This window comes from Microtus pennsylvanicus, chromosome 6 (genome assembly GCF_037038515.1).
Source record: "Microtus pennsylvanicus isolate mMicPen1 chromosome 6, mMicPen1.hap1, whole genome shotgun sequence".
In the NCBI taxonomy this organism is placed as follows: domain Eukaryota; kingdom Metazoa; phylum Chordata; class Mammalia; order Rodentia; family Cricetidae; genus Microtus; species Microtus pennsylvanicus.
This window is the reverse complement of record NC_134584.1, coordinates 31,433,104-31,562,856: the sequence shown is the minus strand read 5'-3', so window position 1 is coordinate 31,562,856 and position 129,753 is coordinate 31,433,104. Positions and strand designations below refer to the sequence as shown.

The 129,753-nt window shown below is 39.8% G+C and overlaps 1 protein-coding gene across 2 annotated transcripts; it reads left to right on the top strand.

Moving 5' to 3' along the window:
* The first annotated feature begins 33,519 nt into the window (after positions 1-33,519).
* C6 (complement C6) lies at positions 33,520-100,801 on the top strand. Of its 2 annotated transcripts, XM_075975966.1 has the most exons (18): positions 33,520-33,637; positions 41,020-41,182; positions 42,424-42,580; positions 43,636-43,780; positions 48,767-48,908; positions 53,951-54,089; positions 60,446-60,646; positions 63,738-63,978; positions 69,136-69,261; positions 76,711-76,877; positions 78,147-78,372; positions 79,521-79,692; positions 79,955-80,066; positions 84,288-84,420; positions 85,571-85,759; positions 91,263-91,353; positions 93,722-93,963; positions 100,421-100,801. In XM_075975966.1, the coding sequence occupies exons 2-18, from the start codon at positions 41,040-41,042 to the stop codon at positions 100,600-100,602; spliced, it is 2,808 nt and encodes a 935-aa protein (XP_075832081.1). In that variant the 5' UTR covers positions 33,520-33,637; positions 41,020-41,039; the 3' UTR covers positions 100,603-100,801. The 2 variants fall into 2 exon arrangements, with proteins under 2 accessions (XP_075832081.1, XP_075832082.1); XM_075975967.1 differs by lacking the exons at positions 33,520-33,637; positions 41,020-41,182; positions 42,424-42,580 and having other exon boundaries at positions 43,666-43,780; positions 48,767-48,855; positions 100,421-100,735.
* The last annotated feature ends 28,952 nt before the right edge of the window (positions 100,802-129,753 follow it).

The following is a 129,753-nucleotide window of genomic DNA, read 5'->3' as shown; positions in this document are numbered from 1 at the left end:
CTGAACCATACCTGGATTAAGGAAGAAATAAAGAAAGAAATTAAAGTCTTCCTAGAATTCAATGAAAAATAAAGAAACAACATACTCGAACTTATGGGACACTATGAAAGCAGTCCTAAGAGGAAAGTTCATAGCACTAAGTGCCCACTTAAAGAAAACAGAGAAAGCACACATTGGAGACTTAACAGCCCACCTGAAAGCTCTAGAAAAAAAAAAGAAGCAGACTCACCTAGGAGGAGTAGAAGACTGGAAATAATCAAACTGAGGGCTGAAATCAACAAAATAGAAACAGAATACAATCCAAAGAATCAATAAAACAAAAAGCTGGTTCCTTGAGAAAATCAACAAGATTGATAAACCCCTATGCAAACTAATCGAACAGCAGAAAGAGAATATGCAAATTAATAAGATCAGAAATAAAAAGGGGGACATAACCACAGACACAGAGGAAATTCAGAGAATCATTAGATCTTACTACAAAAGCCTGTATGCCACAAAACTGGAAAATGTAGAAGAAATGGACACTTTTTTAGATAAATACCATATACCAAAGTTAAGCCAGGACCAGGTGAACAATCTAAATAGACCTGTTAGTCGTGAAGAATTAGAAGCTGTTATCAAAAACCTCCCTACCAAAAAAAGCCCAGGACCAGATGGTTTCAATGCGGAATTCTACCAGAAGTTCCAAGAAGACCTAATACATATACTCCTTAATGTATTTCACAATATAGAAACAGAAGGGTCATTACCAAATTCCTTTTATGAAGCTACAGTTACTCTGACACCAAAACCACACAAAGACTCAACCAGGAAAAAGAATTACAGGCCAATTTCACTCATGAACATCGACGCAAAAATCCTCAACAAAATACTAGCAAACCGAATCCAAGAACACATTAGAAAAATTATCCATTATGATCAAGTAGGCTTCATCCCAGAGATGCAGGGCTGGTTCAATATACAAAAATCTATCAATGTAATCCATCATATAAATAAACTGAAAGAAAAAAACCATATGATCATTTCATTAGATGCTGAAAAAGCATTCGACAAAATTCAACATCCCTTTATGATAAAAGTCTTGGAGAGATTAGGGATACAAGTGTCATACCTAAATATAATAAAAGCTATACACAGCAAGCTGACAGCTAACATCAAATTAAACAGTGAGAAACTCAAAGCCATCCCACTGAACTCAGGAACACGACAAGGCTGTCCACTCTCTCCATACCTCTTCAATATAGTGATTGAAGTTCTAGCAATAGCAATAAGACAACATAATGGGATCAAGGGGATTCGAATTGGAAAGGAAGAAGTGAAACTTTCGTTATTTGCAGATGATATGATAGTATACATAAGCGACCCCCAAAACTCCACCAAAGAACTTTTACAGCTGATAAACACCTTTAGTAATGTGGCAGGATACAAGATCAACTCCACAAAATCAGTCGCCCTCTTATACACAAAGGATATGGAAGCAGAGAGTGAAATCAGAGAAGCTTCACCTTTCACGATAGCCACAAACAGCATAAAATATCTGGGGGTAACCCTAACCAAGGAAGTGAAAGATCTATTTGACAAGAACTTTAAGGCAATGAAGAAAGAAATTGAAGAGGATACCAGAAAATGGAAGGACCTCCTTTGCTCTTGGATTGGGAGGATCAACATAGTAAAAATGGCAATTCTACCAAAGGCAATTAATAGATTCAATGCAATCCCCATCAAGGTCCCATTAAGATTCTTCACAGATCTTGAGAGGACAATAATCAACTTTATATGGAAAAACAAAAAACCCAGGATAGTCAAAACAATCCTATACAATAAAGTATTGTCTGGGGGCATTACCATCCCTGACTTCAAACTCTATTTCAGAGCTACAGTGATAAAAACAGTGCGGTACTGGCATAAAAACAGAGAAGTCGACCGATGGAATCGTATAGAAGACCCGGATTTTAACCCACAAACCTATGAACACCTCTTTTTCGATAAAGGAGCTAAAAGTATACAATGGAAGAAAGAAAGCATCTTCAACAAATGGTGCTGGCACAACTGAATGTCAACCTGTAGAAGAATGAAAATAGACCCATATCTATCACCATGCACAAAACTCAAGTCCAAATGGATTAAAGACCTCAATATCAGTCCGAACACACTGAACCTGATAGAAGAGAAAGTGGGAAGTACCCTATAACAGATAGGCACAGGAGATCGCTTCCTATGTATAACCCCAGCAGCACAGACATTAAGGGCAACATTGAATAAATGGGACCTACTTAAACTGAGAAGCTTCTGTAAAGCAAAGGACACTGTTACTAAGACACAAAGGCAACCTACTGACTGGGAGAAGATCTCCACCAACCCCGCAACAGACAAAGGTCTAATCTCCAAAATATATAGAGAACTCAAGAAACTAGACTTTAAAATGCTAATTAACCCAATTAAAAAATGGGGCACTGAACTGAACAGAGAATTCTCAACAGAAGAAGTTCAAATGCCCAAATGACACTTAAGGTCATGCTCAACCTCCTTAGCAATCAGGGAAATGCAAATCAAAACAATTTTGAGATATCATCTTACACCTGTCAGAATGGCTAAAATCAAAAACTCCAATGATAGCCTTTGCTGGAGAGGCTGTGGAGGAAGGGGTACCCTCATCCATTGCTGGTGGGAATGCAATCTTGTGTAACCACTTTGGAAATCTGTGTTTCTCTTTCTCAGGAAATTCGGGATCAACCTACCCCTGGACCCAGCAATACCACTCTTGAGAATATACCCAAGAGATGCCCTATCATATGACAAAAGCATTTGTTCAACTATGTTCATAGCAGTATTATTTGTAATAGCCAGAGCCTAGAAACAACCTAGATGCCCTTCAATGGAAGAATGGATGAAGAAAGTATGGAATATATACACATTAGAGTACTACGCTGCGGTAAAAAACAATGACTTCTCGAATTTTGCATGCAAATGGATGGAAATAGAAAACACTATCCTGAGTGAGGTAACCCAGACCCAAAAAGATGAACATGGGATGTACTCACTCATAATTGGTTTCTAGCCATAAATAGGGTTCACGGAGTCTACAATTGGTGTACCTAAAGAAGCTAAGTAAGAAGGTGAACCAAAGGAAAAACATATAGTTATCCTCTTGGCTATGGGAAGTAGACAAAATTGCCGGGGAGAAAATTGGGATCTTTGGGGTGGGGTGGGATGGGGGTTAGGGGAGATGGGGAGAGAAAAGTGAGAAGGGGAGGATGGGGGGAACTTAGGGAAACAGGATGATTGGGATAAAGGAAGGTTGGATAGGGGAGCAGAGAAGCACAATTCTTAGTTAAGGGAGCCACCTTAGGGTTGGCAAGAGACTTGAACCTAGAGTGGCTCCCAGGAGCCCAAGGCAATGTCCCCAGTTAGTTCCTTGGGCAGCTGAGGATAGGGAACCTGAAATGACCCTATCCTATAGCAATACTGACGAATACCTTGCATATCACCATAGAACCTTCATCTGGTGATGATGGATGGAGATAGAGACAGAGACCCACACTGGAGCACCGGACTGAGCTCCCAAGGTCCCAATGAGGAGTGGAAGGAGGGAGAAGATGAGCAAGGAAGTCAAGACCACGAGGGGTGCACCCACCCACTGAGACAGTGGGACCGATCTACTGGGAGCTCACCAAGGCCAGCAGGACTGTGACTGAAAAAGCACGGGATAAAACTGGACTCTCTGAGCATGGCAAACAATGAGGGCTGATGAGAAGCCAAGGACAATGGCTCGGGGTTTTGATCCTACTACATGTTCTGGCTTTGTGGGAGCCTACCCAGTTTGGATGTTCACCTTCCTAGACATGGACGGAGGGGGGAGGATCTTAGACTTTCCACAGGGCAGGGAACCCTGACTGCTCTTTGGACTGTAGAGGGAGGGGGAGAGGAGTAGGGGGAGGGGGTGAAGGGTGGGAGGAGGGGGAGAGAAATGGGAGCCTGGCGGAGGCAGAAACTTTTTTTCTTTTTTCTTTTTTACTTTTCTCAATAAAAAAAAAATACATGGATATAAAAAAAAAAGAAGCAGAACCTAGTTAAGGAGTGGCAACCTGGAGCCCAGGAAGAAAAACTGGGATGGACTAGGTGCTCTCTCTCTCTCTCTGAGTGATTCCTGCAGAACACAGCAGAACTTGGACTTCCCATTCATATGGCGTGAATTTCCCCTAATAAAAAGTAAAAATATAATTGTTTATCTTTAACCTAGCCTGCTTATTTCCAGAATCGAGTTAACTTATACATATTTCCTGTGTTATACTAACCTCCCGTACACACACACACACACACACACACACACACACACATACACACGCACACATATGCAGAGGCACACACTTGCCCCTTGCTAGGTTTCTGACTTCTAAAAGTCGATACGTGGCTACTAATTTATAAAATACCTCTAAGTCAAGGAGCTGTCATGTGCCTCACAGAGGCAGAAATAGCACAGTGAAAGGGACTGGTCATTGTATGCTCTTTTCAAATCATGTTTTTTTGATTGTTGCTATTGTTCAGTCAAGTATTCATTATAATTATATGTTACCAATGTGGTCAAAAATATGTAACAAAAAGTATATGCTCTACTATGTTCATAGCAGCATTGTTTGTAATAGCCAGAACCTGGAAACAGCCTAGATGCCCTTCAATGGAAGAATGGATGAAGAAAGTATAGAATGTATACATATTAGAGTACTACTCAGCAGTAAAAAACAAGGGCTTCTTGAATTTTGCATACAAATGGATGGAAATAGAAAACACTATCCTGAGTGAGGTAAGCCAGACCCAAAAAGAGGAACATGGGATATACTCACTCATATTTGGTTTCTAGCCATAAACCAAGGACATTGAGCCTATAATTAGTGATCCTAGAGAAGCTAAATAAGGAGAACCCAAAGAAAAACATATAGGCATCCTCCTGAATATTAACCTTCAGCAAGCGATGAAAGGAGACAGAGACAGAGACCCACATTGGAGCACAGGACTGAAATCTCAAGGTCCAAATCAGGAGCAGAAGGAGAGAGAGCACGAGCAAGGAACTCAGGACCGCGAGGGATGCACCCACACACTGAGACAATGGGGATGTTCTACTGGGAACTCACTAAGACCAGCTGGCCTGGGTCTGGAAAAGCCTGGGATAAAACCGGACTCTCTGAACATAGCAGACAATGAGGACTAATGAGAACTCAAGAACAATGGCAATGGGTTTCTGATCCTACTGCACGCACTGGCTTTGTGGGAGCCTAGGCAGTTTGGATGCTCAACTTACTAGACCTGGATGGAGGTGGGGGTTCCTTGGACTTCCTACAGGACAGGGAACCCTGATTGCTTTTCGGGCTGGGGGGGGACTTAATTGGGGGAGGGGGAGGGAAATGGGTGGCGGTGGCGGGGAAGAGACAGAAATCTTTAATAAATAAATAAATTTAAAAAAATGTAACAATTGTCTTTTCTGATTTCTTTACCAAAGGACAGGTCTTAACCTTCATTGTCAGTAAGTGTAATAGGCTCTGAGCCAATGGATGGTGATTTCAACCCCCCAAAGTAGCATGGATGACAAAGCTAAGTTGACTTCTCCTAAGTAGCAACAAAGCTGGACATATAATCTGTAAGTATTATCTTAATTAGTCTTGAGAAGGAAAAGCTGTAGATGATGTAAGTCCTATAGGAATTCCATTGTACTGGCTGAGGAAAATATTATTCTTTCTCTTCTATGCAATAGTTCACGTTTATTATAGGCACAGATTTGTTTTTATGAAGAAAGTTTCTCTAGGAACATGTGTTAAATAAAGCCAACTTGTAAGGTTTGCCCATATTTGCAACTTTTAAGTTTGAGGAGAGCTAAAAATACAAAACTTCTAAATTACACATTACATTTGAGCATAATTATCAATTATACATTTCCCCCACTCTATACAATGCTTTTTTGAAATTCTAAAGTGTCATCTGCAAGAGCTGTTGGTTTAATTACAGCTTCAGAGAAACAACAAAAAATGTTTTGTTTTTAAAATACACAATCTGTTGTCAGCATTGTTATGGACAATAACAATAGCACAAATTATTCTTTCAATTACATCATGTTCAGGGCCAAGAAGGAGCAGCAAATATCATCTAAAATAAGCTAAAAATAATAAATAAACCATCTTTTCCCTAGACATTGGACCTGAGATTGCACAGGACCGTGATCCACAGGAGAGAAAAAAACGAAGTATGTGATTCTTGTAATTGCCCTGGTTTATATCCTAGGTAAAGTTTTACAGAACTCAAGAAGAAAAAATCCAACCTGGAAGCTCCTAGAGCCAACAGGTAGGAGGTTGGAGATCCGAAGTAGTCTGGAGTTCACATGACTACACACTTAGACAGAAAGAGTTAGGAAGGGCAATCTGCCAAGGCACACTCCTCCCATCCTCAGCTACATGTGCATCAGCTCACGTGTATGAGGAAACCCCAGTAGGCCTTCCAAGGAAGCAACCAAAATAGTCAGAGGATAGTAATCAATTACTACCTATGATAAGTCTATTTCAATCCATAACTTTAAAGGGCTATTTAAAGTTGTACTTTAGTAAGCTTCTCTAATAGAATGGAAGAGAAAATATAAGCTATTTTATTCTGTAGACTTTATTACATAACATCCCTGCACCAGGTGCTATGTTTTACTTAAACACTGGTTTAATTGGAAAAACGTGAAATTGAATTTATAAATATTTCTAAAATGGAGGTCTCCATCCTGACTGAAAACTTTAAGGTCTGTTGAGGAGTAAAGAGAATTTTCTTGGACTGAGAGTAAAGTAGACTGCAGATTAAATGCCAGGCCAAAGAAAAAGCAAGAGCCCTGAGTGAGAGATGGAAGGGGGGTGCATTGAGAGAGATGGGGGGAAGGAGTCAGACAGAAAAGAGAGAGAGATACACACGTTCACTACAACAGACATGCCATTTGTAGACAAAATCATCTAACATGGAGAGGCTGTAGAATGTCAGTCATTTGTTCATAATAACCTTCTCATTTCAGATTTCTACATTAGGGTTTACATAACGACGTAACTCCTATTATGTGTTCCTTTCAAACTTGACACAAATTTTAAATATACACTAGTTACTCAGAAAGAGCCTAATGGCACCTTTACAAAGACGATCTATTGATTAAATCTCCTGTCCCTGATTCAGTTTCCTTGATAGCTATCTTCTAAAATGTTTTCAAGGACCTCCAGCTTGAACAAAATTCTCTTTGGACAAGAAGGCTAGTTCTTGTATCATGAACAGAGTTAGGTGTTTAGGGGTGTTTGTTTGTTTCTTTGTTGTTCATCTGAACAATAGAGAAGACTTAGCTATTATTGCAGTATTTCATAATTTAAGAACATCAGAATAAATTATTAGTTGCCAGATTCTTTACATAAAATTTCTTCAGAGCTAGTACTTTAATATAAAGGTAATGTTCATTTTCCCACTTCAAATCAGGTAAATATTTAGAGCAGATAAATTAACTATCTATGATCTTTTAAAATATTATTTTTTTAAATATTGTGCTCATGCTTAATATGTATTTTCATTGTCTTCATGTATTTACAAATGGAGCGCTGAAAATGATCTTTTTATTTGCAATTTGAAACAGGAAAAACAGAATGCAGACTTGGGAAGATTTAGCGTACTGTCTCCAGCTACAGCACACCTGGTTTTTCAACCTGTCCATTGCCTCACTGAGTTTCTCTAAGCACTTGGATGCTCCTGCTGGTCACAAAATAATAATAGATAAGATGAACACAGAGTTTGGATTCAAACTCAGAATTACTAGATTTGAACCATAGCTTTACCTATTCTATTGAAGTGATTTCAGGCAAGTAGCAAAACTTCTCTGAATCTTAATTTCTTCAGAAATAATTCAGAGAAAATAGTATGATTAAATAACTGAGGGAATTAAATAGAATAATTTTGTCCTAACTAGTCTAAACTAGATCTTTATTATGTCAAAAAGCTATTTGAACATGTGATATTTGTATATTATATTAAAAAGTTTTTGGAACATAACATTTTTGCACACTAGTTTGCATAATCTACTATATTAACTTCAATACAACAAAATTCAAACCGAACATTTCTCTTACAGCACTAAGGGCTGATAATGGCCAGACGCACATATAAGAGATGATCCATATCTTGTCCATTTGGGGCCAGCTAAGTGATTGATGGCCCTTAAAGAGGAGCTAATGTATTCGTTTCCTTTTCTGCTGCCAAAGGAAATTAAGGAAGAGTTTATTTCAGCTTGCAGTTCCAGAGGGATCAGAGTCTGGGATAGTGGAATAAGGGGCATGGCAACAGGAGGTCATGGTGACAGGAACAGAAGAAAGCTGAGAACTCAAAGAACATCCAGCATCAAGCAGAGAGAATGAATTGTATCTCCAGTGACACTCACCTCCAACCAAGCCAAACCTCCTAACCCAGTGGTTCTCACCCTTCCTAATACCTTCCTCATGGTATGATGACGCCTAACCATTAAATTATTTTCATTGCCACTTCATAGCTATGATTTTGCTACCATTATGAACTGTAACATAAATAAATATCTCATATTCAGGATATCTGATATGTGAGCCCTGCAAAAGAGTCAGTCAAACCTAAAAGGGTCACAACTCACGGACTGAGAACCAGTGTAAACCTTCTCAAACACCAACAACATCTGGGCACCAAGCATTTACGTGTTTCAGCCCATGAGGGACATTGTCACTCAAACCCACACTGCTCATTGTATAGAGGATGGTGAGTGCGCAATAGGTCAAGGGAAATGCCATGACCTTGAAAGCCTGCTCAGATGTGATGGTCAGAATACCCTGACCAGGCACAATATGCATTCCTCATTCCACAAAGTGAGCTTAAGAACAGGGAATATTTGTTTAATGGGGGCATAGTTTGACATACTACGGAAAGGCAAAGACACTGTCTTATTTTTTTCACCTCAGTGTCCGCATCCTAAATTAGCATAAATGAAACGTTTAAAGGCTGTTTTCTTAGTGGAGTCATGATCTCCCGACCCACGGGTAAATAGACAATCACTGCAACAGAGTCATTAGAATTCACTCCATCCTTCCCAACAACTTCTTTAAACCTGAAATCTGAGACTTAAGATTTTATGTGGTCTGTGGCTGTACACTACCCAAACACAACCAATTCCATCTGGTCTCCGGAGATTCTGTAACGAATGCAGGGTTTTAGCTAGTATCATGACAGACTGTGGTGGTGACTGGGTATCAGGTAGCATGACTTCAACCTCTACTCCTACCACCAGTACTCCCAGCTTGGGAAACGGGTTGAAGCAAAACTGATCCATTCTGTAATGCATAGCTATCTAAGCTAAACAACGCCTGGTTTCACTAACCTAAACCCACTCCCTCATTCCTATGCACTATGGACAATCATTCCTTGGTTAAAATCTGCTGTTAATAAGATGAGAATGACATGACTCCCTGCACAGATAGAGTTGGGTAAGTGTAACTTTCATCACCACTTAAAGAACCAAGGGCATCATGGTAAAATCCTATTGCTGAAGACATCACACATTTTTTTAAAGATTTATTTATTTATTATGTATACAACATTCTGCCTCGATGTATGCCCGCACTCCAGAGGAGGGCGCCAGATCTCAGTACAGATGGTTGTAAGCTACCATGTGGTTGCTGGGAATTGAACTCAGGACTTCTGGAAGAGCAACCAGTGCTCTTAACCTTTGAGCCATCTCTCCAGCCCCACACATTTTTTTTTTTGGTCACAGAACTTGAAGCAATCAAGCTGGTACTGACTTGTACTCTTCATCCTTGATTTCATGGTGTTAGAGGGACTATGTGGGTTGCTTGGAGAGAAAAATCATCCGTATACATATCCAGCTGTAAACCTTGCAAGCTATAGTAACAACCGGCTAAGCAAGACATGTCCATTAATGGAACACTGCAGCCATGCTAAAAGAGCAACCGCTTTCGGGCTGAATTTGAGGCCTACTCCAAGGTAGTGAGTACATGCCTGGTATGTAAACATGACCACAAATCCTGGGCTAGGAGTAGAGGTGGGGAGTTATAGGCCCTAAAAGAGAACCTACAACTCTTGTTTTGCTGAATGGATAAAGCATTGAACTGCCCTCTAAATGCATTATCTCTATACCTACAGATCAGGTCCGTTCTCAGCACTCATCAGAGAAGATTCTGTTTGCGGTGGACAACAGTTATCTCAAAGATTCACAATTGTTCCAAGTGCAGAGAATGCAAGCGATTATGGAATTTTTGAGCCACACCCCTCCCCTCAAGACTCATGGAAGACCATAGGAGGAGGAGCCAGAACAGAAGAGGACAGCTACGAAGCAATGCCTTCCGGACATGAGAGAGAGCCCCGGCATTCATCAGCTCACAACAGCCACGGCTTCCTGAAAAAGACTCGCACAAAACCAAGTCTTGCATAATATCAACAATCCTATATGGATGAAGGAAATACCCATGAGTCCCCATCATAGCCAAGGAGCTATCTGCAGCTGCTAGCTTGGAGGGAGAGAAAGTCAATTTTCTTCAAGAGTGTGACCCCATGGTAGGTTGCCAGTGCTCTACAATCACTTAGTAGCTCTATACCCAGGCACATCTGGGCAACATAATTGTAATCCCTGGGCCGTAAAAAACAAATACGACATTGACTTGGGAAGGCAATGTAGGGATGTGTGGGAGGAGTTGGAGGATGGCAGTGGACGGGGTGGGTGTGAGCTAAATATATTATACACATGTGTGAGATTAACAAAAAAATTGAAAAACAAGCCCACACCAACATTTCTGTTTACTCTATTAATATGTAATATGCTGGTCTTTCTTTGATTATTTCTTCTTAGAAATACATTGTTTAAAAGCTGTTACCCAGAAGGCAAGAAAGACATGACTGTGATTTTCTTAGCAGTCCTCTTGTGTGTTCATCACACTATCAGCTGAATTTCAGGCCAGGCTATTTGTGTAGAAACCAAATTAACTGGGATATACAATATGCATGGCTTTTATTCTATCTGAGTTCTAGCTCTCAGACAAAATATACTTTTTCTTTACATGCGGAAACCTCAGGCCATTAGCCGTGAATTAAACAGAAGGTATGATAGATTGCGTGCTGAAGACAGCGGGGCTGGGATAAGCAGCAAATCTGGCTAATCCCCAATGCTAGCATCTCGTATGCTTGGCTGGAAGGGATGGCAGAGAGGTTATGGATGATGGTGGCTTCTCCTCTGGTCCTCAATATCTGATGTTTCCAATGCAAAGTGATTTATTATAGCTTGGAAAAGCAGAGGTTGGATAGTCTCTATGCATCTATTTTATACATAACAGCAAATACAACAGGCTCAGTCTGCTATCTCCACTGCTTTCAAAAATCTGATTTTGATAATTATTTTAGAGTTGAAAAAATAGAACTAAATATTGTTGCGCTTTTTTTTCAAATCTTCAATTTCCTCCTTTAGAAAAGAAGAATCAATCTAAATCCGATCCACAGCCCAGGCAGCCTAGTGTTTTATTTGGCTTCTAAACACAAACAAAGTAACAAGGTTATTTGCAATTGATTTAAATAAAATTAGAAGATACCATCTCATCAGCATCAAATCCTTGGCTGATATCTGTCACTTCTGCATGGACTTACACTTTTGAGTCTGGTTTTTGTTGTTTTATGTCTAATGGTAAATTGTTTCATTGGTATTTGTCTCTGGAATGTAAAGATGTATTAGCTTGATCTATCCTGTTTTGTTTTATAAACTCAAACATCTTGTCATGATTTTAGTATTCATCAACAAGTTTATCTCTTCCAAACCACCCTGGGGTTGCATCTAAGTGCTAGAAATAGAAATCCAACCAAATTAGGTTAAATGCTCTAAGCCCGTGGTTCTCAGCCTTCCTAATGCTGCGACCCTTTAGTACAGTTCCCATGCTGTGGAGATGTCCAGCCATAAGATTCTTTCCATTGCTACTTCATAACTGCAATTTTCCTATGAGTCAAAATGTACAAATCTGATACACAGGATATCTCATATACAACCCACAAAGGGGGTTGTGACCCACAGGTAGAGAACCACTGCTTTAAGGGCTCTTTGTCCATGACAGATCAGCGTAGAGTCAGGGTTCTCAGGACTGGCTTCATGGCTCTACAGTGTCCCCAGACTCCTTCCAGAATTCTTTGGTTTATTTTTTCCTTTTTGAGAGTATCATACATGAATATCATCATTACATAACTTCCAAACTCCCTTCTCCAATTCCTCCCATCATGCTTCTCAACTCCCTCTCCTCTTCAAAACCACTTCTTTAATAATTATTGTTACACACCTGCATGAGCACATGCACACACACACACACACACACAATGCCCTACTGAGTCCATTTCATATTGCTTGTATATACTTGTGTTTAGGCGACTCACTTGGGACTTGATAACCTATCAGAAGGTTCATCCCCCAAGAAAATTGATTCTCCCGCTCTCAGATGGCACTGATTACCTGTACCTCTTTCACTTAGAGGCAGGACCTTGTAAAACATCAGCCCTATGCATAAGGCATGTCAACTCCTTCTAGAATTCTTCTGTAGAGTTAGTGAATGAGTTACCTCCAACTCATTTGTGAATCTGATATAGAATAGATTGCTTTAAGGTTGTCATTAAATTATTTCCTTATGAAGATATCTTAGGACACTATCGACTTGCACATATTAGCAAAAGGGTTTTGTTACACTAGTGTCCCCACCAAGAGTAACAAGAATTACTTGAAGACTTCACTTCAAGAACATTATGCAGAAAGCATCAGTAAGGATGTGAAGGAACAAGACCTCAGAGACAGCAAAGTTAGAGACCAACCTCACCTGTGACCCAGATTTTAGCTAGCAAGCTTTCTTGATTTGTATGCAGTGCCCCAGAGGTTGAGACCACATCAAAACAGCCAAGAAATACAGAAAGTAAGAGGAAATGAGACCCAAGAGACACAGGGGGATTTCCAACTGTGAGAAGAGGCAGAAATTCAGGGCTTGGCACAAAGGAGAGTCCTAGTAAACATTGCAGCAGTCAGACTAGTCAAAGCTTCAAACCTGCCTTGCAAAAGCCTAAGACTTAGCTCTACCACAACTATCTTCAGAAAAGTTGCTGTCTCTCAACTCCTATCAGGGTGCCAGTATAATCCCGACACCAAGATAACAGGGAGTGATCATAAAAATATACAATAGCCCACTCTTTCTCATGAGCCAAAATACAAACCCCTTAACAAGACATAACACAAATTTGTAATTGTTGAGAAAGGTAATACCAACCAAACGCATTTGGTTTGCTTTGGGTCACCAAATTTGGCATAAGAACAAAAGTCAACCAAAGTTACTGCCACGTTATTAGGCAAGAGAGATGATATAACTGTGATGGAAGGTATCCAGTGGGAATTCTTACCATGTGTAAATCTTCCGAGTTTCTAAATAAGGCTTTAAAAACTGAATTCTTCACTAAAAACATCATTCTCAAAGAAAAAGTAATTTCAAGGTCAACATAGCTGTACTGGCATATTGTATGAAAATTTTAAAGGAGAAATCATGTAGAAATTATACAAGTCATTCATAAAACTAGATAAGGGGGCAGTGTTTCCAATTCATTCCATGAGGTCAGCCTTATTATACAGACAGCACGAGAAAATAAGATGTAAGAAAATAAATGAATAAGTGAAAATAAAAAATGTATGCAGACGCTGGAGCTGGAGAGATGGTTCAGCAGTTAAGAGCACTTGATGCTAGTTGTATCACAGTGTAGATATGATCTCTTCTTTCACGGCACTTGTAATTTTGCAAGAAACCAGGAAATAAAATGCAATAAATTATAATGCAAAAAAGCAGCCAGCCACTTCAGACAAGACAGCAAACTCTAGAATGAGGTAGTTTGAGTTTTGGAGTTGAATAGGAGGTGTGTGACAAAGTCACAGAGGTCTCTATAGTCTTGGTGTGGTTATTTCATCCGAAGACTTCTTGTGTTGAAAGTTTGGGGCCCAGTGTGGGGATGGTAAGGGGTGAAGGGACCTAGCAGAAGATAACAAGCTTGGCCACTCCCTGTGCTTTATCTCCTATCTGTTTTGTGATATCTCTCCTGATGTGATAACACACAATGGACAAGGGTCCGGTCTCTGGAGCCAGTACCATATCTGGACTTTTAATCTTCAAAATAGCGAGCTAAACAAATCTCTTTTCTTTCTAAGGATCCCACCTCAAATACGCCATTAGAGTGGCAGAAAATGATCTGGCCCAGGGAGTAATTCTTAACCTTGGAAAGGTGGACTTTCTTCATTTGCAGACAGAATAAATGTAGTCATTGTTACAATCGGGGGGGGGGGGCAAGTTTGAGGCCAGCCTTTTCTACAGAGCAAGGCTCCAAAGTTACACAGAGAAACTCTGTCTCAAAAAAACAGAGAGAGAGAAAGGTGGCAGGGAGAGAGAGAGGAACCTCAAAGGAAAATCTCAAACCCAGCAATTAGTATTATCCAAGTTTCTTCTGTTTGCAAATGAAGAACATCAACCTGCACAAGCTTAAGAAAGCTACCCATTGTGCTTGATCATTTTCTGCTTCTATGATGAAATGCTTGAGGCAGGCTACTTAGACAGGGCATTGTTTGTTTAGTAACTGTTTTCAAAGTCCAATTCCCACTCAGGATTCGTGTAGTCCTCTTGTGGCATTTCTTCTTGACTTTCTGTGTTTCAAAGCTCATCTAACTATCCACAGTAGTATTGGGATGGGACTTTTGGCCCACAGGCTGGCCCTTCACGCTTTGCTGGTTGCGTGGGATGCTTTGTCCCAGAAAGTCAGCAAACATTCTTAACAACCAACTGAGCCTTGCCATCTGGTCTCGTAGGTTTTAGAGTGACACTCATGATGAAAGCCAGGTTCTCTGTCACAACATTGGGTTTGGGCCCTTTCTCACCCCATCTGGTCACACAGAGCTTGTGGATATGACAAGGAAACATGACGTGGTGGATAAAGCCATTCTGGCTATTTCCGACAAGGCTGCTTGCTCGCTCTTTCACACTGCCATTCTGAGCTCAGCCTTTTTCTATGCAAGTCTATAATCCTCTTGATTTTTATCTAGATAACGAGAGATTAATCTCTGGTTTGTTTTTGATTCTTCCAAATTTAGTTGGACACTTTGCTTTGTTCTAGGAAGTTAAACTGAAAGAAGGGTGAATTTAGGAACCGGTGAGGGTGAGTCAGCTTCCAGCTCATAAAAGCTGACTACTAAAATTTGAGTAGTTTTATCAGACATCCGTGAAACACAGGCATTGTTTTAAATTCAGGAACGTGGGGCTGTGTAAACGGCTGAGTCATTACAGTGTCTGCTGTGCAATCATAAGGACTTGAGTTCAAATTTCTCACAGTTGCATAAAAAACCAGGTGCAGTGGTACACACCTGCCATCCTAGCCCTGGAGACGCAGAAAGGGGGATTGCTGGAGCCCTCAGGCCAACTAGTCTTGTGAAATTGGTCAGCTCAAGGTTCACTCAGTGAGATCCCCTGTTTCCTGTTTCTTGTTTCCAAAGGTGAGGTGGAAAGAGAAAGAGGAAGACACCTGGCATCAGCATCTTACCCACGCCCCCATAACATTCATGCACACTTGCACAAACAGGTACACACATCCATACACTATATACCACACACATTAAATCTTTTGTATGAACCACAAGGAGCTTAATTTGGATCACCAGCATCCACATAAAACCCAGGCACAGTGATGTGGGATTCCCCTCTGTATGCTATGGATACCATTGGCAAATAAAGAAACTGGCTTGACCTGAGAGAGTAGAACAGAGCTAGGCAGGAAAAACTAAACTGAATGTTGGGAGGAAGAAGGCGGAGCAAAGATAAGCCACGTAGCCCTCGTCAGGGACAGACACTGGACGGAACTTTACCTGTTAAGTCACAACCATGTGTCAATACACATATTAATGGAGATGGGTTAAATTAACATATAAGGGTTAGAAAATAAGAAGCTAGAGCTGATGGGCCAAGCTGTGATTTAAGTAATATAGTTTCTGTGTGATCATTTTGGGTCTGAGCTACCGGGCAGCTGGGAAACAAACAAGCGGCCTCCCTACAACAGCATAGCTGTGCCTGTTACCCAGCTCTGGAAGGGAGTGGAGATTAATGAAAGAAATCTTTAAATTCAATAGCAATCAGTTTAACCTAGTTAATGAGTTACAGGATCACTTAGAGATCTCGTCTCAAAAGCAAACAAAAAAAGGTAGAAAAACAATTGAGTAAGATACACAAAGTCAACTGTTAGTCTCCACACATACAGATACAAATGATGTGTGCCCACGTGTGCATGTACAAATACACACGAAGAACAAGTGCATACAACACACATACCACACACCACCACACACATCTCTCTCTGTCTCTCTCTGTCTCTCTGTCTCTCTCTCTCTCTCTCTCTCTCTCTCTCTCTCTCACACACACACACACACACACACACACACACACTCACACACACCATTTCCCCTGGCTATACAGACATTAAAGGAAGGATCTGTGTACAGCAAGAATGTACCTTCTATGTGCTGAGTGTCTCAAGGCCTCTGTGCTGCATTTATTTAATTAATTTATTTATTTTTGACAAGAAAGCAAGACTCAGAATTTAATGAAGTTATGAACTACTTCAAATAAATAAATTTCTCACCTCCATCTCTCACATCCATGTACGTTGTTAGTAAACTGCACACAGAGATGTTCCAAGCTCAGGCATGCCTTTTGTATTTGCTTGTCTCTGCTGTCAGGAGTTATGGAGAGCCTTGCAGCACCTTCCCCAAAAAGGAAAATAAAAAAAAAACAAGCGGACAACAACAACAAAACAACAACAAACCTCCCTCCCCACAAAACCAAAGACCCTCTTGGCTCCCCTATCTTTACCATCTCTCCAACACCTCTTCATTCACCTTAGTGTGAGCCGAGGTGTGTCACACAATATATACCCTTCTGTCCAATCAGCTTTACTAGAAAATATTCATTGCAATGAGTCATTGGCCTAGTTCAAGGCCACTTACTTCTGATACGCCACCATCATTGGACCCTCACCAAAACTTCTCTTGGACATTCTGAAGCCATGCAGAGTAATAGAAATCCTGTAGATATCACTCAACAGGGCCAGTCCCTTCGCATGCTCCAGCAGATTGTAGATGGAGTAAATGGCAGGGTGGGCCAACCCAAGGCCCTGAATGTGGGCCTAAGGCATTAGCTGAGGTAGTCAGTCCATGCCGCTGGGTCTGCCCCCCTCATGTGAGAGGCAAAGCCAGTTCTCCTACACCCATGCCTTGAAGGCCAGTTCTCCCATGCCTATGGTGAGGGATAGGGCCATCTCTCTCAAGTTTGGGGGGCCATGGGACATTGGGGCCAGCTCTCCAGCCACAGTGCCCTGTGAGGGGCAGGAAATGAATGTGCTGCTTTCTTCATGCTAGTGCCTCGGCAGCTCCCGTTGCTTGATCTTCTCTTAAAAGCATGGCGAGCAGATAGAAATCCCTAAGAAAATGGACTGTGTCCTTGAAAATATCCTCTTCACCTCATTTTCCATGAAATTCATCCTATTCCACTTCAGATAACAATTCTCAAGACAATAATCCGATTCCTCAGAAACCTTAAGAACTCTGCATTCCAAAAACACCCTACTCCCCTTCTGTGTGTCGTTACTCATCCCCAACTGTCCCTGCTTTTCTCTACCAGGACCCGTAGTGATTCACTCTTGCTGATCTTGCATTGAGCCCAAATTCCTATGACCACTCTTTGGATCCCCACCCCCTTACAACCCTTTCTTCTGTATTTTGGGGGGCTATACAAAAAACACCACAAACCTAGATCAATTCCAAAATCTGCTAGAAAGGCCTCAGTGAGCTGACTAGGGCCACTTCAAGCCAAACAGCCAGCTAGCTTCACGTGCTGGATCTTCACTCTCAGGACGTTAATATACTGCAAGTTTTTCCAATGTTACCTTTCCGGACACCTCTTTGATACCCTAGCTGTCATTTATTCCTCTGCTTTCTATTCAAAATTCTGAAGACAAATTCTTGCTTGATTTAAGCTGAGAGAGAGGTGCACACAGTACTAACACAGAGAATGAAGCTCATATGAAAAGGATTAAACGACACAAAATAAACAGAATGAGCTGTTAAAGTAAACCATACCCCAGAAAGCAAATATGGATTAAAATAAGTGTTAGTAAAAAGTGATTTCTTCAAACCTTTTGCAAAGTTCCCAGAGGGTAAAATTGCTTAATGTGAGAAACTTGCTCCCCAACACTGGAAGAGAAAGGTCAAGAAAGCGTCAGTGTTAGGTTCTAGGCTCAGATTAGGCTCAAATGGTGTAATAATAAGTATAAAGTTCTGATAATGTTCTCAACTTCCTTTAAGATTACAAGATTCTTGGGCTGGGGAGATGGATAGCCTCACACACATGAGGACCTGAGTTCAATCCTTAGAACCTACACAATAAGCCAGCCATGGTGACATGTACCTGTAATCCCAGAGCTGAAAAGATAGACAGGCAAATCCCTGAGTTTCATTCACTTTCAGGGAGGTGGGTCAAAGCTCCTGAAATGACACAAGCCTACATGTACAACACATAAAGAAAAAGAAGGATGGTAAGATTAGGAATTAGACATTGGGAAGTGTCATCTTAATTTCTCTTTTAGACTATGATCAGTTAGGACTTCTGATTCACATGTCCTTGTGGTACAATTGAGCATCCTTTGGATATATACTCAAAAATGGTATTACTGGGTCTTGAGGAAGGTTGTTTCCTACTTTTCTGAGAAATCACCATACAGCTATTTAAAGGGGCTGTACCAGCTTGCACTCCCACCAGCAATGCAACTAAATATGCCTTTAATCCCAGCATTCAGGAGGCAGGGGGAGGCAGATCTTTGTGAGTTTGAGGCTAGCCGTATCTACAAAGTGTGGTCCGGGACAGCCAGGGCTACACAGAGAAACCCTGTCTTTAAAAACAAAAACAAACCCTCCCCACAAAAAAAAAACCTCAAAATAAACAAAACCCCACACAACAGCTGTATTTCTTAATTTAAATGTCATAAATATAAAATAATACCACTTGATTAATAAAATGCTTGAATTCATTACATCTTATTATATTTCATGCATCTTTGGGTTTTTTTGGTATTTTACTAATGAAATAGAATCCACTATGACCTATGCCTTTGGAAGTACCTGTGTTGTGTTTAGTTTACATGTTATCCACTCAATGACATTGCACTGATAGCTTGAAATTATCTAATAAATTACAGCACAGAAATCAGAAACACTGTTAACTGTTGAGCATTTCCCAGCACATCTACAATCATGTGTCGGCACTTCTTTCCAGTGACCAAAGACCACTTTGATCTGCTGCGTTCTTCCTCTCTTCTCTCTTTCCCCATGGTGTTATAATTGTTTTATTTTTATTTCATGTTTGAAAAGACTTTTCCCCATCTTCCTCTTTACCTCAATTTAAAAGACAATGACAGCATTTGTTATTTATTAGTAAAGGAAGGCGGCAAAGAGCTGAGGGTATCTGAATTATTCTCAATGTTCAAACACTTCCTGTCTTTTCAAACCTCGTAATCAATGTGAATAGAAGAATACATCCTAGCCAAGACTTCAAATCACACCCCAAACTTCAAATTAATGGAGCTGTGTTTGAGAGGATTTACAAAAGCATCAAGTGGCAACAGCTTGTTGGTCCTGAGCTCTGAGCAATTCACAATGGCAGCTGTGTCTCCATATTTTACTTCCTTGGCATTTACTCTCAACTCATCACAACCTTCATCTGAGAGATAATAAACCGTCTCGCTTTAATTGGTAATTAGTGAACATGAGTTATTGTGTCCCTTTAACATCTTCTGCAGCTGGACTCACTTCAAACATAAATAAAAAGGTAGCAAGTTTTCTAGCTGGTTTTCTTACTGGAAGAAGGGTTTTTTCTCTCTCTCTAAATGTTATGTGTGGGGTTTCCCTTAGTTAAAGACGCTAATCAAAGAATATTCAGCATTGATACCGTAATTTCTGTTTCCTCTTGAGAAGAATATGAAAGTCACTTGGGGAAATGGCTCCTGCGAGAAAGGGTTTGTTGGTGCAAGTTCTGCAAGCCTTGGTGGTGGCAGTCAAGTCCTCTTACCCAGGTATCCCCAGGTAGCCGCACTTAGAAGCTTTCATCTCAATCTGAGGAATTTTTTATTAAAAAAGAAATATTTGGAAAAATTACTGAAATGACTTTTGACGCTGATAATGCTGTCATGTGCTTACTATACCCAAATGGTAATAGAATGACTGAGCAAAAAGATTAAATAAACTGTGAGTGCACACACAGATGAGGCTGCCTTGGTACGTCAGCGGAGTTGGAGGTGCTCTTGTTATTTGTCTTACAGTCTTCCTTGAGGTCTTCTAAGATAGGATTGACCTTGGCTTTTGACCTTGACTAATGATTACAATTATTTTATCAATCCCTGAGAAGCAGCTCTTTATTACATCTTTGCTGTTGCATTTACCTCCTTCCAAAACACTCCAAAAACCATGACTGTCTACTTTGTTGCAGCAAGTTTTGGAGCGTCTTGTCTGAGTTCTTTCTTTTGCTCACTCATCTTTCCACTCGGGTTTAATGTCCTTTGTGGGAAGAGTTTCTTCATCTTTGATGGAAAATGAGAGTTACAACTCCTTTCTAAATCGGAGGCGAACCTGGATTGCATCACATAGTCCAGTTCTCCTTTTTAACAGACCTTCGTTGATGCAAGGATGGTAGCAACAGTGTAAGCCACCACTGTTAACCCATTTTATACCCCAAGTCCCTCGAAAGTTCATCATTCGCGTTGAAGGTGATCAGAAAGAGTGGGTAGAAAGGGAGCCTTTGACCTGTTTTACTGTTGAGGAAGCTAACCGCTAAAACATCTAGTTGATCTTTTCCAGATCAAACAATTACTGACTAGCCTGATCTCAATAGCAAGACCTCAGAGCTGGAGATGTATCTTAACTCTATAGCACTTAGCTAGAATGCAAAGTCCTGGGTTCAGTCCCCAACACCTTTCTGCCAATTAAAAAAAAAAAACCTGGAAAACCCACATGACTAGGCATGGTGGTACATGACTAGGCATGGTGGTTCATAACTAGACATGGTGGTTCGTGACTAGGCATGGTGGTTCATAACTAGACATGGTGGTACATGACTAGGCATGGTGGTTCATAACTAGGCATGGTGGTTCATAACTAGGCATGGTGGTACATGACTAGACATGGTGGTTCATGACTAGGCATGGTGGTTCATGACTAGGCATGGTGGTACATGACTAGACATGGTGGTTCATGACTAGGCATGGTGGTTCATGACTAGGCATGGTGGTTCATGACTAGGCATGGTGGTTCATGACTAGGCATGGTGGTTCATGACTAGGCATGGTGGTTCATGACTAGACATGGTGGTTCATGACTAGGCATGGTGGTTCATGACTAGACATGGTGGTTCATGACTAGACATGGTGGTACATGACTAGACATGGTGGTTCATGACTAGACATGGTGGTTCATGACTAGACATGGTGGTTCATGACTAGGCATGGTGGTTCATGACTAGACATGGTGGTTCATGACTAGACATGGTGGTTCATGACTAGACATGGTGGTACATGACTAGGCATGGTGGTACATGACTAGACATGGTGGTACATGACTAGACATGGTGGTTCATGACTAGGCATGGTGGTTCATGACTAGACATGGTGGTTCATGACTAGGCATGGTGGTTCATGACTAGGCATGGTGGTTCATGACTAGGCATGGTGGTTCATGACTAGGCATGGTGGTTCATGACTAGACATGGTGGTTCATGACTAGGCATGGTGGTACATGACTAGACATGGTGGTACATGACTAGACATGGTGGTTCATGACTAGACATGGTGGTACATGACTAGGCATGGTGGTTCATGACTAGACATGGTGGTACATGACTAGGCATGGTGGTTCATGACTAGACATGGTGGTACATGACTAGGCATGGTGGTTCATGACTAGACATGGTGGTTCATGACTAGACATGGTGGTACATGACTAGGCATGGTGGTTCATGACTAGACATGGTGGTACATGACTAGACATGGTGGTACATGACTAGGCATGGTGGTTCATGACTAGACATGGTGGTACATGACTAGGCATGGTGGTTCATGACTAGACATGGTGGTTCATGACTAGACATGGTGGTTCATGACTAGACATGGTGGTTCATGACTAGGCATGGTGGTTCATGACTAGGCATGGTGGTTCGTGACTAGGCATGGTGGTTCATGACTAGACATGGTGGTTCATGACTAGGCATGGTGGCACATGCCTATAATCACAGTATTTGGGGAGCCGTGATCAGACGAACAGGATAGCATGGCTACAGAGCGGCAGGCTGGGTACATAGTGCCATCGTGTCTTTAAAGTCAACAAAATAAAACAAGAAAGTGAGTCAAACAAATCAAACAGATAAACGGCTATAGGTCTTACAACTTTTAATGCAAAAACTACAAATTTATGTCCAACAATTATGGAAATAATAGATTCTTCACTGAAAATGTGCAGAAAGAACAGGCGTGATGGTGGTCAAATGCACTAGGGTGGACTGCACTCCAGGCTTGAGCACACACTAAATCTCCTGAGGTGAACAGGCATGGCCCCTGACAGAGGATTTAATCATTTCATAACAGAGACAAATGCTAATCACATAAACACAAAGCAAACACACAAGCGCACATTGTGGAAAGCGTGAAGAGAGGCAGGCTGCTGTGAATAGCATCTAATTAGTACAAATGGCAGCTGACGTGGCTTTGTGCACATTAGCTGAAGCTGAGAACAGTACTACAGATTAACCTGGTTGAAGATGCTGAAGAAAAAGTTCATGAATGGTTTTTTTTTAAAAAAAAGAAAATGTTTTCTTTCCCTTTCTGACTTAACAAATCTCTGCAAAACACAAGTTATGCTGCTAATTAGAAACGAGGGAAGGTGGCCGCTTTGTAAGACAACCTTGTCTGAGTTCTAATTTTGTCTGAAGAAACCTCTTGCCATAAATAACTCTACAAGCTGATGTTTAAAAGGCTGTATTCAAGAGGAGGAGGAAGAAGAAGAGTTTAGCCACAAAAAACATAAAGAAGAAAAAATCCATTATGGTAATACAAAATCAAAATACCTAGTGTTTTCCTTTTTTTGGGAACATTGTAGCCTTAGCCTACATTGGCGTGTAGATTCACAGAAAACAGCAGGCCCAGGCTTCTGAGTGTCTGCAAAGTCAGGGAAATAAGAATGAAAAGAACCACTGGGGACTCAGACCGGAAGAGTACCTGGGAAAGCGACAGCAGTGTACCCAGACACCCCTCCATGCTTCCTGGTCAGAGGTTCCCTCCAAGGTTCTTAAGGTAAGTGTTAGAGAAAGCAGACAACTAAAAATTTTCGGGAATATCATATTTTCACTGATATTATTAATTATTAGTAGTAAAGGACTGGACACATGACAAGGACACCAGTGAATCTGGACTCCTCACAAACAAAATGAACTTTAAAACTATTATTGGTGTGTATTTACATAAAATAATAACTTAGGGACACATATCATGGTAGAATACTCATTGAGCATGCATGGGGCCCTGTGTTCACTTCCCAATACAAATATAAATAATAAGGTAAGATATATTTGATCAAAACACCAGAATTTATGAACAAATTTGAGACAAGAGCAGTAGATTAGCTGACATATACACACTGACTGTATAAAATAACTCTTCCTTTATATAGTGTCTTTTCCCACTGCGGTGATAAATTCGGCTGACAAAATCGATTTAAGAGAGAAAACATTATACCCCAGACATGGGACAGTCCTGCCAAGTGGGTGGGGCGCCCCTCTTAGATTAATGTAGTTGAGGACATGTCCAAAGTCACACCTCCCAGGTGATTCCAGATTCTGACAAGTTAACAATTAACGCCATCACAAGGGGCAAAGCAAATAAGGAGACCTTGTACAACTGAAATTGGGCTGTTGTCAGTTTCAAAGCAGTTGACATAACCATAATCTACTGTTGAGGGGCTGATTGGAAGAGACGCAGTATTGGGAGTGATAAGCTCAGAAGAGTGCATTGAATTAATCAAAGACATCAAATCAGTCAGACAAAATTCAAGACGCTCTAAATCTCAGAAAAATAAAACACCCCTGGGCAAAGTGAAAAATATTAAAGCACATAAGGAAAGAGACACATTGCCTCCAAAGGAAAAACAACAAAATATAGCTGCATTTTCAAATGAAGCGTTAGGAGCCAGAAATAATGGCATGATGGTTTTGATGTCAAAAGTGATGAAGTGCTAAGCAAGGAGTTTATAAACCTCTAAAATATATTTCAAAGGAGTATTTTCAAATGAAGAATAATGGAATTCCAGGCTATGGGCTATTATTAAATTAACCACTAAAAATGCTTGGTTAGACATAAGGAAAGAGATTCCAGAAAGAAGCACGAAAAGGCAAGATTGGATTGAAATGGTATTTAAGTAGATATTAACTAGCTAAATCAGAAATGATAATAGTGTCTTTTCAGACTCAATGTATAATATATATTATAAAATATATATTATTATATAAAGGTAAAATAAAATATAACATATTTCCAGTGCTAAATTACCAGAAATAATAATAATGTCTTCTTAGACTCAATGTATATAAAAGGTAAAATAAAATATAACATAGTAAAAATGCTAATTTATGTTAAATTAAGGGAAAGCCAAAGGGAATGTGGTGATTTCTTAGTGACCATTAAAAGAATAATAGAAAAACAATTATGAATTTAATAGAATATTAAAAATATTTGATTTTTTTCAAATTGTTATTCTAAAAGAACATTTTAAAAAGGTATACAAAGAGTAAAATAGTATATAGAAGCTAAAATAAAAATTATATTACCCCCCTGCAAAAACAAACAAACAAGCAAACAAAAACCACTAATGGTGTAGACAAGGAAGCCTTCAAAGAGAACTCCTAAAAAGAATAACGAGGATGGTGAATTGTGTCTCTCCACAGCTGATGGCTTCTGGGAGGGAAGGAGGAGGACTCAACTCTATTTAAGGGGCCGACCACTGAGCATCTGACCATGCTCCAGTGAGTATATAGGCAGCACAAACTGGACTTGTTTTTTGTTTTTCCTTGTTTTCTATTCTTTTTTATTTTTACTTTTTCTGGGCGGGGGGATCAGAAGAGTTGGGAGAGAACATGGAAGAACTGGGAAGATCTGGGTGCATGGTATCAAATTCCTAGAGAATCAATAAAAAATTATGTTAAAATGATTATATTAGATTATGTTATATGAAAAAGGTCCATTTGAATAAAAATGAACAGCTTTATGCTACTTTCAAAAGACATATTATAAAAAAAAATCAAAATAAATGATATGTAAATGGGTGAGAGAAGATACTAGTTACTTTAAAAAAAAAAAGAACAATGATTCCTAGAAATACCTCTTGCTTGTGATGGAAGAGCATAAATTTCTCCATAACATACTCCAAGTGTGCAAGCAGTGTTAGATCCTAAATGGCAAAAGTGGACGGAGAGCATTCCATAGACGGCAGGGAGGAGTTTGATACACTCCTCATGGACATTTTCCAATGGGCAATCGAATTCAAACAGATGCTAACACTCAAAGAACTCTACACAAAATTGAGGGAAACAAAAATCGATATGAAACTATGGCCCGAGCTCATCACCTATGCTGTGACCAGACACAGTGTCACTGTTTAAAACTCCACAGCATATGGCTACACACATATTCTCAAATGCCAGGGAGAGTTGCTATGTGTATTTATCCCCAAATGTGTGTAAACTATGCTTCAAAATTATGAATGAGTCTATGAGGGAAATTAGGACATATTTTAATTTAAATAAGAAGTCAACACCAGATTCAACAATGGAGGTAAATCAATGGTTAGAGTAAATTTAAAGTATAATATATATGATAGTAAAAAGAAGAGTAAAAACAAATGATATGAGTGTATAACATTTTAAAACTATTAATTTTAAGGTAAACTATAAGGAAATAAAACTAAGAGTAGAAATTTTTAAAGCAGGACAAAATACTAAAGGGAAAAAAATCAGCAAAATACAAAGTTGGAGATTTTAAAATACTAACAAAATTGAGCATAAGAGACCAATTAGTAATAATTTAAAGTCAAATAATCATATGATCATATTCTGAATATGTGTGAACAAAATAGCCTGAAAAGATAAATTCTTGATAAACTAAACTAAGTTAGTGAAAATGACACAAGAAATAGATTGTTTATGTGGTATTATTTCTGTTAGTTAGAACCTACATTTCACTAAGTCTTGACACTTTTAGAAAAGGAAATTTAAAAACTTTTCTCTTAAAATAAAGCCACTGTAAGCTTATATGAAATGCTGACAAATATAATTCAACAATAGAACATTATGGAACCAAGATTCCTAAATATATACTGAGATATTAAAGGTAAATAGTACCAAACAGTTCTCATTCCCAAAATGTAACAGTTGTTTGAAATTCAAACTTCAATTGATATGATACTGTCAGACAAATCTAGAGCTAGTCTAAAAATATCTGACCTTTATTCTTCAAAATGTCAGGGCCTTGAATGAAGACAAAAATTCAGCACAGCCCTCCACATGTTGAAGGACATAGAGCAACCTTTTATGGAAATGAAACATGTGACCCTGAGCTAACCCTGCACAGGACAGAAAAAAATCAATAAGAGATACTATTTCAATCATTAGTTCTAATAAAATATGAATTATACTCTAAGTATATATTGTTTGTTTCTAAATTTGTTCACTGTAGTTGGACAAAGAGTAGACTTTAAATTGTGAAGTTCCTACAGTATGACTTAACTTTACTGACTTTGATACATCTGTCAAAAAAATTACAGATTTAATTGTAGGTCTAATAGACTTTTCTTGATGGGTCTATAAAACCAAGTGAGTTCCCTATGGCTAACTGCAGAACGAGGGGAGGAGGCACTAGGAAAGGGACATGAAAACTCATTCCAGGTTACCTTTTGGTAAGGGCTCAAGCTGAAAGGTCTTCTTTGATACCTACATGGGGAGAGTGAGAACCCCTGTCTTCAGGAAATGGGTCTGTGATGAGTTGCTTTGTTTTGGAATCTGCTTCCACAAAGCTTCTGTGTGATTATTTGACTTTGAACAACTCAGTTTTGTGTGTTGTCTGTTGAGACCTTGTACAGCTCATTCCCAAACAAGGGCCGCTAGGAGTGTTTGCCTGTGACTACCAAGCCTAAGAGAAAACACTGATTATATTAAAATAGGCTATTCACATTTACCTTCAAATTGGCAACTGGAAAATTGTGAGCCAAACTAATCACATGCAGAGACAAGTCAGGAGTATTCCATACTGCCAAGAAAAGGACTGTCTAGGCCTCCCTTCCTGTGTGGCAGGGCTATGAATACACTATGTCCAAACCATTTTGTGGATTTTGCATGGTGAGTTGGCTCTTGAGCTTTCCCACCCACCCAGCCTATTGTATAATTGTTTTCCCCCGTTGCTTTTCTCTTGAATTACTCCCAAGACAGAAGAGGCATTTTTATTCAGGGACATTTTCACTCAACCAGCCAGTCCTTGTAGAACAATGAAATCACAGTTCTGTGAATCTAATTCTCTTGTGTTTCCTTCGCTTTCCTGCCTCCTCTGACATATGCCTCCCAAGGGCCGAATGTGAGAATAGTACCTGCTAATCACTAAATGCCAGAGAGAGGAGAAACCGCAGAAACCAAAGCACTTGCTTATTGCAGTAGTGCTAGAGACAAGTTCAGCTTCAGATAAATGTGTATCTTTGCCTCACAGTAGTGTAAAGTACAATATGTGTGTATGTATATATATATAATATGTATGTATCTTTGATCAAAATAGATTAGAAGACCTACTTTACAATAGAGGGCCAAAATAATTTGATCACGAGAAAGTAAGTGGCTTACGGTGAGAGAGGAAGCTAGGAGGCATATCTGCTTAAGTGGCTATTGTGAAGAGATTAAATTCATTCCCATGTAGTGGCTGTATGAATTTTTAGTTGATATGGTGGCTGAACACATGGGCTCATGTTCATCAGTCTCCCTTTACGACAGAATGGAAAAAAGTGCTACAGACCCAAAAGACAGAGCGAATAGAGGAAGTCTCCGTTGACATATTCCTACAACTTTCAGAGAATAGAAAGCAAGGGGATGATGCTATGCGGTGCCTCAGGTATGAGAGGTTCTGTGTGAAAAGGTGAGTATTGAGGGAACGGTTTTCACCTGCTGGCTGCTGAGACAAAGGACTAGGTTTCCTGACGCAAACGGGAAATTGCCTTTCCATCTTCTTCTAGGAGCAAATGCTAGGCTTGGAAAATCAGATCTTACTCACGGAATGAAGAATACCAAAAACAATTTGAAAATAATCTATAAAAATAAATGATTGCTCCGGTTATTCTTTAACAAATACAGAAAATAGCTAACACCGACTTTTCGACCTTCATTATTTCCCTGAGGAGTCTCGCAATTATCTTTTCCTTAATCACCATCTTCCCACTGGGCGATGACAGGAATGGCTGGGGGAGAGACTGGCTCTCCACAGAACAGGTGTCATCCTTTTCATTTGTTATTGAATTCCTCCTCAGCTGAAGTCGCTTTTGATGTGCATTTAAATGGGTCACAGGTATCTTCACATCTTTGGCCTATTTGGAGAGATCTGTGCACATCCTTCTTCCACAGTTTTCCAGCCATGCTCTTTCCAAGTCCCTGACCATGTAGCCAACCCATTAGCTACAGCCCATGAATCAGTGAACAACTGCTCATCTGGCCATTCCTCCTTCCAAATAGAATTATAACAATGAATACTGCCCAAAGTCCTGCCCACTATAAAGATTTCCCTTTGCATTTTAGGACTATGTGGTCAAGGTACTGTAACGCTGCAGCTGCCCACTTCTGGGCAGGGCCTGAATAACATGCAGAGATAGCAATAAACCAGGCCCAAGTCATCTCTTCCCCAGTCAGCTGCTCATGGATAACACCCCATGACGCTATCGGTGTCTGCTTGGCAGCAGGCAGCATTTTAACTGGAGTTAAAACCATATGCATTTGGACAAATTCTTGCTTGTAACTTCAGGACCTGTTTGGGCCTGATTACAAACATACCACTTCCATTGGATAGTAGATTGCTGCTGTGCACATTATAACCTGATGGGTTTATCTACACCCAGCTCATGATTGGCAGTTCAGGTTGCATGGTTATCTTGGTGTTCCACAATCAAGCATTCAGTTTCCTCTAAGGCCCAGCAGCAGGCCAAGAGCTGTCTCTTAAAGAGACATTGGGTTTTTGCAGCTAATGGTCGAGCCTTGCTCCAAAATCCCAAAAAGTCCCCTCTTTGATTCACCAGTAGGAGCTTGCCAATGGTTCTAAACTGCATCCACATCTGCTATGAAAACCTTAAGCACCAACAGGTCTAGTTGGTCATATGGTCCAAGTGGTAGAGCAGCCTGGACAACAGCCTGGACCTGTTGAAGAACCTTCTCCTATTTCAGGCCCCACTAAAAGCTAGCAGCCTTCTGGGTTACTTAATGAGAAATATGCTGTCTCCAGAGTTAAATAGGCCCACTAAATATTCTGCTTCTTTCTTGGACATACAAGGGGCCAGGTACAATAACTTACCCTTCACCTTAGAAGGAATATCTTAGTATGCCCCACACCGCTAGACTCCTGAGAATTTCACTCAGGTAGAAGGTCTTGAGTTCTGCTGGTGTTTCTTTCCCATCCTCTGATATGTTTCTGTGGTACCAACAAGTCCAGAGTGGTTGCTGCCTCCTGCTCACCTGATCCACTCACCGTTATGCCTTGCATAGAGTGGACTAATGTGACATTTTGTGAAAGATACAGATGAACAAGATCCCTTCAAACTAAATTATGACACAGAGCTGCAAACTTAACATATCCTCAAGGTAAAAGTGTAAAGATACACTGCTGGCCTTATCAACTGGAAACAAATTGCTTCTGGTGGGGTTCTTATGTCTAGATACCAAGAAAACGACATTTGCTAAACCAATAGCTGTATAGCTTGTACCAGGAGGTGTGTTCAGCAGCTGGAGTAAGGGCATTGCATCTGGTACAGCAGGTGCCATCAGAGTCACTACCTGACTGAATTTTTCAGTTGTCAACTGCTATCCTTCATGACCCATTTGTCCTCTTCAATGATCAAATAGGAGAGTTAAAGGGAGAAGTAGTGAGAACCAGCATCCCTGCATCTTTCAAGTCTTTGACAATGGCACAAGTTTCTGCAGTTCCTCCAGGGATGCCGTACTTACTGTTTTTGATTCACTATTTGCCCTGGCAGAGGTAACTCTAACAGCCCCCATTTAACCTTTCCAACCATAGTAGCCTTCACTCCACAAATCAGGGAACCAATGTGTGGATCATGCCAACTCATTCTACATATCCCAATTATACATTCTGGGACTTGGAAAATAGACTCAGGACAAGACTGGGGATGCACCGGACCTACTGTGGAAAATAGCCTCAGGACGAGACTGGGGATGCACCGGACCTACTGTGGAAAATAGCCTCAGGACGAAACTGGGGATGCACCGGACCTACTGTGAGTCACACTTTAGCCAAAACTCCATTAATCACCTGACCTCCATATCTCCTACTTTAACTAGAGGGCCATGTGTTTTTGGTTTACCCAGAAACCAGTGTCAGTTCAGAACCAGTATCCAATAGACCCTGGAACGTCTGATGGTTATTTTTTCCTTTCCCCAAGTGTACTGTTACCCTTGTTAAAGGCCTTAGGTCTCTCTGGGGAAAGACTGTAGAAAGGCTAACAGTAAAACTTAATTTTTTTAGCAAAGCCCTTCCTCGGGGGTACCTGAACGTCCCTCTATTCCAGGGCTTCTGGATGTGTAAACTGGGTCAAATCTGGACATTGGTTCACCAGCTGAGACTCCCTGTCAGTGCAATCCACTGTGACCTTTCTTTCACGTGTTGGCGAATTTTGCTGTTTACACAGATCAAACAAAAATTCAGTGGGCTTCCTATCTGTATCATGCCTGAAAACACTATGATTAATTAGCCAGTACCAAAGGTCCATACTTACCATGTCACTATAAAAACTACTCCGCCATTATGGCCATTACTTTTTCTATGCTGCTTGTTACGATCCCTGTGATCACCTTGCCTTTGGTGATTCAGTGCTGCCACCTGGCCCCTGCTACGTAGGGGTCCAGTGAGGCCCATTTGTCCATCTGAGCAGCAGGGTCTCCAACCAGGATCTGGTACCAGGAAGAGGGCAACAACAAAGCTCTCCAAATGTGTTGGCCCCCTTTCCCTAGTTTGGGTCTCAGAGAAAGAGAAGGGAGTGCCTTCTGGGCCTTCCCATTGTGGAGAATTAGGTTTCAGACAGTGTACCCATTCTAGCCTTGTAATTTCCCTGAGCCTTAAAATCCCTTCATCAGCACTAAGCCAAGGGGTATCTGGCATCTTCAACTGCTTTTCCATAGGTCAGCTTTTGACAATCAGTTCATCCAACCACCCAAACAAACTTTTGACACATTTTCAACTGTGCTAGCTTCCATAGGAAATCTAGAATGGCCACTCGGTGAACCTATATCAATAAACTCAGCCTGACTGATCCAGTTTTAAAAATTCATTTCCACACATCTTCCCCCAATTTCTCCTGGAATGAATTAGCAAGCTCTTTAAGCTCTTTAGTAGTCTAGCACCCTTCCTCATGGACTACACTTCCTACCTCCTGTCTAGGAGCCTGCTTTGCCTTTAGTCTGATTATAGGTCTAGAAGCAAATATTGGTGGGCCCTGGGGGAATTCAGTATTATCTTTTCTGGTATTGCCTTCAGGAAAAATCACTTCTGGGTTAGCTAAGAATGGAGTATTAATTTTCTCAGTCACAAGCAGAAGAGGTAATATTTCAGGGACTGGGAGTGAGTACATCTTTCATTGAGAGTAGAGAGGAGAGGAGGGGTAGAGGGGAAGCAATGGTTGCAATCCATTCTCTTCTTTTGATAGTGTCAATGGGCACTAGAATCCTGAAACTGATGAATTACAGAGCAACAGAGAATGGGATAATTGTAAGTCTACAAAATAGGTGAAACATTCAAAAGAGAAAAAGAAAGACAGGAGGAAGGAGAGAGGGAAGTGAGGTGAAGATAAAATCACAGGTAGTTAAGAAAAAGAATCAATGAGGGGTAAAAGGAGCTTCTTGGGTGTTCAAAGAAATGCAGACATTGTGTCACGTCTAGGAAACACAGTGGGTTAAGAAGAGGGTGCTTTGGTTGGCAATTTAAAGTGAGCAGAAGCCATTGAAAGAATGGCATTCAGGCTAATCATATCGATAAGCTAGAGCAAAGTGTACAAGCTTTATGTGGTGACATTAAGTTCAATTAATTTAAAGTCAACTTCTAGTTGTTTTAAAGTAACACTATAAAGGGGAAGTGTGTGACAGCTGAGGCGCTTCCATTTCCTCCACGTGAGAGTTTTGATCTATGGTTTCCCAAGCACAGTGGCTCAGTTCCCCACTCCACTTTATCTACCCCCATAGTGACCAGCAAATTACACTTGCTAGGCTTATGGAACAGTGTGATTACCATGTTCTCTGGTGCGAACTTACAGTATTTGTCTGCAATAGTGTGTGGTGTGTGGGTACATAACAGGCAGAAAGCCTAGTAGATAGGATCAGAATTTCCACTGTTTGTTGCCTTATACTTGGGGTTTACTAGGCAGAAAGTGTCCTTTGGCTCTGAATCTGTTGCCATTAGCAGAAAAATAATGGTTTGTAACTGAATTCATGTTCCCTTGGTGTGTGTGTGTGTGTGTGTGTGTGTGTGTGTGTGTGTGTGTGTGTGTTGGGGGGCGGGGGTGATTGTTTCATCTTAACTTTTAATTTCCTTTGCTACCGTTTTCTTCCTTTAAAATTACATGCTGGCTTACTAATCAGTTGCCAACAACTTTTCACATTATAAAACTACAGGGCATGTTATCTGATCTGGATTCTTTGACCCGGTCAACACTTTTAACACTCTGAAACAGCTCAGCATGTTAGCTTCCTGGTACGTTTGTCTTTCAGTAGCAAATAGCCAACTATGACTTACAGAGCTCATATATCCTTTGCACAGCCAGAAGCAGATCAAAGCACAACTTCAGTAAGTATTTCATTCCCATCCCTAGAGTAATCCCTCACTCTACGGGACGAGTAGGACCACACCTACTTCCAAAGAAAAGTTTCTCCACAGCGTCGACGAGAGAGCTATTGCAGCAACCATGAATGAGGAAATCACTGAAAAAAATGCAGGACCTTGTATAATCTGCTATGCTTGGAGTTTCAGGGTTTCTGCCTTTTAAAGTAATTATTTCCAAAGTCAGCGTTTCAACACAATGTTTATTTTGCTAACAGTCTAAGTCACTGTTATAACTCTAGGGCTGCACTCTCTGCTGTCACCCAGCAGTATGAAGAATGCCTTTCTGGGCTGTCACACAAACCCCTTTGCTTCTGCAGCCATTCACAGCTTAGGCTCCTGAACAGGACAAATCCATTTTAAGGTAAGTGATCTAATCACTTCATTTAATTGTAGATCGGGGTTTCCAAGAAACTCCCCACACCAAGACTGAAAGTATAGCCCTCAGACTACCACCATTTCTTTGTCTTTCTTTTGAACTTTGCTTAAATCTCAAAAGAATCAAATGCTCACATACTTTGAAGAAATGTCCTTTAAGGGGACATTTGACATTAAGTCACTTTATGAGTTAAAAGAAGAGAGTACACACTCTTCAGCCAAGGTCAGCTTTGTGTCTGGACTCCCAAACTGCAATGAGCAGTGTAAGTGTCTCTTTTTGAGCCCCTGGGGCACACACGGGGCGCGGGGGGGGGGGGGGGGCAGGCGGGGAGGCAAGAAATAAGAGGTTCAAGAAGTCTGCAAGCAAATGAAAAAGAAAGAAAGCACAGCTGAGGTTAAACTATAGCGTCTGTTGAGATCTGCAAGGTCAGAGTCACTGAACTGCCCTCCAGATATGTTCTTAATGTGAGTAAAGTGTGCCCAAAGGTGACGGGATATGATGAACTCCCTTCTTAACCAGGGTTCTCTAATGCTCACAAGGCTATCTTCAACAGTTCAGCCAGATTGTTGACTTTTGGAGAGGTCAAGAGGTGATAGCAATTACCAGAAAACTGCAGAGCGACTGCTCTTCTACCCTGACCTGGAGTGGGTGGAAGGAGTTTCCCAACTATTCTCTCTCTCTCTCTCTCTCTCTCTCTCTCTCTCTCTCTCTCTCTCTCTCTCTCTCTCTCCCTCCCTCCTTCCCTCCCTCCCTCCCTCCCTCGCTCCCTCCTATCCCTATTGAGCATTTGTTAATTTGGTATTTCCATAAAAATGGATGTCCAAGTGAGTCTAATATTTGCACTGACTTTTAGTTACCCTTAAAGTGTTGAAAGAAATTGAGAATGAAAAACATGGAACTATATATTTTCAGCTATGATAACAATAAAGAAATAGTTCTCTTTGTTTGAGTGGGAATTGTCCTTTTAACACACAGTCACCTTTATTTCTAGTTCATCTGTTTTAGTGCCCGATTCACACCCCGCGTCTTGCACATGCATGCCAGGCAATGCAGGCAAATGCCGTGCCACTGACTGACACCCCAAACCCAGCGATTTTTCATCAAAACAAAAATGTTATCAAAGAAGATGCTGCCAGCCGGCTATGTCACTCCCAGCTCATCAAATTAGTTTTTGGTATCACCATCTTTTTTTTCATTGCCGTCCAAATTTCTCACCAGAAAAACTATAATTAAATAACAAGTCAGAATATTCTCTATGAACCTTGTCCTGGGAGTTTTGATGATAATTGGAATGAAAACGCAGCCATGGTTTTTCAAGCTTCCATAAATCAAGGCAGATAGCATTTGTTAAGAACAGGTCTGATAATGCCATGCAGGTCCACTTATCTCAATCATTTGCATGCTAATTACACAGAAAATTTAAGAACTTGTTTTCTTTTTACTATAAAGGGAAATTCTGAAAGGTGTATGCATGTCTCTGCCAAGAGCGACATTGCAGCATTTACTCTGATACGCACCCAGATTCTCTCTGTTGCCTGTCATCCCTGTGCTACTATGATGCTGGGGGTGCAGGGGAGGAAATACAAGTAGGGAAGTAGAGGAGTCTGTAAAGAAGACCCATTTTTATCATTCAAATAGGCTAGGGCTACAGCAGCTTAGGAATTAGATTAATGGAGACAAAAGCATGGGTAGGATCTTCAGCATCCGCCTACCCTCTGCAGTCAGCGACAATGGCTGCTACTGATGCCCAGCGGCATCAGATATGCAAGAGCAGGTAGATCACCACTTACAATTAAGGGCATAGCCAGCATATGGCTGTGGATGTGGTTGCTGACGCCAACCCTTTCCTCTGATCTGGCAGAGAAGATAAAAGGGTTGAGCAACTTCTTAACAGGAAGTCCTCATTTCTGGAGAAACAACTCGGCCTTATCTATTGGCTTGAAATAAGATTTATTAAATAAGTAGTCCCATACTATTGTTCTTGACGTATCCTTTTATCACAACTAAGAAATATAAGCTCATTACATTAAAATATAATCAGACACTAGCCCTCTGAGACAGTTAAAAGAACTATAATTCATTACATTAAAGTATAATCAGAACTAACCCCCTGAGACAGTTAAAAGAACTATAATTCAGTAGGATAATTGGACAAGATTAAAACTTGTATATTTAAAAATGGCTTGACAGAACAGTTGTGCTGCAAAGAACATACTTGCTATCTCCATGTATATACATCTGAAATATGCTAACACCTAATTACAAAGTTACTGCAACTGCTTGTGCTGAATCTCCACAGTGATTATAATGGTTCACTGCAATTAGTGTATCCATATGGCATAAAACTGCGCAGTCAACAGCAACAACAAAAAGAAAAATAGCTCGCACGGTGGCCCAAGTTGTAATAAGTATTATCTACCATAAGTCTGAGGTAAGAGGTTCCTAAGTTCAAGTCCAGTCTGAGGTGCAGAGTTAAGAGGGTTCGAGGCTACAAAGAGTGACTTACTGAGACCTTGTCTCTAGATAACAAACAAGGAGTTCTGGAGACATAAAACATCACTAGGACGTTTGCTTAACACATATGAAACCCTAGGTTCAATTTACAGATTCAGAAAACCAAACAAAAACAAGCAATATAAATCTCCCTATTAATCAGAAAGATCTTTAAAGTGTATAATTTCTTGAGAAAGCCAAGCAGTGTTGTAGGATTTCTTCCTCTATACATGTTTAGTGTGTGTGCATTCATACATATATGTAAGTAGATACAGGGCAGAATTTTCTCTCTCCTGAACACTTGTAAAAGAGAGGCATGGGGGTGGTGTTCTTCTTTGAGAATCTGGTAGAATTCTGCCCTGCATCCATGGGCCTAGACTTTTTGGGGTGGGATTTTTAGAATCTCTGCTTCAATGTTATTAATTACTATAGTGCTACTTAGAGTATTTATTTCATCTAGATTTTAACTAGGTCATATGCATCTAAAATTTATCCATTTCTTCAAGATTTCCCAGTTCATGGAAAATACATTTTTATGTTATGCCATCACAATTTTCTTGATTTCTTTAGTATTTATTGTAATGCCTCTCTTCTCATCTCTGATTTTATTAATTTGCATATTCTCTCTTGTTTGTTTAATTTGGTTAGGAGTTTGTCAGTCTGAAATATTCTTTCAAGAATTAATTTTAAGTTTGGTTTGTTCTTGTTTTCCCAATGTCTTTAATTACATTGTGAGGTTGCTTATTTGAGATTTTTCTAATTTTTTGTTTTAATGTAGGCACTTAGAACTACAAATTTCCCTGGTAGGACCTTTTATATTCCATCAAAGTAGGATAAATTTGTTTATGAAACAAATACCTTAGAACTTATTTTAAATTTACTTAAAAATAATATACATGTTAGGACAGATTATATAAAAGAAGAATGAAGTGACACACAAATCGCTTTATTTAATATCAGAACACATTTTCAATCTTCACGTGCTGTGATTTGGAGAGGCCCTGATTTTGGAAAATATGTGTGACTAATAGCTGCTCAGTCTGCAGTGGTCTTCAAGCTGTCAATTTGATAATTTAATATTTGCTATGTGACGATTCTATGCTAAACATATTCTAAGCATTTTACATAAGCTTTGTACTGACATACAACATGAGTAAAACTATTATTCCTGTTTTACAGATAAATAAATTGAGACACAAAGGAATGTTCCTTTTTGTTTTGGATGAAAGTGGCTGTATTAACTGCAGGAGCTTTGTATGCATGTTGTATGTATTACTAGAGCTGTTAATAGCAAATTGTGAATACCAGAGAACAGTGATGACTTTGTACACAACTCCCAGATACTCAAGGCCACACCAGTAGAACATGCATGTCACGGCTTTTATTCTAACATTAGACTTGTAAAATTTCCTTGTGCTTAGGGTAGTATAACTCTGGAAATCTCAATGCTCCAGGAATCTGATAATCAGGGTTGCTAGAAAGTCAGCAAAAGGATGCACTGTATCCAAAAATCAAGGGTCATGGTTGAGTTCTTGTCATGCTAACTCAATTGTACAGCCTTGAACTTCATGGCTAATGATGCAGAGAAGTATGACCTGAAAGCTTCTTCCTCTTTGTTTCTATTTTTTTCTTTAATTTAAAAAATATTGTTTTCATACACTATATTCTGATTATTGTTTCTTCTTCCTCTACTCATCTCAATTCTCTCCACCTCCCCTCCTATTCAGATCCACACCCTTTCCAACTCTCCTCAGGAAAAAGTCATCTACAGAATAGGCTAGAATAAGTTAGAATAGGATAGGATAGAAAAAAACAAATCACAAGATGACAAAAACAGCAAAAAAGAGCCAAAAAGCACAAGACAATCTCTCTCTCTCTCTCTCTCTCTCTCTCTCTCTCTCTCTCTCTCTCTCTCTCTCTCTCTCTTTCTCTCTCTCTCTCTCACACACACACATACACACACACACACATTTACACAATCAGAAATCCCATAAAACCCAAAACCAGAAGCCACGATATATATGCAAAAGATCTATAAGTTAGAAAGGAAAAAAAACCTTTAACTTAACATTGTAAGACAAATAAACCCCGAAGATGATGCTGAGTTCATTTTGTGTTGGCCATCTCCTGTTGAGCATGAGATCTACTCCTAGGGGCTTGTTTGTTCCCCCGGTGAGCCTTCCTTGGAGAAAATCAAATTTGTGTTTATCAGTTTGAGTTAGCTTTTGGGTTAGGGATGGAAGCATGTGTCCTCATCTCCTTTCGGCTCTAGGAACCCATCTGGGGCAAACCAGACAGGCCCTGTGCATGCTGCCTCAGTCTCTGAGTTCATATTGCTTGGTCCTGTTGACTTAGAGTCACTGTGGCCCTTAAACTCTTCCCCCATCCTCTTCTGCAGAGTTCTTTGAATCCTTAGGGGAAGGATTTGATGGCAGCACCCCATTTGGTGTTTAGTGTTTCAAGGTTTGCAACTTCTTTGATTATTGTCTGGCTTGGGTCACTATATTTCCTCCCATCTGCCAAACAAGAGGAAGACTTGTATGACAAACACTTTAGATCTTTGAAGAAAGAAATTGAAGACAACAGAAAGTGGAAAGAGGTCCTCAAAAGAACAATACTTAACTTCGTATGGAAAAGCAAAAAAAAAAACAGGATAGCCAAAACAATCCTGTACAATAAAAGAACTTCTGGAGGCATTGCAATCCCTGATTTCAAACTCTACTACAGAGCTACAGTACTGAGAACAGCCTGGTTTGGGCATAAAAACAGACAAGAGGACCAATGAGGCTGAATTGAAAACCCAGATATTTATCCACACACTTATGAACACCTGATTTTTGACAAGGAAACAAAAAATATAAAATGTAAAAAAGAAAGCATATTTAACAAATGATGCTGCCATAACTGGATATCAACATGTATAAGAATTAAAATTATATTCATATCTATCACCATGCACAAAACTCAAGTCAAATGGATCAAAGACCTCAACATAAAGCCAGCCACACTCAACCTCATAGAAGAGAAAGTGGGAAGTACACTTGAATGCTTTGGCACAGGAGACCACTTTCTAAATATAACCCCAGTAGCACAGACACTGAGAGAAACAATAAATGGGACCTCTTGAAACTGAAAAGCTTCTGTAAAGCAAAGAACATGGTCAACAAGACAAAACGACAGCCTACAAAATAGAAAAAGATCTTTACCAACCCCACATCAGACAGAGGTCTGATCTCCAAAATATACAAAGAACTTAAGAAATTGGTCATCAAAAGAACAAATAATACAATAAAAATAGAGTATAGATCTAAACAGAGAACTCTCAGCAGAGGAATCTAAAATGGGTGAAAGACACATAAGGAAATGCTCAACATCCTTAGTCTTCAGAGAAAGGAAAATGAAAACAACTCTGAGATTCCATCTTACACCTGTAAGAATGGCCAGGATCAAAAACATGATGATAATTAATGCTGGAGAGGTTGTGGGGTAAAGGGAACACTCTTGTATTGCTGGTGGGAGTGCAAGCTGGTACACCATACATAGCTGTATGGTGATTTCTCAGAAAAGTAGGAAACAACCTTCCTCAAGACCCAGTAATACCACTTTTGGGTATATATCCAAAGGATCCTCAATTGTACCACAAGGACATATGTTCAACCATGTTCATAGCAGCTTTTTTTATCATAGCCAGAACCTGGAAACAACCTAAATGCCCCTCGACCGAAGAATGGATAAGGAAAATGTGACCAATTTACACAATGGAGTACTAGACATCAGAAAAACAAATGACATCTTGAATTTTTCAGGCAAATACATGGAGCTAGAAAACATCATATTGAGTGAGGTAACCCAGACCCAGAAAGACAATTATCATATGTACTCACTCGTAAGTCTTTTTTAAACATGAAACAAAGAAAACCAGCCCACAAATCACAACCCCAGAGAACCTGGACAACAATGAGGACCCTAAGAGAGACAAACATGGATCTAATCTACATGGGAAGTAGAAAAAGACAAGATCTCCCGAGTAAATTGGGAGCATGGGGACCATGGGAGAGGGTTGAAGGGGAGGGGAGAGAAAGGGAGGGGAACAGAGAATATATATATATATATATATATATATATATATATATATATATATACATATATATATCAATAAAATCAATTAAAAATATTTATGTATAGTTCAACAGCAAATGAATCCCTTTACACAAAAAAATTAATATTTTAATGAATTAAATGTCTTGCAAATACATATTACATAATTTGTCTTGTGCATTGTCACTAGTTACTGGACTATAATGGAGGTTACTGTTGGGAGCTATAAACCCCCAGATCCTGAATTTCTTGTAAACAACTTATTTTCCCCTGATCTGAGTGCCTACAGCCGCTCTGAGCACGAGACCCTCAGGCGTTCCTGATAGCAGGGGAATGGTTTCTGCTGCGTTTGGCTGGGGTGTGACTATCCCTATATAAGCTGCCCCTGAACACAATAAAGGAGGCATTCTTTTTTTTTATTTATTTATAAAGGAGGCTTTCTTGAGGCTTCTGGCTTCAAGGATGAGCTGTGTCTCTGTCTGTGTGTCTTTGTGTGTTTCAATCTCCAGCCCCTTGCCCGGTTCACGAACTGTATGGTGGTGCATAGGGCGCAGATGGGTGCTGTGCGCCACAGGTTACAATTCTGTTCATCTTTATGCTAAAATCTTTCAAAATAACACTTAACATGTATTCACATATGAATTTGTGTATTATCTTACCGCATGAGAAGTAGAGAAAGAGAAGTGATTTCTATAATCATATGAATCTGTAACTCAGCACTGCTTCTAAAGTTTTATCCCCTAAAGGCACTGAATATCTATGCTGTTCTATTTCAGGGCCTGGGAATTGTCAGGGCATGGCCAAACATCTCACCTTGAGCTTCATTTTACTAATCATACTGATTGACAAGAACGAAGCCTGTTTTTGTGACCACTACCCATGGAGTCACTGGTCCAGCTGTTCTAAATCTTGCAATTCTGGAACCCAGAGGAGACAGCGGTGAGTATGAGATTAGTGCTTTGTGCTCTGCCATATCTCAAGGATGGAGTGGGTACTATAAAATAGATCACACTGTGCAGTGAAGGACCGTTAGATCTCAAATGGGAACTTGGGACTTGAGACCGAATTTCAGTTCTGTCCTACACAAGGTTAAAATGAAGTCTACTTTTTTTTCTTTTTGCAAAATTAAAGAATTTCAAAGAAACTGATTCAGTTTCTCTTTAGTTAGTACATGCCTACAGTTAGTGAGTTAATCATAGACAATTTTATAGTCATTAAACAGAGTGTAACAAAACCTCAGCTGAGCAGCACCAATAGCCATTTGCTTGATTCCTGGCACTATCACGATGGCAATGAAACTGTGCTTACCTGCTAGTATTTAATACTTCGGTCCTTTCACGCTTCCGATTACTCGCCTGTGCACCTTGCTTGTTTCTATTAATGTTCTGTACAATGGTAGTGCTCACATGACTTAAGGGAGAAACTCGTGTTTCACGTTTTCTTACTATTATAGCTCTTTTAGAGAAACATATTAGAAAAGTATTTTTTGTGAATCTCATTACATTTACCAATTGACTTCCAATAAACAGTCCATGAAGTATGAGAAGAGACCCCACTGTTCAAGAGTTCCTCTGTAGTTCTCCACTGACTGCCAAAGAGAGACCATCCCTTTCAGTCAAGCACAGTCAAGCTGTGCCCAGGATACCCAAGCTGCTGTGCCCAGGATACCCAAGCTGCTGTGCCCAGGATACCCAAGCTGCTGTGCCCAGGATACCAAAGCTCTCTTTAGCCTCTAAGTTTTACTCTCCCTTCTTAGGTTCTTCGCTTTGCTACTTAGGGACTTTATATGAGTTTTGTATATTTTTCTTCCTTATGCCAATATCCTAATCCAACCCAATCATTGTATTTATATACATTGGCATCTTTCAAGCACAGGATAATTCATGACCATCCTGCACAGTCAGACAGACCTGTACCCTTGGAAGGGTTTCTCACATGGGTTAATGATCTGTCATCCCTGTCAAAATTCTCTCCTTTAAACTCCCATACTCGTTGTGGTGCTGTGCTCGGCTAAGCTGCACCATCTTATATATAAACCAACCTCCCTGGTTTCTTTGTGAAAGGTTTTTCTTTTACTCTTGGTAGCTATTTTTTCTAATTTGTGGTCAGATCAGTTTTGTTGCTGATTTGAAGGCGCTGTGAAAACACAAACTCAAGGGTAGCTTTTCTGACTCTTATAGGCAAATAGAAGTGAATGATTACTATCGGCAAAACTATTGTGACCAGCTTTGTACCAAGCAGGAGACCAGGGAGTGTAATGTGCAGACATGTCCCATCAACTGTGTCCTTGGAGACTACGGGCCATGGTCAGACTGCGACCCTTGTATTGAAAAGCAGGTATGTGAGCTACAAGCATACCCAGATAGTCTGAATCACACATGAGTTCCAGTGACCATATCATACTTATCCACTCTCCATGCCTCCTGACACTTCTGAAAGCAAAAAGAAAGGCTAAGAAATTCAGTTTTCATGTAGTGCTTAAAAGTAAACAGAAATAAGGGAGATAAATCAAACCCCTGGCTCTGTGTTTTTCCCCTAAATTCTGTCTAACCATGGGAAAGGTCCACAGCTTGTTTATTTTCCCAGCTGCAATATTTACCCTGCTCATGCTCTTTCCTGGAAGGGCCACATCATATGACCCATGTCAACTTCAGTCAGAATCCTCTGTTCCCAACAACTGCACATCAGAGAGAGAAAAGAAACTGAAACTCATTTGTAGAGACCAATTTCTGAGAACCGTGCTGCGTCCCTGACATGAACCACACAAACTCCACATCCTTCTGTCTTTCTATATGTTTACAGAAGGATACGCTCCAGTTCCTTATGGGCTAAGTATTTCCAACAAGGGTGTACCACTAATTAATAATTGAACTGTATTTTGAACTCAAGTTTTTCTGCAATTTAAGACAGCATTGGTTAAGCCTGTCATATTTCTAGTCTCTACTCCTCACCAAAATGTTTCAAAGTGTGGATATTATGTCAAGCCAGTTTCCCTAGTGACTTTCTTATGCAAAGGAATCTCAAAATCCTTTCCGATTTATCGCTTCACCCTGCCTGGGATATAAAAGAGCTACTTCATGCATGCACAGAGGAGAGTCTCAGTAAAGTTTTCATTTGTTGTTGGTATAATTTATAATCCTATGATTTCAGAGTAATGAAAAGCATTGGAAGCCCTTTTGCCCAGTTTCTCATTTTGCAGGTTGGGAAACAGAGGCATGCCAAGTGGTGACTTACACATTATAATGAAACTGGAGGAAAGTATCAGTACCATTTGGGAGTTGTCACCATGGGGATGATTATAACCATGACGGGAAAAGCCATTCTTGGATGAATTTCCACTTTAACCTTGACCTTGCTTTGGAATTATTCCCCCTCCTCTACATCTCTTTCAGGTTAAAGTTAGATCTATCCTGCGCCCAAGTCAGTTTGGAGGACAGCCATGCACAGAGCCCCTGGTGACCTTTAGACCATGTGTCCCATCCAAGCTCTGCAAAATTGAAGAGACTGATTGCAAGAATAAATTCCTCTGTGACAGTGGTAAGATACTCCGCTAGGCTATTCGGTCTCCACTGAAACTACTGAGTGCCAGCTAAAGCTAAGAAGGAAAAGTCCCTCCCCACTATAAGCAAGGGGCAGGGGTGTTGTTATGCTACACATTACCAAGGCATTCAGGTGTGAAATTACAGCTTTCCAGACATAATCCTCTTGACCGGTTACCTAACCCATTTGCTCAAGTAATAGTGTTCACATCCATGCTTTGTTATAGTGGTAGAGAGGAAGAAAGGAGGGCAAAGGAAAAGACACAAGCAGATAATTTTACAAAAGGATAATAATAAACACATATCTATAATGCGAATAATTAAAAGGATGTGGCAGGTTGGGGACCATAAAGACAGCCCAGTGAATAAAGATGCTTGTCACCCACACTGGCAGCATGAGTTCAACTCCTAGAACCGCAAAGATAGAGAGAACTGACTGCTGATATTTGCTTTGGCTTCACATGAGTGCCCATCCTCAGGCACACACACACATGCACACACCCCAAATAGATAAATAAATATAAAAGCTTAGATAAATAAGAAGTGACAGATGAAGCTATATTTAAGACAAACTTTTAATGGTTTGTTAAAAAAGACTATTGGGATATTATTATGTCAGATGAATCCTAAATAAGACAAATTTTCATGATTGGTTCCAAAGGTTGTCCTCACTCCACAATAATGAGATATCATTTTGGTTTAAATATTAACAATGTTCAAGTGTACTACTGCGTGCTGAGATTTCTAAGAACTGATATTTAAGTTATATTAGAATTCTGTCAAATCTTGAATACTTTATTTATAGGTACTCATCTGTTAATTACTAGCTCATTAACTCCCACCACTTTGGATAGTAAAAATCAAATTTTTATAAATGCTTTAGTGAACACCGAAATGACCAATATCAGCTTTATGATATGTGTTATTATATTGTTGTTAAACTTCTCAATTGGCCTGGATCATTAATCCTCTTATATCAATATATGAGCATGATTGTGTTCCAGTAAAACTCTATTTACAAAAATGAATGCAGGTCAATTTTAGCATATAAACCATAGTTCATTGAACTCCCACATAAATATCCAACTTTCAGTTAGAAAAACAATAAGTTTCAAAGAGATAAACACCACATTGCTTCTGTGTACTCTGGGTATACAGAAAAGTAACTAGCCAATTTTAAATGACATAGATAATTGACTTAAGGCCTTGGAACTAAAATTTCTTCTTCCTTACACACTGCTTCCAACCTTCATGTTTGCCAATTTTTTCTAAATATAGATGGTAATGCTGATGTTAGGGTTTTCCTAACCCAGGAAAAGAGGATAGGTGTTGGGAGGGGTATATCTTGTACCTTAGTGACGAGGTCACATCACAAGTTAATGTAGGCAGGGAGATAATAAAAACCTTGATGGAATGGCTGAGAATAATCCAGACTTGCACAGCATATCCAAAATCCTAAAATCCACGTTTAAAACTGAAAGGCAGCTATTTCAGGCTTTCAGTGCAGTTACTATAGTGAACAACTGAGAGAGACTCGTTTCACCAGATGATAAACCTAGGAAATTAGTTATAGAAGAGGTTAGTGCAAATCCAGAATTCACAAGCCTACAAACATCTTAGATTCACATACTGATTGCTAGCATACAATGGCTAATTTCAGACAAGTCAGCAACTGCAGGCGCTGGTTTCCAGGTCAACAGCGCTATGTCCACAGCCACTGTGTAAAAATTGGAAGGTCTAGATGCTTCAGTGGCCTGATGGCCAGAGTCCAGTCTCTGAGAATCACATGGCAGGGAGAGAGAAAATCAATTCATGCGCATTGTCTCCTGACCTCATGTGCCCACCGTGGCTGGTATGTCATCACACCTCCAACAAAAACTAATTAAAAAGAATGTAATGAAATTAATAATTAAAACATCAAAATTGTTGAATGTCTGTAATTGTTGAAAAGCTGATGTGAGCCCGAACTCTATGCTGCCCAAGCCACATTACCCTGAGCATTCAATATCTCTATATTCCAGCTACCAGTTGATAAATCCCTGGCAATAATATGGTTGGCATCCTTTCGGAATGGGTGATGCACTGGCTTTTTTGGTTGTTAAATGTTCCACTGAAAAGGATATGCTACTGTACTTTCAAAAATCACCTAATATGAACAGAGAAATTGGATGGACATTGTCTGATTTGAGGTGACACTCAGTCCCTTACTTAACAAAGAATTAGACTCATTATCCTGTCCCAAAAGGACAGGATACCTTGCAGGGCAATACATGGCAGCCTTACCACGGCATTAGCTGCAATGCCAACTTATCTCCCAAGCACTGAATAATATATTTATTTAGCCTTTCATAGTTTATAAAAATTATATACAATCAATACAACACATAAAGTCCAAGTAGACAAAAAGGTATACAACTTCTGGATGATTATATGGCTCCAGCTAGCAATCCTTTTATCTATGATTTCACTTAGTGACTACAGCCACTCATGGTCAACACACATTTAACATATCAGTTAAATGAAAGTTTCCAGAAATAAATGATTTTAACTTTTAAATTCCATGTCAGAGTGGAATGAGGAAACTGTGCCATCCCCCTCTGTCCTTTCCAGTGTATTTATCACCTCTTCTTACAGCATCCACATAACAGACACCACCTGCCCGTCATCTCAGTTATAAGATCAACACGCCAGTGAGCTATATCAGTACACCTGTTCACAAGCCCTTATTTTTCTTATTAATGGTCACAGTGTACCAAGGTTGTAGCAATGGTGATTCATGTAAGCCAAGGAGAAGCATAAAGTGCCAAGGCGAAAGTTCTCAACTTTAGGGAATCAAGGAAATCATCTGCGGAGGACACTCAGACCTAGGACAGTCACTAACTCGTAAAGAAGGGGAAGTAAACTATCACTAGCTTTCCTGTCACATCTCAAACTGGAGTTTTGGACAAAGTGTATGATAGGTGCTTAAGATAGGCAAGATATGAATTACAGGGTTTAGTGCTCCCTGTAGTCTTGGATGTGGGAGGGCCTTAAAACTTGTTCTTCACAGAAAAGGGGAACTACTGCATAGGTATGCGCTGACCTCAATAGATTATGCAACATTCAAACTGCTCTTCACCTTTCCCTGCCCCACTTTGGTATGGGCTATATTAATGGTTTATAAAGCTGCATTCTTTCTACTTTTTATTCCATTGAGTCAGTATTGTCTATAGTCATCCTCAGCTCTGTTCCAGCTTGCCTACTAAACTTCTCTCAAAAGGTGTCTTTCCTCTTTCATCTCAACACTTTTTGGCAGGTCCCTTCCAATTTCTAGAAGTATCAAAGCTTGGCAAAGAACCGTGTGCTCCAAGAGTATCTGTACCATTATCTAGGAAAATAGAAAGGAAGCACTACCCAAAACTGGATTCTTCTTCAATCTGTTAGAACCAAGAACAGAATTTTTAAAAATAACCTAAATCAAGATTAAAAATATACAACAAACCCCTAGAGATATAGTTTTCTAAACGTAACCTTTTCAAGGCTATATCTTAAATTTGACAGAATCTACATCCATCTTTTAATTTTGTATGATTATGATGCTCATGGCCATGATTATAACAGCTGTCTGAACATAAAACAAAATCTTGAAAAATCTAAAGAATTATTTAGAATATACTTACCATCTAAAGGGAAGTTTTTAATTTATTTTTATTGAGCTCTACATTTTTCTCTGCTACCCCTCCTTGCCTCTCCCCACCCCTTCAACCCACCCCCAAGATCCCCACACTCCCAATTTACTCAGGAGATCTTGTCTTTTTCTACTTCTCATATAGATTAGATCTATGTATGTCTCTCTTAGTATCCTCATTGTTTTTTAAGTTCTCTGGGATTGTTATTTATACACTGGTTTTCTTTGCTTTATGTTTAAAAACCACTTATGAGTGAATACATGTGATAATTGTCTTTCTGAGTCTAGGTTACCTCATTCAATATGATGTTTTCTAGTTCTATCCATTTTCCTGTGAAATTCAAGATGTTGTGGTTTTTTTTTGGTGTGTAGTACTCCATTGTATAAATGTACCACATTTTCCTTATCCATTCTTCAGTCAAGGGGCATTTAGGTTGTTTCTAGGTTCTCACTATGACAAACAATGCTGCTATGAACATAGTTGAGTACATGTCCTTGTGGCACGATTGAGCATCCTTTGGATATATACCCAAAAGTGGTATTACTGGGTCTTGAGAAAGGTTGCTTCCTAATTTTCTGAGAAATCACCACACTGACATCCAAAGGGGCTATATCAGCTTGCATTCCCATCAGCAATGCCGGAGTGTTCCCTAAAGGGGAATTTTTAACCAACGGATGTGAAACTTTGTGTTTTCAGGAGTCTTTTGTAGCAATAAAAATTTTAATCCAGCAGATAACTCAAATCCCCCCCCTCAAGCATTTATTTAGTCAAATCAGTTGTAAATGATTGTACGTGAGACACTGGTCAAGGCTACACTTGTCAGCCTTGTAATCTTCAGGAAGAAGTATGTGAGGTGACAGTTAAGTGTCTGGCTTCTCCCTGTCTACAACAACCTTTAGAGATTTGGAAATGTATTGTTTGCACAAGCAGATTGTTTGTGTGCACAAACTTTATAGGGGTTTTTAAACAAAAATAATCTAGACTCTGCCATAGAGATCAAAACAAAATTCTGAACCAACTACCAACTTTCCTCAAACCAATTACTATAATGTAATTTTAAATTCTCTTCTTCAAGCAGAAAAAGGCAGAGAAGAAAATTCTATTATTGAAAATAGCCCAACAGCAACTAAATTGTCCTATGGTGACTCTTAGACTCTCAAGCCCTAGAGGGGACATCAGTTTATCGCTTTGTTTAATGCATTCCTATACTTAACCCTCAACTTTCTCTTGATGTGTAAAGCGTTTGTGCTTCACCTTTTGAATGCTTTCTTAGCTGATAACGGGTTGGTGACGCTGTGGTGCACTTTCTTGACCAGGGCGCTGCATTTCCAGAAAGTTAGAATGCAATGGAGAAAACGACTGTGGAGACAATTCCGACGAGAGGCACTGTGGGAGAACAAAGACGGTATGCCCACGGAAATACCTTCCCATTCCTAGCGCGCAGCTGATGGGCACTGGGTATGGAACACCATTTTTGTTTCCATTTTGGAAAGAAAAAGTATTCCTGAGATAATGAGAAGTACAGCGACAACACATACGACCCACACTCGTGGCTAATAAACACCACACTGCTGAATGACGTGTGAGTGACTGAGGAAATTGCTCAGGAAAAAGAGAACAGTGCTTATGGTTGTGTTGTGAGTCGAAATCCCATCAGGAAAATCCATCTTTTGGTGTGAGAGAGTAAGACAAAATAAGAGAGAGAAAAAAAGAAGGTGGGAGGGAGAGAGAGGGAAAGAAAGAGAGTTCCTCGTCACCTTCAAATGTGAGAGTTGCTTTAGGAACAGCACTGGGCTCCCCCACCCCCTGTCGCTTCATCCTCATCCATGCCAAGCCCTTGGCAGAGTTAGAGTTCCTGACTGGCCCTCTCCACCTGGCATGTTCTCTCTCTCTCTCTCTCTCTCTCTCTCTCTCTCTCTCTCTCTCTCTCTCTCTCTCTCCTAATATCTGGTGGCTTTTTCCTTCTTTCTTTTTCTTGTGTCTTAAGGCAGAGAAAAAAAATCCACTCCTTCTCCTCACTTTTTAATTGTTTTGTCTTTTTGTTTAATTCTGATAATAAAGTATTCAAAACAAAAACAAGAAGAAATAAGGGAGGGATGGAGGAAGGAAGAAGGATTAAGTAGTCATAAAAAATACAGAAAAATTAGAAAAAAAAACAGAATAAAATGTGTGTCAATGTGGCTAGAGATCCCATCCCATAGAAAATGTGATTTATGGGTAAATCGGTGATTAACCAACAGGCAGAAGGGCAACCTTGTGTTATCATCTGTTCTCCCCTTAGTAATGAGAAACTGAACTTCAGAAAATTGAATTAGGTCTGCCAAGCCTTGAATGGTAGAACCAGAATTCAAGGTCACATTTCAAAACCAAATCTGTTTCTCTAACTCCATAGCAGCACCCTCTTAAATACTCAAAAACACCCAAGAGCATGCATCATTTGTTGACTGAGACTTAAAATCCTGATGTTTTTATTTCAGAAAGGCACTGGCAATTTAGCAAGGGGATCTAAATTTGTTATGCTATGTCTATGTTTTCAAATAGTTTAGAGAATATGAAAGAAGTCAAGGAGAATGGAACTAACTTCAGTTTGAAATGTAAGAGAAATTGATAATCTCCTTTGTCCTCCATTCCCATGATGAAGGACCCACCCTTTAATTTGGGGTCAGAAAGAAGCCAATTGGCTGTCAGGTTCTGTTGCTTCATGTTGGAATTTTAAAACATTTAGCTCTTGGGCACGAGAGATGGCTCAGTGTGTTAAAGCAATGGCTGCCCAGTATGGTCATCTGTGTTGGGATCCCCAGAACACACATAAGAAGGCTGGAATGGCAGTGCGTACCTGGAATCAAGCTCCTCTCCTGTGGTACTATGGTGCAGACAGGGGCAGGAGCCTCGGCTGGATACTCACAGGTCAGATACTTTGGAGTTCACAGTCGAGAATCAGAAACAATTGATATCCTATCTCAAAAGAAGTGGAAGGGCAGAACGAACTCTTCAATACTGACCCCTGACCTCGACATGTGTACCATCACATGTACCTGTGGCACTCATGTGACCCCACTGCCCACATGCCCACACATGAATGCGAAATGAAGTTTTGAGTTTTTTGAATTTAATTTTAGAAATGAAAACACCGTCACTGATGTTCTCAACATCACAGTTGCATAGTGTGGAACTTTGAAGTCTGAAGGACAAACGACTGAAATGCAGTATCATTTGATTTATAATAAAAACGAGTAGCCACTGGGCCAGCCTCTATGATACTTGTAAAGTAGAGAAGACATTAGTCCAAAGTAGGGGACGTTGGATTCCACACATTTTTCTATGTTAACTGCCACAGCCAAGTTGTTTATGGTCAAATAGAGTCTCCCCGTGCGTATCTTGTATGACTACACACTAATCTGCCGTTCTGCCCCAGACTTTCTAATTGCTTCTCTCGCCCATGCTTTAACATCTTGTTTTTTTATCAACGTATAGAAATGGCTTTCCTGTTATCCTTTGCCTGCAAGAAAATCATAGCCCCACATGCCCACTGATAACCACAATGTTTCAGATTTTCAAAAGTTTGCAATGTTCCGACTGAAGTAGGGAACATTCTAACTGATCTCTTAGCCTTTGGGTCTAGTCTCTAGAGCTAAGATGAGGAGGACCGCATGCTATGTGGACTTTGGCAGACAAACTGTGGCTTCCTGACAGCCAGGGCTGTTGTCCCAAGGATTCTTAGAAATGAGCACAGGCTTGAGGACAGCCAGTCCTCTCTTTTTCTCCCCAGGGAGAGAGTCTTGAGATTTACTATAATTTCTTTCTAATCAACTGGCCCCAGCATCTCAGCCTCCTCTCCCTTTCCCTTCCAATATTTTTCTGCCCACAAAAGATATCTTCTAGGCGTCGGGCTGTTTTTAAAACTTACATCTTTCTGAGAAAAAAAAATTAACAATACTTATGCTTCCAACATCAATCACTAAGCCCCATACCTAAAACAAAAATCAAACAATATGAACATGTGGCTTGTTTTCTTATCAGGCTCAGCCAAAGCGTACATATAAATACATTTGGCCATGTGTATGTATGCATATGCATATCTTTTAGTTGATGTGTTTTTAACTAGCACAAGGCCACTTGCCCAGCATGTGTGAGAGTCCAGTTCCTCCAGCACAGAAAAAAAAAAGATGAAATAAAGCAACACTTTAGAAAGCTAAAGCATACATTGCTGGTGTATATTTAAAACACAAAAATATGGGGTCAATATATACATCTCAGAGACTGAAAATACAGGAGCTAGAACCTTCTCCATAGTTGGTTTAGCTCTGACGAAGAAGCAACTTTGAGAAGAAAAGGTTTAATCTAGTTTATACATTAGAGCCCATCACTGAGGGAATCCAGGACAGGAGCTAAAGGCAAGAACCTTGAACTGAAATGGAAACCACAAAAGAGCACTGTTTGCCACTTGCACCTGCCAGTTCACTCAGCGACACTTCTCACACAGCCCAGGCTTGCCTTCCCAGGCATAGTGCTGCTCACAATGGGCTGTGCCCTCCTCTGTCAGATAGAAATTAGGAAAATGCCTCACAGCCAAGCCACAAGCCATCCTGACCTGGGAAATTCTTCTGTTGATAATCTGCCTTTCCAGGTGACTCTGAGTTTATGTCAAGCCGACAGATGGAGCTAGCCATGACAAGCTTCAAAAGATTCCTCAGGCCTGCTCTGATGGAGTGATCTTCGTAAAAATCCTGCCCTTAAACTCCACAAGCAGCTTCACAGATGCCTTGCGACCAGGGAGTTAGTTTTCTCTAGCACCTTCTCCCTGGCTACAGATACAGATCCATAGCAGGCGCCAGCTCTATGAGAAGCATTCTTTACTCCTCTGGCATCCTTCTTAACTTATGATATGCAAATGTAGGCATTACAGACACTGTACTTGTCCTGTTGAGTTCTTTAGGAAGCTCTTCCCAGATCAACTTCCCATAATTCTCCACTCAAATACCCACTGATAGAAATTCAAGTGTGAATAAATGCAAATCTCAAGTTGTACTTGAAGCTGTTTGGGTGTGCTGTGCATCTTAGAGAACCCATAGAAACCATTCCTCCTCAAGATAACATTTAAGATATAGGATATATTTCACTTCTACCATATAGTTCAGTCTTTGAAGCATACATACCAAAAGTTGAGAAAACACACACACACACACACAAAAAAAAAAAAACAACTCCTGGATTGCAGGGTGCCAGACTGGACTATACAGCATGGTTCTATTTTCAGACACTGCAAATCTATAATCTCTTAGTATATCACAGATTTATATAGTCATCACCCGAATAAAATTTTAGAACATTTTATACTAATTTTTCAGAGTGACTGTAATGTTTTATGTTTTCATTGTTATGGTTGATTGAAAAATCAGTCTCATTTCATTTTGTCTGCACATTTTTATGGCGCAAACCTTTAATTACTGCTCCATGTTGGAAGCATGTTACTGAGGCAATCCTATTTTAAATATGGCAGTCACTTATTTCAAGTCATTAGTGGTACTTTCTGGCCTCTAAAAAATTATTTATTTATTCAGTATGTGTGTGCATGTGAATGTAAGTGTGTGTGCCTATATATGCACATGCGTGTGTGTGTGTGTGTGTGTGTGTGTGTGTGTGTGTGCATCCATGAACCACAGGCCACATGTAGACAACAGAAGACAAGATTTCTGGAGCTGGAAGACAAGGTTACCTGAGCAGGCATATATGGAAACTTAATGTATTTTTAAAGACTCTTGCATAATCTTTATAAATATAATTTTGGTTATCTACATAAATGCAACATTACCAAAGTTTTGATCAGAAACCTGTTTACTCCGATAATATGTATTACCCTCTCTAAGAAACTGGAAGACTATATGAGATAAATGACAAATTTCCTCAAGCTGCTAATAATTTCTTGAGTACATGAATTTAGCTCAGCTAATCCTTAGTGCCTCAATTTCTTTATTTGTAAAATAAGTATAAATAATCTTATCTATAAAATATAGTCATTAAATATTAAATTGTTTAATGTTTGTAAACCACTTACTACTGCTTCTTTCATAGGTTAATAAATAATACATAAACATTTGATAAATAAAATAATTTAAATGTAATTATGCCACAATGTAGAACTATTATTACAATACTATTGTTTCCATATTACTATTTCATAATTTACTCTCTATCAATATTCTTTTACTGTACCTTAATATTCTTCCATTGTCTGTATCAACTTTATAAATGATAAAAACTGAAAGTTCAAATTTATTTCATGTTAAAAATCCCAGAACTTTTTGAGTTAATGGGGCTGAGTTTAGGATAGCCAGTACTTTACAAATGCCTAATCACAAGAAGAAAAAGTAAGCCTTCCCTTGGAGTCATTTGTCAGAAGTCAAGAATGTCTAAGAAAAGGAATTTCTTTCATATAAGTAAGGTAAATTTTAAATATTACTCTACATCTATTGAATTCTTGAAAATTTCTTTGTTTCCAGGTTTCATATTCTGGCAGGAGAGCCCAGAGGAGATGTCCTTGATAACTCTTTCAATGGAGGAATATGTAAAACTGTCAAAAGCATTCGAGCAAGTAATCCATACCGTGTTCCTGCCAATCTGGAAACTGTTAACTTCGAGGTATGGCGGTATAGTGTGGTGGCTATGCCAACCTTACACACTATATGCTTCTATTTAATCCTTCCAAAACCCAATGAAGCCAGGATTATTTTCATTGATTTACTGGAAGGATTTAAAAAAAGGTAACCAATTTATCCAACATCAAATAAACATCTGTACTCCATGAACATATAACTTTAAAACATGTTCATACCCAAAAATGGATTTTTTATTGAGAATATTCTCTTATCATAGATTTTTTCACTCAGATAACCATGAGACAGATGTAAAAATAATCTCAAGTTCTTACCAAAAAACAAACAACAAAAAACATGATAGTTCTGAATATAAAACACATTGGCTTATCTCCTGTCTATTTTACTAATTTGCTAGTTTTCCTGTATGGTAATGAGTACCACATGGCAGTGCTGGATAGTGACCTAGGAACCAAAAAGAAGGGAATATTGTGGTCTCAGTAAGAATGGCTCTTCTAAACTCATATACCTTAATGTTTGGTCACCAGGGAATGGAACTGTTTAAAAGGATTAGAAGGATTAGGAGGTGTGGCTTTGTTGAAGGAAATGTGTCATTAGGGGTGGACTTTGAGGTTTCAAAAGCCCAGGCCAGGCTCAGTGTCTTGCAGATCAGGATGTAGCTCTCAGCTACTTCTCCAGCACCATGCCTGACTGACAATGGCTTAAACCTTTGAAACTGTAAGCAAACCCTTAATTAAATGCTTTCTTTTATAAGAGTTACCTTAGTTGTTGTGTCTCTTTACAGCAATAGATCAGTAACTAAGACAGTAACCAATACCTTTTTTGATTTTTAATAAGAAAAATGCAAAATACATGGTTTTAGCCATCACATTTTTTCCTTGCAGATCTGACTGCTAAGGAGAATTTTTTTCTTCATGGTAGTAGGTACTCAGTAAGAAATATGTCAATACTGCTTTAAAAAGACCTCTTCAGTACCAACAGCAGCACTCATGGGTAAATGTGCTTGTTGCCGAAGTCCAAAGACTTAAATTCAATCCACAAAACATACACTGTGGAAGGAGAAAGCAGACTCCTGTAAATTGTCCTTTAATGTCTAAATATGCACTGTGACACGAGCCTGTCCACATATATAGACACAGGATAAATGAACAAATGTTTGCACACATACATAAATGTAATGTTTTAAAATAAAAATGACATCTTTAAGCATCTAAATACAGGCACTTTCCAATCTAATAAACTCAATTTTAAAAATTGTATGATATACACTCTTGGGTTTGGAAAGTGACGTAGGGACGAAGGCCACATTCTAATGATTCTGGAAGACAAATAACAATATTCTTAGGGTATACAATTTTGAAGAAGCTTTGAAGAAAAAACTATGCCTGTGATATTCTACTGGAGGGTGTGTTCTAATTCCCAAATAAGTGCTTACTCTTACTTATGCTTCCTCTGATGCTTCCTCTTAAATATAAAATTTTCAACAGCAGTCGTAGCCACAATAACCTCAGCAGAAATCCACTTCACACAGATTATAGAGTGGCATTCCCATGACCCTACATCCCATCTCTCTCTTCTTAATTCCCTACATTTATTTTTATAATGCGTGTTGATTTACCTCCTAAATATCTTTACAACACAATCGTCACGAAATACAAGTGTGATCAACCTTAAATATTTTATGCAAGCAGTCAATATTTATTAATAACTTATTATAAGTGAAATACTGCTTTTATGAATGGATACAAATACAAATATTTAAGCAAAATATATTATCAGACCTGATTCCAGTTTCTCAGTCTAATAGAATGTTTTGTCACTGCTCACTCATGAATCTGTCTCTTTCCACACGAATACATTTGGCAGAAATTTCTTTGAGTTTCTCTTCAGGATACCTAAACCCCCTCCTTGCCTGCTAACATCTGACTCTGTTTTATTACCTCATTGTTTATTCATTTATTTTTATATGTGTGTATGTGCGCATGCGCACACACAAGTACATGCCACAAGGTGCTCAAAGGATAACTTTTACAATTCCACCATGTGGGTCTTTGGAATTAAACCCTATCTTAGATGGTGTCCTATTTCCATAAAGAAACACATTGACCTCATAAAGGAAAGCATTTAGCTTTGAGTTGGCTTCCAGTTCAGAGGTTTAGTCCATTGTCATCATGGCAGGAAGCATGGCAGCATACAGACAAACATGATACTGGAGAGAAAGCTCCGAGTTCTGCATCTGAACCAGCAGACAGCAGGATGAGAGAGAGAGTAAGTGGGTCTGGCTTGAGCATTTAAAATCACGAAGTTCACTCCCATTGACACATTTTTCCAACAAGGCTTTACCTACTCCAACAAGGCCATACCTCCTAAGTAGTCAAGTAGTACCATTTTCTAATGAACCAGCATTCAAATCTATGAATGGCCTATGGAGGCCATTTCTATTCAAATCATCACAGACCCATTGAGCCATCCTGCTGGTCCCTAATATCTTATTCTTTAAGCTCATATAGTCTGAGTTTTAAAAGAACCTATAAAAAAATCTACACAGCTATATGGCATACCTTTAATAACATGCCCTTCTTGTTTTGCTGTTGACTGAGTGGTTCAATTTGTGAGCATTTTAGAATCTAACTAGTACATACTGTAGTATCTGAACACAACACTGAGATTTGATTATATTACCACTGAACAGTTGTCTTTTACAGCGCGGTTAGGTTTCCTTCTTTTCTTGGCTTATTATCAAGCTGTTTAATGCAACATACAATTTGTCTCTCAGTAAATTTTAGTAGTTAATATTTAAAATAAGAAATATTTTTTCGATTGCTGACCAGACAAGATAATTCTCATTCATTTTTTGAGTATTTTAATCATCTGTTCTCCTTGCTGTCCTAACTATAGTTGAGGTTTGAGTTCTTGAGAAATAACCCCGTTTTTACCCTTAGCTCAAGTGTGTTTCAAAATTCCCTCCATCTCAGAGGCATGGTTAATAAATGGTAAGACAAAGAGGGTTTCTGTGAAATCAGCCTTCAGCAGCTGAGGAATTGAAGGGGAGCCACGGAGTCGACAGACCAATCACACAATTGGCTTTTCTATCTGAGGGAGTACAACTTAATTCTCTGTGGCTGGCAAAAAGGGAAACACACACACACACACACACACACACACACACACACACGTCCAACATGTCAGGCTCTGACCTAGGGTGCTGATGACTGGCAAGCCTTCTGCAGGTCAGAGACACTAAAGACGAAATGCAGAGTGGGTGAACTACTGGACAAGCAGACACATGAGGACTTTTCTGAGGGCCAAAGCTTAGTTCTTCATTTTCTTATTCTTTCGGTTGCTTGTTCTACTCTCTGCTTTTCCTGTTCTGGTCTTTTACCCTCATGTTTCCCTTCTTTCTCTTTCCTGATGTTTTTCTTCTTCCTTCTTCATTTTTTCCCTTGCAGCTTGCATACCTTAACAGAATCTTTCAAGCAACATAAAAATTGCAATATGGTTGCACTCTATTTTAAGTGGATGATTACAGTGAATACAAGTAAAAAAAAAACCAACATGTTTCCCACTTACCTTACATGATGAAACATCTTATGTATTACAGGTGAAAAATAAATTATCCCCCAAGAACCCATATACAGTTAAACATTTCTCTTTTAGACTTCTCACAGATCAGCAGCCTTTCTGTTATAACCATTTACATAGGCAGTAGTTTATCTAATTGCCATAAAAACTGGTTGCTAGTTAGCCTTTTCATATTTTAGAGTTCTGTCCAATTATCTTAACGAATCATCCAGTTTTTTGTTTTCTAGTTACGTGAAGTAAACTGTTTAAAACTTTTTTTTAGCTATGATGTACACCAAAACTCAGGAACACATTTCCCAATATCAGAAAAAACTTGAGCTGATTCCTGGGACTCCGTTGTTTTCTTTAATCATTAACCTAAACCACAGTCTATACAGCTCATCAAGGGAAACTCAAAAGTCCTAGCTGTGTGACATTTTCTAGTTTCTATTTTCTATCTCTGCAACCCTTGCTTTATCAGAGGCAAGGGCCACACCATTTCCTGCCATTACCTAAATTAATTTTCCCACTAAACTAACTTCTGTCATAATCCCTTACTACATTTGTTAAAATCCCCTAATCATCAAAATTCTATTTAAACTAAGACTATTGTTACATTAAATCATTACTTCAGCTAAACAGTACAGCTTAAAAGGAAATCACCTTCATAATAATCCATAGGTAAAAATGCCCAGTAGAATGGAATATTTCCATGAGATAATGACACCACATTAAAGGCAGTGGGGAATCTCCCCACACCCATTCGCCATATTCCAGATACCAGAGAAAAATGGCAATGGCAAGAATATAAAGGCAAAAAGCAGCTCCAGACCCTAAGAGGTACAACAAGGATTTCAAACCCTCTACTCCAATAAACTGAATACTGCCTTTAAAAAAAAAAGAACACTAAATGGTATTTTATCTTTAACAGGAAATGTGGGTACCTTTGATTACAATCAAGTTTATTAAAATAACAATTTTCACGTACAAAATGATAAATAAAGAAATCAGAGGGAAATCTAAAAAAAAAAATGTAAAGATGTAAAGGCACCATACTAGCAAGAGACTTTCAGGTGCTGAAGCCCTCAGGGTTTTGCCTATCCAAAATTCAACCATTAGTGTCTTACATTCTGGTGGGCCGAACTCCTGAAGCTCAATCGTCACCTGCTGTTCCTCTGACGTGGCCACAGTCAAAGAGAGTGGGGATAAGGTCATACAGAATCTCTCCCCACCCTCTTTTGCCTCAGTAGTGGCTCTCTGAAAAATACTTTAAATTAAATCCCACTAAATCACAGGCAGTCTTAAAACTCATCATTGGCAATATCGTAAAGGAACACTTTACTCTGTATAATGAAGATATGCAAAACTAGCCTTCTTGGGGGGCTGAAGCGGTGGCTTGATGGTTCAGAGCACTTGCTGCTCCTGCAAGAAGTCGAGTTTGATTTCTAGCACTACATGACAGATGGTGACCGATTTCTGCAGGCACCAAGCACATGAGCAGTGTGCAGGTATACACACATACAAAACACTCATACACATAAAATTTAAAAATCTCGAGGTCCAGGGCACGTGTTGCTGCTGGAAATCATGAGGACGTCTGTGGTCTGTGCTGTCACCAGAAACCATGTGGAAGTCCATGATCTGTGACTGCGCTGACCGTCAAGGGCGAGGAAGCTGCGGCTGCAGTGGCATTGATGACTACAGACTCAAGGTTGAAAAAAAAGGACATAGACTATTTCTGTGACAACCCCTACAATCCCAACTGATGGAGGAAGGTCATTGGCTAATAAAGGAACTGCCTTGGCCCATTTTATTGGTTAGAACATAGGTAGGTGGAGTAAACAGAACAGAACGCTGGGAGGAAGAGGAAGTGAGCTCAGACTCCACAGCTCTCCTCTCGGGAGCAGACGCCTCAGAGATACGCCATGCTCCCCGCTCCAGGGAAGATGCACGTGTCCGACCCAGGATGGACTTAGGCTAGAATCTTCCTGGTAAGCGCACCTAGCTGTGCTACATAGAATATTAGAAATGGGCTAGTCCAGGTGTGAGAGTTAGCCGAGAAGAGGCTAGATAGAAATGGGCCAAGCAGTGATTAAAAGAATACAGTGTCCGTGTAATTATTTTGGGGCATAAGCTAGCCGAGCAGGCGGCCGGGGTGCTGGGAACGCAGCCCCGCCACCCTTATTACAACACCCAACCCCCCAAAAGTAACCTCCTAGACAGGAAGACATCAAAGAGAACTATTAAAACCATGACAAGGATACTGTAGCGTAGCTCTCTCCAATTGATGGCTCCTAGAAGGACTGTGGTTGTGGGAAAGATTCAGTTTTCTTTAAGGGGCTGGCCACCAAGAGTTTGACCATGCTCCATTGAGAATATGGGCAACACAAATTGAACTCTTGTTTGTTTCTTCTTCTTCCTCTTCTTCTTTTTCCTCTTCTTCTTTTTCTTCTTCTTCAAGGGGGGGGGGTGGTTATAAGGGTGGAGGAGTGGACTGACGAGGATTGGGAAATGAGTGTGAACAGGGTACATGATGTGAAATTCTTAAATAGCCAGTCAAAAATTATATATATGTGTGTGTGTGTGTGTGTGTGTGTATACTTACATACATACATACACACACACATACATACATATATACTAGCTCTCACAGCTTATTGTCTTCAAATCTCAGGTTTTGTGTTCTTTCACTGATCAAGCTGCCTAAAATACTGCCTTTCCAGACCTATGTTTATCCACGGCATCTCATTGGTGTTCCATCTACCAACCAAGATTCTCTCCCTAACTAATGCTTTATTTTATATGTATTCTGCTGGCCAGGTACAAACTGTAGAAGATGACTTTAAAACAGATTTCTACAAAGATCTAGTCAGTTTTGGAAGGAAGAAAGATATAAAAGGTTCAACGTCAACTGAGAAGAAAGACTCTATCTTTGTGCCAATTTTTTTTTCCTCGAGGACAAGTGACAGAACCCAACATAACTTCGCCATCAAGGAAGCCATTCAAGCCTCCCACAAAAAGGTAAGAAAGACACTTCTCCATCATGCATTCTTCCTTAGAATTAATGCCCATCCAAGCAACAAGAAGCTGAACATGTCTATACATGTGGGGTTCCTAAGAGGCGCTTAAATAGACTTGCTTTTTGTAGCTGTCATTTTAGAACTGAAAGGGGTATTGCACCACAAACCTTCCCTTCTATGAACTGGGTTGTGAGAGTTGGGTTTGTTTTATTTTCAGTTTTCTGTCCCATGTTGTGGTCAATGTGGATTTTTTTCAATAAAGTTTAAGGCTCATTTTTATTTTTTATTTGCATGTATGTATGTTTAAGTATATGCCACATGTATGTGGATACCCACAGAGGCCAGAAGAGGGTGTGGGAACCCCATGAACTGGAATGACCAACAATTTTGATATAATAGATGTAGGTGCTGGAACCAAACTCAGGTCCTCTGGAAAAACAGCCAGTTCTCTTCATTACTAAGCCCTCTCTCTAGCCCCCTGAGAAAGCTATTTTTTTAAGCATCTAGAAATTATACAAAGTAAAGCTAGGCTGTGGTAGCTCACGCCTTTAATCCCAGCACTCAGGCGACAGAGGCAGGCAGATCTCTGGGAGTTCAAGGCCAGCCTGGCCTACAAGAGCTATTTCCAGCACAGGCTCCAAAGCTACAGAGAAACACTGTCTCGAAAAACCAAAAACTAACTAACTAAATAAATAAAATAAGTTATTTTAATAACTTATTTTAATAATAAATAGATAAAATAAGATTTTGTTTTATTATGATGTTGCCAATGGTGGACTATTTTTTAGACTGCCTGTGATTTTTAATGTATTTTCTTCGTTTTAAAAAAAACCTTTTGAGACTTTTATATATGAGTATTGTGTTTATATTATTTCCACCCTTCCTCCCTGCGCCCAACTCCTCCCCTGCCACTTTACTTTCTCTTGAATTCAAGGCATTTTCTTCCTTATTTATTGTTACACACACACACGTACTCACACACACACAGAATTTAACCTACTGAATGCATTTAACGCTGCCCACATGCAGACATGTTCGGAGCTGATACTTTGAGATTTTATAACCTATAAGATATTCATTTCTGGAGAACACTGATTCTCATTCTCTTAGCAGCCATACCTATAGATTATTGATTACCTATATATCCTAATCTAGAGGGTATGGCCTTGTGAAATTTACCCCATTCACACTTGGGTGTGTTGATTGGTGTGTACATGATGCAGGTCTTGTTGTAATCATAATATTGAGATCTCATGGGCTGTAACTCTCCTGTTATGTTTAAAATACCTTTAAAAATTCTGCATGAAATTGCTACTTTTCAACTATTCTGCCTTAAAATTGTCACCCTCATATGGCTCAGCCCAATATCATGACAGACATAGAAGATAGAGTCCATCTGAACAGAGCATGTCTTTATTCTAGTCTACCTAAGGAGAAAATGCTTCCTTAGTGCAAATCCTGAGACATGCCAGAAACTTGTCAATTGATCCAAGCCCTTCCCTTGAACCCAATGTGTGCTGTTGTTTTGTTTTGTCAATTCCAGATCAGACTAAGCTTATTCCCTGGGCAGAGAATTGCTTCAGAGCCAAACAGTAATCAATTCCGTGAGGCTTGGTGATTATCTTCTTTACTTTACAAAACCACAAAATACAATCCAAGCCCAGCAAGAACCCACGAATTGATAAAATGTATTTCTATTGCTTACTACCCTGGTGTACTATAAATTCTTCGTCTAAACTAGCCGGTTCCAGCCCTCACACAGTTATAGCGGGTCATGCCTGTGCTTCTGCTATGTTGAGCTATTAAAGTTGAGCATATGCTTCCCATGATTGGTTCCATAAAGAAAACTACAAATATGGAACCTCCAAAAGCTTACTTTACGATACTTGTCTCTTAGCAAAAGAACAGAGTTGCTCCAAGTTTGGGGGCTATTGGACAAAACTCAGTGTCAGTGTTCACAAATAGAGTTGATGGGCACACACCGAAACACAAGCTTACACAGGAGCAGTCATTCTCTGGCTCGATCGCTCCTGGAGCCAGTGCATCTGACATAACTGAACAGAAACTAAAGTGAAGTCAAGAACACACGAAGAGAAGAGACTGGAGAGCGGGGAGAAAGAGTAAACGAGAGCTTTCTTCTATCCTTGCAATGTTTTTGGTTGTTGCATTAACATTTTTTGATGTCATAATTATAGCGTACAGTAAAAAGGCTATTTTATAATTAACAGTTGCAACAAAATCTCTTTGCTAAAATACGCTAGTTATTCTGTTACCATTGCTTACATAACATAATTTGTCAGACTCGAGAGATCAGATAAAATACATAATTTATAAACACAGTATCCCTGAATATGCTCATAAATGCCAATAGTTAGATGGGAGAATGTAAAGGAATGAGACCACAACACAGAATCAACTGTTTAACCTCAAATTAACCTAGATAACAAGAAATGAAGAAACAAGCAGAGGTGTTTGCAAAAAACAATTAAAAAACTCTTCCCTCTTCTGCATATGAGTGGCAGAAATAGAATATAAAGAATTAGTTTGATTTCACTACTTAGTGACAGAAAATGTGGTGTTCTAGGGCAGGGTGTGAATTTGCATATTTTCTTCATCTGGCAATAGACAGCTAAAATGTAAAGACTTAATGCATCTTTGTAGTTAATGATTATCACCTACAACACTTCCAGTTGAATCTTTATGTAATCTTTTTTTTATTATTTTCAACTATTAGCGTTAGGGCACTCCAAATGGACTCTCACTGATGGTGCAGCTGTGTATAGACAGTCATAAAGACTAATGTTTCTGATCACTGATCTCTTCCTTGGTGGAGAGTGCATGCCGAAGCCACATGGTGAACATTATTGAGATAGTCTCGTGTGATTAGTGCTTTGAACACGGCAGGCAAAGACACTGGAGGGGGGCTCGTATGTGAAAACATGCCATAGAGGGGAAATATTTTCATCCTGTGATAGAAACGGAGCTAATGAAAAGATGACGTTTAAAGAATAGATTCCTCACGTTTTCTGCATCTCTGTCTCCATTTCCTTAGTTTCATTTTTGTTCTTATGCTTTCTGCCCCTTTTCCTTAGGATTCTAGCTTTGTTAGGATCCATAAAGTGACAAAAGTCTTAAATTTCACGATGAAAAGCACAGACCTGCAGCTTTCAGATGTCTTTCAGAAAGCCCTTCTCCATCTGCCTTTAGAATACAACTCAGCTTCCTACAGCAGGATATTCGATGACTTCGGGACCCATTACTTCACCTCGGGCTCCTTGGGGGGCAAGTATGACCTTCTCTACCAATTCAGCAGTCAGGAGCTTCAGAACTCAGGTGTGTGGCCTTTTGTGTGTTTGGCTTGGCAATAGCATGGGATATGTCTTTTCTCCTACTCCTTCCTTCTAGTGACTCTGCCTTGATTTTATTTTAATCCTTTTTGTTGTTGCCAAAATTGAGATAATCACAAGCAAATATAACCAAAAGCAAACATGCTGAAATAAAATAAAACAATAAATAATAATGATGATGATGGAGGAAGAGGAGGAGGAGGAGAAGGAGGAGGAGGAGGAGGAGGAGAAAGAGAAGAAAAGAGGAAGGAGAAGGAGAAGGAGAAGGAGAAGGAGAAGAAGAAGAAGAAGAAGAAGAAGAAGAAGAAGAAGAAGAAGAAGAAGAAGAAGAAGAAGAAGAAGAAGAAGAAGAAGAAATAACTATGTTTTACTTCATATGTATGAGGTTATGAAGTGTGGCCCAATATTAGTCATGGTCACTTAAAGGAGATGATTGTTACTACCTCAAGACACACAAAAAAGCATAATTTACTTATTATAACATTTTATAGCAAATAACATATCACAACAATTTACAGCAAATTCAAAAGCAATTATTCTGTTAATGATTTTAAGTAAAGACCAATGGTGTAAGATAAAAGAATAATTAAGGACTTGACAAGAAACTAAGTAAATGTGGGCCAAATATTCATTGCTGTTGAAATTTACAAGTACAAAGTACTTTATTTTAAGAAAGCTTTAAATTTTATGCCCTAAGGAACAGACTAAATGTTTTAATTTACATAGAAAGCTGCAACATACACCAAGCATGTTGGTTTCTTGAGTATTATCTAAAACTTCAAATACTAATTATGATTATTATTATACATAAAAAATTTTAGGTTGCACTGTTTTTAGACACCCGTGTAACTTTAAATAGTGCCCTTCTGATAATCTCTCATGTGTCCCTTGAGATAAAAATTGGGAAATAATGGTTACCAGAAAACAACTCATGAAATCCTCCCAATAAGTCAAAAGTTAATGGTCACTATGTTTTTATACAAAACGATGTAGATGTTTATTTTAAAATACAGTAACAGATCAGCCCTGGAATCATTATTGCTAGTCCTCTATTCTTACATATCAATAGAGAAAATATTGATGTGTGATATGCCCTGCCCTGTGTCCTTCCGAACCATCAGAACCATCCCTGTTGAAGTGCTTCCCAATAAAGGTAATGAAACAAATAACAGTCAGGGTTTTCGGGGGAGGTTTTATAAATTGATCTGGTATATTGTCTAAAATATCAAAAGACTTACACTGTGATATACTGTACATAGTGCCCGCCCATTGTATTTCATTTCAGTCATTCTTTCTACTGAAGCAAGGCTTGCACGATGTACTTGATGTTTTCTACCACTGAAAACGGCACCAACATCACGACTGTGCACAGATAGTTAGAGGAGCTCCTAGCCCTTGAACCCCATCAGGCCTGCAGATGAAACTATTCTGTCACTGCTGTTGGAGCCTAGACAAAGGTTTCCTGTTCGATGAGTGTTCTTGTCAGACATACAGAGCAAAGGTTCTTACTGCTCAGAGACTAGGTCAAAGAACAGCATGAACCTTTAACCAACCACCCAATACTTCAGTAGTTAAAGACCTGTAACCGAAACAAAAGAGTGACAGGCTTTGCTTTCCAGCTAAAAATTCTCACCTTCAATCTTTTTCTTTATAAACAGAGGTGGAGACTGACAGAGATACACCAAAGAACAAAGGTTGAGGTGTGAGAGGGAGCTAAAACTAAACCTGCATACATATTCATATACATTAGATATACACAGACTTTATATATATAGTATTTACAGCATACATATTCGTGTGGCTGTATCCCATACATCCAATAACATTGTGTTCAATATTCTTATAATCTGAATATTTTTATGTTCAGAAAACTTTTGGGCTACAGTAATATTACCATCTTAATTATGATGAAAATGAATCACACTAGGACAGAGTAAATCCTATAAGAATGTAATTCTCCAAAGGGTGGGCATTCCTGCATTTTGCTCTGTAAGTGAACCTTTTCTTTTTCTCACTTTCTTAATCTAGAAATAAGATTAAAACTACATTGTAGATTTAAGGTATTGTTAGGCTTTCTTCCACAGCAACTACACCTCCTTGGCTTTCGTTTTTTTCTAAAATAGCTTGGGTGTTCTACAGTACTTTTCCTTCCACGAGAATGCAATTTATTTTTTTTAATTTATTTATTTATTAAGGATTTCTGCCTCCTCCCCACCCTCACCTCCCATTTCCCTCCCCCTCCCCCGATCAAGTCCCCCTCCCTCATCAGCCCGAAGAGCAATCAGGGTTCCCTGACCTGAGGGAAGCCCAAGGACCGCCCACCTCCATCCAGGTCAAATAAGGTGAGCATCCAAACTGCCTAGGCTCCTACAAAGCCAGTACGTGCAGTAGGATCAAAAACCCACTGCCATTGTTCTTGTGTTCTCAGTAGTCCTCATTGATCGCTATGTTCAGCGAGTCCTGTTTTATCCCATGCTTTTTCAGACCCAGGCCAGCTGGCCTTGGTGAGTTCCCAATAGAACATCCCCGTTGTCTCAGTGTGTGGGTGCACCCCTCGCGGTCCTGAGTTCCTTGGTCGTTCTCCCTCTCCTTCTGCTCCTGATTTGGACCTTGAGATTTCTGTCTGGTGCTCCAATGTGGGTCTCTGTCTCTGTCTCCTTTCATCGCCTGATGAAGGTTAATATTCAGGAGGATGCCTATATGTTTGTCTTTGGATTCACCTTCTTATTTAGCTTCTCTAGGAACATGCATTATAAGCTCAATGTCCTTTATTTATGGCTAGAAACCAAATATGAGTGAGTACATCCCATGTTCCTCTTTTTGGGTCTGGCTTACCTCACTCAGGCTAGTGTTTTCTATTTCCATCCATTTGTATGCAAAATTCAAGAATGCAATTTAATTGAACCGTGTTTTGTTTGCATTCCGCCACTGGCTCATTCCTCTGTTGTCCAGTGCCCCATCAGTATGCTAAAAACTTGAATAAAAGTTGACTACTTCAGCACACAAGGTGAAAGAATCTCACAAATATGGAGTGGGCTGTAAGTCATGGGGATACTCTGAACAAGAGGGTAATTTTAAAGACCTTTTGTGAGGATGTCATTTTCTGCTTTGAATTTGAGGAGAAAAAAATAATCACCTCAGTATTTCTCAGAATAATGTTTTCTAAATTATTTCTAAGCCTTTACTGTATATTGATAAAGCAAATCGTCAAGCACAGTATTTTGACTCAAGCTGCTGACTTGCTCATTCAGAAAAAAAACCGAGATGCTACAGAAACACTCATCCTTTTGAGACAGCATAAAGACAATCAGGTGTGACAGGTCAGGTGCCAGAGCCCCAGGGAGACTCCCCCACTCAATACGTGCAAAGACCACATGTGTGCCACTAATAGGCACCAAAGAGCATGCACAGAAAGTCACCAGTGAGACCTTGATTCTTTATTCACTGTCTTGTTATCACCATGAAACAAGGTCATCCTTCATTTCTTTAAGGAATCGCATATGGTCGTCAAGTATATGAAGTTAACTTTGCCCTTGGGTAAATCATTGTGTTATAATTAATTAGTCACATACATTTAATTCTAATTCATAAGCTTTAAAAAGAGAATGAAGGAATAAGAAAAAAGAATTGTAAGCTGTAGATGCTTCAAATTTTGACTTAAAAAAAAAAACAGTGTTACCAGATATACATATTTATTCCTCAAGACTGGATGAAATAGCCATCTTCTGGGTTAGAGTTGAAAATGCAAATACAAGGGCTTCAAGCTAATTTTCACTTCCTGACAAATAATATGTACCTTCAAATGTGTCAGGCTTAACCCCTAAAAAGTAAAAGAACACTGAAGAAGGCCGACCTACTTCACATCTACGTACATCTTCTCTGAAATAGCTGTGCACGCCTGCCTTCCCTTTGACATCAGGTCCAATCTGAGGTGTGCCTCAGGCTCTCACAATACTTGTCCCTGTGCATTGTAACCTGTAAGCGTAAGTGCCAGAATTTGAGAAAGCTGTCGCGTTCAAAGTGGTTAAGAGCTGGTATTACAGCCTATCGCTCGTGCAGTCAGATGTCTTGGAATGCCAGGAAGAAAACAGAAAGTATCAATTCCCTTCACATTATCTCAGATAAGTAGTGCCCACTGTGCTTTTAGGTATGCTAGATCTATCTCTCTGTGCCATCTTGACCTCACAGGTAGAGTCTCATGTAAGTAGGCATAATTACGGGCACTATGGTGGAAGTGATTTGAGTATTCAAGTGTCAAATGCTTTAATAGCTGAGGGATGATAAGACATTGGCAAAGGTTGGGGATTGATAAAGGTCTTCTAATGGAATGGTTTCAGCCTCCAAGCTTCAGAGTTTTTACATGATATATAAGACAGTAGAGAATCAGCCAATGAAATCAATACTGGGGATTTGGGAAGATGTTAATTCCAATTCCCAACCTGAAGAGACAGAAATTAGGTAGTACTGCTTCCCTCGACCCACCAGGGAAATGGCATCAAATATAGATTTATATTCAGATAAGAAGACAAAACAACCAATGAAGAGTCTGAAAAGTTCCCCAGTCCAGACTTTAGAATTTCTACTAAAAGGTTTGAGGAAGAGGGATGAAAGGAGTAACCAAGTCATGGGGGAAAAGCCCAAATAAATATGAAAATGACCAGTGGGTGATGGACATGTGGCAAAGAGTCATTCTTGAGACAGTGCACAAGTGAAGGGACTCAGACATGACAACAACGAGTCCAAAATGTGGGTCACACGGCGAGAAAGAGACTCAATGTTCAGGGCTACCCAGAAGCAGTGCACCACAGAAAAGACAGTCCTTGTATCCATTGTGTACTGTGGCCCAAAGACAGGCTGGGAGAGACAACAAGAGCCCCTTGGGATGGCCTACTGTGGCCTCGTGAGTGCTGCCTGGGACCAGTAGCAAGGCTGAAGACGGTGGGAACTAATGGAATCTCTTCCATTTGGGATTTCCTTGGGACATGTGTGGGGCTGAATTTCAAGGCAAAACTGTCTATTAGAGCTGATCGAAGAGAAACTGATGACAGTATCCAGCCCCACCAGTTGCCAGAGTCACAGGGTCCCCTTCCCTGAATTCTAAATGGTGCATTCTCAGGGGTTTTGCTTGTATTTCATTTCCCAGGTTTGACAGAAGAAGAAACCAAAAGGTGTGTCTGGCATGAAACAAAGAGACGTATTCTTCTCATCTTTACATCTACAGTCAAGGAACACCAGTGCGTCACAAATAAGCTGTCTGAAAAATATGAAGGTAACAGCAGTCTCTTGGAAGTTGGTCCAGTGTGTCGTTTGTCCAGGATGCCCATCATTTAACCATGTTGCCCATGACTACTATGTCATTGCTATTATGTCTCTGCTCCAAAACACCACATGCCAAGAGGGAAGGCATAAATAAAATATCATTAGCACTACTTAAAAAAAAAAGAAAAGGAAAGTGGTTGGTGGTGCACACCTTTAATCCCAGAACTCATAAGTCAGACACAAGCGGATCTCTGTGAGTTCACGGAGCAAGTTCCAGGACTACACAGAAAGAAATCCTGTCTTAAAAAAAAAAAAAGTAGAAAAGGCTGAGTTTTTTTTTTCAAAGTCTATTCAATTCAACGAACAGTATACTGAATTTTCCCACAGATAAAACTCTTTATCAGAGTTCTTATCAGGCATTGAAAAGTAAACATGAGTATAAACCAGACATCCCCACTAAGAAACTTAGAAAGCAAAGATAGGTGGGTAACCAACCATTAAAATCATAGACGTGTTATCAGAATGCTGGAATTCTTGCCACCTGCCACCACAAAGGTACACCTGCAGAAACAGGGGCTGACTCTTTAAAATTTGGTTTATTCATACTTGAGATCTAAAAAGGCAAAAGACTAGCATATTTTGGAAAATACCTTATGTCTCTGATCAGCAGAGTTTATAAGCGTAAGGGAAATGGATACGGCAAGCACAAAAGCTGTCCCCCATGCCGGAGTTCAGTCCCTCCCCTCTGGTCATGCCATCCGCATTTCTGAGATGTGTCATGCATGTCTGCTGTTATCATTCCTTGCACCAGTCCCTTATTCTCTGAATGTCTGGGCTCAGGCCCTTCTTGGAACACTGAGCTTAATTACTGTGTGCCTGAGTGAGGCAAGGATTCCAGCAGGGGTATCTGGGCTGAAAGGTAGGGTGGGGAGCTTAACTCAGAACATAACAATCATTAACAATGTAATATTAAAAACACGTGTGTACTGATTCCTTTTTATAACATTCCATCTTACAGAAGCATCTCTATGACACCGAATATAAAAGTTCCCCTTGTGGTCTTGTTCCTCATTAACTCCCATTATCTCATATTTACAAGATCCTTAATGTATAATAATAGATGGCATTATGACACTGTGCAAACTGGCTGATTGTCCCCACAGCTCCTTAACAGTGAGGTAATCCTCCGGCATACTTGGGCATGTGGGAACACACACACACACTTATAACTTAATGTGAACAGTTTAAACACCTCTATGCCTGAAACAAATATTATAAACAGACTACAAATAGGAGCCAAGATTGAAGGCATTCAGTTAGTGTCGGGTAACCACGTGTGAAAACCGTTTTCCCAAAACCTCTTGGCTTTAGTTCCTTTTTGAAAGACTGTCACAAAAGATTCCATTCTTGTTTTTGGCTTCGAGAGAGGGTCTTACTATGAAGCTCAAGCTATCTTCTAACTCATTACCTTGCTGTTTCAACTTCCTGAGTGGGAAAAATACAGATTAGAATACTTATTTTGATTCTGGCTATTTCTACTCTTATATCTGAATTTTTCTGAAATCATTCTTGATTCATCATTAGTGGTTTGATCATGATTAATTCTCATTGCCAAGGCGAACTATGTTCTGGTTTGTTTGATCTGATTCCTTGTTGGGGTATCTAGATTACATTTGTGACATAATGAAACAAATTAAATCACCTGTTCATTTAGTTAAACTATAAAGTTCTGTTTTGTTTTAATTCTTTGGGGTTTTTTTTAGAATTTCATACATGCGTATTTTATTTACAATATTTCAACTCCTTCTTATACCCCCTCCAACTCCTCTCATGCCCCTCTTCCACACTCTCTCATATCTATGATCTCTTCTTCTATAACTGTTAATACATATTTACACACATATATGTTTATTTGTGTGTGTGTATCTACATAAAACCTACTGAGTTCATATAGTGTTGCTCATAGAGACATACCTTTAGTGCTAACTACTTGGGATTGTATAACATAGGAGGATGCTCATCCCTAAAGAAAACATTCTCCGCTCTCAGCAGCCACTGATTGCCTGTAGTTCTTCATCTAGAGGTGGAACCTTGTGAAATCTCCCAGCCACCTGCCATGTTGACAAATATAGTCATTATAAGGTCTTGTTTCAGCAACTATACTGAGATTTTATGGGTCCAACTTCTCTGACATCTAGGACATGCTATACAGCAGCAGTGACTCTCAGTCTCCGGATTTTACAAGCTTTCTGGCCCATCTTCCACAGTATCGCCTCAGCCCTAGTACAGGATTACATTAGATGTACTAGTTGGGACTGGTCACCCATGTCCATTTACTCTCTTCTTTTTTGGCTAATTGTAGATCTACCTAATAGCCTCTGTCCACTGCAAAAGGAAGTTTCTTGGATGAGGGATGACAGTCAGGTTTCTCTGTGGCTATAAGGATAACTATTTAAAGGGGATTGGATTGGATATAAACCAAAAGGTTATGTTGTTGTTGCTGTAGGACTTAGGCAGACTTTGTGGCTACTGGATTTTTAAAGGCTCTTTCTTATTAGTTTCTTTGTCTCACAGTTATTGTCTGAGAATTATACAGTATCCTACATTCTAATAAGAGTTGTCCAAGATAACAGAGACTCCAGTGACCTTCAACAGTGAGCCGTGTCATTGTATGAGGAACAAGTTAGAGGGAGAGAAAATACAGAGAAAGCCAAAATTCTTTCTATATCAACCTTAATTGGGGTTTGAGCTACAAAGGTCATTCCCTCTCTGTAGAACTCGGGGAGAAAGCAAATGGCTGCTTTTTCTTTTCCAAAGGGGTGTAAGGAGAGTTAGACTCATTTTTCAGAACGTTCTCCCAAGAGGCTGTCACAAGGAATGAAGCCTGTGTCCCCATCCAGTCATAGTTCTGAAATAAATCAAACTGAACTGGCTGAAAAGAAATGTAGCCTTAAGAGGCCATAAAGACCTTAACCCAAAAGAGAGAGCAGAATAGGCCTGAGAGCATTTTGAAACCAGAGGCAAGGGTGCCATGAGCTCACCTGGACTTGAGGCTAAGACTTCGCCTCTTTCTCTGCAGAGCTAAACTTTTCCAATCATCTAAACAACTCGCGTTCTCTCCTATGCCTTAGAACTATAAATAACTTCTACTTTATATGAAATTCTTCATCTTCCTTGATTGATTGCTGCTCTTTCTGCTCCAAACACACAGAAGTACAATCGCAGAAACTCCCAGATCTGAACTTTGCAGTCTCATGAGGAATAAAGATGAGAAACAAATGCAAGTGGTTTTACTGTAATAATTAATAGACAATTTTAATTGTTATTTTAATCAGCACTAACCTGTGTGCCATGTTAGTTAAAAATATCCATTTATATGTCAGTACTAGAAACATATTAGATACAAGTTTTTTTTCTATCTAATTTCTCTTACACCAGCAAGCCCTGCAAAACTCAGCTCAAAGTAATAAAACCCTCATTTTCCACTGTGGAATTTATCAAATCTAAATCCCCATTCATCCTGCTGCTCAAAACCTTTTTCTCTTTTTGGAAGGAAAATGGCCCAAGTCATTGAGTATTTTTTTCATTTTATAATTAATATTTTAATTTCCTCTTCTGAGTCACAGGAGGCCTGGGCTTTTGATATTTAAATTCAGACATTAAGAGTTGGACAATTACTTTTATCTCTCAGGAGACTGGTCCTACACAGTAAAAATTATGGCCTTCCAATCTATGATTACCCACCGGATTTATAAAAGTGCATTTGAGAGTTCAAAAGAAAAGGTTTGCCTCTTTTTCCTCTCTTCTCTGACCCGGGCTGTTCATATGCAAAGCCCATGATGCAGCTTGAAATGGGACAAGAATGGGGAGAATGGAGTTTAGGAACACAAGCAAAGTAATCATTTTCAGGAGTTTAACCCAGCGAGTATGTATAGAACTCAAGGTGGAAGACTCTGGCTCCAATGAGGTGATGAGAGCAGAATCATTTAGTGTGTGAAAACACTGGGAAAAGGCAATGAGGAGCATTTCTGAATTTAAGTGTTTACTATGCTAACAATGTGATTTCTATTTTGAGGTCACCAAATCTTGAAATTGGAATTTTTGATAGGCAGTCTAGGATGCCTTCCCCAGCTCCTCCCTGCATCATTATAATTAGGGTCAGGTGCCTTCCTATTGGTTCACTCGGCAAGCTATTCATATGACAGCATTCAGCATACTGCGTTGTAACTTCTTATTTTCTGCACTACCTCTTAAGAAAACCTAAAATGTTGTCATAGTCTCTATGTTCTCTGTACGTAGGGCACTGCAAATGCTTAATGGAGCACTTTGGTAAACACATGAAGGGCAGAAAGAAAGAGAATGCGGGAGAAAAGGAAGGGAAGAAGAGTTAGGAATCAACATTGATCAAGTCTGTACTATATCCCAGGCCCAATTTTCTTGTACGTGTGAACTGATCTTTCCCAGTGTCTAATCCCTATGGCTGGCCTGTGAGATAGATCTCATTAGGACCTCCAATTTGTAGATCAGGGAATGAAAGCACAGAGAGACAGAGAATGAATATACACAAACTAATAATAAACACGTCAATTTGACTTAAGCGTAAGTTTGTAATATAAAGATGACTTTTGAAAATAGCTTTGGTCGAAATTCAACAGTACTTGCATGCCCAGTTAAAATATTTGGACGCAATCCTAGTAAAGACTCATACTAACCCACTTACAATCAAGATGATGTCTATATGTGAGGGGGGTAAGCACATTCCATCTTTAATCTTGAAAACTGTGACAAGGTTAAAGGTTTTTTCTGAGTTCTTTCTTTTTCTTTTTTGATGCAAAATTCTTAACATACAACCTTTTATCATTTTACATAGCTATCCCCCTTTCCCACCCTCTCTCCTCTTCCTGTGCCACTGTCCCCCACCCCACTCCGCCATCCACTCCTCAGAAAGGGTAAGGCTTCCTGTGGGGAGTCAACAAGGTCTGACACATCACTTCGAAGCAGGACCAAGGCCTTCTATGTCTCGGCTGAACAAGGTGTCTCTCCAAAGATAATGGGCTCCAAGATGCCAGTTCAAGTACTAAGGCTAAATCCTGGTCCCACTGCCAGTGGCTCCACAGACTGCCGAGGTCCAAACTAGGCCCACTGAATGGAGACAGTTGTGAGGCTTCGGCAGTTGTTTCTGTGGGTATCCCCATCACGGTCTCGACCCCTTTGCTCATATTATCACTCCTCCCTCTCTTGGACTGGTCTCCGGAAAGCTCGGCCCAGGGCTTTGCTGAGGATCTCTGCATCTGCTTCCATCAATTGCTGGATGAAGGTTCTATGTTGACCATTAAGGTAGTCATCAATTTGATTACTGGGAAGGCCAATTTAGGCATCCTCTCCACTGTTGCTTAAAGTCTTAGCTGGGGTCATCCTTGAGGATTCCTGGGAATTTCCTTAGTGCCATGTTTCTTGCTAGCCCCTTAATGGCTCCCTTTATTCAAGATATCTCTTTCCTTTCTCTCCCTCTCTGTCCTTCCCCATTCTTTAGCATCCTGTTCCTGTGTTCTCCTCTTCCCTCCCTTCTCCCCTCCACCTCCCCTTCATCCTCCCTTCTCTCCCACACAAACACTCCCAATTTTTCTCAGGAGGTCTTGTCTGTTTCTCCTTCCCAGAGGGATCCACATATGTCTTTCTTAGGGTTCTCTTTGTTTCCTAGCTTCTCTGGGATTGTTGACTATAGGCTGGTTATCCTTTGTTTTACATAATATCCACGTATGAGTGAGTACATACCATGTTTGTCTATCTGGATCTTGTTTACCTCACTCAGGATGATTTTTTTTCCAGTTCCATCCATTTGCATTCAGATTTCACGATGTCGTTGTTTTTTTTTTACCAATAAGTAATACTCCACTGTGTAAATGTACACATTTACACTTGAAATCTGTAACAAGGTTAAAGATTTTTTTCTGAGTTCTTGAAACTATAAAGAGATTCTGCATTTCCAGTAAGCTGTGCTTCCCCCACCCCAAATAAACAAAGACAAACATTATCAAAAAATTCATAGACTTAGTATTGGGCCTTACTTTCTGCAAGACAACAGAACAATGAGGGAATTAAAAAATAAAATCAGAGAAGGCAAAAGGATGCTTTTTTAGCTGTGGCATCCTGAGACATTGAATAACTTTCACCCTTGCAGGGCTCACTGACCAAATTCTAATTTTGTCCCCAACGTGGATTCACTATGTGGCCAACGTCAAGAGCTTAATCTTTCCTTGTATAAGATTTCTCACACATAAAATGAAAATTATTATAGTATTTATTTTGTGTGTGTGTGTATCTTGAGAATCCCCATTATGTGAGAACAAAATCCACCCTATGTTAAACATTAAGTTTGTGTCAGCCAGTTTAATGCTGTAGTTGACCATGTGACATATAGTAAAAGGTTGATAGGAATATAACCTGGTGGTAGAATGCTTGCCTAGCGAGCAGAGGATCCTGGGGATAAGGAAATTGAGTTCTGAATTCTGTTAAAATCAGTTAATAGTATTATATTAATGATTTTCCCTTCTTAAGACCCCACACCCAGCATATATAACATCTACTGCAATCTGTTTGTGAAATATATGGCATCAATCCGAATATTAACTACATGGCAAGTTACTGTGCTATCCATCAATACAACATCAACATAAGGTTGATAAACATACTGTTTTATCCTCTCTCCCCTACCCTGCTGTTCTACGGAAATAAATACAAAGCATCTAAGTATTTCTTATGTCCTCCCTTTGAAAATAATGAGATTTCTTTCTTCATGCAAGAGTACTTCTCCTGTTTGACACCACCTCACTTGAGACTTTCTGAACAGCAATGGCGTGGTTAAGCCTTACCAAAAGTTTAGAGTTAGTACCGAGGGATGGAGCTGATTCTCACCCAGTGATTCTGCTCAGTTTTGTCTCCTATTCATATCTAAGGTTGTAAATTTAAAGACATTCTATCGCTTATTTTTTTTTAACCTGCGTTTGAAAGTTTCAAACAGTCAGCAAAAGAACACGATTTATGTCATTCCATGGATCCCAAACTTAGAGGACTATAAATCCAAAGGAGGAAAGTTGGCTTCAAATAGTCAGGAGCAAAACAATTGGAGAATAGGGTGAATTTCCTTCCCACAGCTACCTGTTGCTAACTACGTGTTTTTCAAACATATTGCTTGCAGCTTCAGTATCTGCAGTGACAGTATCTACTTAGGACTGTGAGAGAATTGTGTAAGATAACAAGTATGACGAGCCGGAGTGTGCCCTCTGCTGACTAATGGCACCATTGGCACTGTTACTGTAATTGGTATTATTAGCCCCCTGTAGGGATAAGGGTGTTCTTTATTCTCTCTCTGAACTTACTCATTGGCACTACCTGGCTTGTCTTTAAAGTATGAATTTGCAATACAATTGCATGGATCATTTTCTTGACTATCTTGCAGGTTCCTTCTTGCAGGGAGCAGAAAAATCCATATCCCTGGTCCAGGGTGGGAGGAGTCGGCAAGCAGCAGCCTTGGCATGGGAGAAAGGGAGCTCTGGTCCTGAGGCGAAAGTCTACGCTGAGTGGTTAGAATCAGTGAAGGAAAACCCCGCTGTGATTGATTTTGAGGTGAGACTAAGAATATTAAAGGCAAGGGGGTACAGTAGTTCCCCCACACACACACTCTGGGCTGCATGCTGCACAATTCTCTTTCCTTTTCAGATGATAGACAAATATATATCGAAAAAATGCCTGTTTTTAACAGACAGGCACGATGAAACTTTTTTTTAAAAAAAATGTTAAATTGCACATCTATTGCTTTTAACTTTTAAATGAGCATTCTAGCACAGTATTTAAAATTGTAGCTGTGCATGGCATACTGAGAAGGGGAATTATGAATAGGATTGCTCACACTTGCCCTGGAGTAGCGCGCTTTTTCTCCCTGTGAAACAGTGATTTCCATTTTTGTGATTCGTTTTGTGTGTGACTCTACTTTGTGAACACATTAAGAGAATTTTAGATCCATTCAATTTCCAATTCCCATCACCATCGATTTGATTTTCCAGTCTTGTGCTTGTTGTGATTAAACCAAAAAAAAATGAGTTTTGTTGTTCATGGGATACTTTGCGTGATATTGTCATGTAGAGTCAGATTTGCCTATGGCATAACTACCTTCTAAAAGGATCCCCCAAAGCTATTGTGCTGGTTCACTTAAATAGAGATAGAACAGTTGAATCATTATAAACATGGGATCATTTACATGATGCAGAAAAAAAAACACATGCGCTCCACAGATTTATGGTAGGAACAAAGTCAGCACTATACTAGATGGTTGTTTCTTTGGGCAATTAGAAAAGGTTATAGAGTAAGCCCATTTTTTTTTTGTTGCCATTACCTGTGTTGTTACTATAATCCTCCCATTCATGTGAATGGCAAGTTCACCTCTCCTTTCCCAACCATTGGTGCATTTTCTCAACTGACTCCAACAAAAGCCAGTGTCCATCCTTAGCCAGCAATGAACACCCTCCTGGTCCTCTCCCGATCTCCCTGAATCAAAGTTAATGAGGTAACAACTGAGCCCCAATGAGCATCAGTCATTCTTGGCGCCCTATCTCAGCTGCTTAGGTTTGATGCTTAATAAGTAACATGACATGAGCCCAAATAAGCAACATGTGGTTTCCTTCAGGGATGGTTAATTCTACACAGTTTGCACCTGCCCTTGGGCACTGGGCTTTTTCTCTCCTGGCTCAATAGACAGATATCTATACTAGATCCGCTAAAAATCCCTTGGAAGTGGGAAGTTTCCTGGTAAGCACTGATTCAAAGAGAGCTAGATAGTGGTGGCAAAATAATGTCCATGTGGAAGTGACTCCATCTCTCTCTGTTGTGTGTTCTTAGCTTGCCCCCATCACCGACTTGGTCAGAAACATCCCATGTGCAGTGACGAAAAGGAACAACCTCAGGAAAGCATTTCAAGAATATGCAGCCAAGTTTGACCCTTGCCAGTGTGCGCCATGTCCTAATAATGGCCGCCCCAGGCTCTCAGGCACAGAATGTTTGTGTGTGTGCCAGAGTGGCACCTACGGCGAGAACTGTGAGAAGCGATCTCCGGATTACAAGTCTGGTGAGTGTCAGGGATTGATTGTGAGGTCGGTGCCTTTCCCACTCAGAAATATATTATAGGCTGGCGAATTTAAGCAAAATAAAACTCACTAGAAGCCTCCACCTTATAAACAAGCTTCCAAAAATAAGATTGCAAAAGGTAAACAACACTGGGCTCTGCTGTAACCTATGAGCTGCATGACACTGGGAAATTTGTGTAACCTGTCCATGCTACAACGTCCTCATCCATAAGATGAGGCTAATTCTACTATTACTTGAAGGTTGAAGTATGTGTGTGTGTGTTTAAACATTATAAAGAATTCATAGTATACTGCTTACAAGACATGATAAAATTAATACATGATATGGTATCTTTGTTACTCTTTTACCATTGTGACAAAATGCCATGAACAAGACAGCTGGTAGAAGAAAGGGTGTACAGCTCCAGAGGGTTAGGATGTTGGGGAGCACTGGCAGGATTGGGTGGCGGGTCTCTAGAGCAAGAGCTGAGACCTTACATCTAGAACCACAAACAGAAAGGGGAGAGAGAACACAGGAAACAGTACACAGCTTTTGAAACTCCAAAATCCAACCCCAACAAAACATTTTCTCCAGCAAGGCTACACCTCCTCAGCCTTCCCAAAACAGGGATAGCAACTAGGGATCAAATATTCAAATGTCAGAAACTATGGAGTGCATTTATCATTTAAACCACCACATACTGTTCCTGAAGAATTATATTATTATGTGTATTATAATGTATAAGCAGGATGTTCATAAAGGAATAAATTAGGTCACAAGCAAGGTTTTCATACACGGCTAACTACATTAACTCAGATTTTCTTCAGAAAAGGGAGAGACCTAGGAGTGAGGACATGTTCTAATACTTATAAAGGTAAGACTGAGATATTGACTGGGCACTTATCATCAATATTAAGACTCAGAGTGGTTATTTTGGGACCAGGCAATCAGAACAGGAAACATCCACCTATAGAAAAGTAATCAAACAATGTATCAGACCCCTTCCATGAGCTACTTTTTGCAATCCTCATTATAAAGCTGTAGCATCCCACAAAGCCTGTCACAGGCAGATGTGAGGAAACTAGGCCGTCTCGTTTCAAAGCCCAAACTTTTCGCAGTAGGGTGGCAATGGGTCTTCCTCTGTTCCAGACGCAGTGGATGGAAACTGGAGCTGCTGGTCTTCCTGGAGCACGTGCAATGCTGCTTACACGAGATCGAGAACCCGGGAGTGTAATAACCCTGCCCCCCAGCGAGGAGGGCAACATTGCCAAGGCGAGCAGCAGCAAGAGGAAGACTGCACATTCTCCATAATGGAAAACGTGTAAGCCTGGGAGCCCGGGAACCAGGATCACCCGTTAGCGTCTGCTACTGTTGATAAAAAATCTTAGAATTTTACATGTGCCTACGCAATGGACGAGTGAAGCGCCAAATCTGCTGCTACCCTTAGTTCACTAAGCAGGGAGTCCTCTCTATTTACTCAGTATCTGAATATTATAAATATATCAATATATATATTTATATATTGCTTTAATATATGCATGCCTGTGTATGTGCACACACACACATTTATTTTTCCCTTTTAGTGGGCAACCATGCATCAGCGACAATGAAGACATGAAAGAGGTAGACCTTCCTGAGAGAGAAGCAGATACTGGGTGTCCTCCACCAGATCTCCCTGAAAATGGGTTTATCTGGGTAAGTATCCTAACCGTAACTTTTGGCTTGAGGTTCAAAAGGAGAACTTGAAATGTATGAGCTTTCTTTTCATTAGAATTATTATTTTCCTACTTTAAGAATATGTTGTCTCAAAAGTACAAAGAGATATCTAAGAAATGCTGGAACACCCTATTGTCGTGTTGTCCCTGGAGGTATCTTCATGCCTGCTTGTTAGTCAGGGAAGAGCCAGGTGATGTTGTCCGTACCACTCAGGTCATAAGAAGGCGGTAGACTGTGTGAGTAGAAAAGGGAGCTTCAGCACAGGGTAGGTTTGGATGACTCCAACAGTCTGCAACTGAGACCTGTCTGTTGACTTCTACATCTGAGAAACCTAACACCCGTCATCTCGGGCAGATTCTCTGAGAGATAAAGGAGATCTGAATATAACTGCTGCAGGTATTGAGTCTGTATTGTCTTTTTAGGTTAGAGATCTGTAGAACCCTTGAGCAGTCAGAACAAGTCTATACACACACACACGGGGGGTGGGGGGAGAAGGGGAGCAGATTCCAAGACAGGGAGGCTGGTTCCGAGTCAGGGTTTCTCTGTATAGTCCTGACTCACTCTGTAGACCAGGTTAGCCTCAAATTCATGTAGATCCAACCACCTCTGTCTCCCAAGTGCTGGGACTAAAGATGTGTGCCACCACTGCCCTGCCCAATAGCATTTTAATTTTCATGTTTTTATCAAACCACAATATGTTTCCATGCTTTTTTTTAAAGAGCTGAGCACTTACTGTCACACAAGTCTGTGACTTTAGATATAAATCTTCCAACATGTATGTGCATTTGTGTGTGTGTGTGTGTGTGTGTGCAAAATCTTCAGATTGGTCACAAAAAGCATACTCTATCCATTTTACATTTTTAAACTGAATAAAACTTTTAAATTGATCTTTTGCCAATAGTATACTTATTATTAGAATTCAGTAACATTCAGATCTCTAAAAACACTCTCATATCAAGGGCCCACCGCCCGCATTGTATATTCTAATGTGCTGTGCCTAGTGGCCTTACGAGAAGGAATTTTGGAAGGAGGTAATTGCAATCCAGCTTTATTCCAGGGCAGAGGTCCGTGTCTCACCAATGCAGAGGAGGGCATAAAACACAGAGCAGCCGCTTCCTCTCCCACGGTTTCCAGTTCACTAGCTCTCAAGTAAGACCCTGTCTTACTTAGGATTTCTATTGCTGTGAAGAGACGCGATGGCCATGGCAACTCGTGTAAAGGAAAGCATTTAATGGTGGGCTGGCTTGCAGTTCCAGAGGTTTAGACCAGTATTGTTATGGCAGGAAGCATGGCAGCAGGCAGGCACACACAGCACTGGAGAAGCTGCTGAGAGTTCTACATCCTGATTGGAAGTAAGTAAACTGTGAGCCTTTAGGCCTAGCTTGAGCTTCTGAGGCCTCAAAACCCACCCTCCTAGTGACACACTTCCTCCAACAAAGCCCCACCAATTTCAACAAAGCCACATCTCTTAATAGGGCCACTTCCTGTGAGACTGTGGGGGGACATTTTCTTTCAAACCATCACAGGTACCAAAACACCAATATCCACAAACTCCCATATTGTGTTAATGCTTCTAGACTGGAACCATAAGACAGAGACCAATCCTTTAGAACAGGTGTCAGCAAGCTACAGCCTAGAGGCTCAATCTAGTTTGTTACCTTAAAAAATTAAATTTGACAATATGGCCATATTTATTTACTTAGATATTGCATTTGACTGCTTCCAGGCAGTACTAGAAAACATGAATAGTTATGACAGATGCCCTATGACCAACAGCTGACTGATACACACCCTTTACAGAACAACATTTTCCTGTTCCTGCTTTAGAACATAGATGTCAAAATTATATATTGTCAGACCCAGCTGCCGAAATAATGTTTAACATATTTATACCAGCTGCATGCAAGAGCTGTTAAATTATTGTTATTTAATTTTAAAAATTCACTGAGGCTTTAAAGAGGAATTCATTATGCTTATGGATCCTCTGATAAAATTAGATTATGTCTCTTACTCTATTCCCTGCTGTAACCAAGTCCCACAGACTAGAACAATATATGTATTAGAGAAAGAGTTTTTTTAAACCTGGTGCGGTGACGCACATCTTTAATTCCACCACTCAGGAAGCAAAGGCAAGTGGATCTATGTGAATTCGAAGCCTGCTTGGTCTACGTAATGAGTTACAGGCTAGTCAGGGCTACTTAGTGAGACCCTGTTTCAAAAAAAAAAAAAAAAAACAAAATCAAACAAACAAACAAAAAAACAGTTGTTTTGCAAACAGTTGGGTTTCAGAAATAAGTTCAATAATTACAACATATTTTTATAAGCCATTACTTCATTAGAGAAATGGAGACAAGTTCAAAGCAATAATTTATTTCAGGAGAAATGCATGGATAAAAATATGGCAAGAGGTGAGGACCGTAGCACAGGTTAGTTTAAACTAACAATTCAAATTAAGAAGTGCAAGACCCATTTTTATCTTGAAATTTTTAGGGAACCTGCATAAGGCAACACTTTATCCATTATCTGGGAAAAATTTAATGACTGATCAGTTGTTAGGAAATGAACAGTTGTTAACTGATTTCCAGTCCATTCATCTAAAAAACATGGCACATGCTTTTAGTTGTACATTGATCATGCCGTGTATAGCTATAGCACTGAGAGCAGAAGCATTTTCTATCCTAGCAACACTAGGTATTTGTCACTTTTCTCATTGCTATGACACACGTCAAAGAAAATATGTATATGGAGAAACATGAAAATGTTTAAATTTTTGAAAGGTTACATGACAGAAGTAACTAGGGGAGGAAGGATGTATTTTTGCTCACAGTTTCAGAGAGGAAAGTTGTGACTGGATAGGCAACAGCCAGTGTATAGTGATATTTCATTTGTGTTTTAATAAATAAAGCTTGCCTGAAGATCAGAGAGTAAAGCAGCCACCCTGGTCAGTCTTACAGACCAGGCAGTGGTGACACACACCTTTAATCCCAGCAGCCATGTTAGTTTGCCATAGAAACCAGCTGGAGGCTTCTGTCCATGGTGAAAAGAGCATGAAGAAGCTTGCCCACCTCCTCACAGACTGGGAAGCACACAGAACTCAGGTAGAAAGTGTGAACTTGCTATAATCAATAAGGCTGAACCCCGGGGATACACTGCCTTCCACTGGACTCCACTTCGTTAAGGTTTCAGAACCTCCTGTAACAGCATCGTCACCCAAGGGCCACGTGTTCAAACATCCGTACCTGCAGGGAATATTTCATATTTAAACCATAACAGAAGGCATCAAATATACAGTTCTGTTTGGCTCAGTGTGTGTGTGTGTGTGTGTGTGTGTGTGTGTGTGTGTGTGTGTGTGTGTGTTGTATGTCTGAGTGCATGTTTGTGCATTCATATATATCAGTGTGCATAGGGGAGAGGTCAACTTTAAGTGCCCTTCGCTACTGCTTTTCACTTTATTATTTTTGAGAGAAGATCTCCCACTCAATCAGCAGCTCATCAGTTGGCTAGGCTTGGTCACCAACAAGCTCCAGAGACCCTCTCCCGTCTCTACCCACCACCGATGCAAGAGTGATAGATATGGGTCACTCCATCTGGGTTTGATATGGGTCACCCCATCTGGGTTTCACATGGGTGTTGACGATCCAAACTCAGGTCCCTGCACTGACACAACAAGCACTTTCCTGACTAATCCCCACCCCAAAGCAAGGTTTTTCATGTTTATTTTTCTTGTTGTCCATGGTGGCAGGAGCATAAGGAGACTTGCTCACATCTGCACAGACCCAGGAATCACACAGAGCTCAGGCAGAAAGCGCGACTGGGATATAGCCTCTAAGGCCTGCACACCAGCCCCACTAAGGAGTCCCGCGTGGATGTAAACTCACAGAGATCTAGTACCTCTGCCTCTCAAGTGCTGGATTAAAGGCATGTACCATCATGTCCCAAAGGAGCAGGTTTTTTATGAGAAAAAAAAATAACTCAGAGAATGAACAGCTGAAAGTTATCTGTGAAAAAAAGAGATGTTGATGAAGAGGAGGAATGAAAAGAACAATGTTTTGGCTGTGTTTAGAAGTAGACTCTTAAGAAGACAGTGTGAGTGTGTAAATCCCAAGAGTATGAAATGGGCAGAATCCAGGAAGGCCCTAAGATAGTCAGAGATGGACACCTGATTGCATTCATAATTTCTGCTTTCTGTTTTAAATCTAGAATGAAAAGAAACTGTACTCCGTTGGGGAGGAGGTTGAAATTTCATGTCTTACTGGCTTCAATGCTGTTGGATACCAGTACTTCAGATGCTTGCCAGACAGAACCTGGAGGCAAGGAGATGTCGAATGCCAACGTGAGAGAGGGGCAAGCATTTGCACGACTCCTCTGCAGAGTGAAAGGGTCCTATACAAATAGAGCAAAATCAGTTCATTTTACTGTTCTTCAGTTACTGTGGTAAAAAGACTTAGTGAAGCAGTAAATGGAGCTCTGTTGCTAAAGTGCTATTTCAAAACACCAGACTTCAGCTCTCCTGCCCTTGCATATTAGCCTCATGCACATAGTGCTGTAAAGTACACCTCTGCAGAAGAAATGCATGGACCCAGAAAACTTATCTAACCACAGGAATCTGCCTTGGGTCTTGTAAAAACTAAAACAAATGTATAAATCCCAAAGAGATAATACTCAGATCTGGGATCTTGTATGAGTTGCCATTGTCTCTAAATCACTATTCTTAGGGCGGTGGTACAATCACATCCTTTACTGGAAAAGACTAAATAACGTGTTTCCTGTGGCCACCCTTGCTGTAGGTAGAGACTGAGATTCAAATAAGACTCAAGAAGGGACCTCAAACACCTCATGGGACCACTTACCTAGAGTTGAGATCAGTGTCAATTAAAATGTCCTGCTCCTGCCACTCAACAGTGTTGTAATTCACCTTAAGAAAATACAATAAGAAAATGGTGGGATATTCTGGAAGGTAAGAGAACTTGCTACTCATGCAGAGGATTCCCATTGGATTCCAAGAACCCCATGGCATCTCACAACCATCTGTCTGTACATACAGGATATCTGGTGCCCTCTTCTCACTTCTTAGTCATGGCATCAAGCATACATGTGGTGCACACACACACACACAAACACTCACGCATGCAAACACACATCTACATAAAGTAAAAAGAAACAAATCTTTAGAGAGAAAGAAAAACTCAAGAGCTCTAAGAGCGAATTAAAAATTTCTTGAAAGAAAATTATTCAAAAACTGTAACAGAAGTCGGATGTGTCTGGGGCTAATTACCCGGCAAATAGAGCTCAGCTGTAGGACAAAGGGGTTTTTAGTGGTGTTTCTGAGAGTTTGGGGGTCCAAATTTCACTGATGAAAAGGAGGTACCACAGCCGAACACAGGAAAGCTAGCTAGTATTACCTCTTTGGTCACCTATGTCTGCCTACACTTGGTGATTCTTCTGCTCCGCTGAGCACATCTGAGATATTGCTCTTCCTGCAGGCATCGAGTGCCTCAAGCCAATGGTTCAGGATGTCCTGACAATCTCCCCACTTCAAAGAGTGTATCAGATTGGCGAATCCATTGAGCTGGCATGTCCCAAAGGCTTTGTTGTTGTTGGGCCATCAAGATACAGATGCGAGGGAGACTCCTGGACACCTCCCATTTCAGAGTCATTGACCTGTGAAAAAGGTGAGCAGAGACTCTGGATATGGGCTTCTCATAAGGTTTGGCTGCACGGGATGGGTAATTCATCATCTGCAACATTGTTGCTTCTAAAGTGGATTGTAGATCGAAAAGGAATGTGTAGTTTACCCTATGTCGATGACAAGGTAACTTGTTACTACCTGAGTGAATGTCTTTTTAAAATTTTTTTTGAAAACCGGAAAAAAAATACCCTATCTTTTTTCATTTTACATACCAATCCCAGTTCCCAGTCCCCCCTCCTCCCATTTCCTCCACCTTTCCCTACCCCATCCCCCCATCCACTTCTCAGAAAGGGTAAGGCACATTGTATGAGGGAGGAAGGACCAAAGCCCTCCCTACTAAATCTTGGCTGAGCAAGGTATCCCTCCAAAGAGAATGGGTTCCAGGAAGCCAGGACAAGCAGTAGGAATAAATCCTGGTGCCACTAACAGTGGCCCTGCAGTCTTCCCTAGCCATACAGCTGTCACCCACCAAAAAACAAAAAAAAAAACAAAACAACAGTTCCCTTGCCATATAGTAGCCAAAATGCAAACCATACAGAATAAAGAAAGAATATTAAGAGCTGCAGAGGGAAAAGGCCAAGTAACATATAAAGGCAGATCTATGAGAATTATACCCAACTCCTCAATGGAAACCATGAAAGCCAGAAGGTCCTGGGAAGATGTGCTGTAGACACTAAGAGACCACCGTAGAAAAAACTTTCTCAACCTAAAGAAGGATATCCCTGTGAAGGTACAAGAAGCTTACAGAACAGCAAATAGACTGAAAAAAATAAACCACACCAAAAACCAAAACCAAAAAAACAGTGGGTGCTGGGGATCCAAACATCAGGTCCTCGTGCTTGTGTGGCGGGCGCTCTACCAACTGAGCATGTTCTCAGCCTTAAGTTTTTAAGCTCTCCTTAAATTGACATTTTCAGTTTATAGCCAAAAATAATGGCTTTCATTATGATCTCATCATTTATGTACACCGTTGTTTCTGGCTCATATGTGTCCCCACTTCCCTATCGCACCCCCGAGCTCGCTCTCCTCTCTGCCTCTTGTTGGTCACCTTCCTTTTCCTGTGTATTCTTCATTCTACTTCCAAGTCACGTATATATATCCATAGATGTGGATAAATCAAAACACGAGAGAACATACATTATTATTTGCTTTTCCTCTGGTCACTACCCTCTTTTGTACCCTTCCTCTTAGATCTCCTCCTACAATAGAAAGCATGTGATACTGACACTTTGGAGTAATGCCTCACTTTTAATCAAAATTCTTGAGGATGCATCTGAGATTAGATATTAAGCTAATTTCGCTGTTGGAAAGAGCAGAAACACACAGAGGGGAAATTAGACCAAGCTTATGCATCAGCTCTCCTAACTCCCTGTACTCCTTGCTGTCCTGCCCCTTTGTTCTCTTCTGAGCTTTCACAGTAGTTAGGGAAGGGGAGAGAGTTAACCTTTCCACTAACCTTAAGTAGATAGACCCTATGGGAGCTGGGGAGAAGAGCAGGTGAATGTTGTATCTTGCATCACAGACTCCTGAGCATAATAATGATAAGTAATATGACTATCAGAGGAAGAGATATGCTTAGACATTTCAGGTTTCCAAAGTTAAAATGTTCTGAGTAGTATTTTGTTCATAAGAGCAGGTATGTAGACACACACATACATACATGCATGCATACATATATACATATGTGCACACCCAACTCTGTCTTTGTAAATTTAAATTATAAGCAAGCAAAGAGACATGAGATTTCTTACATCTAGATAAAGGAAATAAAATATCCTATATACTTTGTCTTCCATGGCAATAATACAAAGACCATAGTCAAAGAAAGAAAAAAATTTAAACATATCAAAGTGAGGTGAAGACACTTCGGGCTGTCATTTGGCCAAAAACAGACTCCTGGCTCTTTCCAGTTAAAGGGTGCTTTCACCATGAAGAAACGAGATGATTGCCACTACTTTCCTCCAGCGTTGCTGTCTTCCTTCCTTTGAGGAGCAACTCTTTAGACAACACCTCAGAAAGTCCTCCTCCTCTCAGCATTTCAAAGATTAAGACGCGTCTCCCTTACATTGCTCCCGAGTTGGGCCTTCTGGGCTGCTCAGTTCCGGCACCAGCTTCCTCCTGAAGAATCAGAGGCCAGAGACGATGACAAGCCCGTGTGTGGTCACTGAGCACTTCAACTGACAGCGACAAGGTGGTGCTCCATCCACACCACTTGAAAGTGGCTGTCTGAACAAATGCTGTTGTTGTATGATCGGGCATCCCTTGGGTATATTCCCAAGAGTGGTATTGCTGGGTCCAGGGGTAGGTTGATCCCGAATTTCCTGAGAAACCGCCACACTGATTTCCAAAGTGGTTGCACAAGTTTGCATTCCCACCAGCAATGGATAAGTGTACCCCTTTCTCCACAACCTCTCCAACAAAGGCTATCATTGGTGTTTTTGATTTTAGCCATTCTGACAGGTGTAAGATGATATCTCAAAGTTGTTTTTATTTGCATTTCCCTGATCACCAAAAAGAATGAGCATGACCTTAAGTGTCTTCTGGGCAGGGAATCTGGACTGCTCTTCATTCTCAAGAGGGAGGGGGAATGGAGTGGGGGGAGGGGGAGGGGGAGGGGAGTGGGGGAGAGGGCTATGTGTGCGAGGACGAGGACGGGGAGGGAAATGGGAAACGGGGAAGAGGCGGAATTTTTTTTTTGCAACAACTAAAAAAAAATAAAATAAACAAAAAAAGAAAGTGGCTGTCTGACGACAAACAGTGGAGGCTCTGGGCCTCGCTGTAGCCTGTGTGAGAAGGGCATACATAGAAGAACAACTGTATAAGAAATAATGGCAACCTCTTCGTGTCTGCGTAAGTCTGCCCGGCTGCAGCCCACATTACTCATCTCTTCTGGCACCTGTGCTATATATTACTCTAGAGCTACAATCCTCCAAGTTTGTCTAGGTTCTTGGCCATATTTCACCACATGGAATGAAGGCTCCAAAAGAAGATAATGGTAGAAAATGGAAATAGCAGCAAAAAAGGAACCCCACGGTTGTTTTCAGTATCCAGTTGGGTCTCTAACAAAAACTTGATGTTGTCAAAGCTTGTGCACAACAGGCTAAGTGAGAATCTGAGAGCCAGATCCCCTGTTCTGCTGTAATTTAATCAATATCGGCTTGCGGCTGTTAGCTCACATCATAACAGTTAACTCGTTCACAAAGGCGTTCTAGTCCTGGCGTGCTGATGACTCAGATCTAGCTCAGAGAAGTCGGGCTCATCCAACATGGTTGGGATGTCAGCTTTACGTCTAATGCAGCTATTCTAAACATCCCTCTGGGATGTTTCCAGGCTTCTCTAGAAACAAAGATAAAGGTTTTTCCTTACAGAGAATATACCCCGAGTATCAACTGCCCACATTAGTCTCCTTCCTTCATGTAGACAATATTCAATTCTTCATCTTAATTCAAGCATTTTTATTTTTTGAATCTTTCCTTACTTTTCCCAGTTGAGATCAGTATGGTATACAGTCTCCTGAATCCATGCTGCCTGTTTAAAAATTTTCCCCTACTTTCATCTACAAACCCATTGATATACTATTTTATACACCTGAGACAAATGTCTTGAATGTATATTCATCTCTCCGGTACTATGTCTGGTACCTTGGTCCAAATTACTGCCCCCTTTCTCCTGAGTTACTAACACCTCCTTTAAATTCATCAAAGAACCACTGTTGTTTCCTTCCTCTGTCTTCATTGAAATCTCTCCTCCCCCACCACCCACCTCCAGTCACTCTCTTCCTCCTTCCCTTCCTTCTTTCCTTTTTAGTTAATCATAGAAGCCTAGTACTTAGAATATATAAAAGAATTAACCACTATATTTATCTTGTATAAAAAATTGGACTTTTAAGCCATTAAACCCACACACACATACCAAATTGCAAGATTCTCATAATTAATACCCGTAATGCTTGATCTCATGGATGTTGTGTTTGTTCTTGTCTTCTTTGACCTCCCAGCAGGTTTCAATTGTGTTGGCTTTCTCCCCATTAGCTCCTTCCTCTCTAGCTGTTGCCTTGTCTTTCACAGGTTCCTGCCTATGCAAGAACATTAAACATAAATCTCTTTAGACTAAGATTGGCTTCACCACCTCCTGGTGCACCCTTGTGCTGGGGAATCCTACTTGTATCTGCAGACTTAACGATTCCTTCATGGACTTAATGAATTGAATCCTTAACACAGATTTCTCTCCTGAGTTCTAAGCAGAAATATCCAAATTCCTCCAAGTCTCCTTTGTCTACGCAAGCTAAGGAACCACAACCTCAACACAGGCAGAAAGAGGACCAGTTCATCATCCTTCCCTGACTGAAATGATCCATCCTCTAATGCTTCCCCTTTCAGAAAAGACCCAGTGCCTCTTCTCTTATGTACACACGAAGAATTAAGGTTGCCTGCCATCATAGCTTAGCACAAGATTGGAAGAATGTATTTTAACACACACACATGGTTTATCTGCTTCATTCTAGTTTGCCGCATACACACATATAATTTATTTACTCCTCTCTTCTTTCACATCCGAACCCTTGTTCTAAATTACAATCCTTTTTGTGCCTGAATCTTTATAACAACACCACAAATTATGTACCACATTCCTCTTCTCTATACCTAGACCTCTCCAAAACTATTTTTCCACTAAAGTCAGAACCTATCTCTTTTTCAAAATCCAAACCTGTTATTGTCACATGCTTCCTTGCTTAAAAACCATCAAAATTGTACTGCTAAGGAAATAAAGGGAGATTAACCATTTTTAGACACCTAATTCCCATCATATACCAATTCTGGGGCTACATCTTGTTGCATGTTTTTGTATTTCTGCACTCGGCCACACTGGCTTTCTCTCACTTCCAGGAAAGTCACATGCTGTCTTGTTTTGAAATTTTTCACATGTGATGTACTCTCTGCTTCTGACACTCTCCACATCCTCTCCCTGACATACACTCTTCACTGTTCCTAACCTTCCAAGTAACATCAATTTTTCTGATTGCATGCTCTCTCTTTAATATCACAGATATTGTTAGCAATTCTCTATGTATTATTGTGCTGGTTTGATCAGCATCTCTCCACCCCCACAAGGTATAGAAAGTGAGACATAATTTGCCCAGTCCAGTCTCAGAACCTAAGAGAGTGCTCAGGACATCATAAATGATCCATGAATATCTGAAAGACAAATGAACAAAATCCTCACCACTTCCTCTTTTTGTTCATTTTGTTTTAGTTTTCTGAGCTCAACAACAATTTTAGGTTGGAAAATAGCAAAGGAAGTGAGCTGGAAAGGACATTTCCGATGGAATATTTCATGACAGCTTACTTAGGGAGGCCACCGTGTATGGTTTAATTCAAGAGCTAAATAAAAATCCTTCACCACAGCCTGCTCTCCTGAATCCAAGCTTACCACTTGAAACCCTCGAGGACATGGTTCTCTCTTCTCTCTCTTTTCTTTTGTTTCAGATATGCTGACAAAATCAAGGGGCCTTTGTCAACCAGGACAGAAACAATCAGGACCCGAGTGTGTTTGTATGTCTCCAGAAGAAGACTGCAGGTAGGAAGCACTCTGAAGTGTACTTGCAAATCAAGGAAACCAATCTAGGGTAGTCAGGTTGATGGAGAAGCTGACCTTGACACACAAAAGCAAAACATTAATATTCACATAACTGAAACGCCTACGTTCAGATCGGTTCATCTTTTCCTACTGGGGAGCAAGCTCTTTTAAATTATTTCTCTTATTTTTGATATTAAGGTACAATTATGTCATTTCCCTCTTCGCTTTCCTACCTCCAATAACCCTCCCAGAAGCAAGTTTTTTTAAGTTATGTCTTAGTCTGACTCCTGACGTTTGTTTTGCTTTTGTATATTTAAGCAGTCTAATTTTTGTGTTAAAAATTACTCTTGTCCATTTAAAAGTTTCAAACTCATTCTGGAGCACCTGCCTATGTGTTGCCATGCTCCCCCTCCATGATGATAATGGACTAAACCTCAGAAACTGTAAGCAAGGCCCCAATTAAATGCTTTCATTATGGTCATGGTGTCTCTTCACAGCAATAGAGCAGTGATTAAGACTGTAAGTTCTTTAATTTTGTACAGAAGACACATGCTTTTCTCAACTAGTATTAAAGAAAAATATTGAAAAATTCAGAAGATAAAATCTGGACAAACATTTGTAAGTACTCAGTCCCCATTATCTGGGAGAACAGAGTAGGTCTTTTTCTCTATAATCCCACCAGTTTACATGAGCCCAAAGGTGGCCCAGTTTGTGCTCCTCAGCTTTTTCCACAAATGTCACCAGAAGACGCTTTCTGGAAACTACTCGAAATATTCATATTGTTCTTTTAACAAAGGAAGTTTCCTTCTGTGTCTGCGTACACCAAATCTTAAGCATATGATCTACGCCTGAGCTACACCTTCCAGTCCTTCCTCTACCCATCATTTCTCCTCCTATGGAGTGAAGATGGTGAGAATGGCTAGTCCATGTCTTATTTCTTCTGAACAGAGAAAGTAGCCTTTTGTTCTAGGGCATAAACTCTACTTTCTGGAAATAACTTTACATATGGGGACACTGACTGTTCACTCTGAAGCAGACACCACAGAAAGAACTCAGATTTGGAGTGATCCCGAGAGATCTGTGCTCTCAGCCACGAGAAGAACTGATCATGTATTATATACATTTACATTAGCAGGGTGCACCCGCTTCTCTGGAGTTGCAGAGAGTCAGCCAAGGAATGGCTTAAAGCCTGTTCTAAAGCTGAGCCCTGGATTTATCCCATGCTTTTTCAGACCCAGGCCAGCTGGCCTTGGTGAGTTCCCAGGTCTACAGACAGAGAGTTCTAGGACAGCCAGGGCTACATGAGCAACTCTGTCTCAAAAATAGATAGATGATAGATAGATAGATAGATAGATAGATAGATAGATAGATAGATAGATAGATGATAGATAGATAGATAGATAGATGATAGATGGATGGATAGATAGATGATAGATAGATAGTTGGATAGATGATAGATAGATAGATAGATAGATAGATAGATAGATAGATAGATAGATAGATAGATAGATAGATAGATAGATGATTTGTTAGACACATAAACATATATAAACATATACGTATATATGTATGTATATCAAGGATTCATATTCATTTTCGTTGTTACAATGTTGGGAAATAAGCATTTCCTATTTGTTTCTTGATCTAGGTTTGCTTCTTATCTTTATTAAAAACAAAACTGTTGTATCAGTGTATTATGTTCTTTGATACAGGTAATATCTACAGTTTTTATGTACACATAATCATATTAAATCATATATTAGTATTAAATTAAAAAAAATAATAAAGCTGAGCCCAAACACATTTACAACGTGAGATAGTGATCTAGATACTGTATGGCAGCAATTGAGTAGATATTTAGAGTTCCAAGGAGATACAGAAGACCCTGGGCTACATTGATCAGGGTAAGCCAAGACTGTGCTTGATGTCAGCAAAGAAAGAATGCGAAGCTGGGGGGTGCTAGCAAGGACACAATCTCAAGAATTTGCATATTTGACTGATGTAATTGCCAGGCATTAGAGGGACTTGGGAGATGGGGAAATAAAACAGGACAGTTGGTTGGAGTTAAGTCATCGAAAATTTTGGCTTCTCAAGTGTTCAGACTTAAACATGAATTCACTTGCAAGCAATGCCAAGATTAGGACTGGAAACCAAAAATATGAGTCTCAGAAACAATACAAGATGGAATGGGGTAGGGCTGGAAGGAGAGAAAGCGACAGTGAGAAAACCTAGTGAGGAAACTTGAGTGGCTAGTTATGAAATTGGCTCTATGCCGTGTGTGTGTGTGTGTGTGTGTGTGTGTGTGTGTGTGTGTGTGTGTGTGCATTCCTGCCCTCACATGTAACACTGGCTTTCGTTCCGTGCACAGTAATTATTCAGAAGACCTTTGTGTATTTGATGTGGAATCCAGTCAATACTTCACTTCATCTGCTTGCAAATTTTTGGCTGAAAAATGTTTAAACAACAACCGGTTCCATTTTGTACACGCTGGTTCTTGCCGAGAAGGCCCCCAGCTGGAATGGGGTCTTGAGAGGCTAAGACTCGCACTGAATAGCACCAAGAGAGTGTCCTGTGGCTATGACATCTGCTATGACTGGGAACAATGCTCAGGTGAGCTACTGGGGTACATACATACTGGAAACATGCTTAGTTGAGTTCTACTCGGGTGGTGTGGTATATTCCCTCCCCATTTATACATCATATTTCTAGAATAACCCAACTTTAATCAAAAATTGTTTTTTAATAAAGTTTTAGTAATCTAAACAGAAAAGGCCAAAGATAACCAACCACAAATTAATTCAGGTAAGCATCTTGCCAGCCTTTTCCTGTGCTCACTTAGTCAGTGCCCTCCTTAGATTCGAATAAGGGGAACAGTTTCCTGCTCTCCAGGTTCAGGCAGCTCCTGCCGTACTCCAGTTGAAGAGTCGTCCTGAGAATTACCTAATTTCCCCCATTGGTTTGGACTCAGTTGAGCCAACTTTCCTATCTAGATGAGTTTGGGTTTGAGTGTGGATACCGGTTGCTGAAACCTTTTCCTTAAATTTCTTTAATCTCTCTACTAGTGACCGGGGTTGTACATGCTGGCCATTTTATTTAATCAGACAATCTGAGCCCAAGCTCACGGTTGCACTGGGCTCGAGCACTCTTTTTCCCTATGGAACAATCTTTGATCTTCTACTGCTTTTCTTTGTCGCCTGACCTATAAGGCCAACCAGATCTCCACAAAAAGCGCCATGACCCACACGTACAATATTGTTTCTGTTCCAGGGGTAGATTCTAATTCTCAGAGCACAGCCTAGCAAGTAAGTAATTCTGAAAGGACTATTTGCTCAAAATTGCTTGAAATTGGACTACCAATACTGTACTGACATTCTCATTTGGATCACTAGCTATAAAGATAGACAAATCCATTAAAAAATTGTCCCTGGTGCCTGTCTCACACATCTCAGGGGTTGCCCTGCATACAATACACATACATAAATGATAAAATGAGAGTATATTATATAGGCTATTTTATAAATTTATAGATTCATTTAATATAACATTATATAAATATAACTTTATCCCATGCCCTGATATTATTGTCACATAATTTTTAATATCTACAAAAGTCTGCAAATATTAACTATGATTAATATAATATTAACTATCCAATGTTTGTTTTGTTGGGTTTTTGTTTGTTTGTTTGTTTTTGTTTTTCTAGACAGGGTTTCTCTGTAGCTTTGGAGCCTGTTCTGGGACTAGCTCTTGTAGACCAGATTGACCTTGAACTCACAGAGATCCACCTGTCTCTGCCTCCTGAGTGCTGGGATTAAAGGCATGCACCACCACTGTCCGGCACAGTGTTTAATTAGTTTAACTTTCCCTTGATATGTTGATATTATAAACAGTGCTAAAACAGAAAAAATTGTCACAAATGACTCTCAAATTATTTCTTTAACATATGCCTTAGAAAGTGAAACTTATGGTAAATAATAATTAATGATGTTTTTATTCATTGATAATTCCCTACAATATACTTTTACCATATTCTTCCTCTTGCCTCAAATTCCTCCCAGATTCTGTCCCTAAATATTATTTTTAAAGTATAAAATGTTCATTGATACAATGCATTAACCTACTTTCTAGAAATATTCTTATGATATCTTCCTCTTTATCACATACGCTACTCACCTGCTGACACCCTCACCAAGCCTTGAGGTTGTTACTCCATTAGAAGTTGCCAATTTTCATGATGGCGAGGCATTGTGCTCCCATTCCGCTTAAGTGGATCACAATTGCCATCACTTGTGTGAACCAAAAGGAAGCGGAGACTTCATGGCAGTGCATCTGCTCCGAGATAACACCTGCCCCTGAAATGGGAAGTTTCATATAATTTACAAAATATGGCTAGAGATTAGGATTTAACATAACATGAGCATCTAGATGCCCCTTATGACGCATTTTCAAGAGCTGTCTCTGAAATCTGGAAAAGAAGCACACAGTGGAAACCTGTGGAGTTCTTCCATGTAAATCACCTGAAGTTCGCAAGCATCCCCTTTCATTCATCTGAGAGAAGAAGAAAATGCCTGACTCAAGTCCACACTACTTCTGATCAGTTTAAAACTGATAACCAAAGTCATCTCCTTCAGCAGACCACAAGGTGTGACTGTAACAGAGGGAAGATGTGACTTCACATAGCACAGAGCAGCTGATTTAGCCCTCACTCAGGAGAATAAAATACCCAAATCTTTAAGTCAGCGTCACATCTGAACAGGTCAATTCCACATAAGAGAGGGCCTGATTCAGACACCACCCAATGCTAGATACTATAAAATCTCTTGTAGATAAAACTTCTGGTATGCGTATTTTAGTTGTTTGGCCAACAGCGTTAATCATCTGACATCTCACTCCGAAACAGGATTTTGTAGTAGATAGGAGCTGCAAGTATTAGGCAGAATGCTTTTTATATACAACCATTTTCACAGAGAATTGTAATACATGGATATTATTGTCAGAAGTAAAGAAAGAGCCAGGCAGGGCAGTTCCGACCTGCCATCCTAGGACATGAAAGGCTGATGCAGGAGAATTGATGAGTTCAAAGCCGGGCAGGACTACATGGTGATTTCCAGGCCAGGCTGGGTTACAGCAGGAGATTCTGTCTCACTAGCCCTTCTACAAAAAAATAAAAGGGATTTGGACAGATGGATGATTTAAAAAAAAAAATGGCCTCTGGCTTTACTGTCCAGGTTGGAATTTAGGAAGATGTTTAATGTTATCTCGCTTTCTTCCATGCAGTCAGCAAGGCATTTATGGAACTCTTCCTTTAGAGAGATTTTGTTTTACTATTTTATTAGAAATTCCTTTCAAACCTATGTGACATGAAAATAATTGCTACAATATGACTTCACTGAAATGTCCCTTCACAAAATAATCTGCTTTATTAAGTACCCACAGATTCTACTAACACAAGTTCATTTTTAAAAGAAGTACTAAAAAGTTTGAACATTTAATTAGTATATCTCAAATTAGTAGAATGTTTAGTAGTATTAAAGCTAACGTATAAGCATTTCTTAATAAAAAGATTGGCTTATTTAATTAAAAGAATAATTTTGGTTCTGTAAATAGTTAAGCAACAAAAAGAATCTTTTTTTAAGGTAATAATCAGGCTCAGACAGAATTATTTTTTTAAACAGCTGCTTTTTGTTTTATCCAATGACCTTTTTTTAAAAAAAAGATTTATTTATTAATTATGTATACCGCGTTTTCCCTACATATATGGTGCAGACCAGAAGAGGGCACCAGATCTCATTACAGATGGTTGTGAGCCACCATGTGGTTGCTGGGAATTGAACTCAGGACCTCTGGAAGAGCAGTCAGTGCTCTTAACCTCTGAGCCATTTCTCCAGCCCATAGAATTATTTTCTATTTTTATTTATTCTTTGATAATTTTGTACAGGTTATACAGTGTCTCCACCTCCCTTGGCCATACTTCAGGTATTTCCCTCTTCTGCCTCCATGTCCCCTTCTCCTCCTCTTCACCCTTTATAACCCACTGAGTACAGTACTGCATGGTTGTAGGGCCGTCCTCCTGAGCATGGACAGTCTCCAACAGCCACCCCCAAGAAGAAAAGTGATTCCCTTTCTCCCAGCAAGCATCAATTACCAATAGCTCTTTATCTCATGAACCTCCTTTCCTTTTAACTGTCTTGTTTTGGCTCCAATTACCAATAGCTCCTTATCTCATGAGGCCCCCCTCCCTTTTGTATGGCTTGTTTCATGCAGGTCTTATGCAGTTACCTGCGCTGAATTCATGAATGCAAAGGGCACATTGTTTTCTGAAGGCAGCATTTCACAGCATTCTCCCCATCCGCCAGCTCGTACATCCTTCCCACCCTCTCATTTTCGATGTTCCTTGAGCCTTCTGGGTGGAGCTAGAGTAATATAAATGTCCTATTTAGAGTTGAGAATGCAACAATTTCTTATGCTCTGCCCTTAACCAGCTATTAGTCTTCGAGTTGGCTGACTGCCCATTGCATAAGAGGCTTCTCAGATCAACATTGAGAACAGCTTGACAATATGTCCGCTTAACAAAACAACAGCAGGGGCATCACACACACACACACACACACACACACACACACACACACTGTTCCTAGAGCCTCTGACCTTTCCAGCTAAGGGAGTGAATAACATTGGGAATAGCACCATATAATAATACAAACTAATCTATTTACAAAGAAAGAATTTAGAAATGTATTTTATAGCAAACCCACAAATTGCGGTCCTAGTAATGTTAAGTTGAATTGAATTCCATCTTTCTTAAACTATGTTCAAGATTACAGTGAGCTCTTTACAACTCCTTTCCTTCCCTATTTAAAATGAAATTATTAAAAAAATTTTAGAGAGTCAAAAGTGAAATATCAAAGTAGCAAGATGTTCTCTTTTCAAAACTTAGAAAAGAAATGGCTCCCTTAGGGGACCTATTTTTATGGATATTAAATGTTCTTTTTGAATTACAAGAATATTCTCTACCAACAAACCAGCCAACAGGAAGAGGAAATTCATTCAGCAAAAGCCCATTTAGCATCCCACCTATGGAAGTTCCTGTGCAGTGTGGTGAGGGGGCTGAACATAAAGGACGCTTTGTTCCCCTCAGACTGTTCACAGTACTCAGGGAACCAATATTAAACAGCTCTTGCATGACTCACTTTAATGCAAAGGGATGTGATAAGAACTGTAAGAGAGAGATGAGTCTTCGGACCTAGATTTCATAAGAATGGAAGTGGGAGGACTGAGTGTTGAAGGATTCCTTGCTAGACATGGTGGGAATGGCCCTTAGGTGCTGAAAATAAACAGGCTTGGTGCATGGAAGTCACAATGAAACACACACACAAAAAGAATGATGACAGCATCTTCCCAAGACCTGAGAGGACTGGTTTTCTTAAGCAAGGTGGAACAATCCCTTGGCCTTCTCCAGTTCCATCTCTCTGACAATAAATGAGATTTTCCCACTACCCTTACCTCCTTCAGTTGGCTATGTACTGGCTAAAATGGGCAAGTTCCAAGTTCAACAAGACACTCTGCCTCTGTATGATAAGGTAGAGAGCAATCCAGGAAGATAGCTGATGGCAACCTGCGTCCTACATACACACACGCAAACACACACACACTAAAAAGGAAAATGATTGCATAAACACAATATTTACATGAATTATGCAGTGATTAGGTGCCCCCAAAACTGACTCTCATAGGGCAATCATCCAAATTAACTACTTATTAAAAATACAGACCACAGGTGCAACCAAATAATATCCTGGTATGGAATGAGTAACTATGACACAGTTATATAAACATGTTGAAGCTTGTGGGTCATTTATTAAAATATCTGCCCCTATCATTTACTAACTGCTTGATCACAGGCAAACTTTTGAGATCAGTTTGTTTATCTGTAGAACTGGCATAAAATAAGTGTGTCATAACAGACTTATGGTCAAAACAGACTTATGGTCATAACAGACTTGCAAGGATTCAGCAAAGCGTGTAATGTGCTTGGCACAATGTATTGGTTCAGAGTTCATATCCAATAAATAATGACTATAATGTTAATAAGAAATGCCCAGAGTAAATGACAGGACACATCACAGATCTTGTCTTCGTGGTTTAATAGAGTGAATGAGAGAAATAGCTCAACTCCTGATTGGATGTCAGCCATGAAGCATGGAAGGGGTCAGCAATGGCCCTTTTCTAGAACCTTACTAGCTTAAGAAAGTATTCCCAAAGACAAACACATAGGCATCCTCATGAACATTAACCTTCATCAGGCGATGAAAGGAGACAGAGACAGAGGAGCACGGGACAGAAATCTCAAGGTCCAAATCAGGAGCAGAAGGAGACGGAGCACGAGCAAGGAACTCAGGACCGCGAGGGGTGCACCCACACACTGAGACAATGGGGATGTTCTATCGGGAACTCACCAAGGCCAGCTGGCCTGGGTCTGAAAAAGCATGGGATAAATCCGGACTAGCTGAACATAGAGGACAATGAGGAATACTGAGAACTCAGGAACAATCACAGTGGGTTTTTGATCCTACTGCACGTACTGGCTTTGGGGGAGCCTAGGCAGTTTGGATGCTCACCTTAGGAGACCTGGATAGAGGTGGGCGGTCCTTGGACTTCCCACAGGTCAGGGAACCCTGATTGCTCTTCGAGCAGATGAGGGAGGGGGGCTTGATCGGGGGAGGGAGAGGGAAATGGGAGGCGGTTGCAGGAGGAGGCAGAAATCCTTAATAAATAAATAATAAAAAAGAAAAAAGAAGGAAAGAAAAAGAGAGAAAGAGAGAGAAAGAGAGAAAGAAAGAAAAATGCAAATAGCCAATAAATATTTTTAGAGCAAAAAAAAAAAAAAAAGAAAGTATTCTCCTGTCTAAGATTCTCATCTCACCATCCAACAACTGTTGGGTCCTTTAGAATGTCACTGTAATTCAATTTTCTCTTCCTTGCCACCAAGGACCTCGGTAATAGGATTAAGTAAAACCAAGCCACAAAGGACTGTCTGAGATGACTCACGCTGTCTCTTCCATTGCAGCCCACACTTCCAACTGTGTCTGCCTGTTGCCCCCACAGTGCCCCAAGGATGGGAACCAACCCTACTGTGTCAAACTGGGATCGTCCACACGCGGAAGAACAGTAGACATCTGTACAGTGGGAGCTGTAAGGTGTGCAAACAGAAAGATGGAGATACTGAACCCTGGGAGGTGTCCAGATTAGCACAGTCACTGAGACATGAATTTACTCATCCAAAAGCAAGGATGGGCACGAGGACAGGAAGCTGGGAAAGCCAATGGATGGGAACAAAGTGTAATGACATGTTTGTGATAAAATCCATTACTTTGTATGATAGCCTTAGAAAAAACAATTTTCAAAAGCATTATATGAAAAGAAAACTGCCATGGTCATAAATTACTGGAAAAAAATTTTGTGTGGTCTTTATATCATTCCCTTCCCATCAACTCACCATTCGATCACCTCCTATCTAACGTTGTCCCTGTGTCATATTTCTGAGATGAAACGTTCGTATCGATCCGGTAAATTATCTTACACTGCACAAAATACATTGGGGCTTCTGAGGACCTTGGCCGCCTGTGGTAAACACTATACTCACAATTAGAAACAATAAAACCTGTAACATTTTTCAATAGATCAATAAATGGAAAGCTTCAGAGTCCATAATACACGTTACAAACACCCAATCTTTATGTTTTCATTTCACCAATAATTTCTCAGTTTCCATAATGTAGAAAGTACTATCCTGTGTCCTTGGTGGTACTATGGCAATCATTGGGGATAGCATTTCAAAAACACCTAGTTTTGAGATGAATCATAACAGAGCTGGCCCTGACTTCATTTTTTTTATTTTATTATTTTTTTCTAAATAGAGTTTTTCTGCGAAACAGTCCTGGCCGCCCTGCAACTCACTCTGTAAACCAGGCTGGCCTTGAACCCACAGAGATTCTCATGCCTCTGCCTCCCAAGTTCTGGGATTAAAGATATGGGTCACCACCACCCAGCTGACCCTGATTTCATAGTTGGTCAAAAGCATAGTCTCTCACTTCTTACTCACCCTACAAATGGATGTGCAGCCTGTGTTTTCCTGTATCTCTAACTCAGTGGGACTCCTGCTTCAGGGAAGGAGGCAATGAGCCCGAGGACCTGATAGAGATCTTCCTATGCTTTGCATGTTAAATGCAGATCTTCCTCCTCTCATTAATCATAAAATGTTGACAACATCTAAAGACCTTGTAACATAAAATGAGAAAAATGAGGAAGGAAATACCCTGAGAAGACGTATTTTCCAGGCGTTATTAGAGTTGAGTGGGCTCTCTCCCTAGGACTTGCCAGCCCATCATCCTCCCACTCAAGTAACCCGCCCGATTCTGGCAGTGGTGGAGGCTGTGCGCTGCTCCTGTCTTCAGCATTCCTGAGACAATACACTGAAGAGGACCGCATGCCGTAGAAAAGCCAGCCAAGTGGCAAGAAACTTTCTTCAAAGCTGACTTGGCTCTGTTCCACCCAATTCTCCTGTGAGTTCTGTAATTCTTCCCTATGAAACAGACCTCAGGAAGGAAAGGAACCCAGGAGGGGAGGGGGATCGTCCTGCAGGCATATACATTCTGTGTTCATAGGGCAAGTTCTAGTTCCCTCCTCTCTCCTGGGTAAAAAAGGATGCTATTAAAAAAATATATACTCCCGCAGCCACACCACCAAAGCCACCATGGAGTCATTTGTGGGGCAGAGGCCATCTCCATCTACAGTTAAATGTGAGCAGGCACGGTAAGAAGCCACCAAAAACAGCCTTTCTGCATGGATAGAACAGTTTTAATAAAAAAAAGGAAACCGCCCGGCTGCCTTGGAAGGTAGAGAGGCAGGCAGCTGTAAACACTTACTGGATTATAAAGGGATACATGCTATGTGCAAGGGGGTTCAGCTCAGACAGAAGAGGTACTGTGGTTGTAGTCCAAAGCATTCGCGTGATGACTGACAGCTGTGGTCAGGAGCATTCAACTAAGGCTTCCGGAAAGTCTTCAGTTTTTGTTTCCCTGAAAAACCAAATTCAGGGAGGGTAGAGCCATGACCAACAGCTCTGCCACTTTGGATAGCCACTTCCCTGTGACCAAATAGTGAGGACCTGCTGCATGCCATGGGAAGTCGGCACTGCCGATGGTGATGAGATTTCTAAGAGGGTCATGAAGGTGCTGGTTCATGCTTTAAGCACTTCCCTCTTCCATGAGCTGAGAGCACTTCCCATCTAGTGCTGAAAGCCAGAGATGCTTACCAGAATGGCTGAGCACTCAGAGAAAGCGGGAGAGGATAGTGAAGTAGGGGTAAGATAGGAACGACCCTTTCAGAACCTCGGTCCCAAGGCACAGAGAAGGACTGGAAAACTGGCAAGCATCACCGTTCCGATTAAATGAACACACAGAGAAAGACAAGCAAGTGATGGCCACAGGTGAAGATAGTTTATAAAATGAACATCAGCTATGAGATGGAATACCAAACCAGAACCAACTTTTAAAAACAGAGAGTGACTGGAAATCTATGTGATCTGTTCCAGACTTAGTTAATGGAAGCAGAAATAAATTTGACACAACATAGTGAAAGCAAGGGCTGTCATAAGCAAGGGTTACACACTGGTTGCCTGAGACAACAACCATCTATTCTCTGACAGTTCCGCATGCTAGCAGTCTGAAGTAGGATGTCTTAAGGACCAGTTTCTCTGAAAACCTGAAACCCATCCTTGCCTCTTCTGGCTTTCAATAATTGCCGGCAGTCCTTGACATTTTTCGGTTTAAAGATGCATGCATGCCTGCATCCCTCCGTAGCCCTGTTCATCTCTTCTTTCTGTAAATGCCTAGACGCGACCCACTCTTTTCTGGGACTCCCTTGGGCACCTGCATCCACATGTACAAACCCACACGGAGACACACATGTATAAGGATCATTAAAAATACGGCAAATCTTTTTAAAGTTCCCTGTCTGTTGTCCATAGCATAATCAAAGATCACACCAGAAATAGCATCCTTTTGGCTGAAAACAAGTCACACTTACTTTGGAGTATTTTTCTTTTCTTTACAAAAATCGTCCCTTTTAATGATGACTACCTGATCTTTTACCTCTCCAATTACGTTTGTCTCAAAGAACATTCTTAGTCTGCATTAAGCTAATTTACATACCATTTACCAGTTGAATTCTTCACACCCCGATATTAATATTAATACAGCAATTTAGTACAATAGGTGTTAAGAACTGGTAATAAAATTATCGCGAAGCTGAGAGCAGCTCCAGAGCATATTAAATACCTGGAATTTAGATTGGAAATCTCCAACTCTGTCCTAGAAGATTAAATAAATTCTATATCAAAGCAAGAGCATTATCCTCCAAAGCTAATGGAGACGAGTGCTGAGCATCTCTGTGTATCGCCTGGATGGCTGAAGATTAAATCAGGTCTTTTATTTAAATATAGATTTTGATTTTGTTGATTCTGCGGTATGCGGACAAAATAACTGAACTCCCCCATTTAAAGGACTGTATGAGTTTGTCAAGGCCTTTGGGATGCTGTATAAATAGGATCTTAAAATTCCCAGTACTCTAATGGCATGATGTTGCAGCGAAACTGAAAGGTTTCTCTCTCAATCTTTAGTAAAGATCTCAGCCTTTTAGATGTTTTCCCCCTTTCTACAAAAGACTTCCACAACATTCAATCTGCTTTGCTTTGAAGGTTGAGCTTCTCTGTTGTTTCCAAAAGATCGGTCACAAGCTACACCTCATCCCATCCTTGTCTAAATCCTAATCCTCAATGAGAAGTTGATGGAGTGTAATGATTCTAATTGGCCTTGGGTACCAAACTGCCTCAAAGCTTGATTAATTGGATTCCAAATGGCCGGTTCCCCCTCAGGTCACTTTTGTTCTTTGGGAATACACTGCAAGCAGAATCAATGAGGCATCCTACTTCTAACCTAACAAATGGCCTGAAAAATCCTAGTTTTTACCCGGTCTGTTTATGGATGTGAGACAGGTCACTGCTTCCCTATCTGTCTTCTTGACAAGTTCTGGCTGCAGAGTTTTAGCGCCACATGTCCACTGTCAGTTGGTGAAGGTAGATGTCACCAATCAGGTGGCTCCAGGGGACAGATGGTACACTGAAAGTCATACTTACAGGGACTTATATAAAAGGATGTTTATCACGACATTATTTATAATAGCAATGACAGATCTTAAATATCCAATAATAAATCATAGTCACAGCAGATGATAACAAGTATGAGGTCACTGGTATCTTTTATGGTGACATTAATGGGCATGATAAAAATTTAAAAACCAGACTGTGAAATTTCTGGGTGTATATAAATGGCTCTCAACCAGGCACTGTGGTGTATACCTGTAATCCCATCACTTGGGAGATGGACACGTGAGGATTGGAGGTTCAAGGTCAGCCTCAGTTATATAGTAAGTTTGAAACCAACCTGGACCCCAAAAGACCTTTTCTCAAACAAAACAAAATGAAATAAAATAATATAAACAAATATAAAATAAAATGATGCCTGGGAAAACATGTATTGCTAAAATGTGAAGTAAGTTTTATTTTCCTCTACTCTTGTGAAGTCTAGGGTGTGTTTTTTTTTTTTCTCTTCCTCTAGATTTTATCCGAACTGCATGAATTTTTATACTGGACAAGAAAATTCATTTTTTCCTTCTTCTTGAGAAAAGAAGAAGGAAATTCTGCTGTGTACACAAACTGATAGCTTGGGTATTAGGACCTTCCTGTTCGGGATTTACTCATATGAGGGATGGTTGGTAGTTTTTATCCAAACTTATGAGCCTCGTGTATATCAGTCATTCATTTCCAAGAAATTCCTGTTAGTTCACAAGAATTGGGTTTATAATCATGCAGATATTTGGGGTGAACTTAGAGGCTAATGTACAGGTTTTCAGGGTACGCTTAAACTAGTATTATACATAGTAGGAAGCAGTGAGTGACTATTAAATATTATAGATACAAATAATGTCATAAAATTTAAAAAATTATACTAAACAGTTAAGTTTAAAAATTAAGTCTAGGAGCTGGAGAGATTTCACAGCCATTGAAGTACTTGGCAAACAAACATGAGTTCTTGAATTTGGATCCTTAATAAAAAAGCAAAGCAAATAATCTAACAGACATCTAACAGAATATTTTGCCCAATCTTAAATGGCTGTTTAAGCTTAAATAAACCTAGCTGAAGTCTAGTTTGCGCAGGCAAAAGTAATAACAGTAAGGTAAATAGGGTAAAAGACCAGCTCACTCTATTTCTTCTGAATGTGGTTGGAGTGTGTGTGTGTGTGTGTGTGTGTGTGTGTGTGTATGTGTGTGTGTGTGTGTGTTGTAATGTAGCTTCTGAACAGACTTTACAAGACGATTCATCCATAGTTCCCCAACTCTATATTGCGTTGAGATGGCAGGTGCTTCATCATTCCATGTTCCTTGGTCACTAACATGAACCAAGCCCCAGACCTCTGCTGTCCTTCTGTAAATACGTGGAATAAGCAAAAGAAAAATAAATAAATAAACAACAACGAAAAAACAAAATAGCTGCAATGACCAACAACAGTTTCTGTTTTCAGCGGCTGATATCCAGGGATAGTTTGCTGTGTCTTCGCCTACCTTACCTGTGTGATTTTAGCAGAAGTTTAGCCAATGGCCTGAGGCCGTGGAAAGATAATCTCTTTCACTTTCTGAAATAAAGTTCCAGACTACTTTTCTGTGGGCTTTCGTGAGAATGGAAACTGGGCCTTTTAACGTGGTCTATAATCACTAACATACTTAAGGGAAAATACAGAAATGAAATCAAAACAGAATAAAGGAATGATGATAACTCATTTTTAAGCATATAATGAATTGTGTCCATCAATCAGTAGAGAAATTGATTAGGAGAATTAAGATGCAATGATTAAATAAATCCTTGTATAGAGAATTTACCTAATAGGACTGAAAAAAAAAACAGAAATGCAAAATTGTTGAACACTTTCCTCGGAAACTATTAGATTTCAATATCAGTATGGAATCTTGAAAATGCTTATTGTTTTTACAAGCATTGCAGAGTTAGTTAGACCTGCTTTATATTTTTTGATTACCAAATCACTCCCTCCGCATATTTTTTACTGATTGCTGAATTCCAAAGAACTCTGGAATTCTTTTAGTATAATGTAGAACTGGAGTCTTTATTCCAACTGCTAACAGCATGGTGGAGCTCAAAATCTAATATATATGCAGCAGCAGGCAGCATTTAGTTCCCAGTCTTCCCCAAACCCATTCATTCTCCCATCTAAAGGCCAGCAATTCAGAAGAGACTATTCCTAATTTCTGCCCTAGACTCAACAAGTGAATCTCAATTGGTTCAAGTCTGTCAGCAGGGTTTCATCTTCCCACCCATATGGCTTGGGCGATGAGACTAAGAGAATTCTGGGAAGAGGAAGGGCAGATACACAGTCACAAGCCAAATGTAAAGAGAGCAAAATGAGAAGGGCTAGTTGAGAAAATATGCCAAGCTATGTAGCTAAACATAGATAAGAATAATGGATTAATTTAAGTTGTAAGAGCTAGTTAATAATAAGCCTGAGCAATAGATCAAATAGTTTATAATTAATATAAGCTCCTGTGTATTTTGCGGGGATTGAATAGCTGCAGGACTGGGCAGGACAGAATTCCCATCTACAGTAAAATGAGGGAAAACCACAATCAGAAGATATTATGTGAGAAAAAAAATGTCCATTTTCAATAAAAGGGAAAAGATGAGTTTTGTCCTTTTGGAGGCTTTAGAGAATAGACTCTTTCCTTGCCATTGTTACCATTCAGAGGCCATCTCCATTTCTTGGCTCATGTGTCTCTAATAGTTTTGTTTGTCAGCCTAGCCATTAACAACTGAACCATCTCTCCAGCCCTGTGGGTCTCCTTCTTTATCTGGTTTCTGCATCTGCCACACATTTCTCTACTTTCTTACTCTTTTCTTACTTTGTCTCACCAGAACCTGTATGGTCTTAGTAGATCTACCCAGAGAATCCAGGATACATTTCCAAACTTTAACTACCTCTACAGTCTCTTTTGCCATGGGACATAATGTATTCACAGGTTTTCAAGACTGGAAAGGTATGTTTGGAAAAAATCCTCCATTGTGATAGTTTTGGGAGCTTGGGAATTTTAAATTAATCATGAACCATTTCAGAAGCAGAAGGCCAAAATCATGCCTCATAAAACTAATGCTTTCCTGAAAACTAGGCTCCACTGGTCCCATGAAGTAAGATCAGAGCTGCGAGAATCCTCAAAATAACACTAGGAGGACTACATTTCTCTGTCTTCTGTCAATTGTGTCTTTGTTGTTCCCTTTTTTAGTTCTTAGCCATGAAGTGAGCACATGCATTTTTCTCATCTTAAATAAAATACTTTGCATATTGGGCACACTCTCACTTCATCCTAGTCTTGCTTTTAAATATTGATATATACTGCTTTCCACCAGCTCAAATACCATGAACCCGTCAATTATTAGCTGAAATCTCCAGGAAAGCCAAATTTTCTGTGTATACATCATTTCATTTATTTGCCAGAGTGTTGGAAAGCCTTTTAACACAAGTCATTACCAGATCTTTATTGTATTGGCAGTGTGTCTCCCCCGACCCCCAGCACCGTTATCTTAATGCAAGCACTCTTATTTGCTAAGAGGGTGGTGGGGAGTTTGAAGCTTGATTGCAACCCTTGCCTTGTGGTACTCAGAAGAAGGCAATCAATTTTACCTTCTCCCGTGTTAACCACACTGCTAAGGCTAAGTCAGTTAGTGCCCAAGCTGCAGACGGCCTTTCCTTCTATCAGCTGCTCCAGGAGGAGATAAGCACTTTTCTGAAGTAGGACCAGCAAGCCTCTTCTGATAGTTTAACCTGAGGCTCAGAGAACAAAGATATAGCTTTATTTATTTTTTTCTGCTTAAACTTCTGATTATTGTATTTTTCTCTAGGAAGTGAGAATCAAGAAAAACTCTTTCGGAAGTCCTGAGTTTGATTCCCACATCCAACATCTCACAACTACCTGGAATTCTAGCCCCCAGGAGATCTAATGCCTTTGCCATCCCAAACTCTTCCACTTGTAGGCACATCATACACATAATTTAAAATAAAATAAATCTTTTTTAAAAATTATGTCTGCGTCCTCTAGTATTGCTGGTTGTACTGGCCAACTCTCCTTTCTGCTTTAGACTCGGGAATCACAGAAATTCACACCTACTCATTAGATGAACCCCTTCATCCCTACATAAAATCTCCACAATGTTTATAATTTAAGATTAGTAAGGAATAGGGGAAAAATCAGAGAAGGAAATGACAGACAATGAAGACAATTAGACTGCTACAACAAATGTGTCAAGTTAAGAGGGGTGCAATTTATAATTCAAGTTAATATTTCTCCAAAGGTGGAAGCAATATCATCTGTACCAAAACAACCTTAATTATTCCTGTGTCACGTGAACTTTACATACTTTCCTATGGCTCCCAAGAGGGTAATGAGGCAGCACTACAATATAAACCAGCAAATCGCTTCTTTTATCCACAACAAAAATCTAAACCAAGACCATAATTAATGATTAAGTTTAGATGCACTCTGACACAGAGATCTTGACCCATGAGAACCAGAAAAAAAAATGTCTTCCACACAGGAACTCTGACCTGAGGTATTACTTAAATAATAGTAATAATAATGTATTTACCATTGACTCTACAATAGGCATATCGAGAACCTTACATGGGTTAACACACTGAAACCTAGCTATAACTCATTGAGATAAATATTTTTCCACACATTTTTAAGACTTGGGAAAACCAAACACAAATAATTCAAGGGCATGAGAGGTTAGGAATATCCTTGGTTCTTATTATAAGCCTAAGGAATCTAAATCTCCTAACACAGAACCCTGAAATTCTTATTTTACCAGATTTCCGGATTGCCAGAACTCTGAGAATGCAATCCTTAAATATGTTAGAACAAGAAATAAGATTGCTAAAATTTTCAATTAGACAGTTAACTCTTTGCCTAGGAGAAAAATCTAGCTTGAGTTAGAAAAAAATCAGCAATTTGAAGAGTGACTAGATTCTCATATAATAAGTCCATGAAGATAAAGAAGTTGTCACCAAGTCAGAAGAAATCAAAACAAAAGGACCGATGTCAGCATGGGCTGAAGCATTCACTAAGCATTCCCCATCGCCAGACACTGTGTGCGTTTTCTTTATGGATGATGATCTTAACAGTAAGGAAATTCTAATGGACAATATCTTACTATTTGAGGCCTACCATGCAGCTGAAGATGGTACATTAGCCCAACTCAAGAGAATATTACTAACAAACACAGATTTCACAAAGGACTGGACAGAGCATCAAGAATTATGCCTCAGTCCACAATGTCTAGGAATGCTGAAAGACAGCCCCGTCCTCCTCCTCCTCCTTCTCCTCGTCCTCCTTTTTTTTCTCCTCCTCCTCCTCCTCCTTCCAATACCATCTCCCTAAGCAAGTGAAGCAGCATCTTAATCTGACCTGGGCACTGTACTACTTTCCTAGGCCCTTCAGAATTGTCCTATCATTACCTCTCTCGGTCACATTGGAATCCTTGCCAGAGTGTTAAATACCATGTTTGAGTAAGCCCCACTTAAGCCACCAGGCTTTTCTATATCTCCTATCTAGGTTAAATATCTTAAGAGAACGCATTTCAGAATTTATGACAAAATTCAGGTATAAATTATTTGCAGATGAAATATATGTCTGGAATTCCGCTCCTTTTAAATGATTCCTTGTTAACAAAACAGTAGCTACAATGTATGTGCCTGAAGATGCTAGATAAAATTAGAATACCAAAATATTGATAGGTTGAAGTTGATTGATAGACAAATTAATTAAAAGTTCATCATTACATATGTTCATGAGTGCATTCGAAATTTTCTGTAAGATATTAGAGAGCTTCAAATCTTTTCCTTCCCACGGAATTGCAAGACGAGATGATTTGTTTCTTAAAGGAAGACGGAAAAGAAGGTTTAAATAAAATGACGTGGAGCAACACTAAAGAGAAAGAACAAGCAAGGAAGAAAGCAAAGGAGAGAGGAGGAGGCTACACGGGAGAGAAGCAAAGAGTAGGAGGCCTTAAGAATAATGGGGAATAGTGGAGACCAGAAACTTAGATGTCACTTAAATGCCACCTGTCAGACATTTCTTGCCTTACCTGCACTCTTTTTTTTTGTTTTTTTGTTTTTCGAGACAGGGTTTCTCTGTGGCCTTGGAGTCTGTCCTGGAACTAGCTCTTGTAGACCAGGCTGGTCTCGAACTCACAGAGATCCGCCTGCCTCTGCCTCCCAAGTGCTGGGATTAAAGGCGTGTACCACCACCGCTGGACTCTTACCTGCACTCTAATTGAAACAACTTGTTCCCACATATGCAAGCTACACCCAAAAAAAATTCAAGGGCAAGATCATTTTACTCACGTCACTCCTTGAAATCCAGTAATCATTTCTTTGAATTATTCTAAAGATTAAAGGCATGGGCATGACTGAGAAATTAAAGGTAGCAAGCAGTTTTTATATATTAAAAGTAATAAGGTGTCAGAAACCACAAATAATTTATTCACATGATTCTAGTTAATTAGAGTGGGTTAGCTTAGTCGCCCGTACAATGAAATGTCTCTCTGTACTTAGCTCCTTCACAGTCAAGAAATTCAAAGAAAACACAGTAATATACATAATCTAGACATTCTGGGTATATTCCATCCTTACATGGCTTATTTTTCTTACTCTATTACTCTTTCTACAAGTTTAATATTTATTCTATTATCTTTATTCCTTTAATCTACGACTGCCTGTACTTTTTATATTATAACCATCTATACTTTTATTTCCCTCTCTCCTATGTGCACTTACCCAACTCTGTGACCCATTCAGAGGTCTTTTCCATCTGAATTTGTCTTTATTGCACATCTGTGATCCTTTTCTGACCAGGACCTTTTCTTAAAATGCTAATCAGCATAACTAGGACGAAGGCTGCTTTGCCTTTTGGCTCTGCCCAGCCCAACATGGCGGAGGCACGTTCACTGCCTTTGTGAGCCATGCGCACCATTCCAGTTCCAGGGATGCAGCGGGTTTGTGTCGTGCCACGAAGCAAGTTGTGGCACTCTGCTTACACACCCATTCAAGTGCTCAGCCTCCTGAAAGAGCCAGAGTTGGTGCTGGCAGCACCAACCAGGGAGCTGTCATTTCTTATACTGAGTCACTAAGCCTTTTCTTAAAGGAGCCCTGGTGCTCCTGCTCGCTGCCAGCAAACAGAGCTCATTTGAAAAAAAAAAATGCTGGCTACCAAGAAGCTGTGCTAAACTCTGGTTTTGATGTTTTTAGAATTCCTTTCCAAGCTGTCTCAGGTTGTAGACAGTTCGTGGATGTCCTATGACGCAGAGCATCCTTAACTGTATATTAACAAGTGTGATAGACCTGTCTGAAAAGGTGGCAGCAGTGCATAGTAGCAAATATGACATTGGAGGGAAATACGAAGCTGGGCGGACAGTGAAACAATGGGACATTGCTAGCAGTTGAGAGCAGGAAGGGAGGAATGGATGACTAAATGCAGCACAGGGGAACTCTCTTAAGGCAGTTAAACTCTGCTTAAGAACTCGGCAACACAGACGTGAACTCTCGTACAAATTAAGTGCTTCAGTGAACAGTGGCATGTCATCACTGATTTTCCAAGTGCAGTCAAGGAACCACATGCATGCAGAAGTTAATACACTGGGTACCACAAGGAAAGTTGTACAAAGATTCTGCGCTTGCTGTTTACTTTGTATGTGAATTTAAAACTTCTCTTAAAAATTGTGTGTGTCCTTTGTCAGGGGGTGCTACCACATGCCCCCTATCGAAAAGGTTTTGATTGGCAGTCACACGCCCACTCCCCCTCACACACAAACACATAGTATTCTACCGTGAAACCTTTGTCACTTGTGCCAATCTGAGAGCAGAAAGATATGAAGTACTAAAGCCTGCTGATTGGTTTTACTCTTCTTTCAGAAAAGCGCGTTTAATGTTCAAAAGAAGCAATAATTGCACATTCTTATCACATATTAAATTTTGTGGCTTTTTTCTAATTATGGGCTATTACAGAATAAAATATAATTGATGCTGCTTTGACAGAACAACAATTAAAAAGAACCTTCAATTATCTATCTCCATCAACTGCTAGCCAAAGCTGGAATCGATAAATGATGGCCTGAACCTCCAAGAGGATTAAAGGATGAGAAATATGTTTCATTATAGTTACAGAAAATGTTGGGAATTATCGAAGGGTGGCAAATAGTTTTCAAGCATAAAATTAATAAAGAGATATGAAGAAAATGACAATTTGCGACATTTCTGCTCCTCAAAACAAAAGTCTCACAATTAGATTAGAAAAGCAAACTGTTGCACAAACAAAAGACAAAGAACCATTCAAATTACAGATCTGATGGGGTCTAGTGTGTGCATAATAAAAAGGTCAGTTTCCTTCTTATTAAATTCAAAATATGTTGTCAAAAAAAGCTGCCAACCCTCTAAAAAAATGAAGATTCACAACCCAAAATAGAGATTACCATAAAAATGGGAGACTAACATTGAGCTTATAATTAGTGATCCTAGAGAAGCTAAATAAGGAGAACCCAAAGAAAAACATATAGGCATCCTCCTGAATATTAACCTTCAGCAAGCGATGAAAGGAGACAGAGACAGAGACCCAAATTGGAGCACAGGACTGAAATCTCAAGGTCCAAATCAGGAGCAGAAGGAGAGAGAGCACGAGCATGGAACTCAGGACCGCGAGGGGTGCACCCACACACTGAAACAATGGGGATGTTCTATTGGGAACTCACCAAGGCCAGCTGGCCTGGGTCTGGAAAAGCCTGGGATAAAACCGGCCTCTCTGAACATAGCGGACAATGAGGACTACTGACAACTCAAGAACAATGGCAATGGGTTTCTGATCCTACTGCACGCACTGGCTTTGTGGGAGCCTAGGCAGGTTGGATGCTCAACTTACTAGACCTGGATGGAGGTGGGGGTTCCCTGGACTTCCCACAGGACAGGGAACCCTGATTGCTTTTCGGGCTGGGGGGAGACTTAATTGGGGGAGGGGGAGGGAAATGGGAGGCGGTGGCGGGGAAGAGACAGAAATCTTTAATAAATAAATAAATTAAAAAAAATAAAAAAAATAAAAAAAATGGGAGACTATATCGTTGAAAATAAAATCAAAATCATTAGAAAAGAGCTTGAACATTATATAGTAAGTGTGATGCATACATGAGTGTAAATAAAGAAATTCATAATGCAAGAAATAATGAATTCATAAATTTAAAATGTATAATTTAAAATACAATTATAAGTATTAGAGTTAAAGGGTTATTTAAATTGATGGAAGCACAAAAGATCAATAAACACATCAGAAAAGGAAATTAATGAATTCTAAGAATGCTAGGAGCTATCCTGATTGAACAGGATGAAGTAACCGCAGCATAAGAAGAAAGATGAAAAGATATTGAAAACAGAATTTTCAGGGCTGATACTGAATATCAGTTGTGATAGTTAATGACAGGAATTTCAAAGGCAGAAGGGAAAAAAGAATAGGAAATGTTTAGAAAATAATTTTCGCAGTTTCTCTGGGGTTAAATGAACAGCTTTCCTACTGAAAGAACACACAGCATACCCTGTGGGCAAAAATAAAAGAAACATAACGCCATCTTCAGTAAGTTTTCTTTTCTTTTCTTTTTTTTTTTTCTTTTTTTTTTTTTTTTTTTTTTTTGGTTTTTTGAGACAAGGTTTCTCTGTGGCGCTTTGGAGCCTGTCCTGGAACTAGCTCTGTAGACCAGGCTGGTCTCAAACTCACAGAGATCCGCCTGCCTCTGCTTCAGTAAGTTTTCTATGTATAAATATGATTTAACAGGATAGCATTACATTTACAGTTTTGTATCCTGTCATTCTGAGTTCACATACAGGCTGATGTCCTGCCAGAAGGCACCGTGAATCATTTCAGTTAATAAAATATTGAAATGGTTCTGTGGTGTTTGAAAATGATTGCGGTGCTGCCTTGCTGTTAGCCTCTAGCTAATTTGCCTTGGCTCTCGCACACAGACTTCATTATATTTGGGCGACTAGAAGTCTCTGTGTGACACTATCAGGAAGTTCCAGAACTCTGCTCCAGCATAGCTAACCAGCATCCCGTCTGATAACTTAGCGCCTGCAATACACAAGGCAATAAATATTTACAATCATGTCATTTGTAAGTTAAGTGCCCATGATGGCCATGCTGTGGCTCTGCCATGATTTATTCATGTGTTTGTTATTTAAGAAACTATTTCCCTTTCTGTTTTCCCTTTCTTATTGAAAATAGGCTCTGTTCTATACAATGCATGCTGACCACAGTTTCCCCTCGCTCCACTCCTCCTAGCTCCCACACACCTCCTATCTCTCCTAGATCCACTCCTCTTCTGTTTCCTCTAGAATCTACATGTGAAAAAGAACTGAGTTTACCTTTCTGATTACTTAGTATACTTTCCAGATCCATCAATGTTCCTGAAATTTTCACAGTTTCATCTTCCATTTCAGCTAAAGGAAAATTGTGTTGTGTGTATGTGCCATCTTTTCTGTGTCTATTAATCTATCTCTGAGCGTCTAGGCTGATTCTGATTCCTTGCTGTTGGGAGCAGGGCAATACTGGTGTATATCTATGGTATGATGTGGAATCCTTTGGCAAAGTGCCCAGGAGTGAAATAGCTGAATACCGGCCCTTTTCAACTGAATCTCATTGAAGGCTTCTTCTCATTCTTCTCCTAAACTTTGACAGTAGAAATATCTACAAGGACTTTAAAGTTGGTTCAGTAGGTTAGTGTGTTTGCTATCTGAGTATGAGGTTCTAAGTTTGGATAACAGTGGCCACATAAAAGGCTGAATGAAGGACTGTGAGACTCGAGGACCAGATGAGAATTGCTGGAGCTTGCTTGCCACCAGCCTACAGCCACATTTAAAGAGATCCTATCTCAAAGGGATAAGGAGAGGTGTGGGAGAAATGTTTTCTCCACTTTGTTGTCTTTGCCTTAAAGAGAACTTTCATTTGGTGTCATTGTTCCATTCCAAATAACTTACAAAACATCTTTTCATCATTAAAAAAAAACCTATATTCTTCAGTATTTCAAACATTCCTTCTAGAAAGGGATGTTTTTAATTTGACAGTTCTACCGTGGTAACAGATTTGTTTCCATCCAGCTCCATGATGTCAATTCGGCTTCAAACACATCACCGCATGCACTGCCACTGTGAATCATCCCTGGTATTTTAGAATTCAGTCTTCTGAGGCTCAGGGATCACTGTGGTGTGTCAGTAATTCGTGTTTATTTTTAGTTATGCAATTTTCATTAGAAAGCCACAAATCTATCTTAGCCCAGTTTAGACTCCTGTTCTGTCGGAAATATTCAGGCGAGGAGTTTCGATGAACATGTTTCTAAAATAATTGAGGGAACTACTCATGGGAAGAATAGCAGTATCTTTCATTTGCTTCTCTTTTGTACAATTAAAAGAGTCCCTGTAGGCATTTGATTCATGTCAAGAAACAATAGCAGATGAGAGGTTCGTTAAAGACAGAAATTATGAGTATGATAGATAAACAACAGCCTCATGATGCAAGATGTGAAAATATGTGGAAAAAGAACAGTTTACAAAAGAAAAGATGGAGCACTCATGAAGCCCCTGCCAGTTCCAAAGATTTTATGTAATCTTAAATTCATATTACTATTATCCCCATATGTTGTGTGAGCTTTACTAATGAGACAACACACACACACATATACACATCTACTCAGCCCAAGCAGAGAACCTACGACAGACCAAAGAAATGAGTTTACAAAAGCCCAGTGTTGTGAACTGGAGTTTGGATGGGTTACTTACAGGAGTGTAGATGTGGGATTACTTACAGGAGCAGAAATGACTCAAATGCAATTCAATCACCAAAAAAAGCCCATCTCAACATTGTGTAATGACTAATGGCAGCTACGCCCCTGAAACGCTTCTCATGGCTTATAGACAACTCAAGTCTGAGAATCTCCTCCCGGCACTTTAACAGGTCCTTGCTTCCCCAACCTTGGGGAAGGGCCCATGGGAATCTTGTTAAGTTCAGCTTTTCCCGACAGGTGAGGTTTGTTGACTAGCCTAGTCTCTGGAGCCTCACCACTCGTTCCCGGAAGGGATGTTCCAACTGGGAGGAAACTGCTCTACAACACCATTTCAGAGCTGACAACAGAGAGCAAATAAATGGCAAGACAAAGGTTGATGAAACCAAGTTTCTTTAATTCCCAAATTAATGCCCTCTCCTGCCTTGTGGACTGTCATGTATGCCCTGAATGAGAGTAGGAACTAAGTCACGGGAATAATAAATTACAGTCCTCACTCCTTCCTGCGCCTGCACCATTTTCCACATAATTCCCTAAGGTCTTCTAACTGTGGAAAGAGGCTGACCTTTTCTCGCAACTCTGATCTTGGCCAGATCACTTGATTTAGCTGGTGGGATTTTGATGAGTATAGCAGACACAAAGACTTGAATAATATTCGTATGACTGGTGTCAACCTTTTGCACCTCTACAAGTACTATAGCAGAGATTCACCAATGCACAGGGGGAAATGAGAGGCCTGAGGCAGATCCACCCAACCTGGAGCAAGTGAGCCCAGCTAGCTGAGATGCTTGAGTGAATGCCACCAAAACCACTTGTTTTATGCAGCTACGGCTGCCTGACTTCGCCATTCTCCCTCATTCAACACCTCTGGGAAAGCAAAAGCCTCTGAGTTTGAGATTTGTTTTTATGCAAAAGTTTCACCAAAATGAATATATAACTAATAAAATGTGACCATATAAACTTTTCAACGTACGGAAAAAAAAAATCACACTTTATAGAAACTCACACAAGGACTGGGGCTGGGTCTCAGTGACAGAACACTGGCCTGTTGGCATGATGCCCTATGTTTAATCTGGTGCCACACACCCACCCACACACACACACACAAAATTAACTCACTTTAAAAAATAATTTGACTTGTGTGCATTCTTTATTCCCATAAGTATATAATTTTGCATATTACTTATTTATATAAAATGAAGAATAGCAATCACTGAGTAAGCAGAGCAGTTATATGCCCATCTGCTTGCAGTCACATTAAATATTTCGCCTATCCCTTAGAGTCTGGAGTCCATTGATTGCAACAGTACTAGATTCCTCATTAGTGTTGATAGCTTCCATAGCCGTAGATAGACTTTTTGCAGAGGCCTCTGTGAGCTTCAAGTTCTGCAGAGAGATGATCTGTGGAAAGCAGGAAGGCAGTCTGGTTCAACGGGACTGAGTGGGTGGTGTTGGTTTAAGCTTCGAGAGTCTGGCCCCGAGTGGCTTATTTGGGGCATATTTTAAGCAAACACTATTTGGCAAAAACCTATTCTGGTGATAATTAACTCAAATCTGCATTCACAACAAAGCAAATATAAATCTCTTTGAGGAATTAAAGCAAGCTAAATACAGGTCAGACATGATTACACTGAAATTCTTTGTAAAGACCATAAAGATGGGTTTTATAGATTGACTGAGGAGAAACAAATTTATAAGGGTCTGGGGGAGGATCCGGCCTGGTCTCTGGCCACACAAATTAGGCAAATACCTCCAGACTATTAAACACACATCAGCTCCCAGGCTTCTTGGGTAAATTATGAATTCCTTTCTTTGAAGGAACAAACCTGTGTGTTTAGCATTTCAGTATCCCCTAGTGCTTCTCTGTGAACACAAAGACCTTTGTGCCCTGCAGCTTTTGAACAGGCTTTACAGTGCCAGACATGAATTTCCTACTATGGAGCCTTACTTCCCTTAAATCAAAAAGTGTTTGGCTGCTCCCGTAACAGCCATGCTGTTATCTCAGCAGAGGACAGCATCTTGCCTAGCAGGTCAGTATTGTAGCATTCAGGGTCCACTAGGTAAGATCCTTGACCTTTTCCCCCAAGCCTTCTGCCATGATAAAAAGATAGCCAGCCAGGAGGAAGCTTCCCAATCATTTGATATTGATTTCTGTAAGTCAGGCAACCAAAGTGTCTTCAGCAATAGGGTCTTAACCTCTAGTTATGAGGGAGACAATCAAGAGTAACAAAAGTAATGTATTTTCTTTTTAGAACCTCTGGGACCTCTGTAAACAGAAAGTCATAGGGAGGTATCCCATGCCTGCCACGGAAATTTTGTTTAATAATCTATAGCTTCTGGGACCAGCATTATCCCTTGACACAGGGTTCCTCCATTCAAATTCCATTTGCTTGCTTGTTTGGTTGGTTGTTGTATTCTTTAGTTAGTTTAAAAAGAACTGGGTTCCCACATGACTTTCATATATCTTTATTTTGTCTCACTCTCATATCCAATTAAACTTTTCCACTTCTAGCAACACCCCTTTTCATAGCACATGTGATACGAAATAGTCTGTCCTTACCCGTCTCAACGCCTCTTCCTCTTCACTCCCTCATGGGTCTTTCCTAATATCTTTATGTTATCATCACAAATGTATTTCACCTATTTTTTTGTATTTCACCTACTTAGTCAGAATTATTCTTGGGTTATAATATCTTTTGGGAGATATTTTAAATGAGGTTTTTTTCTTTGAATTCTATCTTGGCAAATTTGTTGTTGGAACATATAAAAACTTCTGCTTTCATAGGTTAATTTTTGTATTCTGCTGCTTTACTGAAAGTATATATCAGTTTTAAGAGTTTTTTTTGTTTTCCTGTAGGCTTTAAGATCATTTAAGCAGCCGGGCAGTGGTGGTGCAACAAATCATTGCTTGCTGAGAATAGGGAGGCATTATGGGAAGACAGTGAAATTTTTCCATAGGAGCAGGCAAACTGTTCAACTCCCATTTTAATGTTCGGTCAGCCACACACACTACCTCAGCCCTAAAAGGACACAGGAGTCATCAGAAGGCTCCAGCAAAGCTTAATGGGCTTCCTGCATGGGCCGGGGCGGGGGGGGAGCGCTGTACCCCGCAACCCAGTCTATATAAACAGGAGTCAAATAGCCTCAGTGAGAATAGTTAGTTTGGAAGATTAAGTAAACACTGTCTATCTGTGCATATGGTGCACTGTTAATACATTTTTGAAGTGGCAAGGAAAATATTTAAGTGCCAACTTCAAAACCACAAAACTGTCTAAATATTCTCTTACTAGTGAAATACTTTGCCAATTTATAATGTAAATAGGGTATACAGGCATTATTTTTAAAGATTTTTCTCTTTCATTGTATGAGTTCATTTTTATAAGAAAGTGTAGATGAACTAGACAGTGTGGATATCTTTACTCTAATTTTCTAATTTTTATAGTAACATTGCTTTTTTCTACTACAGTTGTTTTATTCCAAAGCATGTTAATATGTGCCAAATGACACAAATAAATTTAATAGATTGGGCAGTTTATTTGATAGACCAAAGAGGGTTTGCTTATTTCTTTAAATTAAAGTTAATAAAATCCTTATTAATATTAAAATTTTAAAGATATACCCACTCATTTCAGTGTGTGGGACATACCTGAGTCTTCTTCAGACTTGATGCTGTGAGGAAACGGGTTAGACTAGATATATAATGGCATAAGAAACTCTTTTGGGCAATGGCAAAATGGACTCAGTGGTTAAAGCTTTCTGCATTTCTAGAGGATCCACCCACTCATATGAGACACCTCACGACCACCTGCAACTCCAGCTCCAGGGAATCACACACCCTCTTCTAGCTGAAAAGTTTCTGTACCCCGGTATTAAGCCTCCCTGCCGGCACAGCCAATCAAACCAAGTCCAATTAAGAATGAATAAATCCAGGTTTAATCTGAGTAAAGGATCCCTGTGTGGGCCCAGGAGAAGAAGAGAAACCCACAAGAGGAAGTCTGTGGGCCAGACCTTAAATAAATATCCTCAGGGGTGGAGCCACTGCTTGACAAGTTTTCTTTGGTGCACACCCACACCGACCCCCCCTCACCCCCGCCGAGCTGGAGATTCAGAGCACAGGCATCCATGGAGGCTCACACACACATTTGCATACAAGCTGATAGACACCCACTCATAGGCATAAATAAAATATATCTAAGAACAAATTAATATTATAGAAAGCAATAAGTAGGAGAGAAAAGGAAGTAACTTTAGCATTTATATAAAATGAGGCAATTATGGCAGATGGCCCTAGGTAGAAGTATAAAAAGCAGACCATCATAAAGCATAATTATGAACAAGCTGTATACAGCATAAATTCATGCAGAAGAGAAGACATTTAAAAACCACTTTTCAACTGACAGATCCAGGTTGTAGTTGTGATGCACAGCCACATGAATTTCTCCTCCATGGACCAGTTTCACCAGGGGCACCATGGGCAGCATCCTGGCCAAAAAAAATGAAGAGCAGCCTTTGTTTACTTTGCAGCAGATTGGTATGATCCATGGATGTTCATAAAAAAAGAAGTGAAGAAGAAGATTTAGAAGAGTGTGAAGAAATACTGCACATAAAAGTGAGCAGTATAGTATGATGCGTTTGTCAAGTTTATACACGATCAAATATGTCACAATATGGAGAACAGCCTGCTAGCTATGTTTCGCAAACTATAAGTTCTGCATTTGTGGGTTGCTCAGCTCCTTGTTCTTTGATGAAGCCACAGTCATGGCATGCGGCAAAGGTAAAGGCTTCACAATTTCTACAGTGCCAACCACTCTTAGCAACAGTCATTGATTGTAGAAACCGCCTGGTGTCAGTACCACCTGCGTGTGGAATTTTGGGTACCTATATGAATACCAATGGCATCATTTGCTAGACCTTTGCAATTTGGCTTCTCATGTGAATATATGGAAAGAATTAAAACTGATGTTCTAGAATATCCCCTTCATTGTTTGTGTAAATGAACTTGTGGGATAACAAGAAACAGGAATCACCGTTCTTACAAGTATATTAATGATAGCATGGTTGCTTGCTATTTATGGCATCTTTTAAATTCTTAACTTTAAGTAACTTCTAAAATATTTTAGAATGATATTGTATGAAGCCTGGAATGTGATTTAAAATAATTCATTAATGAGAGATATAGAGGAATAGAGATGAAAGGAGGTAATGATTTAATTAAGGAAACATGACTGATTTACACTCTCCATAATAACAATTTCCATTTCGTATCCACTGATGGACTTTCCAGATTCCAATTAGACATTACTCTTCCAAGACTTTTTTCAACCACCAGCTATCAAAATTTCCAATTTCATTTAATTATACTTAATGTCTATCTCTAGGTATTTGCTTTTCATTCCAAACACCTGTTTAATAAGCCAACCTAAGTTTGGTTCTGCCTGTAGATCATGGCCCCAGAATCTTTTTAAATGAGGAACAGAAGTGTAAGGACCATTCAATGAAAAGGGAGGCATCGTTTTAGGAACCAATTCTAGAACAACTGAATACTCAGGTGTAGAAACTTGCTGAAGACCATTAGCCAGGAAGGAAGTACAAATCTACACCAGCCTGGGATACCACGTTAGGGTTACACAAACAGTTAAGATTACATATTCTGAACATGCTATGTGTTGGCACACAACCAGAACCTCATACACACACTGTTGTCAGGAATCAAAAGGTTACTACCACTTTTGAAAACTAAAAGCCTCTAAAAAAATTAAATAAATGATCACTGTATTCCATCCATAGCCAACTACTCAGGTGAGAAGTATGTATTCACCATATGTTACAGAAACACTTGTATCTGAATGCTCATAGCAGAAAAAGAAAAAAATAAGAAATACCTAAAACAATAACCAATAGATAAGTAGACAAAGCAATTATAGTATATCCACACAATGGGAAATGACCCAGGAAATTATAAGAAGTGTAAGCTACTGTTATATATGAATAAATCTAAAAAAAACATTTTTGCTGAAGTTGAAAACTAAACAAAGTGATACACATCTTATGAATACAGTTGCTTAAGATTCTGGAAATGGTGCTTTTCTTATGACAAGTTCCACTTGAACAGAAGCAGGAAGCTGATATTACAAATTAGAGCGGGGAAGCTTTTGAAGTAATGGATATGCCTCTTGATTGCAGTGGGAATTTCATGGGTGTATACTATACTAAAACTTTTTGCTACTTTTTCTGTATTTTTTATTAGCCTATAGTCATTAAAGTTAGGATTTGGTTTCATAGACAATTTCCTTCATATACAGCATGTACTTTAACCCACTCATCCCTTTCCTCCCTCCCTACCTCTCTCCCTCTCCATCTCTCTCTCTCTGTGTCTGTGTGCCTGTGTCTGTATCTATATAATATCTAGAATCCACAAATGAGAAACAACATGGTATTTGTCTTTCTGAGTCTGGCTTATTTCACTTTAACATGATGATCTCCAGTCAAATACATTTTCCAATAAATCACATAATTTCATTTGTCTTTATGGATGAATAAAGCTCTTTTGCTTATACATACCAGATGTTCTTTATCTATTTCTCTACTGATAGACACCGAGGCTGAAGACGGCTACCCAAACATGGGTGTGCAAGCATCTCCATGCCGTGCTGACTCGGAGTCCTTCAAAGATTCAATTGAAATGCTTGTATTTTATTGTGTATGAGTCATAACACACATATACATTTTGGAAAGGGATGATCTTGTCAATGGGCTTACAGTTTAAGTAGCCTCATCCCAAGGGAACTCGCTCAGCCTTTCCACACGCCCCCTGTCGTTTCACAGATTTTGTTCTCTGGCCTCTTGAGGCCTTCCTGCTGGGAGCCTTTTGAACACTTTTGTCTCACTACCGATGCCCGTGATAACAGAAAACATTTACAAGGTTGTTTGCCCTGCAATTTACTATCCCTAGAGAATGAAGTATGATTTGTGAGAATAATTCTCTTTACTGCAATATCTCAGAAAGTTCCCTTGCTTAAAGTTATTTTCTCTCTGATTGTGTACTTTCAGGTGTAAACAGCAAGGGAGGCTCTGGATATTTGTTTTTTTATAGAGCTAATGTAGTATCAACAACAGTAAATAGCAATAACCCACTAAGTTGATGCAACACATTGTCCTAATGTTGCTATTGATGCTTCAACACTTCTCTCTTTGCGGTTTTGTAGTGGTCAGATGTTCTGAGTAACTTCCCTGGAGACCTGTCTAATTCCTATTAGTAGGCACGTCTGTCCTCCTGCCGTAAGCACAGTGGTGACACAGATTCCAGCCCTACTTTCTGAAACTTCTGCACTTCTATACATGGTGGAGGCAGATGAAGGGCTATAGACTTTAAAAAGAAGGACAAGCCATGCAAATGGGTTATGCTTTTCAGTCCCGGATCCAATTTAGGGTTTTTAACTTGCCTTTTCTCCAACAAGACCCATATGGATCTTTGAATTCTGTTAGTAGCCAGAAAATGTATCATTTGTATTTTCAATCTAACAGTCTGCTTTCACTTCTCCTTAAAAACATTTTAATTTAAAAATTGGTTACATTGTTAAGTTTTATAATAAACTTGCAAATAAATAAAAGCATCCCATACTAAAGAATACAGTTAGAATTGGTGTTTGAAATTAAAAATGTGAAGGTTCAAATCAATGTCTACACTCTCCGTATTGAAATAATTTAGGCACTTATCCACCATCAAAAACAAAACAAAACAATCCCTGGAAGAATTCGGACTCGACAGTTAGCTCTCTGTCTTCTCTTAGGACTCGACAGTTAGCTCTCTGTCTTCTCTTAGGACTTGTGCCCGCGACCTGCATTCAGTGCTTTCTCATCCCCTGATCTTTAACCTTTCTTGTTCCTTTTTTCTCATGTTTTACTGTACCCACAGACACATGGTTTAAATATAAAATGGGTATTCTTAGAATGCATAATATTAAACATGGTCAGAAATAAACCACAAGTTCTCTTTCATAGTGAATATAACCAAAAAATGGTTTATAAACACTTCTTCATGACTCGGTTATGGGCCTTGGAGACTGTCAAAATCATGAAATAACGGAGTATTTTTAGCTCCTTATAGCAAATCAAGGGCTAAAACGATATCTCAGTGGGTAAAGACAATTGCTGCCAAACCTGAGGACCAGAGTTTGTTCTGGTCCATATGGTAGGAAAAAAAAAACTCCCTCAAATCCTTCCCCACAAATAATAAATAAATGAATGAATGAATGAATGAGCTGGGCGAAGGTGGTGCACACCTTTAATCCCAGTACTTGGGAGGCAGAAGCAGGCAGATCTCTGTGAGTTCGAGGCCAGCCTGGTTTACAGAGTTAGTGCCAGGACAGGCTCCAAAGCTACACAGAGAAATCTTGTCTAGAAAAAACAAAAACAAAAAACAAAAACAGATAGATAGATAGATAGATAGATAGATGATAGATAAAAGAAAATATAATAAAAGTTTTTAACCTATCAAAAGATAAGAATGCATTTATTTCTTTATAAAAAAAAGATTGTTTTCTTTATAAATGCAAGTTAATCACCAGTGAGCAATTGCATTACCTTTTACTACTTAAAATTGTGTCACTAATTTTTCCTCTAAGGTATATTTACCCTGGGTGTTAGAAGACCCAAATAATTTATTTTGAAAAGTTGAATTAATGAAAATAGTCCAGCTAAGCATGGTGCTTCACGCTTGTAATTCCAGCACCTGAGAAACGGAGGAGGGAGGATTGTGGTGAGTTTGAGACCAATAATACTCTGTCTCCGAAAGAAAGGAGAATAAATCAAAATTATGTAGGTGGTGTGTGTGTGGGTGGGTGGGTGTCATAAGAGATGAGCCCCTTAGTCAGAGGATGGCCTCCATTTCTTAATAGCATAACCTTCGAGGTCAGGGGGCCTCCATCCTCATATGTGCATCCATCCTGTTGATTTAAGGGGCCTTGTTTCGCTGGTGTCCTCCATTCTTTCTGCTCTGACACTCTTTCAGCCTCCTCTTCTGCAGGGTTCCCTGAGGGCAGGAAGTTTGTGAGGACATCACATTTAAAATTGAGTGTTCCGTGTCTTTAACTCTTTGCATAATGTCTGGCTATGGCTCTCTGTGTTTGGTCCCATCTGCTGCAGGAGGAAGCTTCTCTGATGTTGGCTGAGCAAGGCACTGATCTATGATATAGAGAATATCATCAGAAGTCAGTTTGTTGCCTTGTTCTTTGGGGGTTTTGTTTCAGAACAGTAATGTTTGCTTTTACACTACAACCCTGGACCACCTCGTCTCAGGTTCTTGGTCACCAAAGCATTGTTGGTTATGGGCTTCAATACAAGGAATGGACCTTAAGTCAAACAGATAGTGTTTGGTTACACCTACCATTGCCCTAGCATATCTTGCTGGCAGGACACCATCATATATCCAAGAGTATGTAACTGGGTTGGTGCTTAGGTTTCTTCTTTGGCATCATGTCAAGTACCAAAGTGGCCAAGCTCATCTCACGTTGACCCATAACGATGAATGTTCTGTGGAGGCACCACCTCTACTTCTCCATGTTCATTGAGTTGTGTTGGTGTTGTCTTCAACAATGGGATATTGCTATCATTTTGTGGAGAGCAATCTATCATGTTGACTAAAGCCTGAGTTGTTTGGGGGGGGGGGGTCCCGATAGGACCCCTTTGTCTAGTAACTCAATTAGATGTGATCTACCGCTGGTACTGAAAGCTTCATTTGGTGACAAGGAATGTCCAGCTGGTGCTCTGTCTCCCCAGGATTTGATGATCTCTTTTAGGTTGCTTTCATATATGTGTATATTTTAGGAAGCTTTTACTGAATTAGGTTTCTATGCTCCCTCTCAAATGGCTGTTAGCTTTCGCTTTCTCTCCCTGTATTCTCTCCCCATCCCCCTCTTCCCTCTCCTTCCCAACTTAATCCTCCCATTTCAGTCATGTCCCCCACACACTCCGTCCATATGTATCTATTCTATTTCCCCTTCCTAGGAAGATCGATCTGTTCTCCCCAGCCCCATATTCTATACCGAACCTTGGTGACTCTGTGGACTGTAGCATGGTAATCATTGACTTCACAACTAAAATCCATGTAAGTGAATACATACCATAATATTTGTCTTTCTGGGTCTTGGTTACCTCACTCGGGATGATTTTTTCTGGTTTCATCCATTTATCTGCAGATTTCATGATTTGATTTTTAATAACTAAGTGATAATCCATGGGTAAATATACTGCATTTTCTTTATTCATTTATCTGTGGAGAGGCATCTAAGTTGTTTCTAGCTTCTGGATTTTATGAATAGACTGAAAATAGTTAAGCAAATGTCTTTTCAGTAAGATAGAGCATCTATTGGGTCTATACCCTAGAGTGGTACAGCTGGTTCTTGATGTAGAAAATTTTCATCTTCCTGAGGAATCACCACACTGGCTTCCATAGTGGCTGTACAAGTTTGCACTCTCAGCAGTAATTTAGGATTGTTCTCCTTACTCCACAACCTCACCAGTATTGGCTGTCACTTTTTATTGATCTTAACCATTCTAACAGCTATGAAATGAAGTCTCAAAGTAGTTTGGATCTGCAAATGACAAAATATGAAAGGATCCATTTAGTTGACTTCATGAACATCTCAAGTTGTTCTATTGCTCTAGCTAAGACTTGAAGTACTATAAAGACTGGGTATGGAAAGGGTGAGAAACCTTGTCTTGTTTCTGATATTAATGGAATTGCTTTGATTTTCTCTTTATTTAAGTTGAATCTGGTTATAGACTTGCTATAAACTGCCTTCAGAATTCACAGGGTCTACATGGGTCTGCACCAGATTAGGGGTCTTAGAGCTGAAAAAAGTGGACACATCCCCCAAATCCCTAATCCAGCAACTATTTCCAATTGATAACACTTGCAAATGAAAATTTAGGGATTCTTACTGGGGAAACAAACTACTCTTAAGGTAGCCTGCATGCCCAGCAAAGATGATAAAAAGACAATGAACTCAATGGTCGCTTCAGGGGTTCCTTGTCTTATGATGCTGTGTCAGAGCTTTTCTTTTTTTATTTTTATTTTATTTCATTTGCATATTTGTATTTGTTTATTTTCTCTTTGTTACCCTATAGGTTCTTTGAGTACATATTATGGCTTCCAATTTTGTGTTTTGTGGGATTCCCAAGTGTGTGAACAAGGGGGTTTCTATGTCTATATGTTTCTTATTCCTTTTCATGGGTCATAGCCCTCTTTTTTCTTTGTCCTATTCTAATGAATTAGTTTTATTTTATTTTTATCCCTTAGAAGCCTGGATACAGAAAGGGAGTGGATTCAGATAGGAGAGGCAGTGGGGAGGAAGAGGAAGGAGTAGAGGAAGGGGAAACCATAATCAGGACAATTACATGAGAAAAAAATTATTTTCATTAAAAGAAAAATTTATCCTCAAAATTCTAGCCAAGCTCTAACCAGTGAGCACTAGAGAACCATGTGCTTCCTCCCAGAGCACCAAGAATCTTAAAAGGCTCCAGAAACTCCTGCTGGTGTCCCAAGTTTTAAGACAAGCCAGAATCCTTCTCCCCGAACCTGTCAGTGGCAAAGATATACCTAGTACAAAAGACTCTGAGTAACAACTTTTCCAGTAAACTGTTTCTTAGAGGTCTATCAATCGAGAATGAAGTCATTATATAAAAAGCTATGGATTCTAAAGGGATTTGGTCCTCCAGCTCTCCAAATCCCTTAAGGGATATCTTTAAAACTGTGCTCTTCATTTTAAAATGCAAGTCCCTTCGTGATCAGGAGAAATGCGGCTGCTGTTGGCGTGCATATCATATGAGTAACCCACAACTAACAGGTTTAAGATTTTTTCATCAAGGAATATTAATTCAAGCTTGGTCAATAAATTCAGGTCTGACACACACTTGCCTTAGCTCAAGATCCACAGTGACACTGCCTGGGTTCAATACCTGCTCGATCCTCAGTCGACTCTCTCTCTATTACCAACTGCTGCCAGTACAAGAGGGAAGGTTTCTTCCTACTGTGTTTATAGACAGAAAAATAAGAAATTCCTTACACACCAAAGTTCCCATACAAAGGTGCACCTATAGTTTTGTTTATTCGAAGTTAGGAGCACTATAAATGATTTGGGGAATTACCATAAAAATTGGAGGGGTCACTTGGCATGGGAGATAATAATAAAGCCAACTAAATAGATCTCTTCATGTTTTTGTAATTGAGAAATCAGATTTAGTCTAGGGCCCTGGTTGATTTCCCCAGTAATACAGGGAGCCCGAAGCAGAGAAATGACATTGAAGGCGGACAGTTACTGCTAACCTGGAGAGGCCCCCTAGTTCTTCAGAAGGCTCCTTCATAAACAAATGTTGAGAAATAGTGCTAAATTCTCCAGTACACAGCATCCTCATCAGCCCTGAGAATTGCTATTTAACATGCTTCTAGAGCCTCAGAGGAATCAAACCTGCATTGTGTTTGTCTAGTGTAAGGAGAAAAGGAATTGATGAATTGATGCAAGAAAAAGTCCCCCAAAAAGGGAAAAATTACAGAAAATTGGCTGTTCTGAGAATATGGGGTTTGCTAATCTGTTTAAATGTGCTTTCTCTGAAAAGACATTAGCCAAGAAAATTTGTTTTGATTGTGCTGATGAATAAATGACAAAGTTAATATAAATCAATCATTGCCTAACCGCCCTAATTTTCTATGAAATCAACAAAATCTTTATGCATGGAAAGGCAGAAAAGTCATTTGTTACCATTCAAAGAAAAAGGAACATTATAACAATTCCCTAAATAGCTAGATTCTAATTATTAACTTTATTACACAACCTTCAATGCTCCAAAAAAGTATTATTCCTTACCCTTTTCATCTTTATAATTTTTTCTAAATTTTTTGAGACCATAATTACATCATTCTCCTCTCTCCTTTCCTCCCCCAACACACTCTCACTAAAATTCATATCTTTTTCATTGTTAAATATGTGTGTGTGCACATATACATGTGTGTATACGTACACATACATTTTAAAATATATACAAACCTATACACACATATATATAAACCCACACATATATATTCAGGACTACACAAATATGTATACGTGTTTTCAAAATATGTAAATGTAACATGCTCAGTCTGAATGGCAAGACTTATAAGTCTATGCTTTGGGGACAGCACTGAGTCCCAGGACGTCACTAACCATCACAGTAAGGCTAAGACTTGCCAGTCCTCAGATCATTTTGATAATGATATGAATGAATCAGGATGCTTTAGAAGAGCCGCTGCTTTGCTTGACTGTGACAATGAGCACCCTCAAAAACGTTGTTGATATTTTTATTTATTTATTAGTGGGTTTTTGGACAAGGATCATGCTGAGTGTTTCTTATACTTTCAAAGTCATTCCTCACT

Bases quoted from the DNA above. Each gene is read 5' to 3' on its own strand.
- C6 (XM_075975966.1), top strand. From the start codon at position 41,040: ATGGCCAAACATCTCACCTTGAGCTTCATTTTACTAATCATACTGATT. The intron at 60,647-63,737 runs GTAAGAAAGACA...CCTTTTCCTTAG, and splicing joins TTCAAGCCTCCCACAAAAAG to GATTCTAGCTTTGTTAGGAT. The intron at 76,878-78,146 runs GTGAGACTAAGA...GTGTGTTCTTAG, and splicing joins CCGCTGTGATTGATTTTGAG to CTTGCCCCCATCACCGACTT.